This window comes from Cydia fagiglandana, chromosome 1 (genome assembly GCF_963556715.1).
Source record: "Cydia fagiglandana chromosome 1, ilCydFagi1.1, whole genome shotgun sequence".
Lineage (NCBI taxonomy): Eukaryota > Metazoa > Arthropoda > Insecta > Lepidoptera > Tortricidae > Cydia > Cydia fagiglandana.
In genome coordinates, this window is record NC_085932.1 from 20,442,890 (window position 1) to 20,587,068 (window position 144,179).

Consider the following 144,179-nt stretch of genomic DNA (forward strand, 5'->3'; position numbering starts at 1 on the left):
GCAATATACTTATTGACATATGCCAGACAAAAATGATTCTTAAAACAATGTCACAAAGACCAATTTTATTTATAATTCCAGTAGAGTGTGCATCACAATTATTAATTAGGTATGTTTTAAGTTTACTTTTTAAACAATGTATTACTCACAATGCCTCATGAATCCATTAGTCATATACCGGGTGTGGCCTGTAACATGAGCAAATAATTAAAACATAGATTGTACTCCTCAAACGGTGACACTTTTGTTCAACAACTTTTAAAAATTATGAAGTATTTAGACTCCCTATTTTTCATACAAAATAAATATTATCTTCAATGGACGCCATATCATTGTGATTGACGTTGCTTGTCACGCCTTAAACATAACAGAATTCACAATACATTGCGTCTTAGAATAAACTTTAAAGTGTATTAAAAATCAAACCACAAGTTATTTTTAAAAGTCGCTGAACAAAATGTTGGTCAGTATGGTACAGCCTACAGTTTAATTTTTTGCTCATATTACAGGCCACACCCGGTATATGTTATAGTGTTATGGGTCATAATCTCATAGTGCAATGCAAATAGTTCTAACCATCATAAGAAATAGCAACAATAACAAGACCTTGATTTGAAACCAGTAGGATTTATTCTTATGAAGACAACTGGTGCATTAAGTACATACACTACATAGAAAGATCCATTATAGTTTAAGCGCTAGAAAATCACTAAGACAGACCAAGACTGCACTATTCAGAAATACCTCTCACTCTTAAGCATACAGGCCGTTAAATAATTGATAAAGGCTACAACACACGCTCCATCTTGCTTGAAACTAAGTGACATTGATTATAATTACATTGACAGTGTTATGTAATATGCACTTAATCTTAAATCGACCTAACATAATTTTTAACAATAGCATTGTAATTGTTGGTATAACCAGTTGTTTTGGAAATTCATTTAATATATTATTCAGGGTTAGCCCACTAACCGGGGGTTAGCCGGTTAAACTAAGTATTTGTTTCTCTACTAAAGCCAAGCCAGTAAAACGTGTGATGCAGTCTTAAGTATTGTCATTGGAATAAGAGGTAAATAGACGATCACAATATATGTTCTAAAATTACAATTTGAAATAAATCACTAACAAAAAAAATCTTTTTGAACTTACTCTCCATTTCTGGATTAGGCTTAATATGGACCCATGGATAAAACCAAATGGAAATAAAAATAAAAGCAAAATAATCTGTATGATTTATTCATTTCATAAATAATCTAAAATTGAATATCTAAAGGCATGACATAAGTCTACTAGTAAGTAATAATAAGAGGGTATTTACATAAAATAAAAAACAAAACATTATATTGATAAAAATAATAAAATGTACAACTTAAAATTTTTAAAGGTTTAAACTAGTGCTAATAATTGGGCAGTCACACAAGCAACAACAATTATGTCAATATTCCCTTTTCCATCTCTTATGAGGGTGCATCCTCAACAGACTCGTGGTTTAAAATATTGTGAACTATGGCAGCTACATCGGGAGCTAAGTGAGGCTGTACTGATTACTGTCATGATTATTGTTGCTGGTTATAGTTGTTAGCTTTCAAGCTGGCCCTTTACGGATAACTCTTTGTCTATTTTAACTATTGTAAGTAAAAACCGCACCTGCTACCTGCAAAAAAAGGGTTGGTCATTGGCGCATAATTCTAATTGGCGCCTTACAACGCTCTAAAAACTAATGTGCCTAAATGCGCTCTCCGATAACGCACCTTTGTTACGCATCTCGATGACACATTTTAGATTGGTTCCGTAGCGTTCGACACGCCGGCACTCAGTAACCGTAGAGAGACCACACAGCCTCACAAAATATTTTTCTATTGGTTCATTTCGAATCTTATTCCAATTAACATAGAGTCGTAATTCAATAACCGGTTAAAGCGACGCAACCATTTTTATGCAGGTAACTAGCACGTGCGCTTTTACTTACAATAGACAAAGGATTAGTCTTTAGGGGCCAGCTACAAAACGAACTACTATACATACTCTTCTACAGACCTAGCCGTAGAAGTCTCTAGTTCAATCAGAAACCGTCATCGGTCGGCGACTCTACACTCGCTAAACAGTTACTACATTGCATTGGCTCCCGCCTCCCTTATTCTAATATTTTCAAATAAATCAGTCGAAGCACACATCACAGAACGAACTGAAAATGCCAGTGACTATGTGTAATAACAGTATTTCATTATCATCTCCTTTTTTTCTCTTTATTATCGACTATGTAATAAACATGGGTGTGATGGGACACTTACATTCAATACTGTAATTACCATATAGTATGGCTTTAATAAGCAAATTATTTAAAACAATTTAGGCATGTATGGAAGTGGTGTAGATGCAACTGTAAAGGGGCCCACTGATTAACAGTCCGCCGGACGGTATCGGCCTGTCAGTTAGAACAAAACTGGACTGTTAATCAGTGGGCCCCTTAATAAATAATACAAATTTTATTTTCCATAGAACATTTATAAGACCCTACTTAGTTATTTGAGAGTAGGCTCCCTTTCTTCCTAAGTTGATTAGCAACTTAGAAGCCATATGAACAGAAGGAATTAGTGTTTTAGTTTTTTGTGAAGTCAAACTAAAAATGTAACTATTCACACAAATATGTGACAGAATGTATAGTAAGTAACCAGTTGCGAAATGCCTGTAGTTTATAAATAACAAAAATATTGCACAAATAAATACTAGCAGTCAATAGTAGAGCTAGGAACTTGTGACAATTAATAGCGTACTAGATGATAGGGAATAAGTAAAGCCAATATTTATTATTTACCAATATTGTCGATGCTCGTAACTGCCATAACTGTCAAGTTCCTGGCTAAACTGCATAAACTACTCATAATTACAACAGATCTCATATACAATCGCAAATGATATCATATACCATTAATTATTTCGTTTTTTGCATCTCAAAATCAATAATATAAGTAACTTAGTTACATTAGATTACTTATTACACTATCATAACTGAAAAAATCTCAAATTTAAAGTAACAAGAGCAGCTTCCCTCCATAAAACAAATATGACGTTCTTACGTTAAACTTACATACAACTTGGCCGGTTGTCAATAAGCATGGTTTTCTAATTGAATATTTATGGCAGAAACGTCTTATTGTTATTCGACCAAGGGGTGCATTTCGTAAGAGTAAGTACGACACTCTTTATAGAAGGGGTAATCAATCAGAGAATAGTCTAAAACCGTGTAGAGGCGAAGACAACTGAGAATGCACGATGCGCACGTTGAATAGTTTCCGAAATAAGCACCTAGTCCTTATATTCACAACAGCCACACTATAGAATATACACCCGTAACACCTAATTTCAGTAACGATCTAATGCGAATAACTCCTATACAAACACCCTAATTCCAAAAATATTTAAACATTGTTCAACCAAAATAGCCGTTTGTAGTGCTCAGATATTTCGACTTGTGTTATTGTTGATTAATAGGTACACTTTGTTCAACAATAATTAAATATTTTCTTTTTTTATTGTTAAGGGTTTCTCTATTATAGTAATTTATACATAAGATTATACAAAGATATGGAAATAACAGGGTTATTTATGTATCGAAACAACACTAGAAGTGGGATTTCGTGAAACAGTTATGCTACGCTTAAGCTATGACTATAGGATAGTATACTGAATTATTTCACACATAAATATAAATCTGATGACAGTCTTAAAGTAGATTACAGTAATCGGCTGTCATTATAGAATATTTTAAACATAAGAAATCTCGCAATTAGCCCAAACACTGTGAATAATATTGAATAAAATGAAGTGTAAGTCATAGTTTTGATATGCTGTTGGTTAATGGAATATATTTACTGATGTACTTCTGAGATAACTAACAGAAAATTAAGGGACACAACATTCTTACGAGCAGTGTATGCAGCATTCATGCATCCCACTACGGTATTAGGTATATTTTATTTCATAAAGCATCAACACTAACATTTACAAGTTATATTTATATATTTACGTTTTGTTAAAGTTAATATGAGATGTTCACTTCAATTCCAGTTGAAATGCTAAATATGTCATAATTGGTATCGGGAATAACATTTTAACCAACCTGCAGTCAAATATACTTTTGTAGGTACAAATATGGAATGTGATGTTTGATAACAAAATATAATGATATATGCACCGTTTTCATAAGAAAAATTCATTAAGACATAATAATAAATAGTTGTACGAGGCTAAATAAAGTTTCGTGTATAATTTACTAACGAAATATTTGATTTCTAGAAAAATAGTATTCAAATCACGCACACAAAATACTTATTCTCATAGTGAAATAAAGTATATCCATTAAGGAATTAAAATAACCATAATTTTATTATATTTTAAAGAAAATAATTAGAAGAAACCATAAATTTTATATCCAAATAATAATAATTGACTGTTTCATAATAATTAATGGATGACATAAATCAATTATCTAACCAATTAATTAGGTAACTCGCAACAGAACAGTAACATCTGCGTATTCTTAAGATACATAATATTTATACATGTGTAAACTGAGATATTTTACTACTTAGTCAGATTTACAATGGCTTTTATCCTCGATTCATGGGTCGAAACAGTTACAAAATATAATATGTATGTATATTGTATACTTGAGTTCTATGTAGCATCGTCAAGTAGTCATATAACTGTCTCTAGATTACAAGAAAGAAAAAACGTGGCAAAGACAAATCTACTGAAGACCCTATTTTTCTAGCATGAATCACGTAATAAATAAGTAAAGTTTCAATCTTCTTACTTAGTGTTACTACACATAAGAAAGGAAAATAGCCTTCCAATAAATTATATTTGACTGGTATATTCACTGTTACGTTTGATACATTCAATCGAGGCAACAGATCCATTTTTTGTGATGTCTGGCGACATTATTACAATCTGTCCCCGTCAGCAATTTACCGTTGATTAACACATTCAGCGCCCGACTGTCGGGTACACTGCTCGTAGCGACTACGCGCTCCATACGGCAAACAGGGGGCTACGCGCTACGAGCGTATTTAGCCCATAGCACTTAGTGACACTGAATGTGTTAAGATAGCAAGTGACAATTAAAACAATAAGTCTTATTAGGTCTCCAACAGATTTAGTTTTAGAATAGTCACTGGAGTTATATAGTTCCGCTAATAAGATACTACATAGAAAACGCGATATAACAACGATATTACAATAAGCATGTTTAGCTAAACTGGTTGGTTGACTGCGGTGGAAACTGCGGTCGCATAGGTTGCCCCATGGCCATCGCCGGCATCGGCGCCCCGGGCATGCCCATTACCATGCCTGGCTGTTGCTGAAATAGGGAGGACGGTATTAAAAAAGGTTGATCATAAAAGATCTATGCGTCCAAATGTAAAACGGCTGTTGTCGTTTTGAGCTTCTAGATCGACGAAACCAGCAACATAAAAACTAGTTTGATGTATTCAAAGGGTACTTAAATACACAACACAGTACGTAGCGTCCCCCTTTTTTCAATATCTTTCGTTAAATTTAAATAATCACGATTATTTAGCTGTGGCGCTAGTGTGCACGTTCATGGGCTTTTAATTTAACAGGGGTTGAATCATTTCCAAATTATTATGATTATATTTTGCTCGTACAAGACCGAGCGTCCATTTAGAACGAAATACATACATAGTTTATTAGGTACACCTCATCTACCTTCCACTTTTTGACCGAACAAAAGTATGGTATCCGTGTCAGCTTGGGGAAAAATACCCTCTACAGGTCACAGTTTATAACTGATTTTCGTGAAATTCTTAGAATAGATTTTTTGTCGATTCAGTTTTTGGTGAATAGTGTAGCCGTGGGTTCGTGAGATCTACAGCTAGGTACATAGTTATAATTGATTATACTAATACAAAAAATAGTAACCCTTTAGGCAGAGGGAATATGTTTTTGACAAAGTGGTAGGATTCAATTTTGAATAATGTCTGAGATTATGCCCGTATAAGGGGTAAGTTGATAAACAAAAGACGATTTAATTTAACCTACATCTATGCAGCGTGAAATCAAACGCTATCAACAATTCGATTCTTTCCCTACATTATTATGTATATTATGGTTTCTTTTTAATTGATTTCTTACAGCTTTTCCTATTCGAAATACTTTTTATGCCGTTACTTAGAATTTACATAATGGCATCAAAGAATTTTATAAACTTTGAAACGAGTATGCAGCTATGTAGTACAATTCCTACAATTCGGGGATAACATTCATCGTGAGCCACAGTAAAAACTATTCCTTTAGATTGAAATTGGCCGAAAATGAGAATAACAGGGAAATAGCGTAACTTGTTTAAGAACTAATAGACTCTGCTGTGTATGAATTGAAAGAACACACATCAGAAAAACATAGACATGCTTTCCATTATGGCTTCCATGCAGTCAACTTACTAACTAATAAAATAAAAAAATAAATAAATAAACTTTTTACGCTAGACCCAAATTTCTACACACAGTTTCTAACGGAAAAGGAATAATACCAAAACACAGATCTGACAAACCTAACCAAATGAGTTCGGAAACAAAAGTTCCTACAAAGCTGTCATTCTTGATAAAGTCTTATTTTGAATCAAATTTAAAGACTGTAAAATTAATTAAATTTACAGCTAGGTAAGTGGAACATCTGTACATCGGTATTACTCTTAGGTAAGTATATAATAACTATATTAACAGTTGAAACATTATAGTTAAAACACTAGACAGTATACCATACCTTACGTGCGTATTTAAATGTGACGTTATTTGAGGACGTCTGTGTCACAAATTCGGACGCTATTCGCCTTAGTCTTTCGTTAATTGTCGAAGAACGAGAGAGGAGAGTAAGGACGATAGATTATGGATATTTTAACATAAATAGGGACGATTTAGACAACATTATCGAAGAGTAATGGACGAAATTAGCACAAAAGTTTTAGGCAGTTTACATTTAGGCAGTTTACCATATCGCAGCCCAATATTACAGGGTTCTATGTTTCACTTTTATCGGAGTGTAATTTGAATATGTAACACATAACCCTGTAATATTGGGCCAGCGATATGTGATATAGTTTCCAAAAATTTAAGATTGGTCTTTCATTTATGAGGCGATCAAACTACGCAAAGAACTAGCCGTAAGCATAAGGCGTGGGCGCTAGCGGAAAGTGTTAAATCTAAAAATAAAGCGGAAAAACAAATAGCACAACTTACCATAACGTAATGCGGGGGGTGGTATGTATGGGGCAAAGTATGGGGCATGGGCGGGAGGTTCATGCCTGGACCCTGCAAAAACGCAAATAAAAAGGGATGCTGGCATGCTACGGGAAGAAAAGGGCAGAAAGTAAAATGAGCTGTAAGTTAATAGCAAAAGAATAAAATAAACTAGCGGAAACATAGTCGCAAAATGCAACGATGAAAGCTTTTTTTGGGTGTTGTCTTGGTTTAATTTTAGGCTATTTGGAGTATAATAATTATAAATCTGCTTGTCGGTTGTACGGTGCAAAATATACAGTTGAATATGTTTAGTTAATCTCTAAATATCAACAAAAGGGAAACTAACTGTACTTTCTCTATATCCATTTCTGTCACTCTTACATCAATGGCGAGCAAGATCAATGTGGCAGAATGGTTAAAATTAAATGGCTGCACTATGAGTGCTCAGAATGTATAGGCTTTATTTATGTGAAGATACAACCGACAATGATTCCTAGTGTCTTACCATTGGGCGGTATCCCGCGCCGGTAGTGGCCTGCATGGGCTGCGGGCTCCACGCGGCGCCCGGCTTCGATCCATTCTTTGGCGAGTTCCACTGCATCGGCCTAACCATGTTTACGTCAGTTAACAGTCAAGTGGGGGTAAGGAAACAGGCGGAGTTAAAACAGAGGCAGAATTAATATTCTTCCGTCATTACAGAAGAAGGGTTTTGCGACAGTCTAAGAGATTTTACGGTGTTATAATAGCATACGCGATGTGAAATATAGGAATCCTGGCTGCCTCAATAACACTATGGTGTAGTTTGCATCGAGAGATGTCATGTCCCTAAATATCTACATAAACAAGCCGTATTTGGAAATGAAAATCTTTAACTGAATTAAAACATGACGGCAGTAACTTGGGCCACGAGTACGGACGGCATGCGTGCTTGGCTGTTCGTTTGCGTGCAGAGTTGTGCTGATTTGTGTCTTAATGCTTTGGATTAAGGACCAAGGTAATAATAGCTATAGAGCCAATCATGTTGAGGAATTGAGTCGTGTCGGCGTTGAGCAAATGTGTGCCTTGTGTATTAACTTAAAAGTGCAATTTGGTTTGGAGATTTTTAAGGGTTTCTTTAAAACTCATTCCCACTCCCACGTAGCAAACAACCAAACTTAGTAATAGCATCTGCTTGTTGCTCAACAAAAGGTGATAAAACCTATTTGATTTTTTTTACATTTTCATCCGAATGGTTCCTATAAATAGATAATTTTAATTCTTATATTAAGTCGTGACGTTCAGATTTAGCTAGAAGATGATTTTTTTCTAAAAAGAATCAGAGCAGATGCTTCTACTAAAATGCATTTTGTAATGCTCTTTCTTTTACTAATCTAATAACGTCATTCTCAGGCTATTTAGCATTCCTAAACTATTTCTCAAACAGACTAAAGCAGTAAACAAAAATAATCCTAAGGTTTAGTAAAAGAAAGGCATGATGAAAATTTCAATTGATAATTAAATTGAACTAGCGCAAACGGATCACTTTACGGATTATTTTCATAGAATATTATGGAGAATCAGGTATAAAGTTTAAGACAATCATCATATATAAAAATGGTACTAAAACATATAGATAAACAGTTTTCATTTACTTATAAAATACGTAGGTACATTTATTATTTTAAATTGTCAATATTTTTGTCTTAAACTTTATTATAAAAACCTAGCTACCACAGTACAATTTCAGACTTCAAAAGCCCATTAGGGGTTTAATTTACTAAAATCATTCAAGCATCAATAAAAGAAAAAATTGCTCTGGTGAATACAAGTTGAAGTATTTCTTTTAAGCCACTTTCTATGCATCTAACAATATCCATGTGAATTAACTGAAGTCACACTTATCCAAAGGGAAAGTGCCTTTTTAAATTTACAAATTCAACAGAGCAAGTCTACGAAAGTTCTAATTGTGTACCTCAATTGAATAATATCACAAACCACTGTCAGCAGTTTGGATATCATTTAGCTAAGGTACTCTAGAGGCAATGCACTTACTTCGGTGCCGTGGCTTTGTTGATGGTAAGGTTGTTGGCCAAGGAGGCGAGCGACGAGTCCAAGTCGCCCGTCAACACTTTATTGGGTTGCTGCTGCTGCTGCTGACCTGCTAAGACGGATGTTATTAACATGGTACAATACGGTTACTTTGAATGAATATGGCAGGCGGTTACGTGGGAATGTTACTAAGGAAAAAATTACAAGCCTGAAATCATAAGGCGGTCATACTCAACGATTTGGTAACCATTGTGGCTTTAGAATTGCCCGATGATGCGGTTAGGCGAAGGCGGCGGTTACTCCACGGTGAGGTCGCTAGAAATGAATTGTAATTCAGCCCTTACAGGGCTGCCCGTCGCTTTATGTCTTGTACGGTGATTATTTGTACTTCTTTATAAAAATTTACGAAGCAAATATATACGATTATAGGTATGGTCAGCCAAGAAAGTGGTCTACCACTTTTCGACTCTATCAATCAGATGATAGAGTCGAAAAGTGATAGACCACTTTCTTGGCTGACTGTACATTTATGATGATATGGTCGAATATTTTATGATGTCACTTCAGGCATAACTACGCTGTCGATTGTCGATAAGTGGGATTTTAGTTATTGCATCCTTATAACAGTACCTAATGCTTTGTGGATAATTTCTGTGACTTTTTTAACATTGCATGTTAAGTTGAATTCACGCACAATGCATGAATTTAGAGGCGATCAACTACATGGAGCTAATAAAAATTAGGAGCACTATACGTGAATGAAAAGTTTGACGTTGTTAAACATAAAAGCATAATATGCATTAAATTAATTGCAATTTATGCAGAAGCGACACAGTTATATTTTATGTAAAGACGATATTAAATGTAAACAATTAACAAAATACCTACTAGCATAACGTAAATAAATACGTACATGTGTAGACTAGAGATGCAGAGGCACTAAAGTGAAGGGTTTTATCCGAAGACCGCAACAAAAATTCTATCAAAACGTTTATAAAATAACGAAGCGTCAGTTGAATATTCAGTTTTGTAATTGTGACGTTTTTACGCAAAACATACCTCATTAGCGGTTGTCAATAATTCTAATTGCAGTCTCATTACAGTAAAATTACAAACTTACAAAAATTTTAGCTTGGCAACGGCACAATTACCTAGTTATTAAAATGGTAATTTTACATACAAGAACGTCATTAATAATAACTCATTCATTATCTCATTATAAGTACATCGACCATCTGACGCTCTGTGCTTTCTGACACTGAGACATGTTTGATGCCTATGCAAACAAAACAAAAAGCACACGACAACAACTGGGCACTCAAAACAATCCATCCAAATGATTCCGAACCCATAGCTGACATCGGCACCATCGGCTGTCTCGCGGGCGAGCCGAACATCATCGGCTGCGGAGCGCCCATGGCCATGACGTCGCCGAAGGGCGGCGCGGCCGCCATCGGCTGCGGCTGTTGGGTTATCGGTTGGGATTTGGCGGGGGAGCCCCCCAGGGACATTCGCATGACGTCTTCGAGATCGTCGAACGCGGATTTAGGTTGGGGGGGATGCGCCGGCGGCGGAGGGCGCGCGGGGGAGGCGGAGATGGGTTGAGTGGGGTCTCCCATACCCATGAATGGGTTTGCCGCGGCAGCTTGCAAGAAATGTACATAGATAAGAAACGCATACATAGAATATACATATATTATATGTGCAGAAGTGAAAACGCTATAATGTAGTAATTGGAAAATGTGACCTTTTAAAAATATATACCATTTTATTATCATCATTCACATTTCTACGACAATACTGCACGAAACGTTTTCACTTAACCATCACCAGATTATAAGAAAGTTCTTAATTTACAAAAGTGGGAAAATATAAGAAAACGGTTGCCATGTGATAAGAAATCTATACTTCATCAAATATACAGTCAGCAACGATAGTGGCTAAATGTACTGCTCTTATAATTGTGAAATCGTTCATAGATAGTTTAAACACTTCGTAACTCTTGTTGCTGCAAAAATACAGCGTGTTATTACAACTTTTAAAATAGGTAGTCTGGCTATTTACTTGTACCTTATTTAATATAAACATTTTCTCCGTTATTCATAAATATAAATTGTTATATTATTTACTCTGTTGTATTTATTATGTACCTATCACACGGCAACACTGAACTACATTCGCCTCACCTGTGGTATCAGTGTTATTGAAAACGTTAGAGAAGTTAGCCTCAGAGACGAAAGTGTTGTTCTGCTGCGGCGGGAACGGCGTGAAACCGTTGGTCGGTTGCTGGGGCCACACCGGCGCCGGTTGTGGGGCCGCTAGAAAGTTGCCCAACCAATATATAAATGCAGTCACCTAATACGAGTTTACATTGCTTCTACAGTCTCATTTTATGCAAAAATATGAATTCTTGTAAAAAACAGTCTGCGTTAACTCTGCACAGAATTTGCAGCGACAGAATGTGGGAATGCCATAATAAACGTCATATTTTCATAGGAATTTGACGTTTATGATTTCAATTCCACACACGCCGCTTGCCAAGTCACTGCAGAATTGGTCTGACTCTAGACATATATGTGTTTTTTTTACTCGACTAAGACATACAGGGCTAAAGTTGAGTTTGGCGAGTGTATGTTATGTATGTTTCGTTGCACTCTGTAGACCAAACAGCTAGGTACGTTTTACTAGAAGATGTGTAGAAAGACACAGGTTTGGTTGCGTGACATAAGTTAATATTTCAAAGCAGTCAACTTTTTTTTGTTATTACTGCAGTGTTTTGTTTCTAAATATTTTTTCATTGCAGCTTAATGCAGTACAATGTTATGATTGTACTTAAATTACTCTTCTCATATTATGGAAACCATAAGAACGCACTGGAACTTACAGTGTTTTTTTTCTCTCTCTATGTTTTGTTCATTGCAAAACTATAATGTCAAGACCTACGAAGATGTTACTGACTGCATTAATATCTGGGACAGAAAGATTGTGCTGTCACCATCCCCAGAAGCTTGGGATGTGCTTTATGTACAGTGTTAAGGATTACAATATATTACTGTGCTATATTATTGCGAGGCATTATTTGACGAACTTTTTAAAATTATGTTTTCTTAAAAAAAAGAGAGGCTAAGTAGACAAATCATTTAAGCCTGTTGAACCATTTCGTTCAAATATTGCCTCAATAATATTATGTTTCTACCTCACCCATACTATACAATAACCTATTATTTTCTATTAATATTATTAACTCAAGTATAAGTCAGTTAAACAGCTCTAGTTATTATTTAAAATACATTTCTTACTATCAGTTTGAGTATCATTATTAATTAATTAATTAACATCAAGTTAAATACAATCCAATTAATTATATTTTCAACATTTTGTATTATCACTTTGAGATCTACAGATTGTTTTCAAGACATCCATTTAGTTTTCCTTTTTTTCTGAAACGTGTCATTGCACGGCATTGATCACCGTTTGGAAAAATACTTCAGAAAAGAGGAAAATATCGTCCCTAATACAATTGTATAATTAGAATTTCTAAGAAGTTACTTTAACATACATTATACCTACTGAAAAACCTAAAAGCAGTACTTTTTATCTTTGTATGGACTTGAGGGTGCTGTAAAGCAGTACTTACCTCCAAACATGTCAGCAAACGGGTTGCCTAGCGACAGCAAGTCGTCGGAGGCCTTGCTGGCGGCGCTGGCGGCGTCCGCCGGCGTGGGCCCGAACAGATCCACGATCGACTGGTTCTGGTTAGCGGGCGGTGCGGACGAGAGGAACGGGTTGTTTGCCGCGTTCGTCGGAGACTGGACTTTATTCTGAAAGGAATACGGCTGCTTTTTGAAGGTCTTTTGTGGGTGGGTACCGTCACCGGAATGAAAACATGGACTAATGATTTAACAAATTATGGCCGTTTATGAAATGCGTTTGACGTGTCGAGTCGATGTGATTTTTATGGAATTTGAAGTCATGAAACATAGATCGGAGCTGAGACCACCGAAGCAAACGCGTGAAACCAATATAGGTTTTTTCCTGCAAACCTCCCTTCCCTTCCCTTGAGAACATAGATCTAAATCGTTTTTCGGGAAGACAGAAGCTCAAATGAATGAGGAATATATAATATATAGGGTACATCGCCAATTACTAGCCACCCCCCAATTACTGGCCACTTAATTTGATTTCTATTTATAGGTGAACAAAGTTCATTTTAGTATATAAGGTACGAAAATCCAATTATTAGCCAGTTTTCAATTACTGGCCACCTATTCCAAAAATGAATTCTATTTACAGATAAATAAAACTCATTTTCAGTATAAGGAAAATGGCCAGTAACTGAAATTTATCCACAACCCACTCGTTCAATAACTGGCCGCCTCTTACAAAAATGAGTTCTATTCACCTATACACAGAATTCATTTTAGTATAGGTGGCCAGTAATTGAAAACTGGCTAATAATTGGCGATGTACCCTACTTATAAAATCAAAACGATATACAGTAGTGAGTGACAGAATGTTTAATATCTTGATAAACGAAATTTGTATTAAATCATATACAAACGTTAGTAATGGAAATGAAGATAATCTTGGTGATTTTACGAAAGCCACACATTAAACAGGTGTCTCATAGGGTCAATAGAATTGTGATGTCAAAACCATTCTAAAGAAATATTGGGCTGACCGTTCCTTCGCAATACATACATACATATAAACAAATAAAACACATAAAATACATAAATGAGCGTAAATTGCTCAAATAATACACACAACAACAAATAGTACATAAAACTAAGCGCAGTAACATTTCACTCCACCCATAACCACAACTATGCCCATATCTTACTATAATGACGGAAATGTCTTCCTCGCCCGTCCATTCATCCCCTTGTAATAAATTCACCTGAAATATATGCCACGTGAAAATACATGTCTTTTTTAGGGTTCCGTACCCAAAGGGTAAAACGGGACCCTATAACTAAGACTTCGTCGACCTATTACTAAGAGTCCGTCCGTCCGTCCGTCCGTCCATCCGTCCGTCTGTCACCAGGCTGTATCTCACGAACCGTGATAGCTAGACAGTTGAAATTTTCACAGATGATGTATTTCTGTTGCCGCTATAACAACAAATACTAAAAACAGAATAAAATAATACAACAAACGTGATTTTTGACCAAAGTTAAGCAACGTCGGGAGTGGTCAGTAATTGAATAGGTGACCGTTTTTTTTTGTTTTTATTTGTTTTTTTTTTTTGCATTATGGTACGGAACCCTTCGTGCGCGAGTCCGACTCGCACTTGCCCGGTTTTTTGTCTGTCTGTTGTCTGTTGTTTATTGGTAACTAATGATTAATAAAACTTCTAAGTTGGAATGTGTTCGGTAGTGTATTTTTTTGCGTTTTACATATTTTACGGCAGAAGCAGTGATAAAAATTGACAAGTTGAGCGATGCCAACCCACACCATTCGGTCCACAAGGGGATAATACTAGCATATTTCACAATAAGTTACTGTTCAGTGCGGATTTTTAACTAGCGCTGTAAGGAACAGTCCAGTTTAACGAAAACGACAATATAGTGCCACGTGAGGCTATTAACGACGAATAAATAAATAAATGGATGATAGATGGAATGGTATGGAGGTCCAAGGGGGAGGCCTATGTTCAGCAGTGGACGTCTTATGGCTGAGATGATGATGATGATGATGAAATAAATAAATAAAATCTGGTAATACCTCACGCACAGACATCACACCTTTAATTCCAATTCAACATTAGCCATTGCCATTGGGTATTAATAAATATGGGTGTAACTCTTTTGAAGTAGACAAAAAAATATAGGTATGGAAAAATTATATACTGTGAAACATGCTAGTTATTTCTTGAATCCTCTGATGACGTGGTAATCTGTAGTTTTACACATGTTTTATAGTAGATGTTATTACATTTGATTGTAATCGTACACAATCGTAAACGGTGACTTGACTATGCCTAATTCCTATTACTGAACTTTATAGCGGATTCCTACAAAGACTGCGCCAACTAGGTCAGCAGGTCGCTTATGAAAATGCCAGTACCATTCGAAAATTAGTCGAGTCGTGAAGAGACGGTAACCATAATGATGCTCCTGTCTTAATTTGTTATTTTATGTTGTGCTGGCGCTGGTAAGGATCATGTAGTGCCATGGCACAGGGCCTAGGTCATGGGCTGCCATACCACGGCTCGCAAGTCGCATGCGGCTTTTTGGAGGTACCACTGCAGCTCTTCAAGTCTCTCATAATATATTAACACTTGGAAAAAAAGCTAGGAAAAAAAACGTTTGTAGCTCTTCGAGGTTCCTAAAATTAGTGATTTCTACTTGGCTCTTCTTCTCAATGATAGTACTCGCACTATCTCGCACTACAAACTTCGTTCTTTTCTTACCTCGTATGATCATAATTCATGGTGGCCTATTTAGCTCGTGCCAGCTAAGCTAGCCGGTCAGCCTTATCGAGGCCTAGAAAATATCGCTCTAATTATCTTGTACTAATTCATGGCGGCTTCCTCCTCTGTCATCGCCTGCTGGGCTAGTTTATGAAGAGTCCGACGACGCCTTTAGAGGCCTTGTCGAGGTCGAGGGTTCTACGAACTTGATTCCTTTGTTACCTTGTATTGATTCATTGCGGCTTCTTCCTCTGCCAGCGCCTGCTGGGCCAGCGGGTCGTCTATGAACAGGCCGGCGCCGTTAGAGGCCTTGTCGAGTCGCGACGAGGCCGCTACGTTGCCGAACGATGAGGACGTGGATGATAGCGCTCCCATAACGGAGGCCACGTTCTTTTGGGCGCTTGAAAAAAAAAAAAGAAAAAGGTAAGAAGATTCTGAATTGGAAAAGGAATTATCGATGACGAACTTGAATGAAATGGAAATGCGTGATGGAGGCACTAACCACAAAAATCGCACTGTCCATATTTAGTAATTATTAGTATTATAACCATCTTTATTTGCTCTTGAGTGTACTTTTACAATATTACAGATTACCCTTTACAATAATTTAACTTTGATTTAATATTTTTTTGTACCTGGCAGTCTGCGTGGGAGTGTTGGCGGCTGAGCCCTTCTTGCCCTCCAGTGTATTTAAATGTCCTTCGAGCGCGTCTAACAAGCTACTCGGCGCCTTTGTGAGATCCGGAATGTCACCCTTGTCTATGCCCACGTTCTCTGCCACCTGCAAATAATGCCACAAATATACTTTTTGGAGTAAAACTCGATAAGTTGATTGAGTGTTTGTTACTTCTAAGAGAAGAATATAAGACATGAAGTAAGAGAAAGCGAGACTCGAATGATGCACACTATACCTTAAGGAACTCTCCGACCCTATCCATTCTGATGAGGAACTTCTTATAGAGGTCGAGAGCGTCGCGGCAGTTTTTCTTGTTCATGTCGAAGTATTTCTCCAGTAAGTTGATGATGCCATCGTTGTAGCATGCGAACAATCTGTAATAGAAAATAACCTTTAACCAAAAAAACCCGGCTTCAGAAAACAGTCTAACATCCTGTCATTTTATGGTCATGAACACCACAAGAAGGCAATTAGATTTAACCAAACGGTGTCTTACGAGAGCTTATAAAAATGGGTGCTCCCGGAAAACACCTAAAAACCAACATTAAAGCATATCATAATGACGAGAGCTGTGCCTGGCAGCGTTACCTGATGAGATTTCTGAAGAGCAGCATGAAGCACATGTTGATGACGCCGTTGGTGAGGTCGTTGGCGTTGCAGTCGAACTCCAGCAGCGCGTCCAGCTGTGCCTGCAGGACTGGCAGCGTTACCCGATGAGATCTCTGAAGAGCAGCATGAAGCACATGTTGATGACGCCGTTGGTGAGGTCGTTGGCGTTGCAGTCGAACTCCAGCAGAGCGCGTCCAGCTGTGCCTGCAGGACTGGCAGCGTTACCCGATGAGATCTCTGAAGAGCAGCATGAAGCACATGTTGATGACGCCGTTGGTGAGGTCGTTGGCGTTGCAGTCGAACTCCAGCAGAGCGCGTCCAGCTGTGCCCGCAGGACTGGCAGCGTTACCCGATGAGATCTCTGAAGAGCAGCATGAAGCACATGTTGATGACCCCGTTGGTGAGGTCGTTGGCGTTGCAGTCGAACTCCAGCAGAGCGCGCCCAGCTGTGCCTGCAGGACTGGCAGCGTTACCCGATGAGATCTCTGAAGAGCAGCATGAAGCACATGTTGATGACGCCGTTGGTGAGGTCGTTGGCGTTGCAGTCGAACTCCAGCATCGCGTCCAGCTGTGCCTGCAGCACTGGCAGCGTTACCTGATGAGATCTCTGAAGAGCAGCATGAAGCACATGTTGATGACGCCGTTGGTGAGGTCGTTGGCGTTGCAGTCGAACTCCAGCAGCGCGTCCAGCTGTGCCTGCAGCACTGGCAGCGTTTTTAGCAGCTTCTCCGCGTTCATCATACGGAGAGAGCCTTCCTCCTTCCTAGAACGTTCAAATTTGTACGTGTTAAAATTTGTTGTATAATAATTTAGGATAGGAACTAGGATTAGGATATCGTGTACTGTATGTATGATCGTGATAAGCGCTTTAGCTTAGAGGGATAAGAAAGGAAGCTCGACTTTTGACGTCACAAAATTGTATAGTTTAAGGACTTTAAGATAAAGTGTAGTTCATAGAAATGTCAAATAATGTAAACAAATGACAGATTTTGTAGTGTTTCACATATAACCTATTTTTTTTACGAATTTCACTGAAATATTAATAATTTACAAATATTTTAACTGATAATTGGTACGATCATGTTTGTCCTTAAAAAGTGCAAACCTACAAAGTAAGTAATTATGGTTAGTTGGTATTGAGAAGTAATAATTTATTAGACTTACCCCCTTTTGACTTTGCAGAAGTCAAAAGCGACCGTCCGGTAAGACAGCGCCTTCTCATTCATGTACTTGGCATAACGCCGGATGAATGGCGACATGTCATAGCCTGCATAAAAAAAATTACATCTATATTAAAATCAACCCAACAAGTAATTATTCAAAGCACATAAACTGCGTGACGACGTGACGACAAAGCAAACATATATGATATGACAGTTACATGCATAATATAGAAGGCGCTGTATTTTAATATAATTCCTACTAAAACAGTGCCTTTTAGTTTGAATTTCGTAAAAGTTGGTCACATTTGAACTACAATTGTGATTTTTCTGTACAGCTTTATACTGGTCACTTATCTCTAGTTTGTGACTGGCAATGGGTTTTGTACTTTCAATATTCGACCAAACTGAATAAGGTTAATATTAAAAACACACATCCAGATTGTGTTTTCTTTACAAAGACTAGATATGTACAATCAATAGTATAAAAACCACGTGTCTAACACAAATTAGTCGTAACTAACGTGTAACTATCATATTGTGCATTCTACGCATATGACGTATAAAAATAAACAAAGTCATTGCCAATTTACGTGGTTAACAATATTTTATTGGAAGCTGTCCAAGTAGATTTACGTTGGTGTAAGCTTTCGCTATTTTGATGATAAATAAATCAGTATAAAATATAGATTCTAGAGTAGTTTTAGTATTGGGTATTGATACTATTGCCTGGAAGCTTTGCAATGAGTGAGCTATCTTTATTTAGAACAGTTACATCATAGATATGATAAATATTCAACACGAAAATAGTAAACGGGTAACGCATACCAAATGAAAATCTATGTGCGATCAAACTCAGTGCAATGTGCATTAAGTGAAGTGCAATAACAAGGTGATATAGGTACAGATTGGTGAGTGCAAAACAAGGTTAATCAAATAATATACTTGAGCCAATGGGACTCTATCAATACCAATAACTCATTGGTATTGCGATGATGCCGTTAAACTATCTTTTATTGCTATTTAATGATCATTAAAGTGTATCTTCAAGTTTGCTATGTATAGACACATATTGATAAAGTTATTCTTAATTAGATGAATTAATATTTACTCTGATTTTTTATTAACTTAACAATCAACATGCATTTATTAAATCTACAACTGTAAAAAATTTAAACAAAAAATGGTACTAGTCGTTCAATCATAAGTGTTACATGAATAAAACAGTGCAAAAAAACGAATCGAGTAAAAAGCGTGAATCCAAAGCTACGTCATACTATACGATGAATGATATTTATAACAACAAACAAAAAAAGTAACCCAATTGATCGGTATCAGTCTTTCTTGTGATGCCGTAACCAAGATAAACAGCAAAAACATACATGCCTACAAACAAACACAAAGTGAGCGTTTACTAGGTTGCCACAAGAATATAATAATGCTCTGATTTATATGTGTTTGAATAACAAACTTTCTTTGGTTTTTACTACATACTTTCCGGTAATTAATTAAGACTTTAGTCAATTAACGAATACAATAATCTGGTATATTCTGTCCGTTTCGCTAAGATCAAGTACGCCATTGCAAATGTATGGCGAACTTGATCTTACAAATCGGCCGGCCTAGCCAAGGTATCAATCGCTATTGCTTCGACAACGAAACGCTTTGTGTCTCTCTATCACTCTTCCATATTAGTGCGACAGTGACAGTTACGTTTCGATCGCTACAGATCGTAAGCGATTGGCATGTTGGCTACGCGGCCTGACGGGGCTATACTTTGATTCGTGGAGCGTGCTTTCGGTGCAAAAACAAGCAGTCTCCCAAGCCATCTCTACTCACACTACAGACAGACAAGGAAAGCAGACAGACACGAAAAGCGGCCATCCTGTAACTTACCGATCCGCGCACCGGCCGCGCCTTTCCATAAGCGATAGGAAAGTAAAAATATTCAGTTAAACACATGTGGTAATTTACAGTAGAACATCGTTAGAATAGAGAGAGACCTTTCAAAAATACTTAAAACTAATGAGATTTCGCCATATGACGACAGGAGAAACTCGTGTAAGTATTGCTTAATAATACAGTCATCTCTAATTTAGTAGGTTAAAAACAGATACCTACTAAGAGAACAAAAAAACGTTTTGTGATGACTAAACTTCTAGTGAATAGTTTGTTTACTAAGTAAGAAGACTTCGTTTCTTAATAAATATAGACCTAATAGCTCGTTTATAGGTATCGGTGCAGTAGGCTGCACTACACTAAATTGACAGTGACGAGGCGTCCATATACCTTGAATCCAACTGGCCTATTTTTAAAACAATCAAATCTTACAGCTTACAAGTCCTGTAACAGGACTCAATAGTCATAACCAAATTAGCAACTTGAGAGACGGATAGGTATGTTTGACGCCCCGCAACTACGCCAACTACTGTATTGTAGAACTGTACGTTTTAGCAATAGTATTATTTTATTAATTACCTTCTAAATTAAATTCATACTTGCAGAAATTATGGAAACGATATTAGGAATTTACGTTACATGCAACGTATTGTAAATTCATTCTTTATTTAATGCTTGCAGTAATAGTAATATGTCTATATATTCATCTTGACATGCTAATTACAATTAGTGAAATTTTGAATGATCACATTCTCTTACATTACATATATATATTTATATAATCATTGGTGAGGCGGTCGTGCATGTGTATATTGTGTATGACAATTTACAGTAGATATTCCAGCTTGGTTTAATGTTAAATTATTCATTCGGTATCCCTGTACCTACTGGAAGTACTTAAAATTCGTAGCTTAAAATCTAAAATATGCTGTAAATGTAATTTGCAAATAAAATGACATTCATAAACATTGTCGAAAAATAAGTTTCTGTACACTGTACAGATCTAAGTAACCACGTTAGAAATATCAATGTATCAAATATACGTTGTTATGACTACAGTATCCATATCGAATAATGAAGCCATTTGTTGGTAATGCAAAACCTAACCTGCACTATCAATTAACCAGGTTTATCAGCAACTGCCCATTTTTATTGCACCAGATGGATTTAACTACATATATACCTAGAGAGGTCTATGTTTAATTATTAATTTACACTGTTAAAATATACAAACAAAAATAATATGAGATGAGTACGACTATACCATGAAATTCTGCCACTTGCGCAATAACCGGGTACTACTGAAAGGAAAACAAGAATATAATAACTTTTAAGGACGATATCAATGTTCCTAATAAGTTTATTGCGTGCGATTATGAAAAAAAAATCCGGACAAGTGCGACCCGCCCACCGAGGGTTCCGTACTTTTTAGAATTTGTTGTTATAGAGGCAACAGAAATACATAATCTGTGATCTACATCATGTGTGTCTAGCTATCGGTTCATGAGATACAGCCCAGTGACGGACAGACGAACAGACAGTGGAGTCTTAGTAATAGGGTCCCGTTTTTACCCTTTAGGTACGGAACCCTAAAAATTAAGCCATAGTGTTTGCTCAGTTTCGCAGGCCTAACATGATCGAACTACATATGTGTAGTCATATGCCTTATGGGAATATAGTTCAGAGCCGGAAACTGCTACCAACTTTTAGTATGTTGTTGGGCATGGCATTGGGTCTCCAAAACTGCCGGGAGACGGCGGCGCCGGCCATCTACTTCAGCGGAATGACGTCATCAAAATGAGTCCCGCTTCGTTGCGAATATTGCATACTGCACCCAAATTATGCATAGCACATACACGTGTGGGGTATTAAATGAAAGCCAATTAAATAAACTATATTTTATTCATACAAAGTGTATCAAAATATGCAACAGTTTAAGAGAAATTTACAAAATAATAAAAATCACGTAAAAAAATATTCGATTATTTGGGTTTTACAACCAAACCAAAAGTCGGACGATAAAGCAATGTACTACAACATTAAAGATGACGTCTCAAGCCATACACTGATATCAATAAAATCAAAATTGGACCAAATATGTGGAAATTATGCATCAAAATGTAGATATTCGCCCATACAAAGTCATAAAAGTTAAAAAAATCTAAATTGGTCATTTTCAGGATAATCCGCATAAGCTTCTAGTATGTTATTAGCAATATGACCTGGAGTCTAAAACTGCCGGGAGACCATCTCTGTTGTTCCTCAGTTACAAATAATGACGTCATATAAATAATCACTGCCGAATTTCGTAAAATGTGAATTATAGCTATACCACGAGTCTCACATACACGTGAGTTACATGTAACGAAAGGTTATTAAATGTATTATGATTCACCTAAACATTGTTTGTAAAAAAAATGTACGGTTTCAGAGCTAGAAACAACGAAATACCGCTTTTTATGGAAAAAGTAGATATGTATCAATTTTATAGCTAAACTAAAACCGTCAAAAAAATTTTGCGTATAACATTTGAAAAACTTGTTATTCAACTATATATCACATTTTAAATTTTACATTTCCGGCAAAAACTGTGGAAGTTGTGGAAAAAAAACTAAAGCGCCCCAACAATTCTACCTTAATGCGCTCATATTATGCAAAGAATAGTTCTATTTATCGAGTATTAAATGAATGAACATTACATAAAATACATGAAAACGACATTTTCAAATGGAACCTTAATTAAAAAAATTATAATTTAGTTGATAAGTAAGCAAAATACTGTTTCTTTAAGTACCTAATCTCCTCCTTTCAAAGTCGGTTAAAATGTGGCTTTTGTGACCTGGGCTACAAAGACAAATAAATTGACACCTCATTTATCAAAATCAGTTCAGTTGTTTCATGTAAAAAATACATAATTACATACGTAGATAGCAGTTCCTGCTGTAGTTGCGGTAAATATTAATATGAAATAGACTCTTATTGTCATGGCCTAACGCTACATTATTAGAGAAATGTAAAGTTACATGCCTGTAAGTAGGTACATGCCTAATACAAAATGCCTTATCGAGGTAAATGCCCTATCAGTTCACTTAATGCGACACATAATTATATATTTAAGCCTCGATTAGCCTTGTACATACATACATCACTGGCTCAGTGACCCAAAGCAAAGAGGATCTTGGCCTCTGGCACAAAAGAGCGTCACTCTGCCCTATTCTGCGCCACTTCGCGCCAATTGGGTATTCTTATAAAAGTGGAATCTTGAGTGGTGCAAGGGTTTCAAGGCTGAGCTGAGAAGGCTGGCAGAATTTTCCCTCTGATCCTCCCTCTGATCATCACCTCTAACACATCGAGGCGACGCCCGCTAGGCCTGCTAACATCTACGGCCTGAGAGTTTCAACGTTAGATGCCAAGCCACGCCAGGCCATAATAGTAAAGGTCTAATTATTGAATTTTTATTTTTTGTCCGACTACGGCAGAATTTGCTATCTATGCGTGCATGTGTAGGTACCGTTTGCATGAAACTACTGAACTGATTTTGATAAATGAGGTGTCCATTTATTTGTCTTTGTAGCCCAGGTCACAAAAGCCACATTTTAACCGACTTTGAAAGGAGGAGATTAGGTTCTTAAAGAAACAGTATTTTGCTTACTTATCAACTAAATTATTATTTTTTTAATTATGGTTCCATTTGAAACAAGGCCCCTACGTTTATTGTTCTATTTGACGGCGCAGCAACTAGTATCATTTCTCTCTCCTCGCTCTTTTAAAATGCCATTTGTCAAAAAAGGACAACTATACTGTTGACAAGATGTACTTCAAATCCAAGTGGCCCCTTTTTAGGCGACCCAGTTTGTGCATGTTTGCGTAAAAACGTATATGTGTGCTCTTTTAGGGATGTGAAAAGTCGATTTTAATCATGTTATATATCGATAAACGCTACACAGCGGAACGAAATAGCGATTAATTGAAGCTTCAATATCTTCGTTAAACATAAACATAATTGAAATGCTAATGGATAATGAATATATTATAATGTAATAAAATAATTTAATTATTGCGGACCACCTATTTTAGGAGGAATTTATGTATTTTAATTAAATATCTGAACTTTCCCTTGGTTCTCTCCTGGGGCGTGACTATAAAATTGTGATCTGATAACCACAATAAAGAAAAAAAGCGTTCTTGTTCATTTTAGATATAGTTAAACCTTTGAAGTAAAATTAAAATTGCAAGAAATGTCGGTAGTTTATCGACATGACTTTATCGACATGGCTACAGCAAAGTGGGTCGCTTTGTTAATCGTACACTAAACAAAAAGTGGTCCCACTGACAGCTCGCTTGGAAGGCATCTGTATATATTCTTATATCTATGATTTGAAAATGTCGTTTTCATGTATTTTATGTAATGTTCATTCATTTAATACTCGATAAATAGAACTATTCTTTGCATAATATGAGCGCATTAAGGTAGAATTGTTGGGGCGCTTTAGTTTTTTTTCCACAACTTCCACAGTTTTTGTCGGAAATGTAAAACTTAAATTGTGATATATAGTTGAATAATAAGTTTTTCAAATGTTATACGCCAAATTTTTTTGACGGTTTTAGTTTAGCTATAAAATTGATGATACATATCTACTTTTTCCATAAAAAGTGGTATTTCGTTGTTTCTAGCTCTGAAACCGTACATTTTTTTTACAAACAATGTTTAGGTGAATCATAATACATTTAATAACCTTTCGTTACATGTAACTCACGTGTATGTGAGACTCGTGGTATAGCTATAATTTACATTTTACGAAATTCGGCAGTGATTATTTATATGACGTCATTATTTGTAACTGAGGAACAACAGCGATGGTCTCCCGGCAGTTTTAGACTCCAGGTCATATTGCTAATAACATACTAGAAGCTTATGCGGATTATCCTGAAAATGACCAATTTAGATTTTTTTAACTTTTATGCATTTGTATGGGCGAATATCTACATTTTGATGCATAATTTCCACATATTTGGTTCAATTTTGATTTTATTGATATCAGTATATGGCTTAAGACGTCATCTTTAATGTTGTAGTACATTGCTTTATCGTCCGACTTTTGGTTTGGTTGTAAAACCCAAATAATCGAATATTTTTTTACGTAATTTTTATTATTTTGTAAATTTTTCTTAAACTGTTGCATATTTTGATACACTTTGTATGAATAAAATATAGTTTATTTAATTGGCTTTCATTTAATACCCCACACGTGTATGTGCTATGCATAATTTGGGTACAGTATGCAATATTCGCAACGAAGCGGGAGTCATTTTGATGACGTCATTTCGCTGAAGTAGGTGGCCGGCGCCGCCGTCTCCCGGCAGTTTTGGAGACCCAATGCCATGCCTAACAACATACTAAAAGTTGGTAGCGGTTTCCGGCTCTGAACTATTTCTGTGACCGTTTCCCATAAGGCATGGCACTAGTGATAAAATTATACAACCTACACGAAACAAAAAACTAACGCTAAACGCTTCCAGTTACGTACGCGCTGTTTACAATGCGTGTCAAAAAGAATCATAAACTATGCGAGGTTAGATCGAGTCAATGAACTTGAGGTCAGCTTCTTTGCAGTTATCATGGATCCATGACTCAAGGAATATGTACCGATAATTGAGCTCTGGTCGATTAAGTTAGCGAGATGACGTTGCGGTATCAGAGTGTGATAAAATCTCTGAGTGTGTTTAATGGTTTTTTACACCAGCACTAAATAAACGTCACAACATAAGAAAAAAGTCGGTTTACAGACGATAATTTTGGCATGGCATAAGAAAACATTACCATTACATTACGTAACGTTACCATGAAGATCTATCTACAACGTTGCCATGGAGATTTGTCCACAACGTGACACTTTTTCGTGCATGCTACCGGTGTTCATCGATTTATAAGACGTTATCACGGCAAAATGCCTTTTAATTTTAATATGGCTTGAAATTTTATGTGAAAAGCACTCATGAAATCCTGGTCGTTAAAGTCTACGAGATTAATTTGTAATAGACTTGTTGAAAGGTTAACAGCCTTTTCATCACACTTGCTCGAAAAAGATCTTATTCCATGTAAGCGTATTCCCCATACCTTCCAGAGGTAAAGGACCACGAGCATAATAGTTCCCGCGGGAGTTATGGATTGTAAAAAAAAAGCATTTCTAGCTGTCAAATCACATCTTAACTTTTTTAAACTCAAATATAAACAGAGTTGGACTTTGATTGAAATATTTTAAAGGTGAATAGGGCAGGGGCAGGGGGGCTGTATACTTTGAGAATAAAATATTAATGATGTGCCGAGTTAGTGGCGCCAGACGGCCTAGACGATAAATTAAAACGAATATCTACATAGAAATCCCCCTACGCTGCATACGCGATACGCGTCCGCGTAATAGGATTTCCCCGATTCCCCACGCGTAGCCAAGGGCTGTGAGAAGGTAGACTATTAATATTGCAATTTCGGTTAAATGTTAAATGATTCGCTAACAGGAGAAATTAGCAATTAGTGCGACGATGTGGTTACTCAAGAAGGGCATACCTTCTTGATTTTAATTTACTGTTAAGTAGTTTATGTGTTATGTGTAGCCCTCATATTTAACACAGGCGAATCCGATGTGGTACCTCATGCTGATGTTTTGATGTTACAGGCAAGAAAATGTTTCCTCTCATGAAACGTCTTACATTGTATTATTAATGTAAAAAATGTATACGTACATTTATTAACGTGTTCTTTATACTCTCTAATGACTATAATACAAAGAATAATCACAATTTTTTTTTAATACAGACGAATTTCAGCAGACTCAAATACAAAGCAAATTTGTAAATTTGTGATCTATAAAATGTATTGTAAGATACAGACGAATTTCAGCAGACTCAAATATAAAGCAAGTTTGTAAAATTGTGATCTATAAAATGTAACATTGAACTCTAAAGAGATAACAAACCGATCGTATACAATACACTGTACAGGGTGCATTCATATCCGGTGGAGCAGGATGTCAACTACCCTGTGTAGATACAGGGCAAGCAACTCTCAGCGAGTGGAATACGTTTCAAAGCGAAAACGCTATACATTTAAGATTTACAAAAAATCCTATTACAGTTCCAGAGTAAAATTAGGTAAAATGTCATTTTATTTGCACTTTCTTAGTTTGTCGTTTTGAAATCAATAACGAGTAGATACTTATTGATATTTATAGAAAACTAGTATGAATATTTAAGATCTAAATAAGCAATTCTAAGAACAGAGATACATACCTTGAACTCCGCTTTTATCTAGAAAATTACTTAGTTGAAACGTTGAATTACTTGATGCTAGATATTGTGTGAACCTCTGCAACAAAAGAAAATAATGTCAATAATGATTGTTTCTACTACCTACCAATCCTAACATCATAACATAAAACAGTTTTTTTACTGAATGTGTTACTATTGCCGCTATGATTAGAAATGTATTAGTCGTTAACCTTTTGGATATATCGGCACCGCAGGTTCAATGCCAAAGACGGATTAATCGGTCACAGACCACAGAGCAACATAGACCTACGTGCATATGTATAAAGTTCAATTTCAGTTTTGACACTTCGGTGACGTGGCGTCTGAGTGACAGCTTTTGTGTTTGACACGACGTCGAAAAGATTAATAAGGAAAAAAATGCTTCTCCTACATAATTTGTGTTATTTATCGATAACCGGATAGAACCCCTGAATTAATTTTGAAGCAAATTAATTCATTGTTGGCTTAAACTTGAGAAACGTAATTGGGGACTATGATTTTAAGATCTTTTATGAAATTTGAATCGGTCCAAGGGGAGTTGACCCTTTTGTGTTCCATCTGGCTTACGAAACAAGCGTAACTAGCCGTAAATTAGCAACTATATACGTATACCTATTTTTCAAATATGTAACAGAAACAGAACTTGAGGCGAAATAGTAGATATTACTGTTGGCACATTCATTACACTCAGTTTTGCAGAAAAGCGTGTCTGTCTGTCCACTGGCCTCTGTAAAGTTCCCATTGATTCGGACCAGGATATCATTATCTTCAAGTAGACAATGTCACGCCATCAATAGCCGTGAGTGAGGCGTTATGTTATTGATACAATTGTTTCAATCGACTGACACATCGCACCGCAGCGTACAAAACGAGCAATTTTTCGAAACTGTAATTCTTCTGTTATTACATTCTCAACCGTACTCGCATAGATTTATGAAAAGTTTTTCAGTAACCTTAAGCGAAAGGTATGTATCGATATAAGTGTAGAAAATAATTACATTGCATTCTTGTTTAATTTCGTATGTTATCTGATAAGAACAAGTGCTTGAATTAGGTACCTATTTTGTGATAGCTTTATGTTTTATGTTTTAGTAGAATTGTTTGTATATGCTTTTTAAATAGAGGCAGCAGATGGTACTTTCAAAATTTGTACTTGGGAACATTACATTAAGTCAAGCTCACTACGTCGACAAATATTGAATACATTGGGACGCCTATGTGAGCGTGTTTAACCAATTTCGTCCGCTACTAGGTATTTTCGTAAACTATTCGTCATGTATATTATTTTTCTTCTTCCTGCCCTTATCCCACGTTATGTGGGGTCGGTAAAACATGTTTTTCTCTTCCATTCTCCTTTATCATTCGTCGCCTCAGCAGCAGCACTCTCACCTTTCTTTCTCATATCCTCTTTCACAATCCATCCGTCGTTTTTTGGGTCTGCCATCCGCTCTCCGTCCATCAACATTTATTCCTAACATTATTTTGCTTATATGGCATTCATCCCTCCTCATTATATGCCCATACCACGCTACGCTAACCTAGTTCTCATCTTCTCCGTTACCGGGGCTACTTTCAAACTTGCTTTATATACTCTTACTCATTCTTAATCCGATCCCTTCTCGTCACTCCACACATCCATCTCATCATTCTTATTTCCGCTGTGTGCACTCTTCTTTCATTCGTCAATTCTGTCAGTTTGGTCGCCTAACATTCTGATCCATACATTACAACATCTTATACATATATTATACATACATATAACATAAAAACAGGTGTTTTCTTCAAAGCAGCCGTAGCGCTTTAACCGACCCAAGGCTAAAATGAAGCAGGCAGGTTTAAACGTTGATTTCATCAATACAACGTGTTAATGGGTGTCGTTTGATTGATGGTCTGACGACCGGTTTTTAAAAGCAAAAGTTACAAAATACCCTAGCTGTACATGTTAATTCTCTACCCATGGATGCTCGACAAATTTCTACCCAAAGTCGGTAGTGACCCTGCCTATGAAGCAGGGGGTCCCGGGTTCGAATCCTGGTAAGGGCATTTACTTGGTTGTTCATCACGAATATTTGTTTTTCCTACGTTATCTATGTATATAAATAAGTACATATGTATGAACCTATATATGTAAGTATGTATATCGTAAATTCGTCCTAGTGTCTATAGTACAAGCTGTGCTAAGTTTGGGGCTAAGTCGGTTAGTTATTTAATTATTATTACACCTGCCCAAAATACAAAATATTATCTCCTATCAGATAATAATACGCGTGATGACAGCCATGCTTGTGATTTATAGAGATTAAGACATAATTAACAATGAAAAATGTTATCAAATAATTCATCCGTCAGTAGTGTTTAAATTTAGCCAACCCCCCCCCCCCCTTCTGAATCGTTTAGGGCCAATTAAAGTGTTGTTAACACTGTGATTACAACTACACGGCCGTTACCGTGTGTTGTGAAATAATTCGTTAAATTTAATATGAAGGTATCGGTTGCAGCAAGTTTTATACTTAATCATGAAAACTTCAGAAACAAATTAAATATTCAAGAGCAGCGGGTGCCGGGCCTCCCATTTTATTGCTTTTGATTTTGACATTTTGCAAATGTACACATGACATGACCCGTACAAATTGTAAATGAGGTTATTTTAAAAACACACATGCTTCAATTATTTGGTGTGATCATAATTATGCAACAGGTATTGAATAACTTATGAATTTGATAATTACCTATAACATGACAGAAGGGGGCGTAACTCTTATCTCTGTAATAGTTAATTATTTCAGAAATTACCTATAAAATGAATGTTGAAAGATTATACTTATAAAATAACTATGCATTTAAATAATATAATTACCTACTAATCAATTTAATGCCAATACTAAAACGTTAATTTAATTAGTGTTCATGAGCCTTAAGTGTCACTAAAATGAAAAAGTAAGTAGGTAACTAAATAGGTATACATGAACTCGAACATAAAAAAAGGATTTAGAAAATGTGGGTTATATCCCTTCAATCCAGATGCAGTAAACTATACGAAATGCGTCCAAAACCACCTGGAAAATAACTCATTTCACCAGCTGAGAATGGTATCAATAAATACCCGATATATACGGACTCATTCATAACATCACTTTACTTCATTGCAAGTGGAACCTTTTCTTGTCTCTTGCCGATCTCCGTACCCAGAATCCTAGATTAGAACTGGACCAAGAATATTGTATCAGAAATTCCAGTGCGAGACGGCTAAGGACGGGCTTGTACCGCGTACGCCCTTTGAAACCTATTGTAGAATCATCATTCAATTGTGTCTCACAGGAGTAAATGCTTAATATGTAAATACAACACTAGAGGATCCGACCCATCCCTCTCCTTGAGGTCATAACTATATATTTAATGCGACGTTGGGCGTATGCACTATAAACAGATGAATTGTGTAAGAAAAGATAGTAATTGATAGTAGTGACTAGTGTGTGTGTGTAGTACTACTTCAAAAAACACAAATCAATATTTTTTTTTATGGCTTTCCCCTCTTGTGTCTATTGGCAGAAGGGATTTTGCCAATGACGACGTTTTAAGACGTACCACGCACGTTAAGAATGTTCGGTGAATCAATATATTTGTTAAAATAATTTCAATTCCTCCCAAACTTTCATATGTATTGTAATTTTAAAATTTTTGGGAATCAACAAGTGTTACTTTATTAAAAGTGACATTTGATGCAGTGTGAATGTTGATGAAGACGAGATCGGAACATGCACCTCAACGACATGTAACAATGTACAATATTTAACTTTTGAAGATGTATCTTCTTCCATTACAGTTGGTATTTCACTATGATACCAAAAGCTAATTCTATACCCTTATAATAACATGCATATTACTTCGGTAAGACTTTGTTGCTTAAGAACCAGTTTAAAAACGTCCATAAAAATCGGTTCGCGCAAGCAAGTAGGGAGACCTACTTGAGACAGTTGGACAAACAATCAAATTCTATATTATATCAATATCATACTTATCATAGTAGTACATAGCCCGTAAATGACCTATTAAAAGATCGAGTAAATTTCTAATAAGTAATAATTCACCTCATTTCCATATGCAAGTAGATGATGTACTGTGATGAGCGCTTTATACACCACCACCCAATTGGTGTTCTGTGTTCGCTCGACGAGCAAGTTGGCGAGCTGCGGTATCGAGACATTTGGCTCGTTTGTGCAGTGGACTAGATCTGAAAACAAAGAAACCAGATAAGCGCGAGAAAGTTTAGTTTTCAATACTTATCCTTATTCTAGAGAATATCAAATTATTTAAAGTTCAACTTTGTCCTTTTTGATCTGCGAAAAAATATATTCTAAATGACACCGTCGCTTTTTTTATGTCAAATCTTTCTACAGACATCAATTCCTCGGATCTAATTTGGAGAGTAGACCCCTCTGATCCTAGCCAAGATGACAATCGTTAATAGAAAACGCCATTCGAAACTTAATCAATGTATGGAAATAGTCACGTGACTTTTCGTAGCATCTGTCATCCCGAAACGTCTTTTACAGTACATATGGTCCTACTTTTCCGCACTAGTGCGAGAAACAGCACTTTTCTTGTATATGTCAAAAGTTTAAAGGGCTATTTGTACCAGTGTTGGCCGAAAGTTAATGCAAATTGAAAATGCTGGCCATTAACCATTATAAATTGAATCGTAAAATGTAATAGTCCGTTACGGTTTAAGGTTCAATTTATAGTGGTTAATGGCCAACATTTTCAATTCGCATTAACTTTCGGCCAACACTGATATGTACTGTAAAACGTTGTACGATACACGTGCGAATAAGTAATTCGCACGACGGAATTTCCTGTTTTCCGCACTTGTATAGTAAATAACTATTTCTTTTCGTTTGGCGTTTGTCGATGTAGGTACGATTTTCATCCTGGCTAGGCCTCCAGGACATTTTACTATAGTTAGTCAGACATATTCGTCCGGTCCTTCGTTTAGGGGTGCATATTTACAAGTGTGGTAAATAACTATGTAAATATTTCTAAGCTTCAAAAATTCATGACAATTCAAAGCACGATACCAAAACTGTAATGGTTATGACGATGCCGTAACAGACATATATATACTGTTGTTAATTCTTTCCGAACTTGGCACAAGACAAGATCGAGGTCGTCGTCCCCATAGACAATACTTATGTCAGTTATGTTAAAGGTAATTTGGCAAAAGTAAACGAAAATAAAGCCGGTTACTCAAGATTATTCTGTTGTCTGCTTCTATCATTAACCGATTGTTTTTCTTTAAGCTATAGTTCGTTTTTTTTAGCATTAGAAATAAGGTAAACAATCTTGGTGTGTCTTTTAATTAAAAAACACATTTTAAAAATAAGTTACTTCAAATATGTAACAATTATGAATCTAGTACGATCATTTATATTCTTCTGCTTTCATAAGTAATAGTTTTTGATTTTTAAAATGCGTTTTTCAATTAAAAGACATGTCAAGATCGCTTACCTTCTTGCAAGTTCTTTCTAATGCTAAAAAAACGAACTATATATTTTTACTCAGGTGTGCCAATAAGGAGTAGGTACCTATACTATCTACATAATAGTATCTATCTACCTATCACTTTTTCGGACTATATTAACCGGTGGAATAGAAAAAGAGGCTTCTTAAGGCGACGTAAAGAAGCTACCTTAAATCGTGTCTCGTGCAGTCAGTTTCCAAAAGAAATCAGATCTTTGTAACAAACTGAAATATACTTATTAATGACTGAATAAGCATGGAATAAGCTTAGTGAGATACAGCACTACCAAAGTTCTAGTTAGAACATACTTATTAAAATGTCACTGCGGCCTCTGCGCACGGGTCACGGTGCGAATTGAGTGCGCCGGCGCATAGTGCTCGTAATAGCGTCCTTGACACGTTTGTGAGATCGGTATATGAAATATGAACTTTCACTTTGTTATGTTCATGTTTTGGTGTGCAACATCTCGATAATAAAGTTTACTTTAATAAACGATCGATGAGAATGATGAAGGTTTTCATTTCGGTAGGCTGTAGGCTTAAAATTTTTCATAGATATAAACTATGGATGAGCGCATGCATACGAATTGCCTGTTGCGATCTTCATGTCAGCAAAAAAGCGCCATCTGTTACACACTGCGTACAACTACGTGAGCTCGACTAAGGGCCCAACCTTTTCTGTTCTCTTTCACGACGCAGCAACTAGTATCATTTCTCTCACCTCGCTCTTTTAAAATGCCGTTTGTCAAAAAAGGACAACCATACTGTTGACAAGGCGGACTTCAAATCAAGTGTTGCCTTTCTTGATGCGCCCACCCTGTGTATGTGTGCGTAAAAGCGTATATGTGTGCTCTTTTAGGGATGTGAAAAGTCGATGTTAATCATGTTATATATCGATAAACGCTACACAGCGGAACGTAATAGCGATTAATTGAAGCTTCAATATCTTCGTTAAACATAAACATTATTGAAATGCTAATGGATAATGAATATATTATAATATAATAATATAATTCAATTATTGCGGAACACCTATTTTAGGAGGTATTTATGTATTTTAATTAAATATCTGAACTTTCCCTTGGTTCCCTGCTGGGGCGTGACTATAAAATTGTGATCTGATAACCACAATAAAGAATAAAAGCGTTTTTGGTCATTTTAGGTATCGTTAAGTCTTTGAAGTAAAATTAAAATTGCAAGAAATGTCGATAGTTTATCGATATGACTTTATCGACATGGCTACAGCAACGTGGGCCTCATTGTTAATCGTACACTAAACAAAAGTGGCAACAGTGACAGCTCGCTGAGACTACGTCTATATATATATTATGTCTATGCTCGACTCTCGACGCTCGACGCGATAACTTTGTACGGGCGTACAAGGCTTGTTAAGTTTATTCGCGGTTTATATCAGAGGAGCGTCGAATAAGTTTATGGTTAATCAAAACGATATTTATTGTATTAAAATGGGCGAACTTATCCTTCTAAGTTTCAGTTCTTCTACGTTATTTCGTGATGTCATTATCGTCTCAGGCGGCAATGCAATATTTTAAACATTCGCGCCGTGCGGTGTGCCGCCCTGTGTAAACCGGCTCTGTCAAGGTCGACAAGTTGGCCGAGCTACTAGCTACAGCAGTACAGTTCAATAAGTACCTCCCGAGCTTTCGCGCATAAAATGCGGCGAACAACTATTTCTGTCAGTTTCTTGCTTGCAAAACAGGTAGAGTAAAAAAGAAGGAATCTATACAGCAATACGAACTAACTAACTAACTAACTATTTTGGCTCAGTGATCCAAAGAGAATCTTGGCCTCCGAAACGAGAGCGTGCCACCTGTCCACAAACATGATGCAAAAATATAAGTAGGTAATGGAAAGTAATAAATACAGCGATGTGAATTAATCGGTGTTTGAAAATGCGCGCTTTTTGAGTTTTACCTACAGTTAATTAAAAACTTATACCTGACAAGAATTAATATACTAGGTAGGTACCTAAGTCAACGAATAAAACAATAACAAATACTTGATCTTGTTGTTTTGAATGTTTTTAAAATTATGTAAAAGAAACGGGAACAAACTCTGTAAGACAGACAATAGGTACTTTAATTTCGGTAATTATATCCGGTAGGTAATCAACTAATCATATTTAAGTAAATTTACCTATACAAATCACGCATTATGCATTTCTACTTCATAATAACTTCCAAAGAGAAATGACGTCCTTACAAGGTTAATGCATTAGCGGTATGACGTACGAGCGAACATCAGTTGCGCGTGAGAATGAAATAAAATTATCGTTTAAAATTGGCTTTAAGCAATAAATAAACCTAATTGGAAATTACTTACTGATGATATGAGATCCCATTTTTTTTCTTATACTTCCTATAATGGTTTTTGCACCCTTTTACAACGCAATGAGGCATTTTTGTGTTATGCTGCGTGACAACTTTCTACTGCGCAATTCGCCACACGACTGAGCGCCGGGGTGTGATAAATGCGAATATCACACCCATGTAGCGGCCCCCTTTTTAGTGCTCGTTAGCCGCGTCCTTACGAAGTAATATATATGTCCATGAAATTTTTCGATATTCCTAGTGGTACTTTAGAATTCTCGACTACTACCATACCAACATGAAATACATTGTTAGAGAACTACGGATATTCGCAACGCAAGTCAGACCCACTGGGTCAAGTTCGCAAACACAATACAGCGTCATGGTTTTGTCACGGTATTGGTGTCTTGGAGTTGCAATTGCGTTTCGGGGCCTTATATTTGTGAATTTGATATTCATTTGAATGGTGTCTTCGAATCGAATCCTTTCACATACCTATATCTAGTGTAGTCGTTTAGATAGGGACAGATTTTCAAACTGCGAGGCGCGACGACGACATGGTTCGTGTGTAGACATGCCACAATGCTAATAAGCGACTTTTACTAGGTGTATTATGTAGACCCTTTTACCCATAGAATGGATCATATAGGATGCATCAGAAAGGGTTGCCTACTCGCGCACGAATACATACTTGAAGTCGCTCGCGAGAACGCAAGTCATGTTATTACTCTGGACTATTACAATGGTTTCATAGGATTACAATTACCAACTTCCTCATTTGCCTTTGTACCCTAATTTCTGTAAATATATTTGGGTCAGTATTGTGTACAATAAAGTAATTACTACTACATTTAATGTGGTAATTGTGATGATGATGATGATGATTTCAGCATTGGACATTTGCTAAGTATGTTAGTAGAATGTGTTACCATATTTTTCCTACAGGACAATATAACAATGTTCGATCCCTCTATTAGTAGCTTATAGTCTTGCACCAAACTAAAAAGCAATAATAACAGGATCATGTCTTAACTAAAACTGGATTTATTTTATCATGTTACCATTACATATAAATATGTCAACTTCCATAAATACCATTTTATATCCATTAGACATTATTCTTCTGACCATATATGATATGATGGCAGAAAATTAATTGTATGCAACAACCAACTGAATTAGGCACTTATAAATGCATTTCATGTTGCCATGCTTAGATATCAGCCCCAATGATAACACAGGAAGCAGTCCTGTTTGTTTATCACTGTCTCGCTGCCAATAAACAAATGTTAGCCTTCAACAGATTTGATATTTTATATTTCAAATGAATTTACCCGTAATTGAGTATGATGAATCGACTTTCATCAACTTTTTACACAATTTTATAGACTACTATAGTGAATCAAAATGTAATTTTAGTAGAATACAGTTTACAGTAATAGCAGTAAGTAATTAAATAATTTCTACTAATTATAAATGCACAAAAGTAACTCTGTCTGTCACTTCTTCACTCTAAAACTGCTGGACCAATTTAGATGAAACTTGGCATGGAGATAGTTTGAGGTCAAGGAAGGACATAGGGTAGTTTTGACCAATCATCATCATCATTCCAAGCAGACAAAGTTACAGGTAGAAGCTAGTTGTTTATAAAGTAAAAGTCTATTTGGGCAAACTACTTACTTCTTACTCTATCTAAGTAAGTGCGTCAGTTTTCCGTCCGGTGTCAGTTTCCGTCCACTTGACGGATTGGTAAATAACACATTTGATTTATAATTTGCTACTTGCGAAATATAATTTTTATGTGGATAGTTAAATTGTTTAGATATTAAGGGTGCAATAAGTCCAAATTTGTGCAGCAATGAAGTATTATACTCAAATTTCGTCAAGTGGACGGAAACTGACACCGGACGAAAACTAGCACAATGACCCTATAAAATGAAATCTAGAGTCATACTAACATAAAGTTGGAGAAATAACATCATGAGAATTATCATCATCTTCCACATGTTGTACAGGCATGTTGCCTTGGCCTTATCTTTTAAAACACAAGAGAACATTGGGTATCAAACACTTGTGTAGCCCTCTCCACACTCATGCGTGAATCGCGGTGCTAAGTCACGAACGCGAGTGTGGAGCTGGCTTGAGAAACAAATGGAAAAAATTTAAAAATGAAATACAAATAGCTATGCCGTACTAAACATGGAGAAATAAGTAAAGCATAGACTGTTCAATCCATACATAGTTAAAAACTCATAATAAGTTTTAAGCGAGCTTTGCAAAAACTTATTTATATTAAACCTCAATTAATGATTTTGCAGGTTGCACATGATATCCAGCAGACTACTGCCAGCAGCAGAAATAAGTTATTAAAAAATAACTGTTTACTCGTTTTTGTAAAAATATTAAGAAAACAAGGTGTATGAGGTTGTTAAGACATAAGTATAAGGAGATTACATGTCTTATTTCAGTATGTGTAATCAAGGTTCTTACATAAACAGGTATGAATACAATCAAGTTTTTTCCATCGAATGAACTTCTATCTTCCAGTTTCTCATGACATAATACAAGAATCTATGTCAATCTACATACAATTCGTGGGATCAAAATTGTTTGGAGATAATTAAAACTCTATAGTTAGTGTGGTTGATTGATAACTTTCAATAGAAGACGTAAGTTACAAGTTATTAAGTTGTTCAGCCTTAAGATGGTGATTTATTCACCAAAAAGCATAAGTACACCATTCAAGAATTGATATCGTAGAATTTATCGACCTATAACTTGGAACGAATTTAGAGTGACAAATACATACTATCGAACAGAATGCTATACAGCCCTACCTACTGATAACAGTCATGCAGAAACATAGTAGAAACAGTACTTACAATCTAAATGTTTCTTTTTGGGTGCGATCATTTCTTCCGTAGTGGCTTTGCATACCGATTTTGCTAAGCCTTGCCCGGCTATACTGTGGCGAGCGGCTAAAAGCCTATCGTTTATAGTCTGACCCGCCATTTTCACGTTCAGTCCTGACATAAACTATCCACACCTCGACACGACACTAATTTTCCTTTTTTCAACAAATTCACAAAATTATGGTGATGACGGGTTAAATAAAATATGTCACCACCCCCCCGACTGGCACAATACTAAATTCAAGATGGCGGGTACAGAAAAGTATTGCCAGATAATAAAAGCCATATCTAATAAAAAAAATTGAAGATCAAAAATCGTCAAACAAAATGAAACTGGAATTTTAACACAACTTATACAAAAAATAATACTCTACTTTCAGAAACAAAGTGATTGATGGCAATCGGGACTGTGGTATTACACAAGTATAACTTGGTCAAGCAGGGCCCAGTTTTATAAAGTTACAAGTTACAGGTTACAAGAGTACAGGCTACAGGCACCTGTAATGCACTGTGTACGGCTACAGGTGTTTTATAAATACACATAGATAATTACAGTTGTAAAGCACCACGGTCAATCTCGATTACATGTGAAATTTACAGGTGCGAAGGACATCACTATTTAAAAAAAATGTCTGTCATAGAATTCATAGATACTCTGTGCTCTACTAAATGCTGTGTTATTGTTTGCTGTTAAGTATTGGAAAAATGGCCAGAAATGAAGGAGAAATCGAGTGGTTGAGAGCGGTGTTTGATGCCAAGGATATACTTTTCGGGCCGTTTTCAGATTAAGATTAAGTTAGATTTAATGAAATATTTCCTAATAAGTAAATAAGTACTGTTTCACATTACAATGTATCGTTTCGGTAGTGGCTCAAAGATAAGTACGCTGTGTATCGAAAATTATGAATATTACACTTTACCATAATGTGAATGCACTATACTTAAATAAAGAGACGAATGCTAATAAATCAACGACAAATATCGGCACCAATCCCTTTCCGTTTCATAGTAGGTAAAATAAAACGAATCATCAATAAAATCAATATCAAACATATTGTCACTTCATTTCCTATTTACTATATATTTCAGATACATTAACAAAAACTGATAAGGTCAGTGCATGGAAAAGTATGCATGCCCTGGCGCAATCTTTGGCGTTAGTGCCTAACAATAAAGAGTACAGTTTAAAATCTCTCAGAAAACGAATAACTTTAATTAAACTTAAGAATTACGAGCAAAAGAGCGAATCAGACACACTACAAGTAGCTGCTGTTGTGCTGTTACAGGACTCAAGACGTATGTCAGTTTTTGTTACAAGTTTACCAATCTACACTTGTAATTTACAATATTTTTATAAAACGCTTGTTCGATTATGAGTTTAAAACTATTAATCTCCCATATTTTCGTCTATGGTTGAGCTACAGGCACTTGTACCTGTAACCTGTAAAATTGTAACGCGGTACTTTTATAAAACGCAAATTGTAAAAAACGGAGGAAGTGTTGCCAGTAAACGCCTGTAAACTTGTAACTTGTAACTTTATAAAACTAGGCCCAGATCTTGTCAGTAGAAATAGGCGGCAAATTTGAAAAATGTAGGCGCGAAGGGATATCGTCTCATATAAAATTTGAATTTCGACACGATTTGCTTGACCATCTTTAACAAAGAATATAATACTCACTAGGAGAAGAACGGTAACTCCATACAAAAAAATGTCCCCAACCGTTTATACGTTTATACTAGTGGCGCCGTCTTTGTGTACCAATGGAACTAAAGTTGACAACCGGTTTAGCCTGGCGGGTACTGGCGGGTATTGGTAGGTAGTAATTCTGTTCACCATCGACACCCCATACTTTGATAAATTATGAAAGCCCTTGTTACCAACATTGAGGCATAGAAATAATCTTATCGAATTAAAATGACTGCTGTTGCATTTTGGTGGCACATACCATACTTGCTTTTAACATAGACGTATTATACTTACTTTTCTTTAGGTTGGTATGATTGGTAGTAAAACGTCAAACGTCATTTGAATTGTCGTGAACGTGAAAATACGTGGTTATTTTTTATTGTAATTGGTAAAATAACTTTAGCTGTTATTTAAATGGGGGCCAAATCTTTAAGGAAATGTGAAGTTTGTGGTGGGTGTGTAAGAAGACTAACTACTGACGCATTTTTGGCCAAATTTCCAACTTGATCCGAACAGGTCGGTAAACTGATGTTTGTATGCAATATTTTCATTTTTTACTTTGAGTCGTTAACAGTTACTAATTTAATTAGTTTTAGTCGTGTACAATCCATGATTAAAACGAAAATATTTTGTGAATAAAGTATTTTTAAGTAAAAAACTAAGTAACCTATGACATGAATAGTGTACGACCAATTTTATCGATAATCTCTTTATTTCAGATGTCGATTATGGGCAAAGCTGAGGAAAAGGAAATGAGGATTTGGCGTATTTATTTACCTATTCAAAAGCTGAATGGAAACAAGTTCATTTGTGGAAATCATTCTCCATCCAGTGCCTTCAATAAAAAGGGACCAGATTAAAAAAGAATGCGCGCGAATTCAGCATATTGTAATATGCCTACTTGAATAATAAACTATGTTATTTTTATCATGTAAAATAAAATTGTTTATATATATATAATGTTCTTTTATTTTATTAATAGGTAGTACAGTAGGTAAATACAGCAGCACGTATCGCACATTTATCGATATCGATAAACAGTAGGTACTGGAAGTGTCGAGCCCTAGCGTTGTTTTTTTTGTGTTGGTAGTATTGTGCAAGGGTCCAACGTTTTCTGTTCTCTTTCAAGGCGCAGCAACTAGTATAATTTCTCTCTCCTCGCTCGTTAAAAATGCCGTTTGTCAAAAAAGGACAACCATACTGTTGACAAGGTGGACTTCAAATCAAGTGTTGCCTTTCTTGATGCGCCCAGTCTGTATATGTGTGCGTAAAAGCGTATATGTGTGCTCTTTTAGGGATGTGAAAAGTCGATTTTAATCATGTTATATATCGATAAACGCTACATAGCGGAACGAAATAGCGATTAATTGAAGCTTCAATATCTTCGTTAAACATAAACATAATTGAAATGCTAATGGATAATGAATATATTATAATATAATTCAATTATTGCGGAACACCTATTTTAGGAGGTATTTATGTATTTTAATTAAATATCTGAACTTTCCCTTGGTTCCCTGCTGGGGCGTGACTATAAAATTGTAATCTGATAACCACAATAAAGAATAAAAGCGTTTTTGGTCATTTTAGGTATCGTTAAGCCTTTGAAGTAAAATTAAAATTGCAAGAAATGTCGATAGTTTATCGATATGACTTTATCGACATGGCTACAGCAACGTGGGCCTCATTGTTAATCGTACACTAAACAAAAGTGGCAACAGTGACAGCTCGCTGAGACACCGTCTTTATATATTATTAAGTCTATGGTATTGTGTGGTTTTTCTTTTTTTAACAATTATGGCCTGGATGCGAGATCTTTAAGCCTGTATTTGGTGTGTTGGGATATGTACGTTCATAATTCGGTTCGAGGATTGTTCGAGAGTGCCGACTCTTAAAACGTAGTGATTATATGCTCTTTGATTCTGTTGATAAACATATTTGTTATCTTCATATCACGAAATATATGCAAGATGCAAATATTACCCCTTGTTTGTGGTATTATCAATTGATTTAAATAAAAGGCATGTTTATGTTTATAACATTATATATATTATTTATTAAAAAATGTTTTACATATAAAAATATACACTGAAAACTGGCAACTGGCAACTTAATAAAAAAATAGACATTAATAAAGCGCATTCACAAAGTTTTCAGTACCTTTTATACAAATAACATTAGGCATGCCTACCTATTACACTTTACACACAGATACACTACACTTTACACACGGCATTTTACACAGATTTCCAACTTGTATTCATACATTTCTTCACGGTTAATTAATACGCTTTCCAGATGCGTTATGACTCGGTTCCTTCTGAACCCACTAAAGTTGTAAATTTCACTCTGGCTGCTTCAACAGCCGTTGCTCCGCATTTAGCACATTTTCTATGTGCATTGCTGTAATCCATGTAGGTACAGACTTACAGTCTTAAGTGGTACGTAGCGGTACACGTTGTATGTATTATTTAAAGAGTTAATAAATAAAATTTTCGTTATGAACTTGAACCACAGCAGTTGGACAGAGTCATTGACAAATAAATTTTTTATTATGGTGGGTAGACGTACCTACCCTCCATATATTTTATGAACATTGATAAAGACGGTTGGAAGGAAATATTCATTATAAAACTTAATCGCATGTAATTAAGTTTTAAGCGTTTTAAGTCCCGTTTTATGATTAATATTGTATAAAATTCGTGATAATTTAAATCAGTTGGGAGCAATGTTGCTGTAGAAAAATGTTTTTATTTTTATTACTCGTAACTTTTTCCCGGAGGCCAACGCACACATAGAAGCTTAAGGCGCACACATGCGCAATTATTTGGGGACATAACTTTCTTAGGAAGTGAACAGGCCTTGATCTTTAAGTATGTAATTAATGACTCATCAATGATAAGAGGGACGCCGCACCCGCAATACGTGGGACTAGATGGAAGTATCGCCATCTCACATCTATATATGTATGTAAAATATGTCAGCTCTTCAATGTAATCGAATTGTATAAAAGGAGAGAACTGAATTTTTGAAATTCGCACCTATTTCCAATGACAAATTGGTTTATCAGACTATAATGTATAAAGAACAATCTTTGGAGAATCAAAATCATTTTCAGATAACGTCTTGCTGTTAAAGCGACAGGGAATAATGTATAGGTCACAGAATTTATAAATAGTACTGTCCAATTACTGTCTCTCTCAGAGTGTAGTGTCCTGCGACCGGTTAGACGAAAATAATTCCTATGTCGTCTTGATTTCGTTGGGAGTAATAACAATTCGCTAACACAATTAAAAAAAAGTGAATTAACTTTAATTTATTTTATTGTCGATTCGCACGATTCTGGCACGACTATAAGTACTTACTGATTCTTGTGACGACTGTAGTCGTAAGAGCCGTTACAAACCTTACCGATCACCGAAACTTGTATGCGTTTTGCGCATGTTTTTCGATACATGGCCGGCTCAGTAGCCGCAAGAAATTCCGCCGACCGATCAAATGCCGCAATGCATCAAAAATGGCATCGGATCTAGTGGCAACGACTAGAATTTGTCTATAAAAAAAATAGTCGTCTGTTTACGTCAAGAATGTCAGAATTGACAGCGGTTGTCTATGATTCGACCAAATTTGTTCGACCAAAAAGAAACCGAACCGTCCGGCACGAACCGAACGACCGAACGAACGGAACGAAACGAATCTAAGAAAATGGCAACATGAGGAACAAACATTATTGCGGCTGCGGCTAATATTGTTTTCAATATGACTTATCGTGATTATGTGCTCTCCTGTTGACCATTTGTATTAGTTTTAGATTGCTGTGTTTAAAATGCATTGATTCATAAAAAAATCGGATATAATAAGTGCATAGGTAATAAGTACCTAAACATTGAAGTTTTTTGATATCGGACTACTTACGCGAACTCTTGAGTGTGCATTCTAGTGTCCAGACCAAAGGTCCAGACAGCAAATTTATAAAGCAAAATGGCAAAGAAAAGATCTAAACCGAAGTCAGCAAAACCGGCTGTTGCTGTCGAGTCACCTGGGACTGTGACTAAAACACCATGCGTTGACACGATCAACACAGAAGAAGCCATTGCGGCAGCTTTGAGTTCAGTTGCTCAGCCAGTCCTAATGAAAGTTTGTAGACTCTGCGAGACAAAAGATGGCCCATTTCTTAACATCTTCGACCCCGAAACATTAACTGCTAAGAAAACCCAAGACCTGATGCCATTTGTGGTAAGACATTGTATATAATTTAGTTTTGCAGTTTCAAATTGTATTTCTAAAGTCAAAACGAAATATACACATACCATAACTAAACAGAACACATAGTGTATGTACGTATTAACAACAAAATACATCAATCTTAGGTCCAAACTGTGTTGTGTGCAATAAAGTGATTACCACTACTAATAATCAAGATGATCTATATGTGTGGTAATGCTATTTGTTGTTGTACTTGTTGTTATTCTCATGTTATGATACCATAGTGGTACAGAAAGCCTTGACACGGTCTTGTCACACCTCTTGATGCCTTCTGCCTCCATGTAGTCTAGTGTCATTCCCAACTCATCTCTGGCTTTCAGTTACTTCTCACCAGTTTTACTGGCAGCTGCCAAATGAGAGCAATGTCCGGGAAAGCCTTCTCCACTTTTGTTTGTAGTATCTTACCCAATTGGTGTTTCTCAATACTGAACTAACATTTCCTTGCTGAAGGTTCTTTTCAACCCGAAAAATTTTAAGACTTGATAGCAAATATCTGAGGTCTATTTGTAACCTTGTAATTGTCTTGCAGTGATTTAATCAGCTCTGTTGTAATCTTGTTGTCTTGCAGTGAATAAACAGGACTGACTGTTTCTAATAATGTTTTTGTTTTTGCCACTTTTTGTTTATGTAATATTAGAGCTATATGTTTAGTATGTATGTATATTAACACAAACAGTGGCGAAAACCCAACTATTGGGTATTTTATAATTTAGTTCCCAGGCCAGATTACCATTGGATCGGAGTCCGGATTGTTGTACTACTGCTTTATATGACTAAATTTTTGCGGCCTGGCGTGGATGTCTTGTTTGGCTGGAGGGCAACGTTATAGTTGAAGTGAATAGGATCAGGCGTTACTTTGCGGAAATCCATAGTAATTAAAACCAAAAATATTACCGGCCGTTGCCGTTGCCAGGCATCAGACCGTCAACATCTCTTGAGGATGCCTCGTAGAGAGGCGAAACACGTGTCGAGTATTGTTCTTTAGGTGGTGGTTTGTTATATTTATTTGTGTATCAATTCTTGCGGTGGGAGGGTGGGAACATTAATTGCATGTAAAAAATACACAAGTAAGTATAATGGGTTAGCACTGATTGACTAGCATGTTATCTTTTCGCGGATTAGCAAAGTAATATTTTTGGTTTTAATTTATACTTGATGTATTTATCCAACGAACTAGAATAACTATAGAAGACTGACTTAGGCTCAAAAATGACTCCATGGCTATTGTGCCGAAAACGAATTGACTGTGCCGGGCGGAATTTGACAGCTTTAGTACAACAGCGGCCTTCTGTGTCATAACATGTCAGCCCTTATAAAATTAATAATTCAAAAAGCCACATAAAATGCCTTCTTGTGTGGTAAAATGGTGCCGCAAAAATTCAATAGAACACAAGAAAAAGGTGGGGATTAATTGGTTTGTGTGTGTAATTGAACACGATAAATAATTATTGAAATTAACTGACTGTTGTAGACTTATACTCTAAACCAAAAGTCGTAAGTCTATACTACTTATACTAGTTATTACATAATGACTTATGCCTTTTTGATACGGGATAGCAGAATGGTAAAAAGATAAAGATAAAAAATAGTTTATTCAAGTAGGCATGCGCTTATGAACGTCAAATAAACCTTTACCGGCTCCAACCGTACAACTCTGCCCCGAGAAGATTTAAATGGTGATAGCGTTATGCAACATATCTAGTAAGAGTAAGAGTAAGTTGGCTATTCATTTTATTTTAAACTACACGCAACTCCGATTATTTGTTTTTATGTAAAATATTAAGTATTTTTTAAGTTTCAAAATAATAATAGAACCCTGTCAATAACGTAAATATACATTGCAGGGTGGCTAAAAATAACTGCTTTCCTGTAGCCAGGGAGGTTTTGGGATTATAGTGAGCAACTTTTACTATGGGACCAACCCCGAAATCGCGGAAAAAAAATTGGCTGTTTCATATATTTTGGCTGGCCCATTTTCTATGGCCCGTGTACTGACACTGTTCCAAAATACATACTACGCTATATCCTTTTCTTTTAATTTAATATACTTATTGTCCTGTGTATGTGTGCTTTATGGAATGTCTTTTTTCTTCTTTTAAAGGCTTAGCTAGGATGAAATAAAGACTATTACTATTACTAGCAATAACACTTATAACTTATCTCACAATAGTTATAGTAACTAAAAATTAATGTACTTAAGTCATCAACATCATAATTGTCCTTTTTTGCTTGTTGAGTATAATTGATCCCCTGTTAAGTATAATAGGGTACAAGATAAGTTTAGCAATAGAGGAATATGAAACAAAGAGTTAGCCTATCACATAGTTTTTTAAACTATTTCCATAGACAATGTGTTTGCGTTGCAACAAAACATATATAGCTGGTCAAGCAAATCTTGTCAGTAAAAAAAGGCGCGAAATTCAAATTTTCTATGGGACGATAACCCATCGCGCCTACATTTTTCAAATTTGCCGCTTTTTTCTACTGACAAGATCTGCTTGACCAAATATACTCACATTTTAAATTTACTTATTTAAAAAAAAGCTTTGAAATGTAAAATGTAAGTGCATGCATGGGTGGCTTTTTTTTATTAACTGACTTTGTAAGAGGCTTTTGTTGACTTTACAAGTATGTATAAAAATAAATTGCTGTGGCCTTACAGGGTCAATCTATAAATTCATTGTAATAATATGAATTTATGAGCAATTAATATGTTTGACTTGAATTGAATTGAGGAGGTCTTTTCACCACACAGTCACACTTTTTAACCGACGAAAAAAACGGAGGAGGTTCTTTTAAGTCTATACATACTTACATACATACCTCAGTCCAGCTAAGGCAAGCATTTAGGCAAGTATTGCAGCAAAAAGTTGTCTGAAAGGAGGCAAACAGCGAATTTGTAACTTGAGCTTTAAGGTAATAAACCTCGATCCAGATGGCGCTAGTAGTATTGTCCTGTTTTAGACGGCTTGAAAATCTTGAAATACCGTTAAAAAGTTGGTATCGTTATCGTTATACCATTGGGAGACAGATTTAACGTTAAGTTGCAATAACGTTAAGCCATGTACCGTTGCTTATATATGCCTAGCCTAGCCTAGCCTGAAAATAAATGATTTGATTGATTGATTGATATGGCGTTATTATTATATCTTTTCCTTTAATGTTAATGTTACCAGCTGTGCATTGAGCTAACATTAAGTCAAAGGTATCGTTAATAGCAGCTTGTTTATCGTTTGCATGATTCGTTGATAGATGCCGTCATTAGTAATCGAGCGAATGTTCATTCATGCGCAAGTCTGCGTAAGCATAGCCGAATGAGGAATTAAACCGAGTTATTAAAAATAGGTATGTGAACTACAGTATAATAGTAGTGTTACTTTGGTAACGTTATATTACAATGTGAATTGGGTAACGTTTACAAGCCCGGCAATAAAAAGTAAAATTACCGATAAAAGTAACGTTAACTAGGTGAAGCTATAATAATGTTATGTTATCAAGTAATGTTACAATAATTTACGGTATTTTTATAATATTACCTTTACCATACGTTACTTATAATGTGAATTTGGTATCGTTAACAAGCCCTGGTTTTAGAGCTATGCTATATCCCGAGTGATAGTTATGCCGCCTAACAATAGATGTCCTGCCTGTATTTTATTTGGCGTTTTCACTGTTTTCCCTAACTAGCCTAACTGCATGATGCTCGGGACGTTGCTTCAGCTAAACCAGCGCGAAATACCACCCTTTATTGGCAATTTTAATTTTTCTTAAAACTGTTATCTTGGTTTTTAAGGCCTTGTAAGTTTTTTTGTCTTGAATTCAAATTCAAATATGGACTTTTCGCTTTTCGTTAGTCGCGACTGACACTCGCGACATCTAGAGTCAAGTAGCAGGCAGTACTCATAAATCTGCTACTTGACGCTAGATGACGATTACGAAAGAAAGCAGCGTTTTGGTTAGAAGCATGTCTATGGTATCAGCGGTCTAGAATTATCAGTCTATGAATAATTATTTCTTGCTCTTGCCACACACTTCTAGCGTAAGTTACGGTTCTATACCTATAGTTTTTTTCTTTACTGTGTGGATTTTTATTTTTCTTTCCATATGCAATAACAGAGATAGATTCTTCTATAAGACTGAAATATTTCTTCCAAAAGTTTTCCTGAGTTTTGATGCCATTACTCTTCGACACGGCCACCCCGACGAGTCACACGACCTTGTGTGACTTATGTGCGATTAAACCCTAGTAGCCATTTAGATAGCCAAATAATTTAATTCCTTGTCAAAGAAGAGGATGCAGTAGAGAAACTGTCCGATTTTCTTTCGAAATGTCGGTTGATTTCATGAAAATCTCTAAAGTCGACTAAATAACAAATTATCTTAAGGGCAGCCTTAAAAGCTGTTACCTTAGTTCAGTAAGCCAGTAGCCGCTTACTTCCACTATATTGAAACGCTGTTTCATTTTTAGACATAAACAGAGAGTAACAAAAGAGCACTTAGTGCTCCTTCATTGAATGAAGATGGTAGTGGGGACCACCGCTTTTGGATTTGCTGTCAAGTATATTCGTTTCTGTTCGCTATGAGCACTTGTGTTTCAGTTTCCTATCGCTTATTGCATTGTCGCGGGTTGTGTATTGCATTGTCTTGTGATATTGTTATTATATAGGAAATTTTAGCTCAACTGATTCAAACATTGCCTGTAAGATTTAACCTAAACAAAAAATCTTATTAACAAAGTCAAATAAAGACTTGTAAAATACAACCATGCATGGCCCATATGGTTAAATTAGTACATACTCGTATAATCAATAATTTTCCTTCTTTAGACACAAGTCTACCATTTAATGAAATCACATCTAAAAATACTAAATGTTAAAGCAAAAATCTTTCTTTTGGGTAATTATTTAATTCTGCTACTTATTTATGTACTGTTCAATCAACCGGATGTTATCACTGGTATTGCTTTTAGGGCTGAATCTGATCCTCTTATGATTCATCGCAGTATCGTAGCATTGCATTTTAGCTATTAGGGAAACTATCCTACTATGTTACAATTTTTATATAAGATCTAAATTGGAAATGAATAACATCTTCTTATCGTACTAATGCAGCTGATCACACATGTTCAACTTCGGGATGTCCCTTGTTTCTCTCTCTATCTGAAATTAATTTTTGGATCTGCTATTTTAGCAAAAAACGAACTCTCGATTTATTTACTCATGTTTTTTCATTTCAGATTGCTGAATATGATGACCTTCCTCATAAAATATGCTTCCGTTGTTCAGCCAAAGTGGAGGAGCTACATGAATTTGTACAAAAATGTATTAGAACTCAAGAAAATTTGCGGAAAGCTTTAGGGCAATCCGGACCAAAAACTCAAACTAGTAAACTATGGGAGGAGAAATTGCATAAATCCAATATTTCAAATGATGCAATATGTGATGCTTTGATTAAAAAGGCCATGGCAGGAATTGAGGACTTGCCCTTAAAATCGTTGCCACTTGATGAAACGCAAAACAAAAGTAAAAAAACAATTTCTGCTCAGAATGACGAGGAAGATGATGAATCCGACTTACCACTTAATAGAATTAAACAAGAAACTAATAATACCATTGAATTAAGATCAACTAGACAAGAGCAGTTAGAAATTAAAAACGATAAACCTGTTGGAAACCAACCCTTAGATTCACTAAAAAACAAAAGGGTGACACGTGAATCTGAATCCTTGAAAAACCAAATGTCGCCAATAGAAGTTCAATCTGACGATGACGAGCCATTACAGACAAGAAACAGTATTAAAAAAAGTAAGCTAACAGCTAATCAAAATAAAGCACACGTTGAAGCTAAGAAAAATGTTATCAGCAGCGAAGAAGATGAATCTGATAACAATATAAAAATTAAACAACCAGAACAAATTAACCAGGAAGCCGTAAAAAGTGCTCCCTCGAAAGACAAAGATTTTGATATTATGAATCACATTAGCATGATAAAAGTGAATGGCGTTGGTGTTCTTTTTCAGTGCAAATTATGTAACAGAAACTTCCTTAAGAAGGAAGTCGTGATTTCTCATGCTTGTGCAAAAACCGGTGTGCCTAAAATTGATTTTACCACAAATTTGGCTCCGATTCCAGAACCGCCTAAAGTAACCACTGTTAAATATATTAATACGAGGATCGACGGCGACCGAAAACCAGCACAACCTTCAACAGTTGTCCCGCCTACAGCTTCTATCCCTAAACCGACCCAACTACCCGCACCTGAAGTTAAATCTAAGCCTAAAATAGGTCCCGCAAGCAAAGTTAAACGCCCTGTTGTTGGAATGGTTGTTACACCGAGAGAGCCGAGTCCTCCAGCACCTCAACCATCTCTTGTTGCGGCCATGCCTGCCGTTGAATTCCCTACCGCTCCAAATTTGAAGAGCAGATATAAATTAGTGCCAGGTCCAAACAACACTTTTACGCTTATGGAAGACGTTGATCGCGACATTCCTGTTCCCCGTATTGTACAAAAACAAGGGACACCCATAGACATCAGGCCAAAGCTAACGCAAGTAAAACCTAGTGAAGTTCCACAACAGGTTGTTAAAAATGTTCTAAATCACCATTTCCAATCTCAAGTAATTAATTTAGACGATGCAGAAGAAATAACTCCTCATGTTTCCGGAGCGCCTCCATATCCAGTAGGATTGTTTTCAACAGTTTCGCACAATCCTAATACCTTACCCCCTCCTGTAATCCCGCAAACACCCTCATTTCCCACACCGGCAATGAAAAAGCAATCGTATACTATAGTGAAAACCGGTAATCCTAGTAAACTTTTGATCTCTACTAAAGCCCAGGCGCCAGTAGAAGAACCTCCTAAAAAGAAGACAAGAAAATCGAAGTTAGTACCAAATACAGGAGAACCTACGCCGCCTTTTAATGCATCGTCTGATGATCCGGCCCGGTCAAAGGATAACTTTTTTACATTCATTAATGTAGACCCTTTACTTCAGCCATCTTACGTACTACCCACAGACAACATTATACAAGAATCACAAATTTCTACTTCCACGCCGCAAACTAACGCTTCGAAAGCAGATGCAAATGTTTATTCATGTAACATGTGCCCAGAAAAATTCTCAAGGGAGAAAAAATTGCTATCGCATATCCAATCTCATTACTCAAAAATGGATGAAGAAGACCAACAGAGAGGGAAAACTGGAAAAAGACGAGGGAGAAGTTCAACTACAAATAAGTAGTATTCGATAGTTTTAAAGTAAGCACGGTACTAGATAAGAAGTAGAAGATAAATAATAAGAAAGACTAAAATGTTGTACTGCCATGTGGTCTTATTTTTTTTTCAATGATTTTTTATGTTTTTGTTTTAAGTGCTACATTGAAAGTATTTTAAGTTTGACAAATCTAATGAGAAGAGTTTTCTTAAATAACTAAGTTTCTGTAAGTCTATGTTTGACTAATAAGTGTAATGAATTATTACTTAGTGTTTTAAACCTATAAAAGAAAGCAAAGAAATATGCATGGAAACATATGATTGTATATCGTTCTTAAAGTAGATATGTTATGCCACATAACTTGTGCTATGTAAGTCCTATTATTTTATAGATATCTACATTTAAAATACATTTTACTATTAGACTATACAACCAATGTTGTAGGTTTATTAAATACTTGAGTCTTTTATCCGTCTGGCCTATGTATGCAATGCATAAATAATGCCATAATTTTATTGCTACATACATAGGCCAATTACGTACTTTCTTTCATTCAACGGAAACTGATGCAAAGACGGTCGGTGTACAATGACACTGTTTTGTTTTAATTGCAAAAATATATTCTGTTAATTCGTCACCGCTTCCGTTATGTTCTTATCTTATTGTTTAACGAACAATATTCCTCCCGTTTTGCTGAATTGGCTCAATACTGCGGGAGGAAGTGGGGCGGGTGTACAGTTGATTTAACCAGCAGATAAATAAGAACTCTCTTGATGCTAATTGTTGTCGTATCCTTAATAATTTAAGTATTGTTTTTGAATATTTTAAACTTCTATGGTTTAGTTATCTTTCAATTGGAGGAGTCTTTAGTTTGAAATCTTATGAGCATTTCATTAAAGCTTGCTGGCTTTATATCCACACGTGTTGACTGGGAGCGTTCCTGTCATCCGTTTTTGCTAGACCACCTAAGGATATGATAAATAAATAAAAAGTCACAAAGAAGATATCAGACGAAATACGATGACTCTGGTATTGGATGAACTGAACTTAGAATAAACGAACGACTAACGAATGCCCAACGAGCGATGGAATAGAATCTCGTGTCACGATTAAAAGACATTCGTACCATACCTATCATAAATATATTAATGGTTATCTATTGATGTTTAATGTTCTTGCAACATATAACTACACTATAAATATTACAGTACCTACCTAAAGTTTGGCCAGGGAGTTTCACAAACAATTTTATTAAATTCTTTATTTATGGCGCCAAATAATGTTGCCAGTCAAATAAACTAACTAATAGTTTGTATCAAGCTGTCTTTTCATTTAGGTAATAGTCTTTTTAATACAGTTGCTCAAAAAGTGCTACTTTACGTAGCTGTTTAGCGTGCGGAAAGTTGGTTATCTCGAACTAGTGCTTTTTACTTTTCCAATTTTTTTAAATTTATACTTGTTCCAATTCACGACTACTTATTGATGAGTGTTAATATTAGTTTCCTTTAAACGTCGTAATCAGCATAAAAACCTACCGTTAATGTAAGAATACGAAAAATATTACATATTTCATATTTAATTACTTACCTCTTCATCATTATAACACGTTTAATTTTTAATATTCAATATTGAAAATTCCGTTCTTAATAAGTTGACTGAATGGAACGGAATAGCTGTCAAACGCCCATAGATATAATATACTTAAAGACGACGTCTAACCGAGCTGTCACTGTTACCACTTTTGTTTAGTGTACGATTAACAATGTTTTTCTTATTTTTTCGCAACTGTATTAAAAAACGTCGTTCGATACACGTGCGGAAATGTCATTCTTCACTCGTCCCGAGTCTTGCCACTCGCCTGCGGCTCGTGGCAAGATATCTCGGTACTCGTGAAGTAATGACATACCTTCCGCACTAGCATCGAAATGTACTATTGTATTGTCACGTTAGGGTTTTAATATAAGAATTGCATTTATTATTACTTGCTGGCCGGACTTCAGCGTATTTCCCTACTTTAACTAGGCTCTATTGTGTGGTTTGTTATGATTTTATGTCAAATACAACAGGCAACTGGAAAAATAACTAGCTAGTTAAATCTATAAGTACAGATGTAGTGCATAATTATTTCCCTTCGTATTTTCACGGAAACGTACGAACGTGTCTTGCTATTTCAATGAGTCTCGGTATAGTCGTTCGATTTGTAGCTGGCCCCGAACGGCTAATCCTTTGTCTAATGTTAAGTAAACACAACAGCACAAACACAACAACATCAAGCACTGAGGTTGATTGAAGTGGCATGACAAATACGAACGTTTTTGAGAAAATACGAAGGAAGACAATTATGCACTATTAGTAGGTGTACATCTGTACTCATAAACGTACGTAACGAACCAACGAACACGACCTTGGTGCGCTCCGCAAATCTTATTTCATTCTAAACTTGCGACATTCGGCGAACCGCTTTTCACAAGATCGAAAATGCGTGGAAGCGCACCAAGGGCGTAGTTCGGTACATTACGTCTATTTGTAAAGCCTGACCAGGAATATATGATCACGCGCCATGTTGCGGAATTTCACTGGAACTATTTTTTTTTTCATACTATACTGAACTATCACCCTATACTTGAAAATAACAGCGTCCGCTTGACAATGATCACATATATTACCTACTGGTCAGGCTAATACTTCATGAAATTGTGGGTATAGTGAAATTTATGGTCGTCCTTTTCGCGCGATAAATAATGACACGATAAATCGTAGGGATATTTCCCTATCCGACTATCTAGCTAGGCTAGCGTCACCAAAAAAATTGATCTTGTAGTTATCATGTCGATATTTGCGCTAATCTTCCCGCTGTAAATCCTAGTGAAAGTAAATCGAAACAATCGAAAAATCCGATGACAGCAGTCTACGTAGACACTAGAGTAAGGTAAATCGTCTATTACTGACCACCTTCTATTGGAAGGTGTCTGGTTATTTACCAGACACGTTATACAAAAATGGCCAGTATCCGAAATAAAATTCAAGCAAACCAAACTGCATTAGTACTGATAATTTACCTGGATTGAGTGCATATTACCTACATAGAATATTTTTTAGTAATGTGGCCAGTAATGGACGATTTGCCCGACCAGTTATTAATAAGCAATGATGCTTGTGTAAATAAATATATGTGTACCTAATTGATGATTTAAAATACAATTCGTTACTTATGATTAGCAAATGTCTTTTATTTGTTTTTCATCCAACAACGGCTCTATGCAAAGGAAGGCCCTAAGCTGGGTAAGAAAAGAAACATGAGCAAAACGGTTTAAATTGTTGCCATGTGTAAGCATTTTACGTCAAAAATGTGACAGTTACGTAGAAAGTGGTGCCCTCATTTATTTTCTACTATTTTATGTCGCACTATAAGAGTACCTAAGTAGGTGCAACAAAGTCAATCGCTCTATAATGATTTTTGGTTAACTGTGTGAGTTCTCAGTTCGGGGCGAACTACTAGTTAAGTTTTAATTAAGGCATAAACGAGTAGAAATTAAAAAGTGGCAACACTGTAATGTCGTCTTACTTAACGAACCTAACCTACCTATGTAAAATGTGGTGATATAAAAAGTGGGCACTTTGCGTTCTAGACCGTTTGCGATGTAGACTAATTGCGATTTAGGCAAAACAACATACACTAGTAATTTTGCGTTCTAGACCATTTGCGGACTAGTATGTTGTTTTGCCTAAATCGCAATTAGTCTACATCGCAAACGGTCTAGAACGCAAAATGCTCGAATTAATTTTTCCGTTTTATCTCAACTTTATAGCGATGTCGACGGAGCCCCGCTTCCGCGGGGCTCCTATTCTGTGCTGTTTGGCCTTCGGCCATTTGAAGATACCTAACGAACCTAACATACCCTATGTAAAATGTGGTGATATAAAAAGACCATTTGCGGATATTTTGGGTTGAAAGGAACGACACTACAGTGTTGCCACATTTTAATTTCTACTAATTTATGCCAAGCTGTATTTAAAGTTGGTCAAGCAGTGGCCCATTTTATAAAGCTACAAGTTACAATTTACAAGCGGAAGTCTCTTTCTAACCCTATGTGTTAGAACGAGACTTCCGCTTGTAAATTGTAACTTGTAGCTTTATAAAATAGGCCACAGATCTTGTCAGTAGAAAAAAGCGGCAAATTTGAAAAAAAACGCGAAAGCGCGAAGGGATATCGTCTCATAGAAAATTTGAATTTCGCGCCTTTTATTACGGACAAGATTTGCTTGAGCATAATATATAGTTTTGTTTTTGTATTTTATTGTGATAATTTTTTTTTTATTTTTAACTAAATTTTTTAGAATAAGTACCTTAAGAAATTATGAGTGAAAAAGTAATAAACAAGGATTACATTTTTTTAAGACGTATTTTTCCCTCTACATATTTATATGTTCTCACTGCTAAGGTGAAAAGTTGTGTGCTACAAGAGGTCAAGTTATTTACATTTCGTGCTTTTGATTCCCTTGCTCGCTCGCTCAAGATTCTAAATAAAAATCTTTCGCTTAAAATAAGCACTAAGAAATATCGAACTTTGCTCTCTTGTTGCACATATATTATAATTAATAACTTGTCTATTAGGCATTCTATAGGTAGCATATAATGATACGCCTACCTACTTTTCGCATCCGGCATCCCGAATCCCAGTTACTCAAGTAGGTAATATTGACTTTAATAGGGACTATAGACCGGCGACCGCTTAAATGAGTCGTCGCTTGCGCGGTACGGGGGTGACGGGGTAGGACGACTAAGGGTGGCGGGAAAGGTGCGGGTGCGGGGGGTGGGGTAGGTACTTATACCTAAGTAAAACTCCATTTGAAGATAATGTATTTATTTCTCATTTTAGAACAGTAAGCCATGTATTTATACTTAGTTTCAAAACACGTAACTAACTAACAGAGCTCAAAGTTCGCCATTTGTAGAATCATACAGACTAAATAGAGATCTGATGCAAGTTATTATGTGAAACACTAAAGTCGAAAATCCCTTATGCTAATACGAACTTAGTCTAAGATTAAGATTAGATGGAACTAGTGGAGACCGGTCGTGGTTCTATAAATAATTTAAGTTTGGCGGTAGAAATTAGATAGGTATTTGTTAGAACCCTAACAACTTCTGGCAAATACAGGCTGTTCTGTATATCCAGGCGTACTTAACCCATAGCTGCTCTTCTATGTTAAGACATCTCAGTTAAAGGTATAATTGTTAAATTAACCATTCATCAAATGTTAAGTGTCTCCAGTAATTTCTCTTAAACTATCAATCTTTTTTATGTCATTTTTCAACATCTTGATACCGGCAACATACTTCGTAGTGCAGTCAGATGATAGACTAGCGCAACTCGATAAACTCGGTAAGAATCTACGAAGTGTGTTAATGGCACGATACTTTCAGTGCCAAGCTTCGTCTGGAGCGACCCGCGAGGCGGGTTCTTGGCAACTGAAGTTTTTTTTAAACTTAATTCGTTGTCTCTTTAGCCCGCATTTGACATAAGTTTTATTACCCAAAGTTTACACTTGGGCGTAAAAATAAAATGGTAGATTGTTAAAAGTAGTGTCAAAGATTGTAAAGGTTGATAAGTTATACTTAAGTATTCATTTTCAACTACTTTTTATATGTCTAGTATTGGTACAATAAAGAACCAACTCCAGCCAAAGTTGGCAATAACACACCATATAATACTCTAACATCTAATTATACAATCACATAGTTTTGATATGTTTCGGGATTGGTGCAGCACCTTATGCTTTCCTCGATAAAATTGATACGTTCTAATGATGACAATTTGACAAAATTCTACATAATTTCTTAAACTACATATATTGAGACAGTAAAATGTTTCATAAACACTACAATACCGATCATATTAAAATAATTGTACTTTATCTACTACTTAGTTATACTATGATATGTTTCATCTAGTCTAAGTTACAATGATATGTATCCATGGTCCTATTCTGGATTTTTCCAAAAGCCAGATATAAAGCGCATGCATTCTTTCAACGATTCTTAATATTTTATAATCTAAGGGCATTATCACTCGAACATAATCGACCGACGTTTAGCTTTATATCTCGCTTAGAATGGACGCTGACACTAGGAGTCGCCTCTGACTTCGTAGGTAGAAAAGAGTAGGGTACAACTATATGAGGGCGACATTCAGATTACAAGCATCCATACGACCGCGACAAGCTATGCCGTTTTTCACCGCATGTGTGCCTCACAAAGTATATTAGTATACACCCTTACAGTAGATGACCACGAAGGTGCAGTCTTTCGCTCTTTACGTGCTTGCACGCTGCGGCGGGGACGCGAGTACCAGACCGCATAGCTTTTCGCGGATTATCCGGTTTTGTAAAAAATAATGGACTTTTAGGTTTTAAACCTAAAGAAATTACTTTATAAAAATATACCTTTCCTAGGGCGATAACGAAATTAATAGCTTTTTCGACTATCTAAATCTATAAAAGCGGACGAGAAGAGGTCGTCGGGATCCGAGTCGAGTCTACGTGGCCGGTTGTAGAAGTCGGCATCCGACGTCCGACAAGCTCCTCTCTAATAACTGTTAAAAACCTCACTCATATCACACCAATCTCACATGGGAATGAAAGAGTTATTTCTTCCTATATCTGTTGGGATCGTAAGGGAGGTAGCTGTAGAATGAAGAACTGATGGGGGCGAATTGGACGACACGATAATAATCAGAGGCAGACTCCGGCGCTATTCAGTCGAGGAAGCCAGTGTTGACTAGCTTCTCCAGGAAGAACTTGACGTCGCCAAGCTCCGAGTCCTTGATGCCGAGAGACTTCAGCATGCCAAGATCGCCATTCTCGACAGCCATGAATACGGAACGAAGATGCTCCAAATCTGATCGCATCAGATGTAAAGCCGCACCGAAGTCTTCAATAGTTTGCGACTCTGAAATATGAGAAAAATATAATTTAGTTACATAGAAATATCATAATACCTACTGACTCCTAAGCACCAAGTAATTCATATCCCGTATAATATCTACCCCATATAATATTACCAAAATCTTTTAATTTTATTCGAATTGGTGTCACTTCGAATACGATTATTGCTGGCTATCAGATATTATACCTACTTAAATATCAAAAATATCAGATATAGTACATTATTGTCGAGGCTCGGAAGTAGCTACTTGCAGGCTGAGGATTCGTTTTAAACGGACGACCTTGGGAGTCCGTTTAATTGAATCCGAAGCCAGCAAGTAGCCTTCCAGCCGAGTCATATATAGTGCTTTTCTCAAAAATGGTGCAAGAAATATAAATATCATAGAAATATTTTACAAAAGCAACGTTCTTACGTATATATTTTCACAGAAAAAAGCCCGTGCCGCCTTTTTATTTTTTTAATAAAAAAATAGAAGTGTATTTTTCTGCCGAAAATACGCCAACCTATTTGAGACACCTAAATAGTCGCGGTACTAATCATCTGTTTGGCTGTTTAATGGGCCTGTGCCTTCATTTGATATGGCCATTTCAACTTTTAAAAAATTTGGAACTCGACAAATAATGGAATTTGTATGCAACATTGTGTAAGATTCATTAAAATTACTAATTATTAGAAACAGATTTAATAAAATAAAGAGTTGAGTAATCGTTGGCAATCTATAATTTAATAAATTTAATAGTAACGTTATTGATAGTTGACCTTTGTAAATAGAAGGTAGTTGGAAGAAAGAATAAAAGACGACTGGCATAGCGGTTAACGGGCATTCGGTTACGGGCAGAGGTGAAGGGAGGACGATTGTGAAGTAAGGTGATTGGAGATTGAACTGTAACGGAATATTGTGATCAAGAAATATATTGTTGTTATGAAAGAAGGAATTTTTATTATACATCAGAAGTGGTAAGTACCTACAAGTCACTATGGTATTCCTGAATGTATTATATTATGTAGGTATTAATATTAGAACTGATCGAGTTAAATCTTAATTACCCAATTAATTTGTTACAATAGTAACAGTGGTGTAAAATTATTATAATTATATAGTTACCTATACATATATTAGTAACACTTATATTGGTTGTTGTTTTGTTGAAATTAATTATCATTTCATATTTCCTATGTTAGGAAGTTTATGTTTAACGGGCGCTTAGAAACAAAGACACCGTTAATTTTATCAAGAACAAAATAATTGGGTAAACCCATTTCGGCCTATTCGTTCACTCGAGAGCAATTATACTGCAAGTTTTCTCTTCAAGACCAACAGTTAGGTTTTTTTTGTGTTTGCTGTAATGCCTATCCATAATATAATTAAAGCATTCATTACATCGCGGGTAGCGTGAAACCTTTGGAACACCGTTTTATTTTGAATAGTTCGGTTCCATATTAGCGCGACAGTGACAGTTGCATTCCTATCGCTACGGAGCGTAAGCGATTGGCATCTTGGCTACGCGGCCCGTTTCGTATTCCGGATCCCGTTTCTGGATTTGGGTCCGTGCCGGATACTGGAACCGTGCCGGGTGCATACCTGATTTGTGCCGGATGAGTTCCGGATCCATGCTGGATTCGTACCGGATCCGTCCCAGACTGGTGCCGGATCCGTGCCGGATTGGTACCGGATCTGTGCCGGATTGGTACCGGATCTGTGCCGGATTAATACCGCATGTATATCATTTGCCGGATTCGTGCCGGATCTGAACCGGATGCGTGCCGGATTGGTATCGGATCAGTGCCGGATCCCGAATTTGTTCTAGATTCCGTTTCTGTACCAGTTCTAGAATTTTCCCGTTTCGAAAAGCCTGTGTTCCGGATCCGTACCGGGATACGGATCTGTTTTGGATTTAAGATCTGTTTAAACGTCCCGCATTCTACCCCGGAAGCAGTAACGTAAATTAAATAAATAAATAAAACAGTTGAATTTAGCTTAATAAGAACAATTTATATTTGTCTATTATTAACAATCCAAAGATTTAGAACTCTTCCATTGCTGGTGATGTTTTCGAGTTCCAGACTATGGACCATGAGGAAAAAACATCCAGGCGGCGCTTGAAAACTCCTGAGCGTGGCCGAAAATCGAAATCTGTTGATGGACAAGAACGTCGAAGCCGAAGTCGCAACCGCCGCCAGTCCCCGGGGAACAACAGGCGGAGTCGCAACCGTCGAAGCCGCAGCAGCGGCAGACACGGCCGAGGCAATGAGAGATGGCTTCGAAGATCAACACGGAAGGACAACGGCCAGGATCGCTTTCACGTGGAAGCCGCACAGGACAGGAACGGATGGCTTGTATATCTTTGTCATCTTCAGTTGTAGATTTTAATAGATGTCGTTTATTGCTTAAACTGCGAATATTTTGGTACAGTACCTTAAAGTTATTTGTATTGACGAAAGTTGTCTCGAGGTACGGGTTCACAGATTATGGGGGTGGAATCGTTGTCCAGGCAATGCTGTGGTGTCCTGTAGTTCGCTCAAGTTAGTTGTATGGGGCTCGTTAGCCTAATTCATAAGTTTTGATCTTGGTTGTTTCCTCTTTTGGCAAAATGTGCCGTTAACGCTGGTAAAGGAAAGACTAAGTTACGTTTCTTCAGTATTTGTTCATAATTTAGTAGGTATATAAAAAGAAAAAAAAAAACAACAATAACGATCGATACGCTATACACCGATATTAGTACCTACCTACGTAATAATGGGTTGAGCTAGGGCAATATAGGTTGATTTGCGCTGTGGTATATCCATGACATTTCGAAGATATTTAAATGAGTGTTAGGTTATTTCCTGACACTATTTAGCTGTGGTTTGAATGTACGCTGTAAAGTTGAGTTTCTCATCTTCCTCTGTCGGTTGTCAGTCTGCTCATCCAGAATAACACCTAAGTACTTTATAGACGAAGTTTTTCTATTGTTTTACAATTACATGACGTGTGGTAGGTACCAGTGGTACCTAACCTAATATTAAATATGAATAAACTTTTGACACATTTAAGAGACCACGAGGCGGAAGCAGCTGTTTTATACACGCACACATATTCTCGTTTAGTCTGCTTTTAGAGTTACAAATTGTATTGAAGCCAGTTCGTCACCAAAGCTAGACCGCTTTCTGTGAAGGCGATTACTGCATCCCAGGAAGCACCGTGAAATAGTATTGCCGTGTCATCAGCGTAGCACAACGTCTGCATTGTTCAGATCCAAGAAAGTCAAGTCGTTAATGTAGATTAGAAACAAAGTTAATCCATTATATGTAAAGTTGTTTGTTTAAAATTACCGACTTGTTCTTTAACCCTAACACATGTGTGCGGCCCGACAGGACAGTTCCGCGTATCCGGGAAATCTACAATTTTCTAATTATTATTAGAATAATAAGAGAAACAAACTGACGGGATTTTTTTTCAATCTTATAAATCTTATAATGTTGGCGGGATCATTTTGGCTGGTGTTGATTGAATAACCAAGGTTGGGCCTACACTAGTAAAGTATTCGTTATAACCGTGTATTGATTCGCTTTCAGTATCCTTGGTTTTAAGAAATTCGTTGCATTTTAAATATTTTAGCTTGGTTATTCTAGCAAGCAAAGCTCTGCTGATTGCTGTTGATCAATTCGTCAATTGTGGTTGGTGCAACTGACGCTTAAGTGGCAAGTAATATAACGATATGATGAAAATACCTACATATGCTGATAAGTATAGTATTATCGAATTATAAAATTTCTGGATTATTTTAATTAATGAGTTATGGATTAATGAGTTACGGATTAAGGAGTTACGGATTAATGAGTTACGGATTAATGAGTTACGGATTAATGAGTTACGGACTAATGAGTTACGGACTAATGAATTACGGACTAATGAGTTACGGACTAATGAGTTACGGACTAATGAGTTACGGACTAATGAGTTACGGATTAATGAGTTACGGGATTAATGAGTTACGGGATTAATGAGTTACGGCATTAATGAGTTATTGGATTAATGAGTTACTGGATTGATCAGTTACTGGATTGATCAGGTACTGGATTACTGGATTAAGCAGTTATTGGATTAATGAGTTATTGGATTATCGAGTTATTGGATTATCGAGTTATTGGATTATCGAGTTATTGGATTATCGAGTTATTGGATTATCGAGATATTGCATTATCGAGTTATTGGATTATTGAGTTGAGTTTATTGGATTATTGAGTTGAGTTTATTGGATTATTGAGTTGAGTTATTGGATTATTGAGTTGAGTTATTGGGTTATTGAGTTGAGTTATTGGATTATTGAGTTGAGTTATTGGATTATTGAGTTGAGTTATTGGATTATTGAGTTGAGATATTGGATTATTGAGTTGAGTTATTGGATTATTGAGTTGAGTTATTGGATTATTGAGTTGAGTTATTGGATTATTGAGTTGAGTTATTGGATTATTGAGTTGAGTTATTGGATTATTGAGCTGAGTTATTGCATTATTTAGCTGAGTTATTGGATTATTGAGCTGAGTTATTGGATTATTGAGCTGAGTTATTGGATTATTGAGCTGAGTTATTGGATTATTGAGCTGAGTTATTGGATTAATGAGCTGAGTTATTGGATTATTGAGCTGAGTTATTAGATTATTGAGTTGAGTTATTGGATTATTGAGTTGAGTTATTGGATTATTGAGTTGAGTTATTGGATTATTGAGTTGAGTTATTGGATTATTGAGTTGAGTTATTCGATTATTGAGTTGAGTTATTGGATTATTGAGTTGAGTTATTGGATTATTGAGTTGAGTTATTGGATTATTGAGTTGAGTTATTGGATTATTGAGCTGAGTTATTGGATTATTTAGCTGAGTTATTGGATTATTGAGCTGAGTTATTGGATTATTGAGTTGAGTTATTGGATTATTGAGCTGAGTTATTGGATTATTGAGCTGAGTTATTAGATTAATGAGCTGAGTTATTGGATTATTGAGCTGAGTTATTGGATTATTGAGTTGAGTTATTGGATTATTGAGTTGAGTTATTGGATTATTGAGTTGAGTTATTGGATTATTGAGTTGAGTTATTGGATTATTGAGTTGAGTTATTGGATTATTGAGTTGAGTTATTGGATTATTGAGTTGAGTTATTGGATTATTGAGTTGAGTTATTGGATTATTGACTTGAGTTATTGGATTATTGAGTTGAGTTATTGGATTATTGACTTGAGTTATTGGATTATTGACTTGAGTTATTGGATTATTGAGTTGAGTTATTGGATTATTGAGTTGAGTTATTGGATTATTGAGTTGAGTTATTGGATTATTGAGTTGAGTTATTGGATTATTGAGTTGAGTTATTGGATTATTGAGTTGAGTTATTGAATTATGAGTTGAGTTATTGGGTTATTGAGTTGAGTTATTGGGTTATTGAGTTGAGTTATTGGATTGAGTTGAGTTATTGGATTATTGAGTTGAGTTATTGGATTATTGAGTTGAGTTATTGGGTTATTGAGTTGAGTTATTGGGTTATTGAGTTGAGTTATTGGGTTATTGAGTTGAGTTATTGGATTGAGTTGAGTTATTGGATTATTGAGTTGAGTTATTGGATTATTGCGTTGAGTTATTGGATTATTGAGTTGAGTTATTGGATTATTGAGTTGAGTTATTGGGTTATTGAGTTGAGTTATTGGATTATTGAGTTGAGTTATTGGATTATTGAGTTGAGTTATTGGATTATTGAGTTGAGTTATTGGATTATTGAGCTGAGTTATTGGATTATTGAGCTGAGTTATTGGATTATTGAGTTGAGTTATTGGATTATTGAGTTATTGGATTATTGAGTTATTGGATTATTGAGTTATTGGATTATTGAGTTATTGGATTATTGAGTTATTGGATTATTGAGTTATTGGATTATTGAGTTATTGGCTTATTGAGTTATTGGCTTATTGAGTTATTGGCTTATTGAGTTATTGGCTTATTGAGTTATTGGCTTATTGAGTTATTGGCTTATTGAGTTGTTGGATTATTGAGTTGTTGGATTATTGAGTTGTTGGATTATTGAGTTGTTGGATAATTGAGTTGTTGGATAATTGAGTTATTGGATCATTGAGTTATTGGATCATTGAGTTATTGGATTATTGGATTATTGGATTATTGGATTATTGGATTATTGGATTATTGGATTATTGGATTATTGGATTATTGGATTATTGGATTATTGGATTATTGGATTATTGGATTATTGGATTATTGGATTATTGGATTATTGGATTATTGGATTATTGGATTATTGGATTATTGGATTATTGGATTATTGGATTATTGGATTATTGGATTATTGGATTTTGGATTTTTGGATTTTGGATTTTTGGATTATTGGATTATTGGATTATTGGATTATTGGATTATTGAATTATTGAATTGGTAATTTGCTATGGATGGACGAACGGATATATGGTAACGATGGAAAAAAAAAAGACGGAAATAGAGGATGTTATGTTGTGAGACACGTTTGTGTCATGAGAGTGATTCAGTAAGTAGCACAAAAAAAATGGAATGAAAAATGGAATGGAATGGAGAAAATATGGAATCAAAAAACAAGAGGAATAATGTGCTACATATAAAATTTGATTAAAAAAAATGGTATGTTGTGAGACACGTTGTGTCATGAGAGTGATAAAAAAAAACAGAAAAAAAAAACAAAAGAAATAATGAAAAAAAGCAACCTAATATGTTAAGTAATGTACTTTATATGTAGTGATGATTTGTTTAAAAAAAAAAGTAAGTACTTTATATTATGTAGTAGTATGTGTAACATTAATAAAAACTTATATATCTAGATGGATATATTTATTGGATTTGAAATAATAATGTGAAGATATACCTAGATGAATTCAATAAATAATAAAAAAAAATGTATATAGACAGACAAAGAAATTGTATTAAATGGGTATTAATAATTTTCTTACTGAATGCCCGATGATTTGACATGCCGAGTGTAAGATTAGATGACAGACGCGATTAGTATGACTGTGCATGAGGACATGCACAATGTCAGGATGGGCGAGTGTAAGATTCATTAAAATTACTAATTATTAGAAACAGATTTAATAAAATAAAGAGTTGAGTAATCGTTGGCAATCTATAATTTAATAAATTTAATAGTAACGTTATTGATAGTTGACCTTTGTAAATAGAAGGTAGTTGGAAGAAAGAATAAAAGACGACTGGCATAGCGGTTAACGGGCATTCGGTTACGGGCAGAGGTGAAGGGAGGACGATTGTGAAGTAAGGTGATTGGAGATTGAACTGTAACGGAATATTGTGATCAAGAAATATATTGTTGTTATGAAAGAAGGAATTTTTATTATAATTGCAGTCCCAAAATCGAGACTGCAATGTTTTTAACTTTTTAATTTTTGACTGACCATAAACTACGCGCTTCGCGACTTATTTTTTAGACGGCAACGTCGACTTTGCCGTCCATTTTTGAGAAAAATATTTAATCATTTTGACAGATTTTTGTAAAGTATATACGCGCTACGAGCGTAACCCGTAGCACTTAGCGGCAACGAATGTGTTAATATCAATAAAAATAACGTGAACACAGACCAGACAGAGCGATGGCCACTTTCTCGACGCCGCCGAGCGGTTCCAGGGCGTCTCTCGCCTTGCTGCCGAACAGCTTCTCGAGGTAGTTGGGCCCGTGCGACGCCAGCAGCGACTGCAGGAACGACGCCGTCTCCTCTACCGGCGGACGTTTAGCTGGAAACAAACATTTACTGTTTAGTTTCTTTAAATACTTAGGTATGCTGCATTTGAGAATTTTAATGTCAATTAAATTGGAAGGTACAGTCGAGTTCAATGTATACTACATTTATACATTTTATTAGTATCACATTGAACTATGTATATTATAAAAAAACTGTATATAAAAATAAAAAAGAGTGAGACAGAGTTTTTAACCTTTTGGCCGCCGGACCTAGTCCGCAAAGACGCTCACTCACACGCCAGAGCAAATTTTAAGTAAACAACTAATAAAAAGTTTAGGGATTGCAAATAGTGATATCGATATTTACAATATTATGGTAAAAATCTTTTTAATTTAGCTTTGTTCTTATCCTGTTTTAATTTCATTCCAAATTGCCAAAATTAAACATATGTTTTACACCCGAAAATGTTTAAAATATAGGGATTTAACATAAAAAACAACCACTAAACAATGTCGATTCAAGACGTGATATCGCCGCACTAGGCTGTACGAGAAGTCTTTTATACAAGACAACGGCGCCCATGGACTGCCCGCAATGCAGACCGACAAGGACTGTTTCCGCGCGGATCAAGTAATAATAGTCTCTAGGTCAACGGCGTAAGCGCTTGTCGGTACGTAAACTTTATTGGCGTAACGTTAAAGCTGCGCATCATGTGTCGATAAAGTCAATATACCGGAACTGTTTTAGTGAAAATTACACGTGGGTTGAATTTTTAATGAGTGAAGATATTATTCCGGAATTAGAATTTATCATTATAATTTCAGTTTGGTTTACATTAATCTATAGGTAAACTCTTATCAAAAAAACGTTCAACGACTTGTTACAAAAAAATTACACATTAACTTCAATGTTCTTCTTCCTCGCGTTATCCCGGCATTTTGCCACGGCTCACATAGGAGCCTGGGGTCCGCTTGACAACTAAATCCCATGATTTGACGTAGGCACTAGTTTTTACGAAAGCGACTGCCATCTGACCTTCCAACCCAAAGGGGAAACTAGGCCTTATTGGGATTAGTCCGGTTTCCTCACGATGTTTTCCTTCACCGAAAAGCGACTAGTAAATATCAAATGATATTTCGTACATAAGTTCCGAAAAACTCATTGGTACGAGCCGGGGTTTGAACCCGCGACCTCCGGATTGCAAGTCGCACGCTCTTACCGCTAGGCCACCAGCGCTTCCTAGGCCACCAGCGCTTCACATTAACTTCAATGTTATAACAATAAAAGTAAAGTCTGATAAACAGGTATGTCTCTGTACCACACTTGTGCGAAGCGGTCGCTGCGGTGTATCCCTTCCCACTAAGCTATAAAATAACATCAATTATTTTTTTTATTTATCTCTTCTGCAATTAAATAGTCCACAATCTACAATGGCAAATTTACTTGTCTGGCTCTACTTTATAGAGCTAAAGAAGCTACCTGAACTTTAAATATAGTTATGCCTATCTGACTCTCGTTCTACGTATTCTAGTAAGTAGTTACCTACTATTCGTTGAAAAAAATTGGCGATTAACAAGTGTTCAAATACTTAGATAAAAACATATTTCTGACTTTATATTTCCTTTAAAAATTCCCATATCGAGTTAACATTCCCATCCCTAGCTGTCTTTTATACAAGACAACGGCGACGAGGAACATGAAAAATGTTGAAAATTGGAGCAATTTTTTTAAATGCCTTATTATAAAAGAAGGGATTTATATAGCGGCTTAAAAAGCAAATAAATGAAAAAACAAAGACCTTAAATATGAACACGAGTGTAAATGAAATTGCAATTGTTATTATTTTCACATTAACTCAGTGGTTGAATTTGTGTCTTGTATACAAGACGACGGCGCCAGCGTATCGTTCTATCGTTGTCTTCTATACCGGACAACGGCGGTCAAAGGGTTAAACGAAAATTCAAATAACCAAAGAAATAAAAACAACCATTTTCCGTAGGTAATAAGTTTTTAGCAAAAATTTCATTTTTGGTACAAGCGTTTTATCGCTGACTGTACTCTTCTTACGACAGACAACTAATACTCATCGAGACAATTCCAAAAATCCCTAAAACAATTAGGTTACGTTGTTTCATCACAAAGTTCCTATGGCCACCTCCTGTCTCCATCATCAGATCAGCTCGATGGTACCATAATATTGCATTGTCATCCGATATATACATGCATGCAAAATTTCAGCTCAATCGAAAACCTTGAAGTGGATCAAATTTAAGTTGCAAGATTTGATTACAGACCGACAGACAGACAGTGGGACAGGTGAAACTAAATAGTTAAATGCTTGTAAAAATACGCTTCTATTCTGATATACGAAGAAGAGTTAACATTCGTAAAACAATATCAAACATATTATTTTACTTTACTAAAAATTTTACAGTTTTTGTAAGTTAAAATTCGCTTGGCGACTCTAATTTCTACGAATAATTTTCCATGGTGGAATACACTGCTACGACGAGCTACGGCGTAGCAAACATTTTCCATCAACAGTGAGGCCTAATTCAGATAGCGATTTCTTTTTGTCTATTTGTAATGGAAACCTCAACCAGAAATGTTACCTACTCTGACAGTTTGACAAATCATATCCATTTTTAACTGACTTCCATTTCATAGAAGGAGGAGGTTCTGTATTCGGTTGTGGCTATTTTTTTTATCATTATCAAATACCTTGAATAATAATGCATCAGGAATTATTTCATGAGCCTTAATTATTTTTCATTACTTACATTACTTTAATAGAGCCTTAATTATTTTTCATTACTTACATTACTCTAAGTATTTTAATTGTAGTTTTTTTTTTATTTAAACTAAGACACATTTTACTCTAAGTAAAAATATTTACATCGGCAATATTTAAATGGAACGTATTTTATGCATATTTCCCGAATATCTGATTAAGCCTCATCAATATTCAGAGTTGCCTGTCAACTTCCAAGAATTAGCATTAGCGTTCGGAATTGAGATATTTAGGCCCCGAAGGAAATACGGCTTGAGGATTGTAATCTAAAAGGACTTATACGAGCACATTTTCTTTATTCCCTGTGCTAAAAAGGCATCCTAGAATCCTCCCACGCCAGCTGCCCTCAATTGATCTAATTAAGTGCTTAGGAGAGTAATGTTATTCTCTCGGAGAAGACGATGAAGTTTCTTGTTAAGAGCTTTCGTGATGGATAGCAATCGATAGATTCGATATCCTGTTAACGATTGCTCTGGCGATAAGAGGAACAAACCTTTCTTGGTAAGTGCATAGTGGTCGAGGTAAATCGAGTTAAAATAATTTTAACGTTATTTTAACTCCTTGCTCATGATGTGTTTGTGTACGTTGCGTCCATAAAATTGCCGAGGCTACGAGCGTAGGTAATCTGCATGGTTACGAATTTTAAAATAAACATAGTTTATGTTAATTTATTTAGGTAATTAATGTATCATTTGTATAATTGTACTTTTACTTATGTCTTATAAGAAGCAGTGTGGCCGTACCTTTCACGCGTCATCACAACACTTAACGTCAAATAACTCCCCACTTAAATATACGATCATCGCAAGAATAAATACAAGACACATTTCCCGGGAAAATGACGTCAGAACGCGACTGTAAACAATAATGTAAGACAGCCTGAAAAAGCGAAGGCGATACGCCGCAACTGTAAGGAAATCACATTGGGACGTCTAGAGAGCTGCCACGCGAGATCTTCAGGGAAAACGGCTTTCCGAGGCATTTTACAACATAGGGCTGGTCCACGAGATATTTAAACATGAATGACATTTGAATTTTAATTCGTTGTTTCCATTTTCAATGTGAGTACCTAGTTTGAAAACGACGAAGATGTTACGTAGGAGAGTGAAATTTGTTATTGCCAATAGAATAAAAAAAACCCGCGTTTTTTCCAGCATGCCAGAAAGTTTCAAACATAGACAGAGAGAATCATTCTGTCTTTGTCTTACGTAAGTACTAGTACAGTCACCTGCAATAATATGTTACTCTTCGAAGGCCACAAAAATATGGGACACGCTTTTAAGGCTCTACAAGTAAGATCCGGCGCGATTCGGGCAATGAATTAGAGATGCACTAGATATGAAATAGTAAAGATATGTGACGTTCCAGGGCAAAAGGTACCCTATGGCGGCCGCATTAATAGCGTAAGCGCCAACCGGTATAAGGTGCCTTTTGCCGTGGAACGTCGCATATCTTTACTATTTCATATCTAGTGCATCTCTAATTCATTTCCCGAATGGCGCCGATAGTGTCTTGATATTTTGTGGCCTTCGTTGTGTAACATAATTGCAGGTGACTATACCCAAAAGAAAGGCTTGAGTACAGTTTTTTTTTGTTTGTATTCACTGACAAATTGGATTTACCTATCCGTGCCAACCATATTTGGGCGTTTTTAGAATTAGAGTCCGTCACGTAATGGAATTCCACACACCAAAAAAAAATTTTTTTTGACTAAAAATGGGTTGAATTAAATCTACTATTTATATATTTTATGAAAATGTTACTTTCTTTCTATATAAATTATTTATATTCCTAATAAATCACTTTAAACTGAATGACAGCGAATGTGACGATCCATTACGTTACAAGTTTTAGGCAGGTTTTAAGTGAAGATCGGAGTGTTTTAAGTGAACCAGTTTTTATTTATTGAAATACAAAACAATATTAATTTTCTAAAAACGAATAACAACTGCAATACTAAGTATTACAATAAAGTTATTTAAAGAAGTCTTTCCAATACGTCACATTTTTCGTTTTAATTGTTGCTTTGCAATCATTTTGTTATAAAAAACGTAAGGTAAAGGTATTATAAAAAGTTCTTTTTAATAATTATCATATATTATTCTTGCAAATGAGATCGAAATCAGTATCAATTATCCTAAAAATTAATATAAATTCTAATAAAATCAATCACAGCCACAGTAGGACAAAGTGACGTTATGGACCATAATATCGCGTTTAGGAACTACATGAAGGGTTTACATGTGCGGAAAATAGCTATTTAATTTAATACCTACTTAATGTTGTACTAAATTAAATAATTTAGTAATTAATACCTATTGTTATAGTTTAACTTAACAGATTTTGAAATTTCCTGCAGTAATTATGCTTTCGACTGCAGCAGTATTGCAGTACGATATACTGCCGACTGCATTACTGCTACAAAATCAAAATAGATGTTGCTGCCCAGTTTTTTGACATTTGCAGTTAGCAGTATTGTCGTACTGCAATACTGCTGCAGTCGAAAGCATAACCTGCGCCTGCCACTAGCGTTTCTTAGGTCGAGCCGCCGCTGGTGCTAAGTAATTACTAGTAGGTCGAGTAGTTAGAAGAATATAGCTAGAATAAAATTATTTGTGTTTTTAATATCACTCTACCTACTATATTTTGGCAACTTAAACTGACGGCATGTAAACCGTGCATTTTCATTCCATACGTCACGTTTTTTTGTTCCACTAATACATCACGTAACGTATTGGATGTGACGTAGGCATGCCGGTTGGTTAATAAAGCGAAATAGCGGTCTGATCGTTTGAATTTTCTTAATTATAATTATTTGATATCATACAACACATAATAATCTAACGTAATTCATAAATATTTAGTCAATAATTGACTCCTTATCTTCAGTTTAATTCAGTTCGTTGTGGAAAACAAATTTCTGCACATCGTGACGCACAACCTACACTAGCTTTTTTCGAGCCCAATTGCCTTGTAAAACCTAAACACCGGGTAATTATAGGAACATAATGTTACGATCATGTAAAAATCCGTATGATATTAGTAGATTTTTGCTACTAAGTTGGTAAAAACTCCGTGACGTTGGTGGAAATTTCCACTACGACGATATTGAAGGACAACAATAAATTAAACTTTAATGCATATTTTTACTTTAGGTGCTAAAAAATAAGGTTTTTAATAGATTTTGGCTGGTATGATCTTATCACACAACAACCAGGTTCGGGCCTAGAAGGAGGCAGATATATAATATTTGAATCCAAAGTATGCAAAGTGTGCATGGGACACTCAAAAATCATCTCCCTTTCTTCAGTTTTTGTACATTTTCTTTACTTTAAAGTACCATTTATTCAGTTTTTTTACCATAAATACTCAGATAATAAATCACTTTACAATTTTTGTATACATGTAGTACACTTTAAAACAGTATTTGACGGTAAAAAAGTATACCAAAGTCGTAGGACAGTGATATTTTACCCAAATATTTTTTTCCGAAAACGCCCATTTGAAATATGTAGTAGGTACTCGTATATGTAGAGCGGCTTAAGTCGCAAGACGTTCTGAATAAATTACCGTCGTATTAAGGAAGGTGTATTAATATTAGACATAAATTGTATTCAATTCTATAAATTGTATAAACTGTATTCTGTGATACATCAATTCCAAATCCAAATAAGTAGCTCAACTATTATCAAACTGCACAACGGGACTTAATCGCGTATTTAAGTTTTAAGATTTAAAATAATCTAAAAACCTAAATACGCGAATCTAAAACTAAAACTCTAAAATCTAAAACTTAAATACGCGATTAAGTCTCGTTGTGCAGTTTGATAATGTTTAATAATCGTGAAAGTTTAAATCAGTGAGTAGCTCAACTAGACCCAAAATAATCATGAACGTCTAAGTAAGCAGAATTTGAGACAGGGGTGCGACGCAGGTAAGCCTTACGTGAAGGAGAAAATAAAGCTAAAATGCCGACATGATAATATAGTATGTGAAACAACTAAAAACCTTTAGTGAAATCCGGCAAGTTTAGATAAGAAATATGAGAAAAATATTTTTAAACATTTAATACGTCATTAAAACTACATTATTCAGTTATTTTAATATAGAATAATCCATTTGTTTCAAATGCTACCGGCACTAGGTGGAATCAAACTGCATATATTCACAATTAATGTTAATAAGTGCTGACTAAGGCCTACTTGCACATTTCCACTAACCTGGGGTTAACCGGTTAAACGTGGAGTTACCATGATTACCAGTACAATTTGACACTGGGTTAACGGTTTAACCGCTTAACCCCGGGTTATTGAGATGGTGCAAGTGGGCCTAACTGAACTAAAACTAGTGCCTACGTCAAATCATGGGATTAGCTGTCAAGCGGACCCCAGGCTCCCATGAGCCGTGCAAAATGCCGAGATAATGCGAGGAAGAAGTACTGATTAAATAAGTATGTTTAATACTTAATTACAAGGTTTATGAAGCATTCTCGAATTTTAAAAGTAGGATTCTTCCGCTCGTAAACCGGAATAGCACCGTTAATGCCACTGGCACCAGTTAACTGGCCTCGTAAATTTTAATCAAGCCTGCTTGATGCAGTTAGCGCTAGCGAACGAGAACTAATTTCCTTTTAATACTGACAGATTTACTTATTCTGTATTTTTCAAAGGCCAACTTTGTGTCTATTGATTTGAAATTGTTGACTATTTATTTAAATAAATCTAGCATATGCTTAAATGTATAGGTATTGTATTGAAACAGGCAAATATAGTGCCCTGGAATGAAAATTGTATGCTGTATTGCTTTTTGCTACAGGCGTATATTAAAAAGTGCAATTTAATAGCTACTTGTTTATAGAATGTTTCAAATTCGGGCAGAGAAAAGAAAACGAAGATATCTCACTTTCTGATTTCGACATTTGGATTAAACATCCTTCTTATCAGTATTCTATGTTTAGGTACCAATTTCCCATACGCTAATCTGTACACCTAAAAAGCACTAAAATAGACAACAGTTAAAGTTAAGTTAAAAGAAAAGGTCACCATATCTGTCCTGACCTTACCTACTCCTAACATTTTATAGACACATGACTCATGTGTCCCTTTACAGCTGTATAGTTTTTGGACCACCATTTCTGCGTTTAATTGAGCTATATTTCAAACAAAACATTTTCTCCGCTATTCCCCGGGGCCGGAGGTAGTCGGGTCAATTAGGTAGATATCCCCGAAATGAAACGTTAAGTAATATGCAGAAATGACCTGTTTCGCTGAATATGAAATGATGCAGATAATTGTGAAACCCCGAGAGTACGGAAATTTAATGATTTTCGTTTTATAATTATGATAATATTAAAGCATCAAATAATAAAGCCAACCTACACTTTGCACATGTGTAGGTACCCAACTAAATTAGGTACTAGCATTATGAAAAGGCCCTCCGAATCCATGCTTCATTTCAGTTTGAAAGCAAATTCTTTCCTATGTGGCTTATTATATTAATAGGTATCGGTTATTATGTAACTTGTATATCCTTGATTGAAATACGATTAAGTAACTGAAATATCACATATTTATAGTTTAAATTACTGCAAATTTTATAAAATCTAGATAAGTTTTTATTCAGTAGGTATTACCTTAATCCACATCATTATTTTGAGTAGTCGGTATTACTTACGTCTATTTGCAGTTCATTCGCCACAAACGCCCAAAAAACGTGGCTCTAAATGTACTTTAAGAACTACATATATGAAAAAAAAAAGAATAACGATAGTAATGGCTCATCTACACGACGGGCCAACGCCGGCCACTCCAAGTGACGTATTTATGCGTTAGAAAGAGCAAGTGATATTGTTATCTCATTCTACCGCATGGCTGCGTCTCTTGGAGTGGCCGGCGTTGGCCCATGGTGTAGAGGAGCCATAAAATTACAATACAACGCGTATGAATACGGCGACCAAAAATAAGTACCTACCTACATAAGTTGCAGAAGATACATAGATATTTGACATGTTAATGAAGATAATAATGGTAACAGTCGGTACTCTGTATTTTGCTCAGCCTCGTGTGGGGATCACTGTACTGCCTCTTAATATTAATTTCTGAAATACATTTATTTTGAATTAGATTTTTTTTTATTATAACGGACCTGCAGTGCACAGCTTGGAGTCTTCATCGTAGCCGTCGATGCAGTCGGGAGCCCCGTCGCAGAGGTACTGGATCGAGATGCAGTTGCCGTCCACTGGGCACTTGAATGGCTCGTAAGGGTGACAATACTCTGGAAAATATCATGGAAAAATTATACATATATAATTTGATATTGATATTTATCCAGGGATAAATTTACAGCATTACTGCTATTTCGGGGCGCTGTAAAATTAAATATGTAATTAGTAGAGCTATAGTAATAAAATTATATGATGAATTGATTATAGTGAGTGAAAAAAAATTGGGGTAGGCACAATCTTTTCCAAAACAAGTATTCACACATTATTTATATACATTTATCTCTCATTTGTCATACGAGACCGTTGTACTTCGCGGGGGAGTCAAGGAGACTTACCTAGGCAAGAAATTTTCGTTAATAGAAAGATAAAACATTCATCGCTCAATACGTCCACACTTATGCGCCTGATACGAGTAACTGTAGTTGTATGGTACCTATTACGTTTCGCATTTTGGAGCAAATTTCGAATAATTCCTGGGTAGAGAAATCATGTAAGGACAAGGTCATAGGGACTAAATTCAATTAGATTTTAGTGTCATCAAGCAAATTATGTACTTAAAATAAAATATACCACAAAAAAATAAGATAGTTAATTCAAAAACAAGATAAAATCATTATAAAACATGTAGGTACCCTCAATTTCCAAAAGTTTCAGTAGGTAATAAAAATTCTACCGAAGCTCTTCAAAGTAATATTAAACACGAATTGGATTTTGTTGAGAAACAAAGGCTAATAAAAGTTACCTTTCTTTCGGATTTCACTGAAATGTTGAGTTTTAGTATATATGTAGTTTGTTTATCTGCGCGGACTGCGCTACCAAACTGATGAGTCATATATCAAAATTGAAAAGACCTTTAGAATGATTAGTTCAGAAAATAATTACTTCTTCGTTTTATCAAAAAATGTCTAGTTTTCTACAGGGACCTAACAGGTCGTATATAAAACAACAATATATTATAAATTAAAGGTTTCGTTGATTTATGAAAGGCACAAGCAATTGCGGTACTTACCGCGTACCTACTTCAACTAAAATTAAACCATGCTGTAGATACCTACTTATCTACGGCATGCTTTAATTTTATTTCAAGTTAAATGTTGTACATCAAGTTAAGTCTGCTTCTTACAAGATTAACTTTGTCTTATCCCTTGTAATTAGATAGGAGTCTTAAGGCGACGTGTGTAGTAAGGAGACCCAATTTGCCGCTATTCGACCAGTGAACAGGACACGCCGTCGTGTTCGAGGATGAACTTAAATGGACATGTCGGAGTAACTTTCGGGATAGGAAAGACGATAGAACAAAGTTAAATAATGATAGTAGAAATACTAAAACTAAATAACTAATTCGCTTAAGATTTGCCATCTAGTATATCGGTATATACTTTTATAAATACATAATAAAATAACAATGTGAGTAAAAATGGGAATGGTTGCTTGACAATTATGCCAGTTAACCTGATTAGTATGTCATACCCAAGTTTCGCAGAAGGGACAGTAATATGTAAGGTAGTAGGAATTACCGCCATTAATGGAGCGTTTCCACGAAAAAAGAAATACGGGTACCTATAAAGATAAGCAGCTCAATCCTAATTAAAAAGAAAATTACGTTTCGCAATGTTTCTCTTTTCCCTAATTATTTCGAGAATGTTGGCGACGCTGCTTGAATGACAAATAAGGTATATATAATACAGGGCATTTTTGAACAACTAGCCGTATTGTGCGAGGTGATTAGGTAGCCCATACTGAACAACTTTTTCTATGGGACCAACCCCGAAATCCCAAAAAAAAATTTGGCCTTCCCATAGAAAACATCGACATCCACTCGACCAAAATGTATTCATGAAACGGCCAATAAATACATAAATCATAGTACTAAATTTTCGCAACCTAGCTACTTAATCATTTTCTTTAAAGTATCAAATTACTTTGCAAGATTCGAAACAGTTATCCCAAATGTTTTAAACTTTGCCAGTCGAGGTCTTAGTTAAGTGGGGAAGTAAGTAGCTCAGGTACAAGCACGAGCTACCAACTTTAGTGGTAGCCGGTATTTAATTGCACTGAACTTTGCCCCGAGTTCGGGACCAGTTACCGGATACGAGCTACAGTTAATCGTGATGGCAGTCTGTAGCGGTTACTCCACTTAAATTTATGCACCCTAAGTTGTATGCACCCATTTTTTTACACTTGACTGTACAATGTTGTTTCCTTTAATAATCAAGAATTGTTACCTTGAACAAATCCGTTGACGCCTACGGTCTATATATTTATTAAGTACTTAATCAGAGTTGAAAACATAATACAAGTCAATGTCATTCTTCTTACCTGATTGTTTTCTTTCCGAAAATATTTTTACAAAATTTTTAGTATTTAATCACAGCTGCCCCTTCATTAGACTTTTTTTTTAAATTTTGATTACTATAACTATAAGAATTTAATAAATCCCATATTTATTTTTTAATGCTCTTAACTCTTAATACCTATTATAATAATTAAAAATTCGGACGGACGACAAGCGATTTCGCGTGGGTCGTCCACTTTCGTCTTAATGTAGCTTTATTAAAATACCAATTCGAAAATAATTATGAATTTAACGCTATCGCAATCGATGTCCAATAATAAACTTTCAGGAGCTGACGCGAGCAGAGAAAGCAATTGGTTTTGTAGCTGAAAGATTGTTTGGACGCTTCCCAGCACTGTTTTAAATTGAATTTCAGTCGATTGAATTTTAGTTTCGATTTAAAAGTTTGAGTTAGGGTTGATTACAATTCATTACGGTCGGAGATGATTTCGAAAGTTAAGAATCTCAACTCAATTTTATATTACTCGTGCCCGTCGCCACTCTCATATTTACTAGTAGGTATGTTTTGTTGGTGCGCGTGAGTCATCCTTTAAGGATGACTCACGTTAGACCGGGCCGTGTCCAGGCCGGAGCTTCCGGGGCTTACTTTCCTATGACATGACAGGTGATCAGGTGATGATTTCCATAGAAAACGATGCGCCGGAAGGTTCGGGCCGGACACGGCCCGGCCTAACGTGAGTCATCCTTAAATATGTAGTAGGTATATGGATAATGTTAAGTTAATTAAAGATCAAGTTTAGATTTTTTCATCTGAATGCGACTCTTTTTATTAATTAAGTAAATTATCTACTTACAAAAAAAAAGTTACAGAAACTAATTTGACCAAAAACTAGTAGGTATGCCTAATTATGCTTGTCCTATTACCATGGGCACATACAGCCCTGTGTTTAAACGTTATAGGTAAACTTCGTCCTTAGAAGACTGGTTTTTATAAGAAAATTCTAAATTGCAAAGTTAATTATCCCAGAACGTATAAAAGTAACGTTGAAAACGTGCTGAACATGCCTGGGACATGATCGTTATCTTTTACAGCTTTTGTAAAGAGTATACTAATTGTTGTTCTCGCTGCAATATATGTATACACCTAAAGCCTAGCCTAGAGTTTAGTTTTACAAGAGAAAAAGACACAGTGAGTGTAAGAAGGAAATATAAAAAAAAAATATTCGCGTTTGGCGTTGATCAAACTTTCAAGCGCTGCGTACAGAAGCTTTCAAACCTAGCTCCAGGCTATCTATGTTGTTAGGAAACCGTTCATACACATTGAATTTTTGAAAAAAAAAACGTGCTAATGTTTCTAAGCGCCACTTGCACCATTCCACTAACCCGGGGTCACCCGGTTAAACCGTTAACTTAGTGTAAAATTGTACTGGTAACCATGGTAACTCTAGGTTTAACCGGTTAACTCCGGGTTAGTGAAAGTTGCCCTAAGTAGTAAATACTGGTAGCACGGTAGCGTCGAACATCTCATCTCACATAAGTATCACATATTCCATAGTTATGTATAACCACAATTTTAATAATACCTACTTTACAGCTGAATTCGGAGGGAAATTATTATTCATTGTTTCACTTGTAAAATTCTTTACGCTAGGGTAAATATGTCCAACATAAACCATACAAATGATAATAGACATTACAAAAACATTTTCACGAGCCTGCTGTCCGGAGGCTCCGAGGGAGTTCCTCAGGGGTCTTGAGTAATGACTTGTTACAGCTGTTTTATGGGGATAAGGCGACACTTGCCGTTCGTCGTCTTAAATGAAATGGAACGTAATTGTTTCAGAGGCACTACTTTGTGTTGAGAGCTGTTTGTGCTAGAATAACCTAAGCTTAAAACCTCTAGAGGGTAGTATTTACTAACTGGACTATTTTGCGAGCGAACCTAAGTGGCCGGGCCGGTGTAAAAGTTTAATTGTCTTCTGCTTCTACTTAATTTGTGTTTGTTGAACAACTAATTCTATATTACTCTCTTGGGTGAGACTTGGACTCACGACCACCACTGGATTCACTGGTCGTGACTTCAAGTCTCATCCAAGACAGTAACATTTATTTCATTTTTAATTCGTTCGCAGACGTTTCTGAATATTTTACAGTACATTTGGTCCTATTTTCTCGCACTAGTGCGTAAAATAGCACTTTTCGTGCGTATGTCAAAAGTTTAAAGGGCCATATGTACTGTAAAACGTTGTACGATACACGTGCGAAGTAATTCGCAACTCGTGTCGTTTAAAATACTCCCTTCGGTCGTGTTTTAATTTATCGCCACTCGTTTCGAATTTCCTCTTTTTCGCACTTGTATCGTAAATGGGCGTTTTCAGAAATAAATATCGAAAACCCGATTCTCACAGATCCCGGTTTTTGGGTTCTATCAACTCAGAATCACTAGCATATTCAATACTGATGATAAAATAAAACGTCCCAAAAATTTGTATGAAAATTGTACATTCCACTACGTCACACACATACAAGTGAAAATTTTTTTCACACTAAAACGTGACGTAATGGAATGGAATTTTGGGACATCTTTTTTTAATGGTGGAATGGAGAATGCCGTCGATTCTGAGTAGAATGAGCACAAGAACGTCCAGATGTGAAAGAATCAGGGTTTCAATATTTATTTCCGAAAACGCCCAAATAACTATTTCAAAGGTCTTGTATTTTCTGCCAGCCAATGGACATTGTATGGTACTAGTGATAGTAACAATTAAAAGTTTATTGACTGTCAGTTTGGTCGTAAATTAGTTAATTAAGCCATTGGCCTAAGACATTGTTGGAACTGTCTCATCAGACGCTGATCGCGCTACACTCCGTACCTTTATGTGGGAAGTACAGCTTGGCAAAAACGAGTAGAAATTAAAAAGTGGCAACACTGTAGTGTCGTCCCTTTCAAACCAATCTATAAGGAAACGCGACGACACTACAGTGTTGCCGCTCTTTAATTTCTACTCTTTTTTGCGAAGCTGTATACGTGTAGTACGTACCGGAGCGCTTGGTGTGGTGTCCGTAGAGCCGGTTGAGGTCGAGCGCCAGCACAGTGTGCGGCAGGGCGCAGCACACCGCTCCCAGCACTGCCACGCACGCTGCCACGCGGCAGGTCGACATTGCTGCAACAACCAAACACATTCAACTATTATTACTACGTATAGAACCGGTCCACGTATAGAAGGTGGACTGACGACCTGGTAAAGGTCGCGGGACTCCGCTGGATGCGGGTGGCGCAAGACCGGTCATTGTGGCACTCTTTTGGGAAGGCCTATGTCCAGCAGTGGACGTCTGCCTGATATGATGATGATGATAGAACCAGTATTTTGCCCCATGAGTTGATAACGGCCGAAAAGGAACTATGGAAGCGGAGCGCGAATGCTGCGACCTAAACGCGTAATCGCCATGCATTTCACGGCACTTACGACGCTACGCGATGGTCGCGTGGTTTACGTTGCGATTGCGAAATGTTTGGTATGGCTATAGAGTCCTATACCTATGAAATAATAATAATTCAATGAGCAAACATCATAAGTCCCCAATCCGCATTGGGCTAGCGTGGGGACTACTTATAGCCCAAGCCCTCTCGCGCACGAGAGGAGGCCTGTGCTCAGCAGTGGGACGTATATAGGCTGAAATTATGATGAAATGATGAGCAAACATCGTTTTGTTTAATTTGATAACATTACTATTCAAACACGGTTTGGTGCCTAGTTAAAATATGTAATTGGGTGCAGTCAGCGTGGTTGCATTCTAGTTGGATTAATCAAAAGTTTTAGCACAACGTTATCAAACCAGATAAAAGTACACTATATGGTACGTGCTATGCTTTATGTAAAGTGGACTTCACCGCGTATGATAGATGCCATTATCCACATGAAACATCAGCATCACTTTTTAAAATTACCCGATTGTCATTACCACGCTGTCACTTCAGCAAGTGTGCCCATCATTACAGTATGTAATGGTAATTTACTTACATACTCGTACCTGTCCCGAGAGTATTTCTCAATAATTATATACTATTCATTATATTACCAACCCAACCCGCCTGCCAAGCGTGGCGATTATGGTATTCACCCCCCAAAAAAGGGGGAGGCCTATGTTCAGCAGTGGACGTCTTATGGCTGAGATGATGATGATGATGATTCATTATATTGATAATATTTATATGATGTGTCACGTTTGCATTGCTCAGCTCTTAGGCACATTAATAAAATAGCGTAACCTTTTTAGGGTTCCGTACCTCAAAAGGAAAAAACGGAACCCTTATAGGATCACTCGTGCGTCTGTCTGTCCGTCCGTCTGTCACAGCCAATTTGCTCCGAAACTACTGGACCAATTAAGTTGAAATTTCGTACACATATGTAAGTCTGTGACCCAAAAACGGATATGTAACGTCAACAAATGAATTTTAAACATAGGGGCTACTTTTGGAGGGTAAACCATAAAATTAAAAATCAAAGTTTTGCAAACTATGCCGTGTTACATATCAAACGAAAGAGCTCATTGTGAGAATCTCAAATATATTTTTTTTCTAAATTTACGATAAAAATTTTAGAAGTTATTCAAGAAAATAGACAAAAAATGACCATTCCCCCCCCTCTATCTCCGAAACTACTTAGTCTAAAATTCTGAAAAAAATACACAAAATAGTCCTTTACCTAAAGATGACAGGAAAACTTATTAGAAATCTAGAGTCAAGCGTGAGTCGGATTTAAAAACAAAAATGCGGTTTAGGTTTTTTTAGGGACACAGCCGCAATACTTTAAGTGAAACATGATGTAGACAGCTATTGCGAAGGCCCTAGGCCGATATCCGCATAAGGCCGAAGACCCGAAGCGTCCCGAAGAGGCGTGCCTTTAGCTTCAAGCGTGAGTTGGACTGTAGATAAAAAATGCGACTAGGCTGTATCTGGCACACAGCCGCAATGGTACTTGTAGTACTGATTGATTAGGTTACTAGGTATTGTCACGTGTTTTAAAAAGCACTATACAGGGTGGCCAAAAAATAAACTAAGTGTATTCCCGTTGCCGACGTGCAACCCCGAAATCGCGAAGAAAAATTTGGCTGTTTCATACGTTTTGGCTGGTCCGTTTTCTATGGGAGGATACATTTTTTTTCGCGATTTCGGGTCCCATAGTAAATGTTGCTCAGTTGGTATAATCCCAAAACCTCCCTGGCTACGGGAATGTGCGTATTTTTTGGCCACCTTGTAGGTATTATCTCTCTTCGGCCTTCGCTTTTAAAACACTTGCGGAAGTTGTAGGAAGCGCGACCCGTCGGACGCTCCGAGTTTTAAGCTCTACGCGGAGCCACAGAATAAATAATAGTACTAGGTACAGAAGACTCACTCTCTAACAAGACGCGTTTGTCACGATCAGCACAGATATGGCCGCTAGGTGGCGACAGCGCCACGCGCGGCTTATGGCAAATCCCAAAATTGGGGTCGAACGGATGTACTTTTAGCTACCTGTAGCAAAGCGACGAAATCGCGGAGTGAGACACGCCTGGCGGAGCTCGGTCTTCAGTCTTCGCATTTAGACACTTGTACTATTGTTCGGCATTTAATTTCCTATCTAAGCTACTTTGCATATTTGCAGAGATATAAGCCACCACGCCAGAAAACTTCATATTACATGTGTTGAAAACTTGATTGACTCATTCGGGTTTTTCAAGACATTTCACTCACGTCACGTTACACGTACAAAAAAAAATTGTTGAAAATTGTGTGATGTACGGAACCCTTGAAACGCGAGTCTGACTCGCACTTGACCAGTTTTTTATAAGAAAATGGATTATTTGTTCTCTTAAATAAACCTATAGAGCTATAATATTCGATATCTAATTACTTCGAAAAGTTGTATAGATCGTACCTAAGCTTAAATTATAATGTACAGCTAAAAGTCTTAACAAAGCCGCCTACGGATCCTCAAACTTTAAGAAGAATCATCCTGATCGGATGGAAAGTTTGTTAAACGTGCCTTAAGTACGAGAAAAGTCGATTATCCCCTAATCGATTATCGAGGCTGACGGACAAAGAAATTCACGGAGTTTCAAAATTATACTAATCTCGTATGTCGATAAATTTCGATATTGTAAGACTCGTCGTTCTGCTGGGTAAACTCTGTATGTAGCTCTGTCACAGGGCGGACACGCCATACATCAAAACTCGTTTGCGTGTATATGTGTGAACGGCACGTCTGTACACGCGTCATTGTGTGAGTAAGTCGCTTAGGGCTACTATTTACATGTTTTTGAGTTCACGGAGCGTTATCGTTGTACTCGTAACGTAAATATCAAACATTTTTTTTCCTAAAATTAAAGAAACAAGCATAATTTACAAGATGGTATTTTCTCCTAGATCCTTGCTATAATAAACTGTTCTATTCACAGGTCACAGCTAATATTATTTGAACGTATATGCGAACTCACCCGTAACCCGTAAAGGCCGTAAAATATTACGTAGGTAAAGTATGGTGCGGCAATAAATTACCAAAAATGTCATGTCGAATTGTCGATACACAATTAGCGTGGACTAAATATAAATAATTACAAAACGCTACTTTTTAATATATGTATAATAAAAATAAATGTTCTTTATTTCGTGAATTTGAAAAACAACCATACATCGCAAAATACATCGGCATTTGGAACGTTGCGTCATCGCGCCGCGGCGTTGCTAGCCGAACTGAGAGTATGTCAGGAGTCCGTCAGAACTCAGTCGCGGGGCGAGGTAATCCGAGTCGGGGCGGGGCGGTGCGTGTCCGTTCTGTATGATAATACTATTACTTATTCTGTGGCTCTGTTCATGTGTATCATAGAATAATTTTAAGATTATTCAACAAAGATATTTAAATTCTCCAGATAAGTACTAGGTACTAATAAACGACTAAAACGTTGTTTTATGTACTTAGTCTGTGAACTTAGTAAATAAAATGTCACGATAACTATTATTTCCTTATCCTTTAAACGTATAAAAAATGTGCAAAATGAATAAAAAAACATGTATTTACTACAATGTTGTAAAAATCCATATATATATAGGTAAGTAGCATTATGGTTTTTTTAAGGTATAAGTAACAGGTACTTTATACAGGTGTTATTTCTTAATTGCGCATCTATGATGATCAAACAGTAGGTACGGTGGAAAGGGGTGACTTTCAAATACAGGGGTGACTTTAAAATTCTAGTTTTAAAGCCATAATATATTTATAAGCGAGATTTTTTACAGTAGGTGAATATGAATATATAGTAATCTAACTAGTTACAGAAACATTTTCAGTAAATAATGAATAATGGTAATTCTATGGCCGTTTTAAATCTATCAAATTAACCCCAAATTTTCCAAAGTCACCCCGTTCTACGGTAAGTAAAATTTAAATTATTCGTAGCCTGACTAAATACTTTTACACACGCCGGTCGAAAGGGCCATCCGATTAAGCCAATGTAGTTGAGCTGGCTACTGGCTACTAAAATATGGATGAATACCTAATTGCTTGGAGTTTGGTAGACAGCTTACCGCTAAGTTCCAGGAGTTAAGAATACTTAATAGAGTTTTACGAAGATGGACGTGGAAGTATTTATGTACCTATGATGATTTATGGTACCTATATAATTTGTGGTAGCTTCGTTCCATCGCCATAAATAAGTATTTTTCTTAAAAAAATAAATTACGCCTGCCTAGTAGCTAACGCCTCGCTTAAACTTGTAAATAAGTTAAGCATTTACCGGTTTAAGATACAGAGGGCGCTAATTAGAAAACCTCTAGTGGCGTAGCGTGAAGCGTGAACTAATCTAGCCGTGGGCGAAGTCACTTTAGCGAGGCCCTTATCTTTCACTGTGCCCAAAGGGGCCTCGCGCGAGGCCGCCCTTGAGGCGCGAGGCCGTGGGCGACGGCCCACTTCGGCCACGCCTAGCTACGCCACTGAAAACCTCAAACAGGATATCCTAAGGATTACCTTTTCCACTCCGCAATACTGATCTTTTGTTTTTTTTTTTTTAATTTTAAACCATGGCATTAAACACGTCAGCTTTCTGTCATCCAATCTTTCAATAGAGCTATTTCCCAGGGGTACCATTTGTGTTGAGCTTATACTAAAAGCTGCGTGTACCATTTGTGTCGAGCATTAACTAAAAGTTCAAAAGGTTTGTTAATTATCAACGTCATGGGTATAAGTTTTAGCTTAGACTGAGAAAAATCAAGTTGAGGCCAAGGTTTATATCCTGGCCATCTTTTTCAATCTAGGGTTCCTAAAGAGAAAGTTTTCAAATATCGTTTAAGGCTTCTAGTTTGCAGCAAAGCAAGGCTTCTAGTTTCCAGCAAAGCAAGTGTTACCCGCAACAGGATGGGCTTAGGTTTCCCTTTTCTACGCTGTAATGTAATTAAAACTTCGCGGAACGGCGCTCGCTGTATTTGTGAGAAACGACCCGCCCCTTATTACACTGATGGAGATCCGCACACCGCTCCGGTGTGTGAGCGTGGCAGCGCTATGCACGAATATAGCGATATCCCGCTCGCACGCTAAAACGACGTGTGGATCAGCATTCAATATGAAAGCCGCCTTAGAGGTGCTTCAAAGGCACCAACTAAGATCGCATGCACGTGATGAATAATTGAAGACTTCTTTAGTGGATTCCGTAATAAGTATGTGGAGCTTTGGCTTATTCTCGAAAGTGAAATCAACTTACTGCTTGTGCTAACTAGTTTTAGCATGTTTTTATATGTATAAATAGGTACGTAATATAATTTATGTAATAGGCCTTTTCATCTGTGTCAGATGTTTTAAGCAGCATCCCGGTAACGACACTTGCGTTCGTGGCTGTATAGTCTGAATATAATTTAGTTGTATTGTAAAAAGGTAAAAGTAATTTCTGTTAGTAAGTATTTCCTCTTCCTTGGCTTTAAGTTTCAATTGTATAAACTCACTTGAGGCTGGGTTACCTACGAGACAGGCTGAGCCTAGTGTAGGAACCAGAGCAACCTGATATAATAAATTTCTTAGCTGAGGTACCTACACTTTGTCAAATTGTACACAATTAGGATAATCTTAGCACCCCTGAAAATGTTTTTGTATATTACCTACAAAAATTTTTGAACTTTTTTTCGAAGTTTTTTGTAAGTAATAATAAAATTATGCTACTAGTATTAAAATCCAAGTTTCCACTTGGACCCTAACTCAGAGAGACGAACTAAAACTTGCAGTGTTTGAAAGAAAAGTGCTCAGAAAGATCTATGGTCCTGTAATAGAACATGATACCTATCGTCGACGCATGAACCACGAGTTGGATGTACTCATAGAGCACGAGAACATCGTCAGGTTCTGTAAGTCACAGCGGCTGAAATGGGCGGGTCACCTTGAAAGGATGCCGGACAAGAGGGCACCAAAAGTCAGGACAAGGTGGACGCCGCAATAAAAAAGACCGAAAGGCAGGCCTAAGAAGCGTTGGATAGATTGTGTAGAAGAAGATCTTAGAAAGATGGGAAAGTTTACCAACTGGAAGAAGGTCGCCAGGCACCGCGCCAACTGGAGGAAGATTGTGGAGGAGGCCAAGACCCACAAAGGGTTGTGTTGTAGCGCCAACGGAAGTAAGAAGTAAGTACTAGTATTAAAGTACACGGTTGTCTTGTTTCACCACTTCGGCGGCAAAAAAGTGAAATGCCAATAGTCACCAACCACTTGGATGACTCACGTCAGACCGGGCCGTGTCCGGGCCGGAGCTTCCAACGCGTCGTTTTCTATAAAGCATCACGTGATCGCCTGTCATGTCATAAGCTCCGGTTCGGACACGACCCGGTCTAACGTGAGTCATCCTTAAAACATGCAACGGCAGGCAAATAAATAAAATCTTTTTACATTTCTGTAACAAAGGAACAACCGAGGAAAATATTTAAAAAAAAACATTAACCTATTTTATGAAGAAACATACGACTGAGCATTTTCCACGTTTCTGCTCGAAAGGAAATAATTTATCAGTAGCTTAATTAGCTATAAAACGGCGTATTTTTGATTTGGGCGGTAGGTGTCAGTTTCGACAGAATCCAGTTGAGATTTTGGACAAAATCTCTATAATTTAGATTCTGGTTACTTCAGATTACCTATAGTTCGGTTTCTGAATGAGACGGTTTCGGAAAAAAACGTATGAAGTTTAAGTCACTTTTTTTTCAATTCAATTTCTGAGTAGGTCAGATTCTTAGCAGGTTACGGTCATTATAGTATCAAATCAGATGACCATTAAGTTTGATACGAAAAAATGAGATTTCTGATGTATACGTACCTAACGTAAACATAGCCATGTCAGATAAACGTCAGTCCATACATGTGGTTGACCATTGGCCGCCTATTTTCGACAGAGGGGAACGCCTGTTAATGACCACTCAGTTTGGTTATGTTCTCTAAGCTCGGGAGACGCGGTTGGCAATGTCAAACTTAATGGACATCTGATTTGATACTATAATGACCGTAATCTGCTAAGAATCTGACCTACTCAGAAATTGAATTGAAAAAAAAGTGACTTAAACTTCATACGTTTTTTTCCGAAACCGTCTCATTCAGAAACCGAACTATAGGTAATCTGAAGTAACCAGAATCTAAATTATAGAGCTTGTGTCCAAAATCTCAACTGGTTTCTGTCGAAACTGACACTTACCGCCCAAATCGTATTTTTGGGAGCAAGATCACTTCGAGCATGATGAGAAACAGATAAAAACAGGTTGTTAAAATAACGATTTCCGTGCCGCTGATGTTTCTGTTTCGCATACCTACGTTTGCCTTCGTGTTTTTCCTGTAAGCTTTTATTTCCGTTGGCGAAATTAAAATAATTACGAGTAATAACACGCCTGTATAATAAATATCTGGGAATCCGAGCTTCGCTCGGAAAAAATATGAAAACTAAAATGTGCGGGTTTTCCCAGAGATAAGACTAGCAAGATCGATTTGTCGCCCCCATATAGCAAATTTCATCGAAATTGTTAGAGCCGTTACCGAGATCCCCGAAATTTATAATATAAATATACATATAAATAAATAAACCTGAATTGCTCGTTTAAAGGTATTAGATTTAGTTCTGGGAAATAGTTCAATTCGTAAATTGTGAAATTGGATAAGACCATGGATAAGACGCTATAACAGATTCAACTAATACATACTACCTATTTACATTATGTAACATTCACATCATAGCACTTTAGTTCTGAAATACTTCAAAGGGTCTAGCCGTGTTTGTATGGGGCATCGGCCCCAGAAGCCAAATTGATTGCCGTTTTGCCAATTTATTAGGCCAGATGTAAGATGCTATTTCACCAAAAAAATAACCCTAAAATGCAGCAGGTTTTTGAGAAAATTAAAAAAAAAGAAAATTGGTTTTCTTTTTTTTTTATCTAAACTACCGAACTGATTTTTTTGTAACTTATACACATTGTGTAAGTAATCTAGATGAATTATTAAAAAAAAATGGAGTTCCAAATATCCTTATAATTGGTAAAATTTTCACTTTTAATTTTTTAAAATTTTTTGTTTTTTATTTCCGAATTAGGGACACCCACCAATTTTGGGTATTTTATGTATAAATTAATGTTCTATAACATATATTTTTTTCAAAAATATTCATTTGGCTCAACAGGGTAAAAATACCAGTAAAAGTTCCGTTTTAATATGAGCTGCGTTGATATTGATCTTGCAACGGAAAAAAAGGAGATTATACACAAAATATTTTCAAAATCACCAAGATCGTTACATTACTAAAGTCGCACCAAACAAAGTGTGCAGCGGATTTGATAGCCCACGCAGTGTAAGTGTTAAGTATACGTCATAATTTCATAGAAGTTTGACGTTTAAAATGACACTTGCACTGCGTGGGCTATCAACATCGCTGCAGACTTTTTACGGTCTAACTATACGTTCTTAGCAATATCTGCAAACGGCTTCGAGAATATGCGATTGATTATATAGAAAAAAGCCCGCTGTCCTTAGAGGAAAACGTAAGCCCTTATAGGATCACTCGTGCGTCTGTCTGTCTGTCCGTCTGTCACAGCCTATTTTCTCGGAAACTACTGGAGCAATTAAGTCGAAATTTGGTACACATATGTAAATTCGTGACCCAAAGATGGACATATTTTTACATAATTTTAAAATACATAGGTTCGAAGTTATTTAAGAAAATAGCCAAAAAATGACCATTATCTCCGAAACTACTGGGTCTAAAATTTTGAAAAAAGTACTCAAAAAATCATGAATTAATATTTAAATTAATATTAATACTCAAAATAGTTCTTTACCTATAGATGACAGGAAAACCTATTAGAAATGTGCAGTCAAGCGTGAGTCGGACTTATGTACGGAACCCTAGAAACGCGAGTCCTAATCGCACTTGGCCGGTTTTTTAATTTCGTGACGCGACGACAACCAAGCCGCATACAGCCAATAATTAGCAATTTGTTACGTTCGAAATTCAAATTCGTACAGAGCGGCGCGGTGGTTGATATGGGACCGGGAGTTCTCCCGGTTGTGTCTGTTCATACATTACATACATACATACGGTATTTTTACCCTGTTGAGCCAAATGAATATTTTTGAAAAAAATATATGTTATAGAACATTAATTTATACATAAAATACCCAAAATTGGTGGGTGTCCCTAATTCGGAAATATAAAAAAAAAAATTTGAAAACATAAAAGTGAAAATTTTACTAATTATAAGGATATTTGGAACTCCATTTTTTTTTAATAATTCATCTAGATTACTTACATAATCTGTATAAGTTACAAAAAAATCGGTTTGGTAGTTTAGATAAAAAAAAATGAAAACCAATTTTCTTTTTTTTTAATTTTCTCAAAAACCTGCTGCATTTTAGGGTTACTTTTTTTAGTGAAATAGCATCTTACATCTGGCCTAATAAATTGGCAAAACGGCAATCAATTTGGCTTCTGGGGCCGATGCCCCATACAAACACGGCTAGACCCTTTACAACTTTTGACAAGTCATAAAAATACAGGTACTTAGGTACGTAAATATTACATTCATTAATTAAAACAAAAATAATAATTTTGTAATATACTTATTTAGACAAATGTATCCGTAATTTAAAAAAAAATATCGATTACAATAATTGATCGATTAACGTGACAATTTTACTGTTACTACTATCATCATCATCATCATCATCTCAGCCATAAGCCGTCCACTGCTGAACATAGGCCTCCCCCTTGGACCTCCACTCGTACCGGTTGGAAGCGATCCGCATCCAGCGTCTTCCGGCGGCCTTAACAAGGTCGTCCATCCATCTTGTGGGTGGACGTCCTACGCTGCGTTTGCTAGTCCGTGGTCTCCACTCGAGCACTTTTCGACCCCATCGGCCATCTTCTCTGCGCGCAATGTGGCCTGCCCATTGCCACTTCAGCTTGCTAATCCGGTGGGCTATGTCGGTGACTTTAGTTCATCTACGGATCTCCTCATTTCTGATTCGATCACGCAGAGAAACTCCGAGCATAGCCCTCTCCATAGCTCGTTGAGCGACTTTGTATTTTGAGATGAGGCCGATACTGAAAGACCACGTTTCGGAGCCGTAAGTCATCACTGGTAACACACATTGATTAAAGACTTTCGTCTTGAGGCACTGAGGTATGTCGGACGAAAAGACATTGGAGCATTCCACGGGCTGTCCCGTACAAACGCATTTTATTTCCTGTCTTGCGACTTTTTTTTCGGCATTTAAAGCAGGCGATTATTTTTCTGTGTATATTTTTGACCATTTGTCATAGAAAAGGAAACTCTATGAGACTCTCTGCAAATCTTCAGAAAATCGCGTTTGTACGGGACAAACGGTAGACAATTTCATGGAATGCTCCCATTACGTAGTTTCCCGAACCCTGCCCAACCGAGTTGGATTCGGCGGTTGACCTCCTTCTCGAAGTTGGACCTATCTAACTAATTGGACTACTTGTCCTAGGTAGATGTAAGAGTCAACAAGTTCGAGTACCGAGTTCCTAACAGAGACTGGGATGGGCACAACATTGGCATTTGACATAAGTTTCGTCTTGTCCATGTTCATTTTCAAGCCCATGCACCCGTTGTGAAACTACAGCTTTAGTAGGTAAGCTAAGTGCAAAAGTTTCTTTATCTTCCCTCTTTCTTTACGACTCCTACATAGTCTTCCTTGTTCAACTTGCGCGACGTCACGTGTAAAGTCTAGGGTCCAATATTATTACAAGAAACAAACCCAAAGTGCTTTGTCGAGCATGTCGGTTTGTTATTTCCTTACACCGATACGTGACGATACTAACAAAATATTTTATCGTGCCCGCTGTTTCGAACCTTCATAGTTTTTGTATAAGGTTGTTTTTTGATGCTGATGCACCAAATCTGGCGGCTATGTTGATAACGTTAAGACCAGAGGGCCAGATTGATTGGTTCGTTATTTCGATTGTTCTGTTTTTGGTTAAAAATAATAATAAATATAAAGCAGAGTGATGTCATGAACCTTCCTTCACATGCAGTCACAATTTAAGAAGCTTATAACATCGCAGATATCCAATTACAAAGAATTCTGTCTAAGGATAAATCTACACTTATATGGAATATTTTCCTGAATGGCGGGAACATCAAAAGATACAATTTGAGATGTTGTTTCACTCCTTGAAGCATTTGATGCGTCGTCAAATGGGAAATATAATATACACTGTGTCAAATGTCCTGGTTATACTTATGTAAATTCAAGTGTAATAAGAAAAAAACACACGTGTATCGTTACTTTACGCTAGTCTATAGTTTTCATATAGTATAGTATACCTTTATTTCACCCTTAACATACACAGTTATTCGCATTTTATTTCATACCTACTTTTCTCGGGAAATAAAATTGCACACTAGGTAACCCACTGGACTGGAGTCATAATGATGTTCCTATGTCAAAGGTAAGAGCAAAATGCAACTTAATCCCGAGCAGAACAAAAGGGAGGCACACTTGTCACTGGCAACTGTGCAGATTTCTATCTCAAATGCTTTCCCACTAGAAAAGCTAAGAGTTTTATTGGACAAGGGTTCTGTATAAAATGTTAGTTTTATTAGCAGGAGTCAGCCAAGCTGATAGTTTGAAATGACGCGGCGCTGGACAATTTTATCAATTGGTGCTTGTTTTTTTACTCTTGGTAAGTTTCTCGTTTTAACTTTACAATGCGGCAACTATTTCAGGCAAGTTGCTTTTTGAAAATATTGTATTGTATCAATTATCGAATGAGTTATCAGACGCATTGTTCTTCCATATACTTATATATGTACTCGTACATATTTATTCTGTAATGCTATGTATGTTCGTAATTGTCACTCGAACCGTAGAACCGTAGAATCTGTGATAATTTTCTGACACCTGGTTTTATTGCAAAATCAGTAAAAGCTTCAAGTTTTTAGATTTTCAAATAGTATTGTGTTTGTTATACTAACAGTCCCAAAAACACATAATTTATAATTTATGTGTTTTTGGGACTGTTAGTTACCTATATTTATAGGTACCTATGGCTGTGTGAAGAACTTGCTCTATTGCTTTTGTTGTGGAATAAGGCAAAAAAAGAAACAGAAAATATGAAACAACTTTTGCGTTTCAACAATATTCATTCAGGATCAGGTAGCTACAGCAATTACTTTTTGACGCGACGTAATAGGTACTCGTGGACGCTGCGTACCAGATGGTCCTGTCAGGTAATTTTACCCAACGATCCAGGCATTACCTGAAATGGGTTTTACCTTAATATTTCAGGGTTTATTTTAAGCCTGAAAGGGATTGTTTCAATAAAGTTAGGTAAGTATTTAAAATATCGGTCTGGCAAGCGAGATACACCTATGTATTTTTAATTTTTAAATTTATTTCATCATTTTCACGTCTGTTTTCGTAGGTACGATAATAACAATTAGAATATAGTAGGAAACTAGTAGTCCTTTACTTTAACGCATACCCAACCAATCCAAAATCATTTCTCTATAAGTACATTACCATATTTATCATTAACAATAATGTCACTAGTACCAACTAGTACAAAAAAACATGAGTAGGTAAGTGAAGATATCTTTAATAAAAGATACCAGCACATAAAAAAAACGTTTGCAATCGAACAAAAAAAACTTGGTTCATTTTATAACTATTTACACAAAGTTTGTCGTTTTGTTGAGATGAGCTTCCATGTAGGTAATACACATACTTAAATAAATAAAAAAAAACCAGAACGTAACAGGTATTAGGGTAGACTCGCATCCCTCCATGCGTTATTTTTAATTAAATTGCAAAGCGTACGTGATGATCCTGCGCAGGTGGTCACACTATGCATTTAAATAGGCTCTTTAGGTTGCCATAGGAAAATAATATTCTAAGTACCTAGTGCTAGTAACAAAGGCGCGTAGAAACACAGAACGAACGTGATTACTTTCTTTGAGAGTTTTAGCGGAAAATTGCTGTAGTAAGGTAAAGCAAAGCTGAAAAGATCCGCGAGTAAAATAGGTCAGACTCCGAAATAAAAAGTTTGCCTGGGAATCCAGGATTTAGAACTTTTATTTTTTATGTTGCCTCCTAAGATCACCCAAGAATCCTATTAACAGCTTGGATATACAATGTGTTTGGACAGCAGTAGTGGTAGTGGCGGATTTGCAGTCTTTGCCGCCCTAGGCCCCAGACCCGCCCCTTACTCAGCACCCCATCATATTGTATTTTGATTGATTTCTTGTCATCATATCTAGCGCATTTTTTGTCACAATTTGCCGCCTCTAATAACTTGCCGCCTTAGGGCCCCCCCACATCTGGCGTCTTTCGAGCGTCGGCGTCTACAATTCTATGGCCGACGTCGACGCAACGTCGACGCGGCGTCGACGCAACTGCGCAGCGACGTCATTTTCCATAGCGCTGGACCGACGCCGACAGACGCCGACGCTCGAAAGACGCCAGATGTGGGGGGGCCCTTAGGCCCGGGCCTACTGGGCTTTAAGGCAAATCCGCCACATATAGTATCTACCTGAAGCTATTAAGACCGCTGAGGACAGGAACACTTGGAAAAGACACGACCTTCAGAAATGAAGACGACGATTATTTAAGAAGAAGATCTACGATGAATTTTATCGAAAAATCACCAACCATGCTATGCATGGTTTTGTTCTCAACAATTTTTAAAATGCACCCCTTTATGGTTTTTGGCGCCGCACACAGGGGCACATGGTAAATTAACCATTATCAATCCAAATATTAGCCACATGTGCAAGAAAACGGCCTTGTCACTGTCCAAACACATTGTATAGAGATAAATTGCCGTATTCGAACTTCAAGATATTCACTAGAGACAACACGTACTAGATACATTCTAGATACGTTATAGTTTAGATATCAACTAGTTCTCTTTTGCAGCGCAATTCGGGCAACCAATGTCACTTTTACGTTAGTTAGAGTAAGATATCTATTAGATGTGAATTGAATCTCTAAGGCATCGTTCAAGAGTATCTCCAGAATCGCGTAAATGTCAAATTTGACGGGTGAGATCTTAAACATATCGTTATCGTATCTTGGTGATGTCACTGATGTCTAAACGATATCTAATAGATGTCTATTTCAAAATCCGAATCGGGCCCAAAGAGAAAATAAAGTTGACATGTGCGTTAGCAGGAGCTTGGGCGCGTGAAACGGCATGTTTTTTATTCAGTTTCAACGAGACATTATACATATGTAGGTAACATACACATTATACATACTTATGTAGGTGACATATGTATAATGTCTCGGGGTTTTGGCCCAAAGATTACAAGTAACCGTCAATTTAAACAGAACGAATATAAAATTGTAATGAGCAATAAAATGAGCTGTATTACGATTGAAACAAAACTAATTCCCTAATCTTAAGCCCTTAGGGCTCTTTATTCGACGTCATGTAAATATTTGTCCGAACTTGGCCCGACATAATGTTTACGTGCCTGTTATCGGTTTATCGGGCTGTCATCACGCCATAACGACTATGACGTTACGACCTACCTATAGTTCGTTTTTTTTAGCATTAGAAAGAACTTGCAAGAAGGTAAGAGATCTTGACATGTCTTTTAATTGAAAAACGCTTTTTAAAAATCAAAAACTATTACTTATGAAAGCAAAAGAATATAAATGATCGTATTAGATTCATAATTGCCGTAACTTATTTTTAAAATGTGGTTGTCAATTAAAAGACACATCAAGATTGTTTACCTAATTTCTAATGCTAAAAAAAACGAAGTATACGATATGAATGTAGTTATGTAGGTACGTCTATTTCTACGAATCATTTGTTATGATTAAAATAACCTTGAATGTATTGAATAAAAACATACGTAATAATTGAACGATCGCCTGTGCAAGTTGTAACATTACTTGAGTACCTAACTAGGTATGCGCATTTGAGGTTTTTTTTAGTTCGATTTCAGCATAAACGTAATTTATGTTACAGATATATAATACTAATAGTAGAACCTTGATTATCCGAATTAGTTAGTTGGGACTCAGACTAAGTCGGATAATCAAAATGTGTGAATTTACTACATTTGTTCTAAGAACAGCATATCAAAATGTTAACTACATATTAATATTGAAATACAAAACAACAGATGAAATTTAGAATACTTTTAATACAAAATAATAAAGAAACTGATCTTGCTTTGCCATGCTGTCAATAGATAAAATTTATTTGTTTTAAGCACTTACATGACCTGCAAGAATTAATTTATACATACGTTTGCGAAACTCCTACAAACAATAAAAGTTAAGTTTTGCAATGTTACAACACTATTTCTTGTAAGTGTTATTCAGTAGGGGAGCGGAAATGTCAAAGAGCAATTTGTTACGTAGGTTAGGTGTCCTAACTACGTACTTTTGTAGGCACAACGCCTACGCTTACCTTACACACGTGGGCGGCAGTGAAATTCAACAGGGCTTTCCTACGGCGCGATTCGGGAAATAAATTAGACATTCACTATATAGTCTAGATATGAAAATAGTAACGATATGTGACGTTCCACGGAAAAAGGTACCCTATGGCGGTTGGCGCTTACTTACGCTATTATTAAGATTAACGCCGCTCCAATATTATTGCGGCCATAGGGTACCCTTTGCCGCGGAGCATCACATGTCGTGACTATTTCATATCTCATCATCATCATCATCATTTCAGCCTTTATACGTCCCACTGCTGAGCACAGGCCTCCTCTCATGCGCGAGAGGGCTTGGGCTATAGTCCCCACGCTAGCCCAATGCGGATTGGGGACTTCACATACACATTCACTAGATATGAATATCTAGTGAATGCCTAATTCATTTCCCGAATCGCGCCGCTAGTCGTTAGTCATCGTTCTTGGCCCCTCTACACGGTGGGCCAACGCCGGCCACTCCAAGGGACGCATTTATGCGTTAGAAAGAGCAAGTGATATTGCTATCTCATTCTACCGCATGGCTGCGTCCCTTGGAGTGGCCGGCGTTGGCCCATCGTGTAGAGAAGCAGATGGTTCGGCAGATGAATGCGATCGGTAATTTTATTACCTTTAGCAAACCTTTTCGGTGAACTGTACTCATTAGATTCTATAAATATTTACTAGGTTAGGTATGTTAGGTGTATCATGTTCCTTTTCATATTGGTGAGCAATAAAGAATATTTGTATTGTATTTTATTGTTGCGTTCAAATTATCTAGTTATTTAACATTTGGAAAAAAGTTATATAACTATTTTGCCTAATAATTGGACTATTTGGCATGATATTGACAGATCTTTGGAAGGTTTAATCTTGTTGTCCTTTAAGTACGTCCCGCTACTTCAATTAATGAGTATCGTCTTTAAAGACTTTCAATTAAATATAATGATATAAAGACCAAAAAGTATTTTTTTAGATGTATGCTCCATGTACGTTGTGTTGTAATATGCCCAGTATCTTTGTAATTGGATTGGCTGTCGACGTGACCGGTTTACAATCAGAATTTCGGTATTCTTTCCTTAAAATATGCTGATACGTTGAAGGTACGTGTGTTGGCGTATTTGGGAGCGAATATGTTTGAAGCAAGATAACAAAGTTACATAAAACGTAATAGATTTGCATGTGCGCAAACTAGATATGCAAATTGCAGCATAACCAATATATTCCACAGTGCACTAAGGCAAATTACGTTATTGGGTGTTAGCAGTTACCCACTGGATGCCGAATCTTGTCTATATTTGCATATATCCACATGCATACATATGCATAGTTTAACAAACATCAAAACAACTATTACTATGCAGCTGGTAATTTGCGTACCTCCTGTGTGAGTATGTAGGATGTATGTACGTATAGATACACATCAATAGGAATTTGAAAGACCAATTATTAAATACTTGATGTCGGTTTCATCGAAATTGCGTGAAAAACCACAAGCGTTTGATTTCTTCCACTACTAAGTGAAAAATTGGGAAAACGATTTTTCCGGAGAGGTGATTTTTAAATATTTAATAACATTCAGAAAAAATATAATATTTAATACAAGTGAAATTACCTCAAATAATTAACTCATAAGCAACTAGTAAGAACCAAGAACTAAATTCAACCATAAATGTCAGTCTATATTATATATGTAGACAGACCAGTACGGATAAGATGGTCGTTCTTTACGTGATAGCGTGATAAAACGATGTCCGGCACTTTCTATCCCACGGTGTTAAAAAGTGACAGTTATATTATCACGTGGATAAAGATGGATAAAGCTATCCATAATACGCCGGCTGATATTTACATGCATGTAAAGCAATTAAGTAGGTATACATAGTTGTTAGTACTTTAGGGTGGTGTGTAATTGTACATACTTACCTACTATTTATATAGGCTATTATAATGTTCCTCATATTTTACTAAAACAAAAGACTAACATTTTAAATTGTATGACATATACTTAGGTACTAAAATAAGTAAAATCCAATGAAATAATTAATGTTTATCACTTATGACTTTCAAATGACATGTACAGTTAGAAAATAAGTATGCGTGCTTTGTAATTAAACTACATTTATGTACGTGCACTGTGTTATCTGTTCAAACATGGGGTCCGATTCGGATTTTGAAATAGACATCTATTAGACATCTTTTAGACATCACCAAGATACGATAACGATATGTTAAAGATCTAACCTGTCAAATTTGACATTTGCGCGATTCTGGAGATACTATTGAACGAATTGCGAACGAACGAATTGCGCTGCAAAAGAGAACTAGTTGATATCTAAACTATAACGTATCTAGAATGGATCTAGTACGTGTCGTCTCTTGTGAATGTTCTTGAAGTTCGAATACGGCAGATGGCCTTTGATTATATTTCAGGCACTAACGCCCACAGTTTGGCTAGACTGAGCTAATGAACACCCACACAGTTTGCTAAATCGCTGACCAAACTTGGCAAACAACACCTACCAAATTCTGCAAAATGCTCTGTATTTCGTGCCTACTAACTGTAATTTGTACGCGATTTGTTTGTGACATAGGTAAGTGATGTAGGTACCTTACAACTCTTATAATAAACAAATAATATATTATAAACGGGAACGTTTGCGCCGTAGCTTGTATTTCTCTCAAAATATTTTGCGGTAGGTATATATGATATATTTTGAATATTTATCATACTTTACTTGTATGTATGGCAGGTACCCAAACTCTGTTTTAATACTTTTTATTTTACCACTTTGTCGGCGTCTTTGTTTTATGTATTATGTACCCTTGCCAAATTTCATGTACATACCCATGCCATTGCAGATTCGTAGCACTAACGGTCAGCGAGTTTAGCCGCGGACGGACCAATGGACAGATGAACATGACGGAACTACTTATACATATAAGAAATCAAGTCACCGGTTAATAAACTGGTTTACAGAGCTTAAAGAAACATGGCAATATAACGAGATTCCTGTTTTTGTATAAGAAAACTTTATTTATTTACTTTCTTATGCCCTATTATGTTATGCGAACCGAAAACGGTATCAATAGCCAATACCTCCATTTCTCAAAAGGGTAGGTATAGAAGCCACAAAAGTGGCGTTTTTCCTCCTGTGTTGAGATATTTATATTCAGATTGTTTGCGAGACCCCTTTCTGCCTCCCCGGCCGGCCATTGCGTAAATCAATTATGGGAGCTTACTTTCATGGCACGGTGAAAGATGTTAAAACAATAGGTTTTGCTGTTATCGACTGAAAAATAACAGTAAATAAACTATACAACTTAGGTATCAAATCAAATTATTTTATTACGTTACATTCATGAACATCTGTGGAAAACGGCGAAATGATATTTTTGAAATACGAGCAATAGAAATTGGGAATCTTTTGGTATTGACCACTCGTTTTCAATTAAATATACGAGTATTGGTAGAATTTAAATGCCTAGTAGTGGAGATATATTGAAGGGAGCCACAGGAAATCAAGCACTCAAAATTCAAAATTTGGCCCCCAGCTCGTCTACTGGTGATTTTGACGCAAGTTGTTATTTAGGTAGGCACTTATAAATTAAATCTGTAAACATAGTCTAACGACAAGTAAATACTGTTTAACTAGTAACATTGTTTATCAATCATAACGAAGTTGTATAATGTTTTGTAAAGTTTTGTAAATATATCTTTGGAACGTTAGCCTAGTCATAGTACAGATGTTAGTGAACTCGTCCTTACTGTTTCAAGTATGGCGGGTGTGGGCCCGTTATTGGCTCGTGTTTCCGCTTCCGGTGATCGCTCGTCGGGAGGCTTTGATTCGTTCCGGGCTTGTTGCGGCGCAAAGGGGTGGCGATGGTGGCATGTACAGGAATTAAACGGTTCATGAGATCATGAAGAAAATATTTCTAACGATTTTTTTCTTTGTAATTTGTTATTACGATCATCTGACACGTGTGTGTGATTTGTGTTTTATGAATTAAATTATATTATCAAAGTTTTATACTTTTAAATGTGACAGACACGCAGCCTTAAAGGTTTTAATATGTATAAAGGAAACACAGTAAATGTCGTATTAAACCTAATTAAAATTCAAATGGTATTTGCTCCGGATTTCGTCACGCAGCTTACGTGTGAAGAGGAAGAGACTTTGACAAATATGTATTTCGACTTGGGTACATTTTGCTCCTATAGTTTTGACTACGTGTTTACGGCCTAATTTAATGCATTTAAATAAGGAAACTTATATAATGATTTTTTAAATAAAGTATATCTCCCAAAAAAATACGCATAGGTGGAAAAGCATAACTTATAGTTCGTTTTTTTTAGCATTAGAAAGAACTTCGCAGAAGTAAGCTTGTGGTTCCAAATCCGGCACTTTTAGCGGTAATAATTTGAAGTAAATTATATGTATTGACCATGCTACATTAGATAATTCAATAATTATTAACAATTAAAGAGCCTGATAAAAACTGTACGCTTGCTTCTGTGGAGTTCTTTCTAATGCTAATAAAAACGAACTATATATAATTGCTATAAAAGCGCCTTCAATAAGCTCAGCAAATATTATTATAACCTTCCATGAACAGAACCAGAACCTGAATACATATATTTTGCAATATTACTATCATCACTTTCTTGTAAGGAAGCTAGTACAGTTTCTTTCGAAATTGAAATACAGCGTTTACCGAGCTTGGCAGAAGATTGCATCCGTTTCTCGGATATAATAGAAACATTATTCTTGTAGCGCTCGTAGCCTCGTAGACAGGCGCAGCGTAGCGCGTAGCTGCCGTAGCAGTGACTTTTCATTGTTCAAATACCCGTAAAAACTTTTAATATATTTTACATGGTATACAAAGAGTATTCATATTTTAGACTATTTTAGAGGATTCCGATTTAATACTGTAAACTTTGTGTATTTGTATCTAAATTTAAAAATATGTAGGTATTTGGATATATTTTGGATGATGATTATTATAGATATAAAATAAATTATATATAACGTGAGGTTTGAGTTGTAGCTACTATACTCGTACCTACCTATATTATAAATGCGAAAATAACTCAGTGTGTCTATCTGTGTTACCTCTTCACGCTTAAACCGCTGAACCAATTTAGATGAGATTTCGTATGGAGAGGCCCGTGGAAGGACAAAGTATAGCTTTTAAATTATCAATCATCATAATTATTCCATACAGACGAAATTGTGGATAGAAGCTTGTATAATGACAGAACTAACACCTTCTATCTTAATCAACAAGGAGAAAACCGTAACTCATAAAATAATGAAACAAGCAAACGTAAAAGCAAAACGTAATAGTTATTCCTTTATCTCCACCGGCAATCGGAATACAGCAAAAGGCTTTTAGGAGGTACACCGTTTGCAAGGTGTCGGTGCACGACCGCTGAGTATCAGGTCGATGTTTCACAAAATGTTCACATTGGTATGGTGTCCAATATATACTTACATTAAACAATATACTTATTTGCAAATATAAAGCTAAAATATCTACAAGTGGATTTTAATAAACCGACATCGTACATTTTCCAGTGGTGTTAACGGAATTGATATAGATAATTTCAACTGAAATGGTAAATGATTAAGGTTAATATTAACGTAATTAACGCTAATTAATCATTAGGGTTGAAATTATTTATACTTTATACCAATTCCGTTAACATCACTCCGCTGCACCAAAAATACTGGAAAATGTACGATGTCCGTTAACCCTTATCTTGGCATCGTAACACCCGTGATACATGGAACATTAAAAAATCTAGCAGGTTCACTTTATTACTTAACAAAATAATTCTGCTATAGATATGTCGATCTACCCTCCTTTATTATAGCAAAAAATAATACATATAAATGTCATTGTAAATTAATTAATAATTATCAACATGGCGCCACGGAAACAACAGATCTTTTTTCGTGCTGTAAGTTTTGCACTTATTTGTTAGATTAGTATATATTTTTGCATAATCTACATTTTAATACACTTACTATCTATTAGTGTATTAGGATTCACATAGTGGTCCCATTTAAAAACATTTAACACATAAAAAATTACATAAAACCATTACGTATCATATTTGATACATTGCCAAGAACTCATAAAAGTACATGTGTATTATATTTAATACATTGCCAAGTTGTCGTCAAAATAGCTGTAGATGATTTATTTTATTTTTATTTTTTTTATATTTGAGAGGGGTTGAAATATATGTTTTCAATACGTCATACTAGTCATCATAGTAATTAGTTAGTGAACTTTGTTTTTTTTTTACGTAATGGATGTTATTTAACAGTATATTAGGACGCCGTAGCCTTTTTGCTACGCCGTAGCACGTAGCACGGAAAAATATATGAATTGCAAAAAATGGCCCCAAAGTAAAAAAAAAACAATTTTTTTTACTTTCACTTTATTTGTTTACTTTTCATATTTTACTCAACTTTTTGCTGACGACTTTTTTGCAACTTTACGGGATCAAATTTTCCGCCCATGTGATCAGGTATTCGTAGATATAATTGATTTTTACAGGTGCGATAGTCATCTGATGCTTGAGATTGCGTTTAATTAGCAATAAATATTAATTTCTGTTGCATTACATGTTTTATTTCTACTATAATCCACATTTTTCTTTTAAAAAGTAGGTAACTATTTTGTCGAGGGATTGGCATTGTATCAAATATGATACATATGATTTTCCGAAACTGGAAAATCCTGGATTTTTTTCCTTATTTTTTAATAGTCTAGTATGCTCAAAAGGTGACGAAAAACTAAAAAAATGTTTATATTTAAGATATTTTGAGTCTTGCCAAGATAAGGGTTAATAAGTAAGCTTTAATAGCCAAATCAATTTAAAACGTTACAAGCTAAGTGGCAAGGTCAGCTCCCATACAACCATTTCCAGTCGCCGTTACGACGCGGTGTAGACACATCTTGTGTCGACACCGTCTGTTTCGGTCACAATTCCAGTCGCAGAGTCGTCGCCGTGTCGACACAGTTACCAGAAATGGGGAAGGGTCGACACATGACACAAAGTGACATAAAGTGTGGTCGCCGTGTGCACACATTGTTACTAGTTTGCGACTACTTTATGCCAAAATCATTCGTTCATTCGTTCATTTTGTTCCTGTCAAATGGAAACTGTCAGATGGAAAAATAGTTAAATAAAAATAAGTGACATTAATACGCCATCTCTAAAACGGATTACAAGACGTAATTATATATTGTTTGCATTTATATTACAATAGGACTTAAATTATTATGGGGAATTAAACTGCTCGAGTGATTTGATAAACTAAGTGTAATATAATCAACGCGCCACCAAATTGTTTTAGTTTAGCCGGAAATGAAATTGTTTACTTCTCAGTGCCTGTGTTCATAAATATATTATTTGATGCATTTTTAGTACTTCGATGCGTATACTATACTTAAATAACAGAAATAACGCTTTACATACTACGAAACTTGTTAATTATGATGTATAAATATGGTTTAAGGCTGAGAAATATTGCAGTCACAAAGTAGTCGCAAATGTTTCGACTTTGTGTCGACTCTGTGTAGACACATGACACGCGCTGTCAAAAGTAATAACAAAGTTATTGGATTTGCAAAATGGCTCCTTGTGTTCATTTGTTTTCAGATATTCTCAAAGTGTAAAAATGCCGTGGTCAGAGATGGGACTTAATAGATTAACTGTTTATTCGACTAATTAATGGAATAAAAAAAGTTAATTCTCAAATTTTAATCACGATTAGTTTAGTCGACCTAACATAGATTGAAATTGAATTAATCTGAACATTAATCGAATAAATTATCGATTAAATCTCGGTTGGAAGTTGACAGGGGGCCATTTATGTACGTAAAAATAATAGAAATGTCTTGCATGCAGATGGTAGCCAAACACTTTGTCATAAAAGTCGAGATGGGTGTCGATTTATAGCTTTTAGGGAGTGCCGATTTCGAAAATGATGACCATTTTGGAATCCAAAATGGCCGCCATGCAGTGTCATAAAAGTCGTCATGGATGTTGTTTTATACGTTTTAGGGGGCCCCAATTTTGAAAATGATGACCATTTTGGAGTCCAAAATGGCGGCCATGCACTATGCCATAAAAGTCGTCATGGGTGTCGTTTTATAGGTTTTAGGAGGCGCAGATTTCAAAAATGATGACCATTTTGGATTCCAAGATGGCGGCCATGCACTATGTCATAAAAGTCGTCATGGATGTCGTTTTATAGGTTTTAGGGGGCCCCGATTTAGAAAATGATGACCATTTTGAAATCCAATATGGCGGCCATGCACTATGTCATAAAAGTCGTCATGGGTGTCATTTTATAGGTTTTGGGGGGCGCAGATTTCAAAAATGATGACCATTTTGGATTCCAAGATGGCGGCCATGCACTATGTCATAAAAGTCGTCATGGATGTCGTTTTATAGGTTTTGGGGGGCGCAGATTTAGAAAATGATGACCATTTTGGAATCCAGAATGGCGGCCATGCACTATGTCATAAAAGTCGTCATGGGTGTCGTTTTATAGGTTTTGGGGGGCGCAGATTTAGAAAATGATGACCATTTTGGAATCCAGAATGGCGGCCATGCACTATGTCATAAAAGTCGTCATGGGTGTCGTTTTATAGGTTTTGGGGGGCGCAGATTTCGAAAATGATAACCATTTTCGATTCCAAAATGGCGGCCATGCACTATGTCATAAAATTCGTCATGGATGTCGTTTTATGGGTTTTAGGGGGCCCCGATTTAGAAAATGATGACCATTTTGTAATCCAGAATGGCGGCCATGCACTATGTCATAAAAGTCGTCATGGGTGTCGTTTTATAGGTTTTGGGGGGCGCAGATTTCGAAAATGATGTCCATTTTGGAATCCAAAATTGCGGCCATGCACTATGTCATAAAAGTCGTCATGGATGTCGTTTTATAGGTTTTGGGGGGCTCCAATTTTGAAAATGATGACCATTTTGGAATCCAAAATGGCGGCCATGCACTATGCCATAAAAGTCGTCATGGGTGTCGTTTTATAGGTTTTGGGGGGCGCAGATTTAGAAAATGATGACCATTTTGAAATCCAATATGGCGGCCATGCACTATGTCATAAAAGTCGTCATGGGTGTCATTTTATAGGTTTTGGGGGGCGCAGATTTCAAAAATGATGACCATTTTGGATTCCAAGATGGCGGCCATGCACTATGTCATAAAAGTCGTCATGGATGTCGTTTTATAGGTTTTGGGGGGCGCAGATTTAGAAAATGATGACCATTTTGGAATCCAGAATGGCGGCCATGCACTATGTCATAAAAGTCGTCATGGGTGTCGTTTTATAGGTTTTGGGGGGCGCAGATTTAGAAAATGATGACCATTTTGGAATCCAGAATGGCGGCCATGCACTATGTCATAAAAGTCGTCATGGGTGTCGTTTTATAGGTTTTGGGGGGCGCAGATTTCGAAAATGATAACCATTTTCGATTCCAAAATGGCGGCCATGCACTATGTCATAAAATTCGTCATGGATGTCGTTTTATGGGTTTTAGGGGGCCCCGATTTAGAAAATGATGACCATTTTGTAATCCAGAATGGCGGCCATGCACTATGTCATAAAAGTCGTCATGGGTGTCGTTTTATAGGTTTTGGGGGGCGCAGATTTCGAAAATGATGTCCATTTTGGAATCCAAAATTGCGGCCATGCACTATGTCATAAAAGTCGTCATGGATGTCGTTTTATAGGTTTTGGGGGGCTCCAATTTTGAAAATGATGACCATTTTGGAATCCAAAATGGCGGCCATGCACTATGCCATAAAAGTCGTCATGGGTGTCGTTTTATGGTTTTGGGGGGCGCAGATTTAGAAAATGATGACCATTTTGGATTCCAAAATGGTGGCCATGCACTATGTCATATAAGTCGTCATGGGTGTCGTTTTATAGGATTTAGGGGGCGCAGATTTCGAAAACGATGACCATTTTGGATTCCAAGATGGCGGCCATGCACTATGTCATAAAAGTCGTCATGGATGTCGTTTTATAGGTTTTAGGGGACGCAGATTTCGAAAATGATGGCCATTTTGGAATCCAAAATGGCGGCCATGCACTATGTCATAAAAGTCGTCATGGGTGTCGTTTTATAGGTTTTGGGGGGCGCAGATTTAGAAAATGATGACCATTTTGGATTCCAAAATGGTGGCCATGCACTATGTCATAAAAGTCGTCATGGATGTCGTTTTATAGGTTTTGGGGGGCGCAGATTTAGAAAATGATGACCATTTTGGAATCCAGAATGGCGGCCATGCACTATGTCATAAAAGTCGTCATGGGTGTCGTTTTATAGGTTTTGGGGGGCGCAGATTTAGAAAATGATGACCATTTTGGAATCCAGAATGGCGGCCATGCACTATGTCATAAAAGTCGTCATGGGTGTCGTTTTATAGGTTTTGGGGGGCGCAGATTTCGAAAATGATAACCATTTTCGATTCCAAAATGGCGGCCATGCACTATGTCATAAAATTCGTCATGGATGTCGTTTTATGGGTTTTAGGGGGCCCCGATTTAGAAAATGATGACCATTTTGTAATACAGAATGGCGGCCATGCACTATGTCATAAAAGTCGTCATGGGTGTCGTTTTATAGGTTTTGGGGGGCGCAGATTTCGAAAATGATGACCATTTTGGAATCCAAAATGGCGGCCATGCACTATGTCATAAAAGTCGTCATGGATGTCGTTTTATAGGTTTTGGGGGGCTCCAATTTTGAAAATGATGACCATTTTGGAATCCAAAATGGCGGCCATGCACTATGCCATAAAAGTCGTCATGGGTGTCGTTTTATAGGTTTTGGGGGGCGCAGATTTAGAAAATGATGACCATTTTGGATTCCAAAATGGTGGCCATGCACTATGTCATATAAGTCGTCATGGGTGTCGTTTTATAGGATTTAGGGGGCGCAGATTTCGAAAACGATGACCATTTTGGATTCCAAGATGGCGGCCATGCACTATGTCATAAAAGTCGTCATGGATGTCGTTTTATAGGTTTTAGAGGACGCAGATTTCGAAAATGATGGCCATTTTTGAATCCAAAATGGCGGCCATGCACTATGTCATAAAAGTCGTCATGGGTGTCGTTTTATAGGTTTTGGGGGGCGCAGATTTAGAAAATGATGACCATTTTGGATTCCAAAATGGTGGCCATGCACTATGTCATATAAGTCGTCATGGGTGTCGTTTTATAGGTTTTAGGGGGCGCAGATTTCGAAAACGATGACCATTTTGGATTCCAAGATGGCGGCCATGCACTATGTCATAAAAGTCGTCATGGATGTCGTTTTATAGGTTTTAGGGAGCGCAGATTTCGAAAATAATAACTATTTTGGAATCCAAGATGGCGGCCATGCACTATGTTAAAAGTCGATATGGATGTCGTTTTGTTGGTCATGGTCATCATTTTCGAAATCTGCTTTTCCTAACACCTATAAATCAACATCTATGACGGCTTATATGACAAAGTGCACGACAGACATCTTGGAATCCAAAATGGTCATCATTTTCGAATTCTGCACTCCCTAAAACCTATAAAACGATATCCATGACGACTTTTATGACAAAATACGTAGCCGCCATCTTGGAATATAAAATGATCATAGTTTTCGAATTCTGCACTCCCTAAAACCTATAAATCGACATCCGTGACGACGCAAGTTATCTTTATTTTCAGATCTAACAAATTGCTACAGAATACAAAGGACAAAAAAAGAAGCGAGGAGGTAATGAAACAAGCAAAAATACAGATGAATCCTCGACGCAATTGGATGCTTCTTAAATTGTGTCCAGATTTTTTTGTCATAAAAGTTTTTATTTTTCACATATTACTCTCACAAGTTCCGTGACATTTCGACCTTGTAATTTTTTAAGTAAATGTTTTTGTTTATCTATGAGGATCTCACTAGAATAATATAATCAAGGTATGTTTATATTTGATGATTGAAATAGTAACGCAAAAAAAAATATATATATTTGTGTTTATATTCCTGCCGAAGACTTTTATTTTTCCTTTTCCTTCTACACAAGTTTGGTCAAGTAATAAGAATTTAGGGCTCTCAATTTTATTTTGACTTCTACAACAGTAAAGCTACGAGGCCATGTTTGGTATCGTTTTCGTATAAATGCGCAGTACCAAATTTAGTTATGGTATCACATTGACACCATTCCAAAGTAAAAACATATAAACTTACTTTCTTTTAAACTCCTCTTCACGCTTAAACTGCTGAACAGTTTTAATTTAAATTTAGTACACATATATTTTGAGTCCCGAGACAGGACATAAAAAGTTATCTCAAAAATCATCCTTTAAAGGTGTGAAATGAGGTGTAGGGGGGAATTCAGAATTGACTTCTTGAAGTTAATACTGTTTAAGTTTAGGTTTGAAGTCATGTTTTTTTTATCATTTTTAACTAAATCAAAGATGTAGACCATCCCAAATTTAATATAAATCGGTTCAGCGGTTATTGATTTCCCGTACAAATTTCCACGCCACTTTTCACACCTTCAAAAGGTTGCTTGGTTATAAGATCTATCCTATGTCCTGTTCCGGGACGCAAACTATTTCTATACCAAATTTCAACGAAATCGGTTCAGCGGTTAAGCGTCAAGAGGAGTTTAAAAAAAACCGGCCAAGTGCGAGTCGGACGAGCGTATTAAGGGTTCCGTACATTAAGTCCGACGCGCGCTTAACTGCACATTTCTAATAGGTTTTCCTGTCATCTATAGGTAAAGAACTATTTTGTGTATTCAGACGGACAGACATACAGACGCACGAGTGATCCTATAAGGATTCCGTTTTTTGCTTTTGAGGTACGGAACCCTAAAAAGATTTTTTTTTAATTTTGTGGAATGGTGTCAATGTGATACCTTAAATGGATTCAGCAACCCAGATTTATACGAAAACGATACCATACACGGCCTAGCACCTTCACTGATGTAGATATATCAAGATAATATTGAGAGCCCTAAATAAACTTTCAAGAGCGGATATCTCAAAAACTATTCAACATATCGAAAAAATTGACAGAATAAACTTGTAACAAATTAAATTAACTTTCATTTTGTATAAGTGGCCATGTCGCTAAGATGCATAGTTTCCGAGATATAATCGAAAAACCGGAAAATGGGACCTTCAAGGCCCCCTCTCTTCCCCCCGCTCAAGGGCTACGGCCGGGGACTTTTGATATGTTCACCTCCTAACTTGTCCAAACCAAGTTACAGAGTCAAAAATTGTGTTCCGAGCATTTCCCTCTACAACGTTTTGGAGCATTCGTTGGCTGACCTAAGTAGCTTATTGCATTTCTTTAAAAACTTTTCTGTAAAAGGTTGACGGGTGTTGGGTGTTTATATGGTTTTCATTTGCATCGCCCATGATGACTTACTAGAATTACTTACGAGCACACGAGACACTAATAGTAGTTTGACAAACCTTGGTTTTCAAGAGGTATTTTATATTGACATTTGCTGTCACAAATTTTCTGTCAGATTTAGTCGCAAACCGCACGCAAAGTGCACACAAATGTGTCGACACCTTGTTACGGAAAAGTGTACACACGGCGACGACACTTTGTTTCGAAACAATTCTAGACACATTGTGTGGACTCTGTTACGACACATCTGACATTTAGTTACCACTTTGATGATTCTGCGACTGGAATGGTTATATGGGCTTCTAAACCAAAAGTCGTCGAATTTTAGTTTGCACTGTTAATCAATTCCTTATATAATTAATGTAACGAATATTACCTTAACAAAATGAATAAAAACGTCTATTAAATTATGACTATGAAATAACACTTGCACTGCATGTGTCTAAATCGTTGCAGACTTGTATTGGTCTAACTCTAGTAAATAGCCTAGCCTTTGCATGATGCAAGAAAACCTTAACTGATACTACACGTGTCTTCAAAGATGTGGCTTTTTGTGCAGGTAGTGTGGACTAGGCAGAGCCCTTCATTTATGCAAAGGGTCATTTTATTTTTATGCCCAGGTTTCACGTAGGTTGTGTAAATGAAACGGCAAAAAATGTAACAAAATTTACTCGATCGCAGGCTAACCTATTTTTTAAGTGGGTACTTTACCTATATGAGTAAAAAACTTAATGGCATTTATTTTAAATGTGACGTTCCATGGAAAAAGGTACCTTATGGCGGCTGGCGCTTACGTCACATAGCGTCGCAATAATATTGGAGAGACGTTAATAATAGCGTAAGCGCCAACCGCCATAAGGTACCTTTACCCCTGGGACGTCACAAATAATGGTTCATTGGTACTAAATTTCTGTTACTACAAACTGTTACAGAATATTCCTCAAGAAAATCTACATAATTTTGCATTAAGCGTCACAGTACATTTATTACTATTTAACTAGAGGCCGGGAAAGGGCAATTCGTGATGGATGAGTTTCGACTTTTTTGTTTTATCAAATCGTTGAAGCCATTTTATATAATTATGAAATGTAAAATGTACGTATATATATGTATATGGGTACATTTTTGGGTACCTACACAATAAAAGAATAGGTATACCCCGTATACCAGATATATTGTAAAAATAACAAATAGGTATTCTTTAAAAAATATGAAAATTGTAACAATAATATATTAAACAGTTCGTTGAACATTGCACAGAAGGTAACGCGCGAATACTTAATTTTCATTTCTAGACAATGAACTCCAAAGCTTTGTGTTGACTAAAGAAGCTTGAAACTCTAAAAGTTTGTCTGCTAGTTAATCCCCGAACAAACGCAGTTGTTTTGAGTGCTGTTTTACATTTCAAAGTACCTATCTATAAGTAAATTAAACGAGATAAAGTAATAAAGGGGTTATTTTGATCTCATTTGTTTTTACTACTGCGCGTAAGACTTGTTAATGATAATGTTCATGTGAAATTTTGAAACCTACCTGAAACCTTTGAAACCCTTGAAATTACCTATTTGTAATGTAACACAATTTTTTTACCAATATAATATATACTAAGGCACTTTAGCATGGGCGGTCGCGGTGACTTGTTTCCTCATTTATAAATCTCAGCATCTCTGTTAATTTTTTTCTAACATATACAGATAGGGTTAAACGATAAACAACGGTAATGTTAGATTTGACAGACTTTTATGATTAACGTAACTTGCCACTGTCTGTCAAATTCAATTGATTATAAAACAAACAGTAGTTTTGTTTTGTATGGTTAAAAAGAAGATTCACTCTCTAACCATGGAGTGTTAATTAGAGACGAGTTCTAATTGCAGTCGGTTGGCATTGATCAAATATTTGAGCGGAGCGTAGGTAATTGTTTGCAACTAGTTATTTGCTCTGACCGCATGTTTGGCTTCATTTAATCAAGCACTGCGTTGTTTCAAACCACGAACACTGATCTACTCACGTTCAGACTGACGTCAGACTAGTATAGAAACATTCGATTGAACAAAAAAAAACAAAAATGCCTATTACTCCGATTTGAGAACAACTACGTCCTAGGGCCCGATTCGGATTTTGAAATAGATATCTATTAGCTATCTTTTAGACATCACCAATATACGATAACGATATGTTTAAGATCTAACCTGTCAAATTTGACATTTGCGCGATTCTGGAGATACTCTTTAACGATTTCCACAGGATATGACTTAGAGATCCAATTCACATCTAATAGATATCTTACTCTATCTAACGTAAAAGTGACATTGGTTGCCCAAATTGCGCTGCAAAAGAGAACTAGTTGTTATCTAAACTATAACGTATCTAGAATGGATCTAGTACGTGTCGTCTCTTGTGAATATCTTGAAGTTCGAATACGCCAACTACTTCCTGCTTTTTTGTCAAACCTCGTAATAATAATTGGTTATTCTGTGGCCCCCCATTGTTGGCGATTCGCGCACGAGTGTGGAGCGGACTTGTCAATACTATTTATTCATACGAGTTTGTAAAGTTAATGGTAACTGGTGTTTTAGATATTATTCTATATTTTTTGGGGCGCTTATCTTAGTAAGAAGTCAATATGTTGATTTTCATAATTGACCGTGTTATCAATGGTAGATAGACCAACATATAATCCTCATTTATACCATTAGAAAAGCTGCTGTAATTGGTATCACTTTTTGTTAAAGATTCCGCTCTTTGTTTTACAGGAGATGAATTCGCTTTTAATCAAAAATTTAATAAAACATTTTTGAAACTAAATATAATAAAAGCAACACAAGCAAAAAAAGAGGGCTTGATTATGCCATTTGTATCTCACAAATAAATTGGGGTTCTAAATTCTAGCCCCTGCCTGAGTGGCAATTTAATTTGGACCTCGTTTTAGGGAAATATTTTTAGGTTTATTTATTGGATAAATATTTATTAATGGTATAATTGAAATATTTGCTTTCGGTTATAAATAGTGTTGTTGTTTTTCAATTCGTATAGTGTTTATTCATATATATGGTACAAAAACAAGTCAAAAAACAATAAATGTTGTTGTTATATAGATTAAAATGTTAAACTACGATTTGCACCACATAAGTATATCCCTCACCCCGCATTAGGTACTAATAGACATATATGGTTTTTTATCTATACAAAAAGCAAAATATTATAGAAAACCCTATCTAAATTTAAATATTCGCCGAGGTAAATGGAAATGCTAATATACATATACATATTTATATAAGAAACCCCTCAACTATTTCAGTACTTCATCATCATCATCATCATCTCAGCCATAAGACGTCCACTGCTGAACATAGGCCTCCCCCTTGGACCTCCATTCGTACCGGTTGGAAGCCACCCGCATCCAGCGTCTTCCGGCGGCTTTAACAAGGTCGTCCGTCCATCTTGTGGGTGGACGTCCTACGCTGCGTTTGCTAGTCCGTGGTCTCCACTCGAGCACTTTTCGACCCCATCGGCCATCTTCTCTGCGCGCAATGTGGCCTGCCCATTGCCACTTCAGCTTGCTAATCCGGTGAGCTATGTCGGTGACTTTAGTTCGTCTACGGATCTCCTCATTTCTGATTCGATCACGCAGAGAAACTCCGAGCATAGCCCTCTCCATAGCTCGTTGAGCGACTTTGAATTTTGAGATGAGGCCGATAGTGAAAGACCACGTTTCGGAGCCGTAAGTCATCGCTGGTAACACACATTGATTAAAGACTTTCGTCTTGAGGCACTGAGGTATGTCGGACGAAAAGACATTACGTAGTTTCCCGAACGCTGCCCAACCGAGTTGGATTCGGCGGTTGACCTCCTTCTCGAAGTTGGACCTACCTAATTGGACTACTTGTCCTAGGTAGATGTACGAGTCAACAACTTCGAGTACCGAGTTCCCAACAGAGACTGGGATGGGCACAACATTGGCATTTGACATAAGTTTCGTCTTGTCCATGTTCATTTTCAAGCCCACCCGTTGTGAAACTCGGTTGAGGTCATCGAGCATCATGCTGAGTTCCTCCATCGACTTTGCCATGACTACGATATCGTCGGCAAACCGAAGGTGAGTGATGTATTCGCCGTTGATGTTGATGCCAAGTCCTTGCCATTCCAGGAGCTTGAAGGTGTCTTCCATTACGGCAGTAAACAGTTTCGGAGAGATAACGTCTCCCTGCCTTACGCCTCTTTGCAATGGAATCGCCTTCGTGCTCTGCTCCTGTACTCGGACCGACATGGTGGCGTTACTATACAAATACTTCAACACTTCGATGTACCGATAGTCAATATGGCATCGCTGAAGAGACTCAAGCACCGCCCATGTTTCCACCGAATCGAAGGCTTTCTCATAGTCCACAAACGCTAAGCATAATGGTAAGTTATACTCTTCGGTCTTCTGTATAACTTGCCGCAGCGTATGGATGTGGTCTATGGTACTATAGCCTTTTCGAAACCCGGCTTGTTCGGGAGGCTGGAAGTCATCAAGTCTGTGTTCGAGACGGTTCGTGATGACCCTTGAAAACAGCCTATAGACATGGCTCAGAAGCGTGATGGGTCTGTAGTTCTTCAATAGGCTGTTATCACCTTTTTTGAAAAACAGCACCACCTCGCCTCTATTCCATGTTTCAGGCGTTTTGCCCTCGCACAAGACGGAATTAAAGAGCTTCTGGAGGACTTTAAGTACCGGTGTTCCACCCGCTCTCAGAAGCTCTGAAGTGATTCCGTCTTTGCCCGGCGCCTTGTTGTTCTTAAGCTGCTTCAGGGCCATCCTAATCTCGTACAGACTTATGTCCGGGATATCTTCGGTATAATGTCGGGACAGCTTGGCTCTTGGATCTCCTACCAAGCTGTCGACGGGCTTTGCGATCGAAGTGTATAACTGTCCATAGAACCTCTCGATCTCGCCTAAAACCTCCGCTTTGCTCGACGCTATGCTGCCATCTTCCCGTTTCAGCTTCGTCAGCTGGCTTTGCCCAATAGACTTGTCCTTTGCGAACACTTTGGAGCCTTGGTTTCGCTCAATAGTCTCTTTAATACGGTTAGTATTAAAGAGACGCAGATCATGTCGCAAGGACTTAGATATACGTCTATTGAGTTGCCTATATGACTTCGCGTCATCGGGAGACTGCAACTTTAGCGAGCTTCGTTCAGCTATGAGGTTTAAGGTTTGCTCGGTCAATTTCTGAGGTCTATCTTTACGGCGGGGTCTAAAAAACTTAGACCCTACTGTGTGGACAGTTTCCACTAGCCCGTCGTTGATTTCGTCCACTGAAGCCAAGTTCTCTAGGCAAGCAAAGCGGTTAGAGAGCTCGAGTTGAAAGCTTTCGGGGTTTTGAACATGGGCTCGAGTAGGTCGGAGCGTAGACTTCATCAGGCTGGACCTTTCAAGTTTAATATTGATATTCAGTGAGCCTCTTACGATTCGGTGATCACTACCGGTCTTTACCCTGTTGATCACAGAGACATCGCTGAATATCCGTTTCTTGTCGGTCATGATGAAGTCTATCTCGTTTCTCGTGGAACCGTCAGGACTCATCCAGGTCCATTTCCTGTGAGGCGGCTTCTGGAAGAAAGAGTTCATCACGAAGAGTTCCTCTCTCTCCAGAAAGTCGGCCAGCCTCTGACCCCTAGGGTTCCGTTGCCCATACCCAAATTGCCCCACTCTCAACTCATCACCGCTTCTCTTGTCACAAATCTATTTACTTTGTAAAATAAAAATTATTGCAATGGTACTTACCACTACTATAAAGATAAATACCTACAAACGTAATAGGTAGGTATACAAAATTAAAAGCTCAGAAAGCAGATCATACCTATATTTTATTGGTTTTTAAATAAGTACCTGCCTAAACGGTATGTATGTATATACAACCTAAACCTAAACGGTATGTATGTAGATACATATGTATCTAATGGTCATAACCCATTATTGAAAATATGAAAGCACATAATTATGACTTAGTGTCAAGATGAGCGACAAGAGGGGCACTGCCAGCTACTAGTCAGTGCTACTACACAAAAATGGTCATAGGAGACCTTCCTTAATTGTTTTAAGAAATATTATTAGCAAAAAATAAAATAGAAAGTTGAATAAATTCATATTAATACCTTAATTCTTTAAGATTTCACTTCCGCGAAAACCATCTTAACTGGCATGAACATAAGATATTGAAAACAGACGTAAAGTGAAACTTTGGTGAATTTCCCCGAGGAACTAGTCGTAAAATATACTACAGCTACAGATATGAAATAGCACGTTACTTACAAGCCTAGTTTTATGGTATAATAGATTACTTACTATTTACAACCGAAAAAGGGCAACATTCGTGGGTATTCCGTTGCAGATGAGCCTTTTAGACACTTCCCTGCACTCCCCTTCTGGGAAAAGTTTATGGCGTTTGTACAGCTGACACAGAGATTATATTGGATACTGTTTTTCAGGTTTAAGCTGTCTATTTATAAATAATTAATACGAGATATATGTGGGTATATAATAAAAATAAAAGCCCTTTTATTCCGTACGTAAACACTTATACAAACTATTTTTAAGCTAAATACTATTTTGTGATAATCTAATAGTGTTAGGACCCCGGGTATAGGCCTCCTCCAACCTCTGCCATCGTTCTGGGTCTTGTGCCTCTGAGCCAGTTGCTCAAAAAAAAATTGTGGATATAGCAATAAATAAATAAAGTACCTACCTACTTATTTAGATTTACTTACCGCTACACCACAACGCGGTAATCTCAACTAATAACCGCCAACGTCATATTCTCTTCCTAAATAGGAAATAAATATTTCGGAATATCAAGGTACAAGGTAACAAGGTAGTTACCTTGGTAGGCACGATTTGCATAGCTGCCAATAACAGTGCGATAGGTACGTCGGCAGTGTTGCCAACTAACGCAATTATTTGAGCACTCAAAGTAATGGCACAGCAAATTATATTTATTTTTCATTTAACAAAGTGCAAACGAAGGTTTTTCTAGGCAATAAAAAAAATTCTCGACGTTTCGTTTTAATGAAGTTGTCGTAAAACGGAGCATGTTTTAAGGGTAACGGTTATGGTACGTAAATGTGTAAGAAATTAAGAGAACCTACTTTTCGGTACTAAGCAGAGCTAATGGAGCTAGTAGATAGTAAAATACTACTTCTCGTGGTGAAACGTATAGTACAAGTGATTGACATTAATAGCAGTACAAAAACTAAAACAATTTTAAATTAGTGTGACATATATGTATCTTAATACGTTTAGGTACTTTGTGCCAGCATACACATATGCAATCTCTAATACGCTCCCTTAAACTATTATAAATAATACCACTGTATATATATGTATGTACATAAATAAAAATATATTTTTTTTAATAAATAATAATAATAAACGAAACTTGATTATGTTGATATAAGATAACCGCCTTATTACCAAAGTGACTTCTTAGTAAAGTAACATTAATTAATACAAAACACGGCTTAATTTATTATACCATACCCACTTTATTATTCACTTAACATCGGCTTCCAGCGTTACACATTCCAATATCGTGTTCCATAAATCCAAATCTAATTGTAAATGTTATAAAATTAATATTAATAGCAGCGCAGTCGTACCCTTTGATACCTCCATAACTCATTCCCTTTAATTTGTTTTAAGCTGCGGTTTTACAATAAATGAAGTAGGCAGTAAAAATTACAGTAACTTTGAATGTTCATAACATTTTCATATAAATATATGCAAACCTTGCAGTGTGGCAACGGGTAAGTAAAATAAAGAAACAAAATACTTATACATAACATAATATAAAAATACATAACATATGTAATTGAAAAATATATAATATATACGTAAAAATATATTATATATTTTTTAAATCTTTGTTTAAAGCACGGAATTATACAGTTTATGCTTACGGAATATTTACTATACATATACTATATACTGTACCTACCTATACTAGATTAGATACTTATTTAATTTATCAGCACAGCCTATACGAATTCACCATTAGCATTAGCCTAATAATAAAAGCCTAAATCAGATTTATCTTTATTACTACCTACTGTTAAGGTTTTCATGTACTAATTCTGTACAAAATCCAATTAGTGTGACTTCACCAAATGTATGAAACTAACCAAATCCTGGTCATTAATTTAATAACCGAACGTTAAGTCCTAATTCATGTCGCGCAATTTTGTTTGTGACCAATTTACATGTAAACAGGTACCAATATTTTTATCCAACATTTAAGACTTAAAAAAGATATATTATTTACACCATGGAGCCATAAAAACGGGACAACTTATATGGACATTTTCATATTTACTTGAGTGTGGTCCGTGTTTATTAATGGATTATTTTTTGTTATAATTACTACAGTAAGTAATAAGTATTTGGACATATTTAGTTGTTGATTTAGCCTGCAACATCACTAGACGCCATTACACGCGATCCCTTTGTTCGTCTCTTAGTTCCTTTGACACGAATAAAACCGTATCACGTGTAGTCTGGAAGCGTATCAAGCGTTTCCGGTCCTTAGTGCGATCTTATTTTTAAAATGTACCAATTAGAGGGGGTCTAAAAGAGGAAAGAAAACGGTAATTAGATGGGAAAAAAGGTATGGTATTTCGTACGAATCTTCGCACGAGATTGCGACAGGATTAGGGAGATCGCGGCGCTCTGCTATTTTTTTCTAAAATTTCGAGCAGGTATACTGCTATGATACGCAGGTTAACGATATACAACTGACATTGAATGAAAATTAGACTGTTTTTTTCCTATCATGCTAACTTTAAACTAGTAAGGTTTTGGATAAAGTCTGCTCTTGCATGTAGTTTCCGTGTGCATTTATTCATGGCATTTGTCCAGGATTAAAACTTGTGATAATTCAGTATAAAAAGACACCTTCTTTCTATTGTTAATCAAGAAACGCAAAGGACCAATTATTCAAAATATTGTTAAAGTCGAATAATACTCAAGAGCATTCGATCAGATATAATGTTCCCGCAGTGAAAATTACTTGATAACTGGGTCAAACCCCCAACAAGTAAATAATGCTTTATCATTTTCTATTTAAGCCATTAAACCGTCATTTTGACACCAACAGACGCGTCTTTTGCGATGCGGAAGGTTTTCGTACAGTTGTTTTTTGATACATTTTATTTTAAACGAATTACCGTTGCAATAAAGCAAATGATGGGAAAAGCTGAAAGCCTTTTTTAAATTCTCTGAATTAGCAGACCCTGCAAATTTATTAGTTAACCTATCGCTACGTATGTTATTATTATTTTGTCATTTTCCATAATGTGGCTTATACGTCTACGTCGTAGAACTTGTTTTTCTTATGTCATGACGTAGAACTTGTTTTTCTTATGTTTTTTTATGATTACGCCTTTTGGCTATGAGCTATCGGCTATAAACACGAACAAAAGATAAGCACTCCCGTGTAAATAAAAGAGACACGGCGATATTTATAGCTCACCGCTGGGCGAGTAACTATAAATATCGCCGTGTCTCTTTTATTTACACGGGAGTGCTTATCTTTTGTTCGTGTTTATAGCCGATAGCTCATAGCTTACTAGCTCGCGGTGGGACCAGTGCCTTTACTATCAAGAATCAAAATCAAGAGCTTAAGTTGGGGGTTACATTTCACATAATCACATAACCAAATAGAAATCTCAGCCGTTTTGAAATTAGCGAATAGGTATGTAGAAACGGCTTGCCTTTGGGTTCTAGATAAAAGCGAGAATAAATGCCTACATAGACGAAAACGCGTAGTAATGGCTGCTCATTAGCTACCTTACAAGTCTTACAACGTCCAGGCGGAAATGCTCAGGCTGTACAAGTGTACATGCATCATGTATAATTTACTAAAATAAAGAAGCATTAAAGGTTACGTTACATAATACCAATAAATAGATAAGACATAACCACAAACAAGATTCAATGTTACAACCGCCATCAATCAACCAGATTTCACACTATGGGGCTATTCATAAATTACGTCTGGTCTGGACATCGGATGACGGTAGCATGAAGTAGGAGGAAATGGGGTCATTTGAAGCATGAATTTTGGATGATTATAGGGGGGGGGGGGGGGTCAAAAATCTTCAAAAATCGATGACGTAATTTATGGACAGCCCCTATGTATCTAATACAAGTGGGTCTATAATTTATTCATTAGGCACTCTTATTATTCATATTTAAGCTTCATCGTAATCGATCTTCAATTCCCTCTTGCTCCCAATGGGTTTCGACGCTAAATCGAAAATCGGTCGCTTTTCATATTGAAAGTTACTAAAGAGGGAGCCTCTAAAGGAAAAAGTATAATAACATGGAAATGATCCTTAAAGTCTGCGGTTACTTTGAGTTCTGGTGAGGGTACCGCTGGATGCGGATAGCGCTGGACCAGCGATTGTGAAGATCCTTGGGGAAGGCCTTCGTCCAGCAGTGGACGTCTTTTGTCTAAAGATCTATGATGATATGATGAAGGTAGATACTTCCCGTTAAAAAACGCACGAAGTCACAATAAAATAGTTATTTGTTTTACAAGGGGGCAAAGGTGTTGTTTAACCGCTCGTGCTAATATTGATACCCGAGCAAGCGAAAGATTCCAAAATTGAACCACGAGCGCAGCGAGTGGTTCGAAAAATGGAATCTTGAGCGTTGCGAGGGTTTCAAAGCACGAGGGTGAAACAAAATTTGCCCCCGAGTGAAACACAAAATTTTTCACCACACCAACTCAAAGCAAATATTAAATGTAAAATATCAAACAAAATCAAACCAAATCAAATCCAAATGAATGTTATTAAATTCTTATCATCCAAAATCATCATTTAAAAGTCAATTTTACCAGCAAACATTAGAAAACAACTCAAAATTTGCATTTGATTACTTTGCCTCAAATGTGAATAAAATGCAACTTTGCTATCAGTTTTTGAAGTGCAAAGTAAGCCTTTCCGAGCTGGTGTGGTGAAAATAATAAAGAGTTGTCATTTCACTTCGTTGATTCCGAGGAAGGGTAACCAAATAGTAAGTATATGTTATCGTATTAGACATACCTACGGGAAATTACATAATATTGTTTAGTTGAGTCTATTCGTATGTTGATATATGGTTGCATTATACCTTGCCTATGTGCACATACATATATATTATGTATCATCCACTGCAAATGAAAAACAAAACATTTAACAAATAATTCATTTCGTAAGAGCATTTCATATAAGATTAAGTATTGGTTTTAGTAAGTATTTAACTGTCAAGTATTGGTTTTATTGCGAAAATTTATAAGAGATTTAAAATACTCTCAACTCCTTTACTATATCAGAACATTGCTCCACTCGCTCTGGCTAGGTTTACAAAGGACGGGTAATCTAATAAAAGGCCCAAACGGGGAATATGGAAGAAAAACATTCGTCCCAAAAACACCTCTCTTGTTAGATTATGTGAAGGGGTGGATTGAGGATTAGAATACCATTAACTTGTAGAAAACACCTTAAATTCTTAAGAATTATTTACTGCAACTTGATACATAAGTTAGAATACAAAGAGGATTATTAGTGTGGAGTCGATGTGTAAAGTAGCTTGTAGCTAGTGAGGACGAGTATGAGCTTGTTTTATATAGAGCAGCCGGCGTATTATGGATAGCTTTATCCATCTTTATCCACGTGATAAAATAACTGTCACTTTTTAACACCGTGGGATAGAAAGTGACGGACACCGTTTTGATCACGCTGTGACGTAGACAAGAACGACCATCATATCCGTACAAGAAGCGGTATCATGGTCGCATTTTTATCACCTGTCATGCCATGCCTCACATTCGCACTTACATAATGGTAAGAACGTGACAGGCGTGGTGACAAATGATAAAAAGCCGACCATCTTAGCCCTACTGGTTGTGCAAGTACTCTTACCCTCTAGGTACCTACAGATTCGTATCTAGTCTTATCATGCAAAAAAATATATAAAAGTATACCTTTATATATATCATAGAAGCATGCACCAAAATAAATATATGTACTTATGCAAACAACTTTTGACTGACTTACGTAAAATAAGTGTCTTTATCTCCCATAGAAATTGGGAGCCTAAATTTATGAAACAGACCAAAATTTTTTCGCGATATCGGGGTTGGTCCCATAGTAAAAGTCGCTCAGTATAATCCCAAAACCTCCCTGGCAACGGGAATGCACCTATTTTTTAACTTTGTATAAGACAGATAAGATGCTAAAACTGGTTTCCAGTCCCAATACCTACCTGAACTGTGTATGACCTAGAAGGCAGCAGGAGGCTTTACGTAGGAAGTGTGGCTTAACTTTCAAGGAGTGCATAAAATGCTTTTAGAATATGTTAGGAATAAGCGAACCGTTGGGAATTGAATTCTAATGACGCTTCACATCGACCCACATCAATCGTTTAGCTGTGACAGCATATAGTGTTTACTTCATGTGGGCAACTAAATTATATCTCAGACAATTTAAGACCTATCTAATTCTTGTAATTGACGGAATGGGTAATATGAATTTGGATAATTAGTTTTAAGAAGAACCAATGGGATAAAGTAAAAACTCGTTTTATGTCAATATTATTACGGTAGCCTATAAATGGTAGAGATCATTTAAGTACCTACTGAAATATTACGTGAGAATTAAAGCTAGCGAATATGCCGCCTTATACTAGATAAGTATGTAGGTATTAAACTCAATAGAGCATTATTAGAAGCGATGGCGTTTCACAGACAATTTAATACCACAAATTTTAATAATCTCTGCCAGGGATAAATAGCATCTACCTTCCTACAATATTGCTTCTGCTGAGAAAAGACGCTCAGTAGTAAAACCGCACAAAACTTGTACGTTCCTATATGGGACAATGATTGTAAAACCAGCCTTAAGCGTATCAGAACAGAGTTCAGTATCCTTCGAGATCGTGAGGACGGTTATTAAATATACTTCGCTAAGATTATAAACAGCAACAGGCTGAGTAATGGGTGTTACGTGGCCTAGATGTTTCGCAACATGTGATGAAGCTTTATAAATTGTGCTTATTTCTCTAAGATATTTGTACGAGTAAGAGCAATGTTTTTTTTTTGTGACAGGCGAAAGAATAACTAGGACAATGTTATTCCGGGTTACTACGCATTATCGTTTTTGATGTTTTGGAAGTTCGTACAAAATATGGATTAGGGACGTACATTATTAATGTCGTTAAAAATGTAAATAATAAAATATTCGTTATTCTATTATACAGGCGTCCGTTTTTTTTATCCCATAGCCAGTATCTGGTCCACCGCTTTCACCCAATAGGCTAGCTCATTTTTAGATTCCATCAACTCTCAATAGTACTTGCACCCTGGTGGGTGCTGCATCTGCGTGTGTTTCACGACACGGGCAAGGGCAGCATCCGCTCGGTGTACCCCTTACATCTCATTAAAGTATCAAAAGGATCTCTACGCGTTGGTTTCGGCTCCGCGCACACCTCCCAAATATCTAAAAAGCATGAAAGAACTTTTATTTATACATATATTATATTCCACTTGTAAATTACATTGTCATAACTATGGAGTTGATCAGTTGACAATTTGACAGTAACAGCTTGAGTAATGTGTATATACTCAGAGCAGGAGATGTCCGTATTCCGTATTATGAGTGTTAGAAAAGTTTGAAGCAACGTGATTTATCTATCGCGGGAGTAAACAATCATCCAAGTATAGTAATCTTGTTAAATACAATGAGGTAGGTACCTTAATAATCATAAGTAGGTATTATGTGAATTTGTCGGTTGTGTACATGTTCTGTCTTTATAAGACATATAAGGTAAAAACAGAGTAGCGAAGCGGTCGGTCGCCGACCGCGACGTGAGTTATCATGGTAATAACGCACTCGCGGAAAACACATTATTTATTAAACATGCCGAGAGTTACGTTATGTTTTCACAGTATAATATCAGCTTTTACCAGAGAGAGTATTCGCCTAATTTATTTAGTTCTAGCATTTAATAAAGACCGTCTGAGTATTAATCTTTAAACTAGCCCACGATCCTATTGTGGTTTGAGAGTCGATAAAAGTATTTTATTCCAGCGGGCGCAGCATGGTTCCATTTTCATCGCTTGGCACTATGCCCGTCACTTTCGCACTTACATACTTGTTAGAACGTGACAGGCATGGTGACAAGCGATAAAAATGCGACCGTGCTACCGCCGAAGGAAAGCTACCCGTTTTTCACCCGTTTTTTTTTTCTTTTCTATAGTAGGTAAAATCTGCTCAAATGAGGTGTAAAAAGCAATGTTTTTGTAATAATAACGTGTGGACTACCTACCAATTTTATTATTACTCATATATTTGACAGGTAGGTACTTACTATGAAGAGCAAAGCATAAAATTAATAATATTCTAGCGTCTAATATAATACCTGAACCAAAAAAAACCATTTCAGAGCCGTCTCGAGATTTATACATGACTCCAGGTGCGAGAAATGAATTCATGATACCAAATCTTTTGTCTGACGCTGAATGAAACAGATTCATATTACCTTGAAGAATAAAAGAAACATATTTCGGCGAAACGTAAGTTATAACATTTTAGCAGCAGGCTGTGGGGTGTTCCTTTAAATATTCAGCTACGCTGCGCACTTTTACGGTGCGGTAGAAAATAAAGACTGTATTTAAAGTTATACGGGTTAACTTTGAATACAGACTTCATGTAGTAGGGGAGACCGAGGTGAGTTGTGACAGAGGAGAGTTGGAACTATTAACTAGAAACTAGGTCGCAATAGCGCGCGTTTGTTAGTTCAAGGTACGAGCTAGCAAACGCACACTGTAGCGACCTAGTTTCTAGATAATAGATTCCAAAAAATCGACGATCTTCCAACTCTCCTCTGTCACAACCCACCTCGGGTTCCCCTACCACCACAGAGTATATAATAGTTGCTATCACACAGTGAAAGCTTGGTACATTGAATATTGTATTCTATAAAACAAAGTTTGAGTAGGTATACAAGAAACTAGTTAAGTGCAACACAATGATGGATCAGTGTATTTTAATAAGTACTAGCGACCCACGGATTCACCAATTATACACCTAAACCTTCCTAAAAATCACTCTATCGGAAAAACGCATATATAGGTGAAAAACGCATGAAAATCCGTTGAATAGTTCAGTTCAAACAAACAGACGCGGTGGGGGACTTTATTTTATAAGGTGTAGGTAGTGATTCTTATATTATAGTGTAGTAAACGAAGCAAGTTGTTGTATGAAGACCCATGCATTAATTCCTCAGTCAATGAAATTTTGCTTGGTTATTGTATAGTATGAACCGAAACTAACATTATAAATATCCAAAAAAAACCGGCCAAGTGCGAGTCTGACTCGCGTTTCTAGGGTTCCGTACATAATTCCGACTCACGCTTGACTGCACATTTCTAATAGGTTTTTCTGTCATCTATAGGTAAAGAACTATTTTGTGTATTTTTTTCAAAATGTTAGACCCAGTAGTTTCGGAGATACAGGGGGAATAGTCATTATTTGGCTATTTGTATTTTCTTAAATAACTTCGAACCTATGTATTTTAAAATATATTAAAAAAATGTCCATCTTTGGGTTACTAATTTACATATGTGTACCAAATTTCAACTTAATTGGTCCAGTAGTTTCCGAGAAAATAGGCCGTGACAAACAGGCAGACAGACGCACGAGTGATCCTATAAGGGTTCCGTTTTTTCGTTTTGAGGTACGGAACCCTAAAAACACTCCTAAGTTAGGTATTTATACGTAAAAATACGAATCTGTTTATATATTTAACCGAGTAATTCCTTCGTCCAAAATTTTTTTACCAAATATGTTATTGGTATTTCTGCTGGGATATTTTTTTTAATATTTCATATATTGTTGCAATACGTTACATGAATATTTCCGGTGAAGACGAAAGTTTGAAAGGGGCATTATTTTGTAAAAAGATATTAACGATTTAAGACTTTAGGTATTTACTTTATTTCTATCTTTCTGGATTTCATGGGCCTATAAATCCCGGTCTTTTGATAGGCTTGCGTGGGGATACAGATCCAACACGTAGAGGCCCTTTGGAGAGCTTTAATGTCATGTAGAACGCCTGCTGGAACCCGTTCACAGGCGCAACAATAGACACCCATGAACCATTTCTATTATTATTATTCTTTGGATATTTATACAATACTTATTATTTATTGATACTTTATCATACCGTAAAGCTTTTTCTGGCTGAGGAATTACTGCGGGGTCCACTACCTTTATTTACTACACTATGTTATATGGGTTCAGAGAGATCTTTTGGTTTGCGAATACGTTGCAGTATATGAAAGTATTCAACTGAATTAGCTTACCAAGTATTGAAATTTTGTAGGCCAAGTGTTGGTTATAGAAACTCAATTTTACAGTTTATTTAAAATATCCAATATATAATATTTAAAATACGAATAAAGTACTCTCTGAAATACTTAGGTAAAACATGATGTTCTTAATTAACACACGTCGTGTCGCCGGTGATTATCCGACCGTTAACCCGTAAAACGTAGCCCGAGTTGTAGTTACAGAGGTAGTTAATTTTGTAATTGGAGAGTAGGAGGACCCGAAGGTATACCTGCGCATTTACCCTCGTCAGTTAAGTTTAATTTTTACACTATTCACTATTCAGTGTCTTATTGTTATTGCGATATTTCTCGGATTTATTTAAACTAAATGTGTAAAACAGCCAAATATAAAAATGTTATTGAAAATATCAAAAATATATAAAAGGTATATTGGGACAGGTTTCGCTATGGCGAGGTGGCCTAGGGGTTGAATGCTTTACAGACAGATATGTCCAAAAAATATCATAGCACACTATCAATGAAATAATAAAAACGCAGGATTGTTTTAAAAATCACCATGCTAAAAGTGAATACTTAATCAAAGATATAAAACAGTAAAATCTACTTTAGCATTTTCATTTTAAAATTTAATATAACTTCGTGTTTCTTTCCCCGAAACAAATGGCGCAGTTGAGAAAGTTTTTTTAATGGAGTTACGGGTCGGGTTTGCTACAAAAAGTCTCCACCCTCTAAGGTGATTTTCACGGCCTTCCTAGTCACAGGAAAAATAAGGATTTTTGATTTTAAAGTCACGAAATATCAATCAACACAGAGCAGAGCAGCTACTTATTCCCAATATCGTCGGGTGACAAGCAAAAGTCACTAAGTGCCACCACAAGTTCATAGCCATAGTGAACCATATTAGTACTAAAAGAAGGTCGATTTTTGTTTAATTTTTTTTTTGTAATTAGTGACTTTTGCTTGTCATCTGACGATATTTTGTTTGTAACAGTCTGGAGAAACTGACAAGGCATAACAACTAGGTATATTGTATTAAATTCGCATTTTATGTAAAAATCAATTCCTGAATGTGAATAAGTAAATGTATGAAACCGTTATGTTTCTAGCAACTGGTATACCGAACCACGAACAGTTTACTCACGTTGTTCGCGATGTTTACCCGAACGGGCAAACATATTGTTGTGTTTGGTCCGCGGGGAGTATACACACGAGGCGTAGAGGGCAAATGGTACAATATGTGGCAATCGGCAGACTGTACGATTTAGTAAATAATTGGTAGGTCAGTAGGTATAAGCCTTTTGATTGATTTTATACCTCCCTATTAATGAGGCTTTCCGCGATTGAGATTTTCACTAGATGGCAGCACCATGACAAGAGGTCTTTTTAACAGCTGCTGTCAAAATCCACCAATAAAAAAACATGGTTAAACATGATTGGTGGATTATGACAGCTAGACCTCTCGCCACGGTGCTGTCATGTAGTGAAAAACTCGATCGCGGAAACCCTCATTCACAATTCTTCCGGTAAAAATCTGATTTGCTTATGATTCGCTTCTTTTTATCAATCTCAAGTGTCAAAGTGACATAAGAACAAACGTTAATGGTAACATTCCATTTCTAACCGCAGCTGCACTACCGATACTGAACGCGTCGCTGTCATTGTCAATTTCCATAGTAAAATGAACAGTAATGCAGCTGTCGTTGGAAATGGACTGTCACCTTAAGAATTGCCATCCAACGAAGCAATGCCGGCAGCCTTCTGGGCACACTGCCCATCGGCAGTGACTTGGGTTTTATTTTAAAGTTTATTTATAGTTAGTATTATGCCTTTACCATCACGGAACAATTATATACCGGACACACAAATAATTTATTTGCCATACGTATACACATTTCCGTTTCTATAATAGTTTCAGATTTTCCCTAAACCCCATATTTGCATGTTTCTGGAATTATTTTTCGGACATCGCTTATCTCTTGCTCTACAGTATTGCGTGACATTATGAGTACCTGTGTTTATTTGTACGGCGTCTGTACGGGCTCGTAAATATGCATATTCTGACATGGGCTCAAGTTTACAGCTCGTACATATGAAATGCTACTTTGTATCAGACAAGAAAAATGTTTCAAACCTAAGTATACTGTGTTCACTTCCTACGTCTTTAAGTTTACAAGTGGTAAGGGTTAAACATGTAGTTATTGAAACAAAATTTAATCTACCTACCTTATTAAGATTACAAAAAATGTTAATTGCAGGTAGTCAGTACTTGGCGCCTTATTTTACAAAAAAAGCAATTTTTATATTATTATGCAACAAAACTCGTGCCGATGCCGTATTTATTACTTTATAGCGATACAATTTAGGTATTTACATACATTTTAAAAGTTTGCATTGTAAAGTAAAGTTCATATCTTTGAAATATCCTGAAAGTTCAAACCAAAATGGTGCAATCGATATCTAGTTCGACTTCATGTCGCTTTTAACTTGTTATGGTAAGTATTCGTTTTATTTACAATTTATTAAAGACTATCTTAACAGCATGTAAACTTTTATTTCGACAATTTGAAATCTCCACACATTGAAAGGTAATATTCGCATGCAAGGTTATTAGGTAAAAAGAGGTACCTACCAGATAGATAACTTAAATGCTTGTAACCACAGAATAACTAATAGTAGGTACAAACATAAGCATAACAGAATCCCGAATATGAAAATTTTGCATGTAAATAGGTTCTAATTCTAATTTATGTTCACATACTCGTACTTGTGAACTGAACTGTAAAACGTTAGAGAAACTAGATGGCGGGTAATTACTGCTCGTGAATATTGGAATATTTGGAATACAATTACTGTTAAAAGGAGTTTCTCCCACGTTTTACGTCACTTAATTGCTATGAACGGGATAGGTGTTTTGAAGCTCTTCAAACGCTTTCAAATAAGCGATTACTACATTGAAAAATATTTTAGCAATTCCTAAATTATCCAGGAGCCCGTTTTAGATTTTAATTTCCTGTCAGCTTTCAAAAGTGACATAACTGGACTTGTTGTTAATAAAAACAAAGCTGACGTATGAAAAAGACGAGGCAAAACTAGCGCTGTTTTATTTCATTATTTCTTACCTTCCGAGGAATTACGTAGTTAGGGTATGTAAATTTAAAGTGACAATGAATGTAATTAATATTTTTTTAGTGCAATAAACAACCGGCCTCTGCACCGGAATGGTATTCAATAAATTTTGATTATATGTAAAAAACCACTTAACACAATCTAGTTAGGTATACATATTTAGCTCAAAGTAAAAATATATTGTTATAAAATATCTCTCAATCTCAAAGTTTACCTCAAGTAGGCATAAGTACGTTTGTATGTAGGTATTCGATAATCATGTTACCGAACAACTTACCACTCATATTTACCTTTTGAAGTATTTGGAAGCCGCCTTATTACATCTTATTTATCTAGGTTCAGCTCGAATCCCAAGACGTCTGCCTAAATTGAATATTTGAATAATTTATCATTCCGATTACCAGGCTCTTGAGCTTTTGGCAAAAATATGTCCAATTAGGAATTTCAAGTTATTATTCTAACGAATTGCTTTTGTGACCTCGAAGGAGTGGTTCAAACTTCAACATTTCTAATCTAAGCCTACACGTGGTGCGAAAGTACCTAAATCACAGGATAATCTTGTACTAACCTAACCTACCTTTTTTACTCAGATAAGACAGTAGGTAACTGTGTTTAATGTTCGCGCTTCGTTAGAAAATACTAAAAATATCATTTTGGGCATTTCTATAGGTATCAAAAAATAAATTCTACCCATATAAGTGACAGATAGATACATATGGGTAAGCTAGGAGCTAGCTCCGGAAAAGGTATCCAAAATTGACTGTTGACAACTGTTTATTGATGGAAGTATGGTGGCGGGCCGCAAAGAGGTTGTAAAAAGTTTGGATTTGGATTTTCTAATTTGCGATTACGATCTAGATGGATTTTACCAGCTTAATCCGAAGGCTTTTGATTTAGGGCCACCACAAACACAATATCTGAGTTCAGAGTATGTTTGTCCATCATTTTCGGTCAATTTAAGTGTGAGGCTATGAATAAATTAAGATCTGATCACAACTAGATAAGTAGGTACCAGTGGCGGCGCGTCAAACATATCCATAGGCAAGCAGGGGCTAATTTGGCTTACATATTTCCTTTACAATTCTGCTCAAACGTCCAAAAACGGGCAAGCCGGTGGGAATCGGCTTTTATGGACGCGCCGCCACTGGTAGGTACCTACATACTTACCCCCTTATTCATAAGCGCAATTAGCTAATTATCGTTAGTCTTTATTTATCATTTTGACTTATGTATTTGTAAGAAAGTGATAAAACATATTTTAAATAAATCAGGCCCATAAAGTTTTATGTTTTATTTAATAGGCTCTAAATTTAGATGGTATTAAATTGATAAGTTAGCTTAGGTTCTGTTTAAAATATTTCAAGTAGGGTTATAATACCTAGCTCATGAAATGAAACATTAAGTAAGATGGGTGCCAGTACGCCACGAAAACATAATAATTAAGCGCCCTTTTATGACACTCACATTTAAATTGGCTCACATTCTAACGCAGAAATTACAATAAGTCGGAAACGTAAAATACGTATCTACCACGCACATATTCACTGTTAGTTGAACTTGCCCATCCACATTAAAACACACCAAGTACAAACACTAATCGTAATATGTATGCCTTCATTTATAAATTCATGCGATAAACGATAAGATATCAAAACGTGTCATCAAAAGAACGCCCAATCATATTCAGGATGTCTTTGGAAACTCCTTTTTTATTTATCCAGAATTTTATTATACATAACATAGACTACAAACCAAGGCCCAAATGGAACCACAGAGTAAATAAAGAAATAATTATTATAATGTCGATCTTACACAAACCGATCAACACCTATTCATATAAGTATTAAAATTTATAAAACTAGCTCGTAAATAATTGTTTTTTAAGCATTTGGCCTAAAGTTGGGTCCGGGCAGTGGGCCAAGGGCGGCCGGCATATCTATGGTGTAGCGATCAATAGTGTCTGGCTCTTCTATAGGCCATGCTTTTGCAGAACGCGTTATCAATAGAATAATTACGTACAGCAATTAGCAATAAAGGGACTAATCATACATATATTCACTTAAAGTACCTACTTTTCACTTTTTTTTATCGTTTTTTTTAATATGATACTTAATATTACATTTCTACTCCGCTTTCAATAACGATCAAATCACAGTACTAATAAATTACAAACTACAATCCTTTAAGTACACTCATTGTTTTATAATAATTTTAATGAATATGACCATAATTGGAAAGCAAGTGACCCTTATGCAGTATTCAGCTTATATCGCAGGATTAAAAAGAACTTACAGTAATTAATTTATACGAATAATACGAGTTTTCACGCGTGTTACAGTCATCTTCTTATTACATAATCTTGTTATATTGTTTAGTTATCTGAGCCGTCATATGTAGTACCTATCTTATGTGAACATTACTTATTGTTAAGCAAGTGATACGTAAACAAAAAATAGATTTATTTAAAAAATGAAGAGTCACGACCTTCTGTTTCCAATTTAATGGCGTAAATTATAGAATAAAGGAAATTTTGTGAAAGAAACTGCTTGATTAATTACTCCAGGCAACGGTTCTACTTCTATTGTAAAGTTCTTGCAAAACACTCGAGTTTGTGTAAGTATAATTAAAAGTTTAATGATAAGATTTCTATATTAGTTATTTTTCATAAACTTTAGGGTAAACCGAGTATGTTTTGCGCAGACGGTTGAAGGCGGTTGGCCTCTTGATTTTATTAATTAAGCCAGCTATGTAAAGCATATGAAGTTGTTAATTGCTGTGTGTTTCACGTTACCCAAGTGAGCATCCACGTACCGCCTTTCTCGCACATAACCACGCTACCACACAAAGCAAGACTAAATAATGCAGGATTAGTTCACTCAAGACTCATATTAATATTAATACACAGAGGCAGAGGTATGAGGTTACACTTTGGCGCCTCAAAAGGTCAGGTATCGCAATAGAAATCTACTATCTAACTATTTAGATTTAGACTATACTTGAAAGTAAGTTTAGATATTAATACCGCAGTGTTTATGTATGCTGTAATTACTGGCTAAACTAAGTGACAATAAACTGACCAAGGAAAAGAAAAAGTGACTAAATCCGCCGGTGGCTGAGGTGGGAATCTAACCCGCGTCTTCAGCTTACACGGCTAACCTGACCAAGTGACCACTAGACCACCCGGCCACCGCCCACCGGGTTTGTTCCCTAGTTGGTTAACTGACAATAGCAAATATACTTAACAATACAATTTTTGTATCCAATCCAAACCCTTTATTGTATTTTTAGGGTTCCGTACCTCAAAAGGAAAAAACGGAACCCTTATAGGATCACTCGTGCGTCTGTCTGTCTGTCTATCTGTCCGTCTGTGGCGTCTGTCACAGCCGATTTTCTCCGGAACTACTGGGCCAAGTAAGTTGAAATTTGGTACACATAATTATGTAAGTTTGTGACCCAAATACGGACATGTAACGTAAACAAATGAATTTTAAACATGGGGGCCACTTTTGGGGGGTAAATGAAAAAAAGAAAAGTTTTTCAAACTATATCATGTTACATATCAAATGAAAGAGCTTATTGTAAAGATCTCAAATATATTTATTTTATAATTTTCGAATAAACAGTTTAGAAGTTATTCAAGAAAATAGGCAAAAAATTACCATTCCCCCCTTTATCTCCGAAACTACCAGGTCTAAAATTTTGAAAAAAATACATAAAATAGGTCTATACCTATAGATGACAGGAAAACCTATTAGAAATGTACAGTCAAGCGTGAGTCGGACTTAATTACAGTTTTTGGTCCGACCCCCACGGATTTTTAAAGAGATTTCACTCACGTTTCACATAAAAAATACATTGTTAAAAATTGTGTAACGGAACCCTTGGAACGCGAGTCCGACTCGCACTTGGCCGGTTTTTGGGATTAGATACATCTACATATTTTCAGTTTTTATTTTGCGTATTAATCGTAATTGCGACGATTTAACGACTGTTAGCAAAAATAGTAAAATCTCATCAATCTCATCATTAACAAAAAAATATCAAACGTTTTCGGACAAATGTTAAATGACCCTTTTCTCATTAGTCGAGAATCAAGAATACCTACGGAAATTTATTACTCTTGTTATCTTATTCCGTAGCAAGATAAATTTAAAGTTCTGTAACTTTTACCCGTTTAAAGTTGGTATTTAGCCAACGGAGCGGCGGAGCCCAAAGGTTAGTGTTGAAGTGAACCGCCGGCGCTGCGGCTCCTTTATTGTACTTTAATGTGAAGTTATAAAATAAGCTAAACTAAAACTACTTAATTAGAACTCCTATGTTTTACTCTATATTTTTTGATGCCCATACCATTGAAAGCTAATGTTAATAAGTTCATTTTAAACGGGCCCGCTGATTAACAGTCCGCCGGATGGTATCTGCTTGTCAGTTGGAACAAAATTTTGACAGTTCCGAACAACTGACAGGCCGATACCGTTCGGTGGACTGTTAATCAGTGGGCCCCTTTATGCAGTATCTAGAGGATTTTTTAAAATGTTTTTACATGCTAATAGGGCAGTGAAACGTAGCAGGAAATCGATTTGAACATACTAGTACCTATACAAAAGAGTGTGATAACAAATTAATAGGTATAAATTAATACAGATACTTGTATCACACTCTTTTATGTACACTGAGAGAAAAGGATAACAAAAACACACTTAGAATTACAAAAATAAACTTAATCCGGGGACAAGGAGAGTTAACTAATAGGAACAAATTGACTTTTGCAATTTCTATTAGTTCTTGCAATTTCTATTATCTGTTTGTTGAAATTAGATTTAGGATAACTGAACTGTTTGTAGAAATAAATAAACTTTACAGAAATAGTGAAACGTCTATAATTATTACTAAACTTAATTTTTTCCCCCAGTAACTGTTTTTTTAATTCCTAGTTTAGTTTACTAATGATTTTTCTCTCAGTGTACTTAACCATGTTATATTAAACAAAATTCACGGGATAAAAAAGCCATACATACAATACTTATAAGTAAATTTTATTTTAATGTTTTAGCTTAATGTTTATGTTAAGTATTAACATATCTTTTTATAGTTCCCGTCTTCGCAATTTGCAGTACATATTTCCATTTCAAATTCTGCCCGCACCGCACGATTTCAGCGCGAACGTTTGCCACAGCTTTTACTTGCAAAACGAGGACAAGGTTTTAATAATTTTGACGTAGCATATGCGGATTTTGGTTGGGTGTCAGAATCTATATACTCACAAATGGTTTTCATTTATTCATTTAATTCCTTTTTATCTTGCTGCTTTCATAAAGTAGGTTTGCACATACATCTATCACCACCTATCATCAGTTCACCGGTATAGTATACTTATAGTTAGTGAGAACTTTGAAAGATGACCGAAATAGTCAGAGTGTTAAAAATAAACCATTATTGTGTAAGAGAGTAAACCGGGAAACTTATAAATACCATCGGGAATGTTGAATCACTTGTCAAAAATCAGATGAATTTGCGCTAATGAAATCACGTTACAAATCGCTCGCTTAACGGAATCGTAATGAAAGAGTATTTAATAATGAGATTATCAGACAAAATATCGTCTATAAATACATTTATCTCAATAATGGCGAACAAACGTGGCATCGTTATCGATTGGATGTTGTATATTCACGAACATGTACTATCGTATTCCACGTTCAAAATAGCAGGCGATTCTTATACATAATGTTTGCTTTTTCCGACCTCAATATATGTAAATATAGTTATGTAGGATAGTATCCAAGCTACATGAAAACGAGATATAAGCTTAGATTTATACAAATATTTCATTGAAATTGCTATTTCTCACAGAATTTCTTATATGATTTAACACATTCATTGCCACTAAATGCTACGGTTGCCGTATGGAGCGCGTAGTCGCTACGAACAGTATACCCGACAGTTGGGTTCTTGGCGCTGAATGTGTTAATGTCAATATAATTGTCAAAAGCAGCCGTTATTTTCATATGTGCAGCTACACGTCTGCTCCATTCAAGCCCCAGCGGGCATCTAAGTCAAAGAAGAATTTGAAAAAGAATAACCGTATTTTTATAAAACCATTGAAAACATAAGCATTTTGCTAGAATAATAACATTGCTCGTGCCACTCCTACGTGTATAACTTAGTTTGTCGACAACTATGAATTTCATTATACGATCGACCGGCTTTCGTGGAACCTACGCCGTAATTGCCGAAACCAATTAGCATTGATTATCTTCATTTACGTAACTAAAAGCTGTATATGCTAATGATTGTACAGAAATAACATGATTCAAGCGTTTGCTTAGGTATTTTGTAATATAACTACCTATTTATATTATATAATACCTACAAAAAAATTGTAAGTGCTGATGGTGATCGTCATTCAATTATTATTATTTTTTCTACCTACCTAGGATATGAATATGGGCCCGATTCGGATTTTGAAATAGATATCTATTCGATATCTTTTAGACATCACCAAGATACGATAACGATGTGTTTAAGATCTAACCTGTCAAATTTGACATTTGCGCGATTCTGGAGATACTCTTGAACGATTTCCACAGGATATGACTTAGAGATCCAATTCACATCTAATAGATATCTTACTCTATCTAACGTAAAAGTGACATTGGTTGCCCGAATTGCGCTACAAAAGAGAACTAGTTGATATCTAAACTATAACGTATCTAGAATGGATCTAGTACGTGTCGTCTCTTGTGAATATCTTGAAGTTCGAATACGGCAGTATAGAATGAATCACCATGCAAAAAGGGAATTTAGTAGCTCCATAAAATCGTAGCAGATGCTACGATCGCAGTCCCGTAGCGCTGTCTACGTTTCGGCGCACTATGGCGAGACGAGTTTCATAACGACTTTTTCACCACACCAGGGGGCCGATTTTTGAAATTCGACCGCTCGATTTCGTGAATTTCGGTCAATAATATCTCCACTACTAGGCATTAAAATTCTACTAGTAGAATTGAAAACGAGTGGGCAGTACCCACTAGATTCCCAATTTTTATCGCTCGTATTTCAAAAATTAGCGTTTGGCCATTTTCCACCGATTTTTGAGTGACGAAATCGAACGATCGAAATTCAAAAATCGGCCCCCAGCTCGGAAAGGCTTACTTTGCACTTCAAAAACTGATAGCAAAGTTGCATTTTAGTCACATGTGAGGCAAAGTAATCAAATGCAAATTTTGAGTTGTTTTCTTATGTTTGCTAGTAAGATTGACTTTTAAATGATGATTTTGGATGATAAATATTTAATAACATTCATTTGGATTTGATTACGTTTGATTTTGTTTGATATTTTACATTTAATATTTGCTTCGGGTTGGTGTGGTGAAAAATTTTGTGTTTCACTCGGGGGCAAATTTTGTTTAACCCTCGTGCTTTGAAACCCTCGCAATGCTCAAGATTCCATTTTTCGAACCACTCGCTACGCTCGTGGTTCAATTTTGGAATCTTTCGCTTGCTCGGGTATCAATATTAGCACGAGCGGTTAAACAACAACTTTGCCCCCGAGTGAAACAAATAACTATTGTTCTGCACTTACGACCATTGCAAAACTAGTCCTTTTCGTAGATAATTATGTTCGTTGCAAGTCATTCATTTTTATTTGCATTTATGTGTAGTTACCGCACTTTACACTCAATTATACATGGTGTTATTAAAGTTTAGTGGGATTCCAAGTTTTAACTTCGGAAACTAATCTGAAGTCACAGTTAATCAGTTTAACGTTTAAGTAACTTGAGATAAAGTGTCATTAAACATACCACAACGTAGCTACTAAGTACAATAAATAAATATAGTTTTTCAAAGGACTGTCTCATTTCAATCGTAGACAGAGAGAATCATTATCTTTGTCTTACACTAGTACTAGCACCCAAAAGAAAAGGATGAGTATAGTTTTCCTGGTTCTTACTGACTGACAAATTGGTTTGACCAACTATAAATGATAAGGTACCTGCCGTCGTCTGTAACTTGCTAAAACTAGAATCGAAATCATTCCATCTCTTTTCATACGTCAGCATAATGCACGAAGGCCGCGAAAGTGACAGACAGACGACTTATGTTACTTTGAAAATTTCCCAGCGCGTGTATAATAATATATAATAAATAACTTTGTAAAGTCAGACCTAGAAAAGTCTGCAGCGATTTTGATAGCCCACGCAGTGCAAGTATCATTTTAATCGTCAAACTTCTATGAAATTATGACTTATAAATAACATTTGCACTGCGTGGGCTATGAAAATCACTGCCGAATTTTTCTGGTCTAACTCTATAAAAAAATATGTCGCAAAGCTCATTCCGTTAATCTAACAATACAATCAATCAAAAACATCGTCAACGTCGTTCGTTTGAAGACAGGCGTCCTCGAATCAACGACAGGCGCGAGTTGACAACGCAATCAATGGCCTTTGATTGCCCCTTCAATCAAGGAGCCTCCACCGAGTTCAGTCTTAATTTATTTAAGGCTCAATACAAACGCCGGCTTAGCAAGAACAAGTTTCAATGTGGGTATCTCAACAATAATAAATAAGTATTTTCAAAAGCCCTTGTTGGTTGTCATCAAAATGATGTCAAAGACAAATGATGTTCCGACATCCTATTTAATTTGCATTATATTACTCTATATAAGAATTACAGATTTGTATACTCAATTTTATATACCTAAGTTAGTTCTCGTATCATAAATAAATAATCAAGACAAAGAATAAATCACAGATAAGGTTAAATTACATAATGCAGACATAGAAAACCAAAGTCAAGTAGTTGTCTAGACTTAGAACAAAAATAGATGTTGATCAATAGCATGTCTGGTTCAGAAATAAAACAACGGACGAAAAGTCGGCAGCACAATAAACAATAGGGTTTGAATAAGTTTTTGGCAAAAATTTCATTTTTGGTACAAGCTTTTATCGCTGACTGTACTTTTCTTTCCACAGGCAATTAATAGATTAATACTCATCGAGACAATTCTAAAAACCCCAAACACATATAGGTTTCGTTGTTTTATCACAGAGTTCCTATGGCCACCTCTGGTCTCCATCATCAGATCAGCTCGATGACACCATAATATTGCATTGTCACCTGACTTACGTTGCAAAATTCCAGCTCAATCGGAAACCGGGAAGTGGATCAAATTTAACTTGCAAGATTTGATTACAGACAACGGTCAGGTGAAACTAAATAAAAGCTTGTAATAAAATACATATACTTACATACATAATTACACCGACATTTTCTTCTGTCGTTTGTACCGACAAATAAAATGAAAAGCTTTCATTGTTCACATGACATTCATTTGACGTATTTTTGTCGCTTAATGAGAAATAGTCGGTTAGACCTATCAGACAACGGTTCAGCTGTATGATAAAATTGATAAATGATGTTTAATGCGAGCCTGGTTCTGCCGCGCCTTGCTAAAGGCTCCGTCACACAGACGCGTTTTGAAGGCGGCGCGTGAGCGGGGCGCGTCGCTTTTACATATAAAATGCTCACGCCCCGCCCGGAAAAAGCGCCTGTGGGCCCGATTCGGATTTTGAAAAAGACATCTATTAGATATATTTTAGACATCACCAAGATACGATAACAATATGTTTAAGATCTAACCTGTCAAATTTGACATTTGCGCGATTCTGGAGATACTCTTGAACGATTTCCACAGGATATGACTTAGAGATGTAAAAGTGACATTGGTTGCCCGAATTGCGCTGCAAAAGAGAACTAGTTCATATCTAAACTATAACGTTTCTAGAATGGATCTAGTACGTGTCGTCTCTTGTGAATATCTTGAAGTTCGAATACGGCAGTGTGTGACGGAACCCTAAGCGACACACGCTTGTGTTACAAACGGCTACAATAAATAATTATTTGCTGCCAGCAGCGGGATCAGCCTGTCGACCCTCGTCAGCGCGTGGTGATAGAAATTAGCAGCTCTTTGTAGTCTGCGCTACAATTTAGTACTGAATAGAGAGGGTCAGTTGCGTATTATTTACTAGCAAGTGAAGGAAAATATAACAAGTGCGAGTCGGACTCGCGCACGAAGGGTTCCGTACCATAATGCAAAAAAAGGCAAAAAAAACGGTCACCCATCCAAGTACTGACCCCGCCCGACGTTGCTAAGGTCTAAAGAAAATCAAACTAAAATTTTATTTTAACCCTGGCTGATATCGAATTAGACTAAGCACTGTTTAATGTTTAATTGTTGTTTTTAAACACCTATACTTACCGACTTATGAACTTTTACCCATGAGTCAAATTTATGATTAACTAAAAATTACTACTTAGAATAAATTTAAAAGTGGAAAAATTACTGTCTTGTGTGAGATTTGAACTCACGGCTTCTGGATCGATACTCCAGCGCTCTGCCATCTGAGCCACCAAGACCTCATCCATAGCCAGCAAAGGCATGAGGCCGTCAGTTCAATTCTCACCCAAGACAGTAATTTTTCCACTTTTAAATTTATTCTGAGCTTAGTAGCATCGTTAGCAGACGTTTCTGCTTGTTAAAAATTAAAAAAATACCCTGTACCAGGCGTGGCTCACTCCGCGATTTCGTCGCTTTGCTACAGGTAGCTAAAAGTACATCCATTCGACCCCAATTTTGGGGTTTGCCATAAGCAGCGCGTGGCGCTGTCGCCACCTAGCGGCCATATCTGTGCTGATCGTGACCGTGATCGTGAGTCTTCTGTACCTAGTACTATTATTTATTCTGGGCCTGTACACACGCACACCTATATGCGCGTCTATGTTTCAAGGTTCCATTTTCCGCGTGTCACGATTAAGTTTATGAAATGCTATCACCGGCGTTTTATAAAAGTTCGTTAGAGTAATTATAATTATAGTGTAAGTTTGTTGAACCCAATCTAAGTGAAAAGCTTTTTTAACATTGATTTTTGTGGTCCGACTAAATAACGTGATGACATGTGTTTTTTACCTTTTAACATTATTTAATAATTACAATCCATTAGTAGATAGTACTTGTACAATTTTGACTTAAGTGCTCCAGGTTTATGTATTTAAAGTACCTACTCTACGCCTATTTGAAATGTTTGATTCCTTAATTTAATGTAATGAAATTATAGTCGTTATAAATTTGTAGACGACCCGGTCTGACCCAGATAGGTATACAAGGCTTTATATAAGACTTCATTCGACATTCAGAACACGACCGTCTTGACCACAAACCAAAGGTCAGACCAGACCAGACTGTGCCTTGTTGAATAAATAGTCTCATCATTTATACAGCCAGCGTCACGGAAATCGCACACCTTCGGGCGCAAGCGATTCGTTCAAAAGCCCTGAACAATATACCGGGTGTGGCCTGTAATATGAGCAAAAAATTTAACTGTAGGCTGTACTCCTCATACTGACCAACATTTTGTTCAGCAACTTTTAAAAATAACTTGTGGTTTGATTTTTGTATTGCAAATTTTGTTATGTTTACCGCGTGACAAGCAACGTCAATCACAATGACATGGCGTGGCGATGGCGTCCATTGAAGATAATATTTATTTTGTATGAAAAATAGGGAGTCTAATACTTCAAAATTTTTAAAAGTTGTTGAACAAATGTGTCACCGTTTGAGGAGTATAATATATGTTTTAATTATTTGCTCATGTTACAGGCCACACCCACACCCGGTCTAAAACACGTACACATAAGAGACATCAGATTAGAGGTTATTAAATGAGCTTTTTAATGATATCAAATAGAATAAGGCTATTTCAATAAGAGCTAGAATCGCTTATAATCGCTAGCACCATATAAAAGTGTACGATTTCCGTGACGCCGAGTGTACATATGTACTATACCTATGATTAGACTAGTAGTGGTGCTCAAAAGTAGGTAAATATAGTGTGTCTTATGATTATGAGCATGATCATTAGGTATAGTTACCACAGATTATATCTGTAGACGGTGTTAATGTTAGGTGTACAGAAATTTTAATCCATCAAAAACATAAATGTGAAATAAGAGCCAAGATCAACATTAAGAATATGCGTCGTTGTTGACTACGTGGGAAATAGTTATTTACGATACAAGTGCGTAAAAGAGAAAAATCGAAACGAGTGGCGATAAATTAAAACACGACCGAAGGGAGTGTTTAAATCGACACGAGTTGCGAATTATCTATTCGCACGTGTATCGTACAACGTTTTACAGTACATATGGCCCTTTAAACTTTTGACATCGCACGAAAACTGCTATTTTACGCACTAGTGCGGAAAAATAGGACCATATGTACTGGAAAATAATTTATACCTTTAAACGAGCAACTCTTGTATACATATTTACATTTATTTATATATTTATATGTAAGTATATATATTTCACGAATCACGGCTACGAGCGCAGTCCAGTGAGGACGTGTTACAAGTTAATTTTAAAAATATTAAAAGTCCTGTTTTTCTAATGTTAACCCTATTTCTACAAACGCATGGATTAAAGTATAGTGACTAAAAGTGCATCAATTATTACTTATTGCCACTTAGTGAGATTTCAAACGCTGCCGTAACCGCTCCTCTACCCCGCGCGGAAACGAGACGGGTTCATTATTTTTCATACCGCTCACACGTAGCGCACCGCGCCGGTAAGCAACGTCAAGGAGCCACCATGTCCACCAAGGAGTCACTAAGCTCACCAAATGGATGCGGCGTTAGCAGCGAATTGGGCGGGTCTCAGCCAGATTTATCAACTAACACCGATCTCGACCGACAAAAGGTAACTGTTCGCCACAAACGAAAATTATCTGATGGTAATAGCCATATTTTATCAGATTTAGCTGAGCTAAAAGGCCAGATGGCAGAGATGATGTCTCTCATAAAAACAAATGCCGCAACCCAGACACAAAACATAACAAAGCTCTGTGCAGATGTTAATACCATTAAAAATGAAATTAGCAATATCTCAACCCGCATCGAGGCCATTACCACTGAACAAGACAATTTAAAGACAGAGGTGTCAAACCTGACCACCTCTATGAGTGCAGCTAACAATAAGGTACAGCTTCTTGAAACAAACTTGAACACACTCAAGTCGTCTATTGAGCAGGCGCCGACAAGCATCACACCGGCTTGCTACAATGATGTCATCGCGGAATGTCAACAACGCACTCTGCGTAGCAAAAATATAATAATAGTAGGTATTGAAGAAGTTGACCCTACGATCGACGACAAGGACGCCCACGAACGACAAGAAATCAACAAAGTCATCCGAGAAATATCCGCCGACTGTCCTGAACCCCAACAAATCTTCCGTCTCGGGAAATATACTCAAAATAAAAACCGACCAATAAAGGCCTGTTTCCCATCAGAGGGACCAGTAAAATACATACTTAGAAACAGAAACAAGACTAAAAACGTAAAAATATATTCGGACCAAACACCTTACCAAAGAAAAATTCTGAAGAACACAAAACAAGAAATGGACTTAAGAAGTTCGAACGGAGAGAAAAATTTGGGCATCAAATACGTAAAAGGAATGCCAACGATTGTTCAGTTGCAGACAAAAAACTAAATCCCAACGGCGTAGACGATTCGAAAAGTCAAATTACATATCAAATTTCAAATATATACTCCCAAATAGAAGTAACGAGCAAGTCAATCAAATGTTTCTACACAAACATCCGAAGCATTGTGAAGCCAGGTAAACTTGACGAACTTAAATGTATCCTGAGCTCGTTTGAAACGATTATACATATTGTTGCTTTAACAGAAACATGGATTAAGGACGACGACGAAGCTAAAAGGCTGCAAATACCAGGATATGCTCACTATTACAACTTTAGACACAATAGCAGAGGAGGAGGAGTATCTATTTTCGTACATGAAACCCTGAAACACCATCTAATTGAAGAACGCAATATAAACGACAACCATTTTGTATGGATACACATTGAAAAGTTTTCCCTAGATATTGGAACGGTATATAAACCAGAACGTACAAACTCTGCTGAGTTCATCGAAGAATACTCTAAACAACTACAAGGACGCCAGAGAGTGTTGATTTTTGGAGACTTCAACTACGATCTACTTAAACCAAACTCATCTACAAAGCAATACACACAGACTCTTAAAGAAAAAGACATAAAAATACTAAATAAAATCGACCCAACATATTGTACTCGCCAAACATCTACAACGAGAACGATCTTAGATCACGTATGCTCTAACTTAAAACAAAATAAATTTCATATAGCCATTATAGACTCACAACTGGCCGACCATAAACAAATATATTGTGAAATCAAGAATTATCAGCCACCGCTAAGGAATAAAGTCGAATATACTGCAATAGATTATGATCAATTCTACAAAAACCTTGATACATACAATAAGGAGAATGACGTATATGAACATTTTGAGCAGAAACTACAAAAGTGTTTAACGGAATGTAAAATATTAAAATTTAAAATTTTAAATCCACCGAAGCAAGAGTGGATAAATAAAGAATTGGTAAACGATATAGACAAAAGAAACGAACTTTGGCGAAACTACAAAAATGACTCACAAAACGAACAACTAAAGGAAGAGCTCGAGCGACAGAAGAACCTGGTAACAGAAAATATACATAATGCAAAGAAGACCTACTACTTTAGAAGCTTTAAGGAATGCGTACATAAACCTCGGAAGATGTGGAGCCTAATAAGCGAACTTTCACATAATAAAAGAAAGGAAACTGCACCACCAGCTAAATTGCTATTGGACTCAAAGATCATTACAGACACAGCAGAAATGTGCGAGCAGTTCAATGTATATTTTTCTACGATCGGATCATCACTTGCTAATAAAATTCCAGTAGTTAATCAGAACCCTGTTCAGACTCGTGCAGTTTCTCAAACAAATCACACCGAAACCCTTAATCAGCTAGAGCTAGCCACTACAGACGAAATAAGCAAAATCATAACAAGTCTAAAAGCAAATACCAGTTCTGGCTACGATGGTATTACAGCGAAACTGATAAAATCCGTGAAGCCAATAATAACAGACGAACTCACGAAGT

The 144,179-nt window shown here is 36.4% G+C and overlaps 3 protein-coding genes across 8 annotated transcripts; 1 reads left to right on the plus strand and 2 right to left on the minus strand.

Moving 5' to 3' along the window:
- Positions 1 to 1,223: 1,223 nt before the first annotated feature.
- On the minus strand, positions 1,224 to 38,365 carry LOC134666264 (phosphatidylinositol-binding clathrin assembly protein LAP). Of its 6 annotated transcripts, none has more exons than XM_063523425.1 (16): positions 38,087 to 38,364; positions 31,446 to 31,588; positions 27,340 to 27,415; positions 20,050 to 20,070; positions 18,158 to 18,260; positions 17,589 to 17,756; positions 16,620 to 16,758; positions 16,344 to 16,489; positions 15,931 to 16,108; positions 12,931 to 13,114; positions 11,480 to 11,611; positions 10,642 to 10,938; positions 9,297 to 9,402; positions 7,771 to 7,870; positions 7,263 to 7,334; positions 1,224 to 5,365 (listed from the first exon to the last, which is right to left on the minus strand). In XM_063523425.1, exons 1-16 carry the CDS (start codon positions 38,235 to 38,237, stop codon positions 5,255 to 5,257), a joined length of 2,127 nt encoding a protein of 708 aa, XP_063379495.1. In that variant the 5' UTR covers positions 38,238 to 38,364; the 3' UTR covers positions 1,224 to 5,254. The 6 variants fall into 6 exon arrangements, with proteins under 6 accessions (XP_063379495.1, XP_063379489.1, XP_063379509.1 ...); XM_063523419.1 differs by having other exon boundaries at positions 9,297 to 9,405; XM_063523439.1 differs by lacking the exon at positions 7,263 to 7,334 and having other exon boundaries at positions 9,297 to 9,405; positions 38,087 to 38,365.
- Positions 38,366 to 43,527: 5,162 nt separating this feature from the next.
- Positions 43,528 to 51,330, plus strand: LOC134666306 (uncharacterized). The gene is made up of 2 exons (XM_063523458.1): positions 43,528 to 44,040; positions 49,307 to 51,330. Exons 1-2 carry the CDS (start codon positions 43,786 to 43,788, stop codon positions 51,308 to 51,310), a joined length of 2,259 nt encoding a protein of 752 aa, XP_063379528.1. The 5' UTR covers positions 43,528 to 43,785; the 3' UTR covers positions 51,311 to 51,330.
- A 4,801-nt stretch (positions 51,331 to 56,131) lies between these two features.
- On the minus strand, positions 56,132 to 80,422 carry LOC134667552 (IDLSRF-like peptide). Its single transcript, XM_063524982.1, has 4 exons — positions 80,290 to 80,422; positions 74,874 to 75,002; positions 65,838 to 65,990; positions 56,132 to 58,235 (listed from the first exon to the last, which is right to left on the minus strand). Exons 1-4 carry the CDS (start codon positions 80,408 to 80,410, stop codon positions 58,042 to 58,044), a joined length of 597 nt encoding a protein of 198 aa, XP_063381052.1. The 5' UTR covers positions 80,411 to 80,422; the 3' UTR covers positions 56,132 to 58,041.
- Positions 80,423 to 144,179: the final 63,757 nt, after the last annotated feature.

Excerpts from the sequence above, each read along its gene's own strand:
- LOC134666264 (XM_063523419.1), bottom strand. The coding sequence starts at position 38,237 with ATGTCAGGACTGAACGTGAAAATGGCGGGTCAGACTATAAACGATAGG. Across the intron at positions 13,115-15,930 it reads CCGCAATGAATCAATACAAG|AATAAAGTCCAGTCTCCGAC; the intron begins GTAACAAAGGAA and ends TATTCCTTTCAG. Across the intron at positions 9,406-10,641 it reads GGTGCCGATGTCAGCTATGG|CAGGTCAGCAGCAGCAGCAG; the intron begins GTTCGGAATCAT and ends CATCCGTCTTAG.
- LOC134666306 (XM_063523458.1), top strand. The coding sequence starts at position 43,786 with ATGGCAAAGAAAAGATCTAAACCGAAGTCAGCAAAACCGGCTGTTGCT. Across the intron at positions 44,041-49,306 it reads AAGACCTGATGCCATTTGTG|ATTGCTGAATATGATGACCT; the intron begins GTAAGACATTGT and ends TTTTCATTTCAG.
- LOC134667552 (XM_063524982.1), bottom strand. The coding sequence starts at position 80,410 with ATGTCGACCTGCCGCGTGGCAGCGTGCGTGGCAGTGCTGGGAGCGGTG. Across the intron at positions 75,003-80,289 it reads ACACCACACCAAGCGCTCCG|AGTATTGTCACCCTTACGAG; the intron begins GTACGTACTACA and ends GATATTTTCCAG. Across the intron at positions 58,236-65,837 it reads AGTGGCCATCGCTCTGTCTG|AGTCGCAAACTATTGAAGAC; the intron begins GTCTGTGTTCAC and ends CTCATATTTCAG.